Below are 121,896 nucleotides of genomic sequence, written 5' to 3' on the forward strand. Positions count from 1 at the left end.
GACATTACAATAGGGGGGTCTGGCATGACAGGATGAAACCTGGGTGGACCATCTTGTGGACCTGGCTGGTAACCTGGGATCAAAAAGCTGGTGGCTTCTCTCCTGTCCAATGTAATTGTTATTAAACAACTGATCTTTGTGTGCAGGAATCACTAACTACTAAGTAATGTATATTGATATCTGATTATATTCAAACATAACCGACAGGAAACTCCCTTTCCTGTATCCTTCTGTTTAAATGTGAAATTGACTGAACAACTCACCAGACAGCTTAATTTAGTTTTGGTTTAAAAATAAACCTGTTTGCTCACTGCATGCCTTTTAAATTAGGATTTATTCTACAGGCTGTGGGACAGATTGCAAAAAATGTTGGTTTAATCAGCTTTCTGACAAGTATTAATATTTGTGTTTGTGTGTAAATCATGGTCAGGAAAGAAGTTCCATTTGCAAAAGATTTGGCTGTAGTTTTCGGTACACCTGGTGTGTCTGGAAATCGCTTCGGGCATTTCGGTGAGATCAGAGAACTCTGCTGCAGGTCAGCAACGTCTGGTGTTTGACTGCAGCTACAGCACTTGCACCGCCGCACGTAAGGGACCCTAGCCGAGTGTGGCCCTGTACTGCAGCCATTCGGGTCACATGGTGGGGCTGCTTCCTGCATGAAAACTGTGATGTTTGAATGTGAATAAGTGGTCACACTTTACAATAATGGCCTCTAATAATGTATGGAGACCATGGAAATAGCATTTGAATATCATGTTCTCCTTCTCCGAGCTCTGATGCTGGTTATATTTGTAAAAGTGAAGATTAAGGTAAGGGTTACTGACTGTAGTAACTAACATGGTGTGAGTGTGTGTTTTATTGGTATTTTAATGGCAGAAACATTTACAGTACAACACAAAATGAGCTAGGTTCCTCTCTGTGCCCAAACTGAAGTATGTGAGCGAATCTAGAATACGTGAAGAACCTGTTCTCATTGTCACTGGGGGGCAGAATTTATGCATATATCTAAATTGGAAAGCATGTGTACATGTTTGGGGATTTCACACATTCTTTAAGAGAAAACTACCACAATCACATTCTAGCATTGCTTGCACATTCCTCAGCATAAAGCATATATGAATCCCTGAGGTAAAACATGCCTTTAAGGGCAAGGTGACTTCTCTTCTCACGTGTAAACTGGAGCACGGAGTGTAAGATCTCAGTAGGCAAGATTTACCCAATCCAATCTCACGTGTCTGCGATGTACGAGAGCTGCACAACAATCACATACGTGAATACATACAAGGAAGCAAAGACACCAAATCCTTCTGGCAACAGAAGAAGCACTTGCAAAATAAGTATGCCACCTCTGACATTTTACATATCCCTGTCCCGCTGTGACTGAGACCCTATAGGTCAGCGGTTTTCAATCCTTGTCCAGGGGGCACACTGTCCTGCTGGTTCACACTGTCCTGGGGGCACAGGCCCTTATCAAGGATCAGAATCACTACACTGCCCCTGCCCCCCAGTAGTTAGGGCACATGCTCCTGCTACTCCTACATCTCGAACCTTCCTACTGTGATGGACCGAAGCAGGCTCGGCATCCCAGCGTAACATTAAGATGCAGGGGCTGTGAGGTTCAAGCCACAACAAGACTCACAACCTGGTTTCCCACACCACAGGGAAGCAACCTTACCATAACACAGAACAGCCCAGGCCTCTTAGTGAGGCTTCAGAATCACTACAATATGTATAAGAGATAATCCTGATTATCTAAGTGAAAAATAGGTCTCTCTTGGGGTAACTGTTGACTGTCCGAGGGTCCTGTGTGCTCCTGTCTCTGCCTGTGGAGCTGTCTCAGAGAAAACATGCAGCTGGTACCAAGAACACAAGAACACAAGAAAGTTGACAATCGAGAGGAGGCCATTCGCCCCATCGTGCTCGTTTGGTGTCCATTAATAACTAAGTGATCAAGGATCCTATCCAGTCTGTTTTTGAATGATCCCAAATTGTCTCTTCAGCCACATCACTGGGGAGTTTGTTCAGATTGTGACGCCTCTCTGTGTGAAGAAGTGTCTCCTGTTTTCTGTGTTGAATGCCTTGAAGCCCAATTTCCATTTGTGTCCCGGGTGCGTGTGTCCCTGCTGATCTGGAAAAGCTCCTCTGGTTTGATGTGGTCGATGCCTTTCATGATTTTGAAGACTTGGATCAAGTCCCCACGTAGTCTCCTCTGTTCCAGGGTGAAGAGGTTCAGGTCCTCAGTCTCTCAGTAGGACATTCCCTTCAGACCTGGAATAAGTCTGGTTGCTCTCCTCTGAACTGCCTCTAGAGCAGCGATATCTTTTTTGAAGTGTGGAGCCCAGAACTGTCCACAGTATCCAGATGAGCTCTAACTAGTGCATTGTACAGTCTGAACATCACTGCCCTTGTTCTCAATTCTACACTTTTGTCAATATACCCTAGCATTGTGTTTGCCTTTTATTGCTTCCCCACATTGTTTGGATGGAGAAAGTGAGGAGTCCACGTACACTACTAGGTCTCCTACCAGCCTGTGAAATGAAAAGCCTGGAGGAAAAAAATAAAGAAATAAACTGTGAAGATTGATTTATTTCTGAATCTGCACTGACCTGAATGACATGTGTTATGTTTTTTTGGCAGCCTTGATCTACACAGGATCCTCCCAGCTCACTAAAAAAAATAATGGCAACAGTGTTATAAAGTAAATGCCGAACAGTATGATGCTGTGGCAACACCAGCTTGTAGAGTCCAGGGGATGTCATCAAAAACATTGTAAAAGGTGTTAAATAAAATGTATCACCATATTTCACATAAAGAAATCCACAAATAATACAATACAGAGAGATTGAAAAGTTTAAATGGAAAACAGATCTGGGCATAAAAAGAGGCATGCGTAATATTTTAATTGTGCAATTTGTTGAAATTCCAGAGCTATGTGAGCACAATGTATTGGGTTAATAATAATAAAACATTAATAACACAATGTGCTCCTGGGATCACTGGACAGGACGAGACCGTTTTAAGACCTAGCAGACCGTTTTGAATTGGATAACTGAGGAGGAAGAACTGGAGTGTGTTCTCCCTGCCACGGTCAGTTTATTTGTGTGCTGGGTGGAGTACCTGTAAAAAGATGTGATGAGGTCAGGCTGGCAAAGACGGTGAACAGAAGAGCCACTTTGGAGAAGAAAGGAGCCGAAGACTTATCTTTGGGGTCTGGTGAGCCAAGGTGAATGCAGCTCATGTGAATTCCTGACATGGGTGGTGCTGGAGAGAGAGGGAGATAGACTCAAGCCTGAAATCACAGTAAAAAGGAATGTCCAGTGACAGCTATGTGCCTGAGTGTGTGTGCTATAATCACACCTAGCAGCTATCCTGATCACACATTGTTCTGCACCATAAAGGTCTTGTTATGGCAATGGCAGAGACTGTGGGGGGAGCAGATGAATCCACCCCTGTAGACTCGTTGTTTTATATCACTTCAGGCGCTACATCCCCACACCTGCACTGGCCATCACTCTGCCTACCTGTGCTGTGCTAGAGCTCCACTCTCCTTCCTCTGCCAGATGATTGTTTGCTGCAATGGATATTTCACCGGATTCTGACAATGATTCTCCTGCTGCTTCTGCGTCGCCCTCATCACCAAGCTGTGGCCCCTGGTCTCCAACCTCTCGTCATTGTTCCTTGCCGTTCTGGCTGACGCAGCCTCCCACCGCACCTTGATATCAAGCATGCTCCCTGGCATGGCTCCGCATTTTGGATTCCTCGGTGACCCAATCCTCCATTGGTCCTCACCCTGCCACCCTATCCCTTCCCTGCCATGCCCACGGGCCCAGTATTGCCCTATGTGTGCACATTCCTTTCCTCTATCCCACCTTCTTCCTCCGCTCTATGTGCTGTCCCAGCTGGTGCAACACACAGCGCAGGCTGCGTCCTGCCCTGGGCCCCAGGTTCTTTTCCACAGTCTCCTCTGCCCATGGACACTTGCCCCACAACTTGTGACCCATGCTTTCGCCCCGCACTGCAGGTGGTGGGCTCTCCCAAGTTTGCCAGGGCCCCCTGCCACACCAAGCGGCTTTCTCCCAGCTCCCCCTGCAGCTCTTTTAGTTTTCTCCTGCCCCCCCAACAACCCTGTGTGGCTTTCCCCCGGACAGGGCCTCTGACCTGGCACCCCTGGACGCTCCTCTCCCCACCCCTGCTCCTCCGCTCAGGGACTATACACTATAAACAATAAGGCCAAGAGCGAGGTCTACCTCTCTCAGGCATGGCCTGTCGGCCGGGGCCCGCCGACTGTGTTCCCTCTGAAGCCGGCCATCAAGGTTCTGGGGATCACGATCGATGGGACCAACATGGGCACCTGGAGCTGGGAGGAAGCCTTATCAAAAGTTCAAAGGAACTTGACGATGACTGATAAGGTGTTGGTCGTAAAGGCCATCCTCTTCCCTATACTTCTCTACGTAGGCATGGTATTTCCCCCAAACAGGTAAATTGATTAATAAAATTATATTTCGGTTTGTCTGGGGGAGTAAAATGGAGAGGCTGAAACGAGTACAGATGGTGAAGGCGCCCTGGATGGAGGTAGGGGGGTCCTGGACATTGTGCGGCTCATTAAGGCACAGGGGCTGGCATATGTGGTTAAGAACATCATGCAGGAGCTGGAACCGAAAGTCATTGCGCGGAGGGGCATGGTCCTAGTACGAGACCACATCAATCTGGAGATCCAACAGAGTGGCAAGGGGGAAGCCTTGAAGAACTGGAAAATCCAAGATCTGGGGGAGCTCAGAATCCCATGATGGGACCCCACCCCCGGGGACGGCCATCTCCCCCTGCTGGAGCCAAGAGCCTTTATTCCTTTGAGAAATTATTGCTTTTAAAAATGAGTTTTTAAATTGTTTTTAATGTTTTGGTTGTTTTGTTTTTTGTTTTGTCTGTTGCACTGGCTGTTATTCTTTCTTTAAAAATGCATTACACTGTTTTGTTAGGTTCCTTTATTGTTTTGTTATGTTTTTTGTTTTGTCTAATGCATTTACTGTTTAGTTTTTCAATGTTCTTTTTATTTGGAAAATTCACTTTTGCAAAAAAAAAATTATTTTGCCTTAATTGAATGCACTTAATCACTGTTTATTTTGTGTTCTTGAAAATGATTTATTTTAAAGTTTTAGAAATGATTTTAGAATTGAGTTTAAAAAAAAAAATCAAAAGTATTAGAATGTTTAATGTTTTTAATTATTTTGATGATGTATAATACTGACAGGTCCTAATTCCTTTTGAAATCTAGACATATGAGCATTTTATATTTGTTTAATGGTGTGGCATATTTTAAATTAATTAATAGTTTCTGGTTGCATTACAAGCTGCCACTACAGTGATAATTAAACAAAGAGACTTCCATGAAGATAAAAATAGTGAAAGTATTTCAATAGAAAGGTATGACAACAATGAACATTTACATAAAAAGGAAAGGAACAGCAAGACTTGGGTGAGGCTGCGCCCCTGCGATACACAGCGACTGAGTACTGCGCACCGGTCTGGCACAGGCCATCGCTCACACCCGTCACCCAGCGGAACATGACTGGAAGCCTCCTAACCGGGATGCCCCTACCGTCCTTGGCTTCCTGTTCCTTCTCTCCCCACACATCTGTTGACTGATGATGACCTGAAAGCTGGTCAAACCTGTTTGTGATGCACCATACCCTATTTTAGTTCTCCTTTTAACCAGATTATTACATTTAATCTGGCATTGCTTCTTGTTCATGCATGTGTGCAAACTCTTAACTATGCCAGTATTAAATAAAAACGTTGACACCCCCTCGCAGCTGATAATGGTGTACTTGATAGCTGTAAGATTTATGAGTAGAAGACAGAAGGGGAAAACTTGACAATCATGGGCACCAATTCTTAATGAATTAATGTCTGAATCTCACAGGAAGAAAACAGATGCCTCCTTCCTGTAGAAGTCCCGTCCCCAAACCCAGTTTGTCCCCCTGTCCGTGACCATGTTATACATGTGAATAACAGCAGAACTCAGATGAAGAGCATCGGGTATGCCTGTGTTTTTCCTGTGGGATTCATACAATTCATTCAAGATGTGGTGCCACCAAAATAATCAATATATAAAAAAGCCCCAATGAGAACATGTTTGTGTTTTTCCTGTTTGCAGGTGGGTCAAAGTTTTGATTTAATCCCATCCCTAGCCTCCCACCAGTAGGTCTTGGGTACGCCTGGGCACACACACGATTACCTTAAATTACCCTAAACTTGCTTAATGGGGTGATAGCTTTTCATTTCTCGTGTAAACTACAGGAGGAGCACTTTTAACCTTGAATGGATTCCTTCAAGGAGGTGCAATGCACTAGTGTGTGCAATGAACAATATAAAGGGAATCTTCAGTCTGTTACACAGAATCATGTATTTCTTATTTATTAAATGTAACTGTAATTGCCTCCCAAAAGATCACGTCTAGAATGAGATATTCTTCTGCCAGTTGTGCTCAATTATTGGGGCCCAACTTGAATTAAATGTTTTTTCTTTCCCTGTCTGGCAACACACGCTGATTTTGAATGAAAGCTCTTGTCTAATGCTCTGATTAATGCCACTTAGTTGAGTCCAAAGTGCTTTCGCACTCTGTGTCCCTCCCTGTAAATATGCCCGGTGGGAATTTGGCACTATGATGAATGACATTGTATCTAGTAATTAATGGCGCTATTTGAAAAAGTTTTCAAATTACTTAAAGGTTATCCTGACTAATTTAAGATTAAACTTAATGAACTGGAATCATTGGTTCTAAGAGCATTCAGCACATGGTCATAAATAATTGAATAAGTAAAGCTAAATAAACAAAAGGTTACAATCGAAGCAGAGCGAGGGAGATGGGAAGGTCTAGAAGGCTTTAGATCACTGCTGTAACCCCTGTGAGTTTTCTTCTTGCCTAACTTCCTTGTTCTGGTCAGGTTTGCCCTCCTGGTGTGGCATGTCACTGGTTCTGTTGTCATTAATTCTGTTGTAGCAATAGCTTGCTTCAGATTATGCTTTCCTCCTATAAATGGCATATAAATACCATGGAATAACAAGTGATTCCTATTGAGCTTGCACAGAAAAATCGCGATGCCACCTGTGACCTCTACGGTTTCTGAACCCCCGTGATGAGGCGCAGATCGGTCTGAACGGGGCATCCACCAGTGCAGTGTCAAGATTGTTCATAGTCACAATCAGGTAAATCACACCTTCGGGGCAACACGTGAAGTGCTATGAACAGGAAACAAAACAAAAAAAATAAGCACCCCTTCCTGGCACAAGCCTGAGCAAAACAGGGTGGAAAGTAGCCAAGTTAAAGAGCAGAGACTCGGGGGAAAGTCACACACCACCTGTTCGAAGCCACGTGCACTGAGAGAGCATGCAGGGCGCTGGAGGGAAGTGCGATTGAAAATTAAAAAACCTAATTTGCGTTTGATTCTTTTTCGACATATCTCAAGACTTTGACATGCCAAAGGGGCGTGTAGCTGGCAACTGCCTTTCTTTTGTCAATACCAATTCACATTGAATCTGGCCCTTACTGTCTGTGACTTAATTAACAAAACCATGGACATATACTCTGAACCCAGGAGGTGCAATTTAATTATATGGGATGTATTTTAAAATATATTTTAGTGTGTAATCCTTCTATGTATTTTATAGGGTGAAAATATAGGGTGAGATTAAGTTCTACAATATATTTTAGGTAAATAAAATACATAGGCAACACTATTAACCAATTTAATATTGAATAACTATTGGATTGATAATCTATTTACATTCAATAGAATATCAATAGAATGTTAATGTAATATCTATTTATACCAAAAACGTTGTCAGCGCTGCATGAAAAATTGCTCAGCCATCTAAAGTGAAGGTAACGCACCCAAAAGCCAAGTTTGGGGCAAATGTAGTTATCTCCATTTTAGATTACTTTTTTTCCACACTGAAAACATTTTAGGTATAGATAGATATTACATTAATGTAATTTAATTTTCATGTAGTTGAATGTTAATAGATTTCCAATTTAATATATTTTTAATATTAAATTGGGCCAAGCAATCTAAAGCATAACCAAATAATATATGATTATAGACTTAAATGTATTTAAAATATTCCCTTTATTTAAAATATACAAAACATGGCCCATGAAAAACACAAGAATCACAGATTTCTATCATTTACTCAAAATATATACATTTGTTCCGTATGGTTGACCTGATATGAAATATCATCTGAAAACTATAATACATGACAAATTAAGCAACCACCTCACACACTTTGTGGCCGCATCCAGTTTTTATGTCTTTGTTATCTGCTTGTTATCAGAAGTGGCCAACCGGCCCACACAGGAAACGTGTAAAAATGTCAATAATAATAATAATAATAATAATAATAATAATAATAATAGCTGGTACAAATAAAAATCTACCATAGCAGCTTTATTGTTTAGGATCTTTGTTTCCAATGGGATCAATGGGAATGATTACAATGCAATTCCCGATGTGAGTTGCATCAGACGAAGACCTCAGCCAGTCAATCAGTCAATTAAAAGGATCTTTTCGTTGTGAGGCTCTCAGGGAGACTTTGCTAAATTGCTGTTTGTCCGTAATTCAGCAATGTTGTGGATGGAGTGAAAAACATAATGTGTTTTAAATGTTTCTCATTTAGATCCACATGTATACAGTATATAGGCCAATATATTACAGGATATAGGATTCAGTATATCTGATGTGTACTCTGGTATTGAAAATATTATATTCTTCAGACTTAGTAAGAAGGCCTCTAAATTGGGCCTGAATTCGGAGGAAAGCGGTGATTCATCTTGCTGATTAAAATTCTTGCCCACATCATTCCTTAGTTTTGACATGGCTGTTTTTTCTATATATACCATGCCTCAGGAATGATGTGGGCAAGAATTTTAATCAGCAAGATGAATCACCGCTTTCCTCCGAATTCAGGCCCAATTTAGAGGCCTTCTTACTAAGTCGGAAGAATATAATATTTTCTATACCAGAGTACTATATAGCGTGAAACGAGTGTGACAATATAGGCCGGTGCAGCTGTGCCTGAACCAGACCAAAGAGACCGGAGTGAGAAGGACACCAGCTCTCACAAGAGAGGAGCAGCCAGCATCGATCAGTGTCGGCATCACTGACAAACAGGTATTTCACGCCTCCTCTTTCTGTTTAATAGGACAATCTTCCTTTTGATAAGTCTAGGACATCAAAAGCCTGATTTTCCAAGGTTGGTAAAAGATTTCGTTAAGGGCAGCGACCAGCAGTTTGAGTTCAGTTCATTACATTCGTCAGCCTTCTTTTTCTTCAAATTAAGATCCCTTAAGGGGGGCATTTTGACAGATATTTTGAGTGGGAGGATAAATCATGAGTGCGTTACAGTAACAGTAACTTTTAAACATGCCTACTGCCTCTTACTTATTAGTAAACCCGTTTTCAGCTTTGGATACTTAGTCCCAATCTCAGTGTAATAGTGATAAAAATTCTTTAATTTAAGTCATTCATTTATTTAGTTTAAGCTCCAAAAGAATTATATATTTCCAGAGATTTCTTTTGGCTGTCCTAAGGTATCCCTCAGTGCTGGTGAGGAGGAGTCTCTGTGTGTTCAGTGACATGCAGGGGTGTGGCACACCTGACTCTCGTACCTCTTAGCTATGGTTTCAACACCTGTAATCAGCATTTTGGTATGCCAGGTGAGCGCTGTTCTCTCCACAGAGCAGACTTGATTTGACCACACAGCAAAAGCAGCAGGCCAGAGGGGAAGCAGGGCTTTTGTTTTTCTCCCTCCCGTGGAACAGGACTGAGAGAGAGAGAGAGCAAGTTGGCTGAGTGACTTGCCTCCCGTATTGCATAATGTCTTACAGGCTGGTTAAGTGAGTGGCTGTGCCAGAGGATTTGAACAAGTGACTTCTCTCTAACCAAAGGTACGTTGTTTAACACCTTCTGCTGCTGAGCACCTTCCACGTCTGCTTATTTACTTATTGATGTATATTTGTATGTGCAGTGTGTATATATAAACATCACCTCATATCGATCCAGTGCTGGATGTTTCCACTTGCTTCTATCTACAGCTTCTCTTTTCCATGTCTCACTTAAAGTTTATAATTTAATCTTCCTATCTTCTATGTGGTCGTCTTGTATTTTTTTTTCATCTTTTGGGAGATAGCTTCCTTTGTCCATCTTTGATCTGTTCTTCTCACAGTGTGTCCGGCCCAGTGCCATTTTAACATGGTCAATCTTTCAATGATGGCACATATTGTTTGTTTGTTCTCGGATTAATTAATTTATTTTCCTATGTCTCAGTCTGTGCTGATTTGTTGTCCAAGGTAGACTGTTGAACTACCTAAATCTTCTTTACTCATCTGCAAAGTCATCTGCTTTTGAACATGACTTTGGTTTTAATCAGGTTCATTTTGAATCCAGTTTTCTTGCTTGCATCTGAGATTTTGTGAAAGTTAAGATGCATGTGTTCAGGTGTTTTTGTGCATATATATACACACAAACACACACGTGTTCATTATATGATTAATGTAATATTTTTTGGCTTTACCAATCAAGTTTTACTTGTGACCTTTTCTGTGCAGGTTTGGTGCCTTTGCCATCACCATGAGTTTCCTGTCTCAGATTTCCAGGGATTCCAAAGTTTCCAGATGTTCAGAGTATTCCCAGGATTCCCAAGTTTCCATGGGTTCCGAAGTCACGAGGGATTCCCAGGATTCCCAGGGTTCCGAGGGTTCCCAGGATTCCCAGGGTTCTCAAGGGTCCACGGGTTCCAAGAGCTCGGCAGTGCAGTGCCCTGAACACCCACAGGAAGCCATCCTGTACTGTCTTAACTGCAGGCGCTACCTGTGCCCTCAGTGTGTGCTGGAGAAATGCCACAGGGGGCACATTCTCTCTGACATGAAGAAAGCCTTCAATCTAGAAAAGGTAAGTCAATGCCTATGAACAGTATAATAACTGTCTGTCTGTGTGTCTGTGTATGCATGTATGTATCTGTCTGTGTGGGTCTTTAAGCTAAACTTGATTGTATGGATGTGTGATTTGCCAGTTGATAAATATATTGTTGATATCAGTATATTGTATCCATGATATCTATATATGCACTGGTTCGGTCAGCCAGGAGATGCAAACCACCCTCTCAGACACACACCTCAATTCTTCAATCCACACAGCCCCACACCCCAACAACAACCGACAAACCCACCATGTCAAAGACACTCCTTTTTTTAACAGCTCTGAGCACGTAGAGCCCAGTTACACAAGAGTTGTTGAGCGTGTTGAGGTAGGTGTAGGTGTAGGTGTTGAGCAGCTCAGCACATCATGCTCAATCCCAAAGATGCAGCAGGTGAAACAATGAAGGAGGTGCTTCCTCACCAGTTTTGTCACAGCTCAAAGTTCACAGTTCATAGTTCATAGTTCCATTTCACAAGGGTCTGTAATATGTAATACGTTTTTATGTTGCCTACTTTCCTTTTTATAGATAGTCTTTTCAAAATCTTCATACATCCCCAGATCTGTCAATTATGTGCATCCAATGTAAGTAGCGAAAGCCAAATTAAAATCATCTTTGATCAAAGTCACCCTTTTCAGTGTTCAGAAGGCTTGTATAAGCTCTTAATCAGGAGACAAAATATTCCATGTGAGTCTAGTAAACAAACCCTGTCCTCTGGAAATGTTTTGCAGGCTGGTAGATGAATCGAACAGAAAAGGTCTACTATTGAAAAACATGTCCTCTTCCATTCCAGGAGGAGATAGAAAAGAAGGCCAAGCTGCTGAAGTCCACCCTGAGGAAACTGGGGCAGATGGAGGTGGGGGTGTCCAGGGCGATGAATGATTTGGAGGTAGTAGAGCCACAGCACACCCTGTTAAATTACCCTTGCCTCCCACACAGCAGGAACAGCTGGAAGGAATACAAGAACTGTCCAATTCAAAAACCCTGCCTGACTACCTGTCGTCAGACTCCTTTGCCATTTTGCCAGGTTTCATTTACTGTATATGCATAGTTCAGACAGAGTTCAGACAGGGGGTTGTGCTGTGCCATGCAGCGCTCTGACCACCTGCTGTGCTCCGTTTTGCAGACGAAGGTGAGAACAGCTCAGGAGAATGTGGCCAAGAGGTACAAGGAGCTGAGGACACTGGTGGACACGAACGAGAAGCACGCCTTCGGTCTGATCGAGGCCCAGCACCAAGCCACCATGCAACAGATGCGCCAGCTGATTGATGAGGGAGAGGAGTTTCGCCCCAGTGCCACGAGTGTTCTGGAGATCACCGAGCAGATGTTACAGAAGGACAGTAAAGCCAAACTGATGGTGAGATACCGTGCTTCTTCCTCCTTTAAATGAACAACAATAACAAGAAACTGGTAGCTAGTGTGTCCAGCAGAGGTCATGGTTACAGTGAGCTCCCAACCTCGCATCCTCTGGCCTTACAGGAGACACACACCAGTACTAAAATGCAGTGGCGGCAAAATGGTGGAGTACACTGCTGTCCTTGTGCAGCTGTATCTGCCCGTTGCCAGTGGATTTCTTTACGAAAGAAAACAGTACAGACACAGAGAACAGGAAGTCTGGGGCGAGACGTGGTGACAGGAATATGAAAGCTTGTTTCGAGGTGATGTTGTGGATATTTTTGGGCTTCAGTATCTCCTGCTGTCCTTGCATTCATCTTGCTCTCTCTTTTTATTTCACAGGAACTGCTTGAATTAAAAGACCGGTAAGTCTCTACATTAGTATTAAAAAGCTTCGGCATAGCAGTGGGCACCCAAACAATAAGGTCTTAGAAATGTGCCCTGCAATGCTGATTTATATGTTTGATTTCTATTCAAACATAAACCGATGTCTAACCAGCCATCTTAAACATGTCGTGTCCCCACCACCTCCCCGTATCTCCCCATGTGTGAACTCTGCCAATGCCATGCTGACATGTCTGCTCTCTCTTTTTGCGGGGCCCTATGAATACTCAGAATGGAGACACTGGAAATCAAGGCGGAGCGGCTGGGGAGGATGGTACGTTGTGACACAGCGCGTTTGGACTGTCTGGAAAGCTCCCTGGAGCAGATTGTGAAGAACACCCAGAAGTTCCTGCCTCGGCCTTGGGAGTGTGAGTGAGCAGCCCAGCCACTGTGTTATTTATGAAATACGTGGCAGTCGCATGAACAGGGGCCCAAGGCACTTTTTTTCCACTAATCCTCATGCCCAGCCTACACTAACCACACTGAATTCGCCAAATCCATCCGGTTCACACGAGTGGGATAGAACTGTATGCATTTTTGTAGGATATCTATTTACAGCTGACTTCCTTGTTGAGTTTGTTATGAGATTAAGTGCAAGCTCAACACTTGAGTACCACAGAAGAACAGCAACAACAAAATGAAAAAGCCTTGATTAGGGAAATTATGACAATAATTAATGGTTCAATTAAGTAATTGAGAGCTTAGTTTGAACAAATGCCTGTGAAATGAAACTAGTATTTGGGCTAGAGCCAATGAGAAATAAGACTGACCCACTAATCGGAAATGACAAACCTCATGTCCTCGGGTGGCTCCATTTATAACTGGAAGAAGCACAGTAGGGAGGGCACAGGCCTGTCACGTGTCATTCACAGATAGGGTAAGAGTCTTGACATGGTCTTGCCCTTCGTTTCATTCCCATCATTAGTTTCCCTTTGCTTCATCCCCTGCCTATTGCTTTAGATGCCAAGAACATCACATTCAACAAGGACAGCGCCCACGAGAACCTGAGGGTCACGGCAGACAAAACCCAGCTCCAGTACGCCTCCTCCCCGAAGAGAGTCAAGGAGACGCAGAAGCAGTCAGAGACCATCCTGGCCTCTGAGTCCTTCGACTGCGGGAAGCACTACTGGGAGGTGGATGTGAGAGACCGGGAGAGCTGGAGTGTGGGCGTGGCGTACGGCAGCAAGACGCGCAAATGCCATGACATGGCGCTGGGCATAGACAGGAAGTCCTGGGTGCTGCAGAAGAGTGACGGGGACTTCATGTCAATGCACAATGGGGAGGGCATCCTGCTGCGGGAGAGGTGCGAGCGCCTGGGCATCTTCCTGGATTGCGACAAGGGCCTCCTGACCTTCTACAGTGTGGACAAGGGCTGCTCCCTTTACTGCTTCAGAGAAAAGTTTAAAAAGCCGCTGGTCCCTGCCTTCAGCATCAGCTATGAGAAGGACAGCAACTGGCCCCTGACCCTCTGTACCCTTGTCCCCAAGAATGCTCAGGCAGCGGCTAACTCTGACCAAGACAGCACCCAGAGCCCCGACTCCGACGCCGTGGGTGTGGTGGACACAGTGGAGATAGAGTCTCGCTTATAGAGTGCAGTCAATGTTGACTTTGTGGCTACAGCTCACTCAGACAATGTCCACTAGGGAAACCTTGACCCCTGACTCAAACCAAGTGGACATGATCGACATGACCTATATGCTCTCTCTGTATACAGCAGTCTAGCACTACACAACCACAAACACTACATTTGTCGACATCCTTGAAGAACAAGTGCAATACATGCTTAAGGTTTTTAATTACTTGCACGAACTTCAGAGTGCACTTTAACTTTATTTTTTTAAGATTTAAGTTTATTAATAATTATTAGTATTATTTGTATTTTATTATTATTATTATGTAGCATTAACATTATTTACAGTTTAACATATTACTTAGCTACATTAACTGTCAACTATTCTGGACTTTGATGAGCTTCCCTTAATGACCAGATTAACTACAGGCCAGATTAAACCCAAATTAGTTAGTAAACTACATTCGTACTTTATTTATTTATTTATTAACATGTGCCTCTATTGAGGCTCTCAGGTCAGTACCCATATTATTATAATCCCCCTCTGATGACACAGATGTTAACACATGGCCACCAGTTCACTGGGATCTGGTCCATTTTGTTGATCGTACCTCAAAATAAATAGGGGGCATGTAGTATCGCCTACATTTCAATCAGAAACCTCACGCTGTTGAACATCCATCCCTCTGATAAATACAAAAGTAATGGGAGAAAAAATAAACCTTGTTTTCTATCGATACATCTAGCTGTAGAAAAACCATCATTATCTTTTCACTGGATATGTTCTGCACATCCTTTAATTAATCACAACTGGAGATTCCTGAGTGAGTACAGGTGAAGCAGGTTATTCCAGTTTGTTTCTGAATAGCCCCTAATCACGAGCGTTTGGGTGATCAAACCCTTAACATTTTTTTTTTCAAGTTTTAGTTTTGCTTTTCAGTACAATGTTACCAGAACTATTTGTCTCAGGAAGAGGTTGTCTCGATCCACTCGATCCAATTAAGCGATCTTGGGAAGCTTGGAAACAAACCTTGCATTGGAACACTGACATTGTGGGAATAAACGGACACTGAAGTGCAACTTGTGACACTACATGGAAGTGGCCTTACTATCCCTTGTGTGTGAATGCCAGCACAGTTTGAAAGATACATACATTTAGACAGTGTGAAGACCATTGTAAATGCTACCTTAAAACTGACAATAAATTAAACAATATGGTACGTCTCTTTGTTGAAATTTTGTATTGCTATACACACACAAAATACCAGATATGTTGTTTGAAAACATCTGGGAAGAGCAAAATCATGTTTATTTGTTTGGGTGTCAGGTAGGAATGTGTAAACCTAGCAATTAATAATCCCATGCCACCTGCCAATGGCGTAGATTTAGGTAGGGGCGGTGGGGACATGTCCCTACCAATGTCAAGGGAAGGTTGAATTGTCCCTACCAATAATTGTGATAAATCTGAAACGTCGAGTAATTTTATCCGCTACAGAAAGAGTTACCTCTTTCCAGATCGTTGCTCCTACTGCCTGAAAACCAAAACGAACGATTCAATAGCGAATTGCTCCCGATTTCACCCTGTGAGTGCAGAGTTAATAAAGACAGAGAACAAAAGTCCTGGCTCTTGAAAATTAATGGCACCCTGGGATTTGTAGGTGTTTGGAGTTTTGGCAAAGATCCTTAGCTTTGGTTTGGGGTGCAATCAGCAGACAAAACAGCTTCAAATCCCACAATGCATCACTTTTCGTGCGGTGACGTCAGGGACCATGTCGAGAGGCGCGAAGGTGTGCGAGGACTCGGCAGTCAAAGGTAATTCTCTGGGTTTAAAGTAAAATAAAAACCCAGTCATTCTTAGATGGTGTATATTGTGTATTATCATGAGTATCATGTATTAGATTGAATGGACAGTGTGATTATTCAGGAGGCTGAATAAACGCACTATATTAAATAGGATAGGCCTTTTTATTTATACGTTAATTTAAAGAGTGGGGGCGGGGCAGATATTAAATGCATTTCAATGGGCGTATGTCCTTGGTGGCTGATTGTTTCACAGCTACATCATGATGGGTGTGTGTGTACGTGTACAAGCCTGTGTTGATGTATGCAGTGAATTCACTGTCACAATTTGAGAGCAGAAATACAGCCTGTGCGTGTAAACCTGCACTTACTTCAGACACAGCTCCGCTCGGCGAGCTTCCAGCGTGTACGCATGTGTGGGTCTGTAGGCCCGGGGCACGTTTGGCGTTGTGTTTGAGACAGAGATGCTCTTTACTCACTGGCATCAAAAACACAGATCAGCATCCTGCATCATTGGGATATCGATCGCCATTCTCATCAATACTAACGGCAATGGGAAATGGATCTCCCGACTTGAGCGATAATGCAAATGCTTTGTCAGGCGAACTGTCCAGGTTTTGTACGGCCGAGGGGGGGTGACAGCCATAGAGAGACATCCAGACACAGACACTGCACTTCACTGTGCTGCTCTGTGAATTGAATCCATTGTGCTTGTTAGTGAGCTACATATACCCTTAAAGGTAATATGCTACTACTTCACTAACTTACGTTTATTCTAAGTTTGAGCTGTTCAGCAGCCCAAGAAAGTTTCTAGTTATTCTTGTTGTTTTAATTGGACTTCCAACAATATAAAGCACTTCAAAGTTGAAGTTGGAGTCTGCGTCCTTATGACAGAAATACAGCGACCGACAGCAACAGTCACAGTTTAAAAACAAAATGGTCTATGAAGTGGTGCGTGCCATTTCATATTTACTTTATGTTAAGTAGTGTTTTTTTTATTTTCCTGGGTGACAAGTAGTATATTCAGAGCATGACCCTCCCCCCCCGAAATGTCACAAGAAACAAGCATTTAAAGGCTGTTTATAAAAAAAAACATCCAGAATCATCCAAGAGAAAACAGTGAGAAAGAACAGAAAACTCCTAGTGAAGCAGCCACACAAAACACCACACACTCAAAACAATATAAAACAAACGTATTATAAAACACCGACTCTCTCTAAACAGACCCGCACAACGTAAACGCCTCACTAAACGTGGTGTCTGTCATCAGCAGAATAGAGGGGAATCAAAACAAAGGAAAATGAGCCAACACAAGACTCCTAAAGGTTTGTAAGAGGCGTCCAGAATCAGGCACAGAGTCACAGGAACACCAGGGTCTACCCTAGCCAAGCCCAGGCAGTTCTCCCCAGTATCGCATCTACCCTTCCCTTTGTCAGACCAGTATTTAACTCCCCAGTCTTAGACAGGCACTTGCTCTCACTGAGATAGACTGATAGACAGTCCCATTCTTATTAGAGAACAAATAGACATAATAAAATAAAACACACATCCAAAACAATCAATGCATTCAAAACCACTGGATTATATTCGATTCTCCTCCATCAGTTAGCAGATGTGGTCTCCCCCAGCAGGATACTGTGCATTGGCTTCTTTCATATAAACCAAAGAAACTTCTATGTAGGTCATAACTCGACAAGGAAGTTAAAAGCCATTTGAAGCAGCAAAGATCGAAGCCAAGAACAATAAGAAATACATTTAAAACTCCCTTCCTGCTCCCCTCAGCTCTCTCTTCATGCTAAACAAACAGGCTTCCAGTGTCTGTCGTAATTTTGATATATATATATATATATATAAAACCATGATGAACACCATAAATAGTTATATAATTAAATGTAAAAGATTGAGGAAACGATGCACATCTGAAAACCCTTAAGCTACAAGTTAAAGCATAACTACAGTTTTGTTTAAATCACTTGTTTAAGGGAGTTTCGAGTCAAGAACACAAGTTGTGTGGTCATGTGTTGCTCACAGAGTGCAATGACGTGGGAATCAGCTCAAAGTGGTTCAAGTGAAGAATTGACATTCAAGAGGCGCCCAGCTGCTCTACAGCAGTTTCAAAACAGGACCATTTAAAATACAATTAAAATGCCCATGCTACACTAATGATTGTACGGCTCATTTCAACAATGGTTTTGTACTGGAGAACAGATTCTGCCCGCCCAAGCAGACGTATTCGGCGACAAACACTTTCCCAGCATTTGTTGCTTTGCATTCCTCCTCCAGCCCAGCCCCCAAGAATTTAGACCAACTTTTTGAGGCAACCTAAAGTCCTTAGTGCCGGCCTGTGTGAGTAAAAGGAAATGCAGGCACCAAAAATAGCTTAGATAAGGTGGCTCGTGGAGGACTTGAAAACAAAAACAGCATCTCTATTTATCTTGTGATCATGAGATAATGGCTTGTTATGTTGTAAACACAAGATAAGCAGAGATGCTATTTTTCTTTTGTTTTCCATGTACTCAACAAGCCACCGTAGAACGTCACTGTAGTGGACAGCACTGTGCAGTGATCAGGTGTGAAATGCATTGTGAAAGTGTGACTGGGACCGAGTAACTTTATACACTAAACCAGTGTCGTGCCGTGACAAAATCGTGAGGAGAATGTTCGCAAAAAATTGAGTAATAGATACAAGATTTGACTTGTCTTCTTGGCTCTCAATGGTGGAGAATACCCTGAAGGTCCTGACGGCACGCCTCTGCACTCACCTGAATCAGTTAAATTCACAATTTTAAGTTAAGTTTACAATTTAGATGCAAGATATAAATCTATGAGAAAATGAAGGAAGATTACAAGCGCTGCGGTCTAGCATAAGGAAATAAGAGCGCAGCTTATTTTGATGCATATCAATCGCTAAGCCAACCTCACTGTAAGGAACATAATGCTAAATTCAGACTGAAGATCAAAATCTGACCAACAAAGTGGAACCCAGTGAAATTCCTGGGCAGCACTCTCCTGGGCTGTTGGAGTGCGTGGGACACATCGGACTGCAGGCCACATAACAGCACCAACACTTTTGATTTAACACACTATGTATGTTGTACACATTTCAGATTGTAAATCTCAATACTGATCAATAATGCAGGACAATATCCTGTATTGTGAACACCCTACTGAGTGTACTTCACTTTTGGGTGAATTGAGTAACAGCACTTGTTTTGTGGAACTGAAGACATTTGAAATGTGTAACTTACATTTATGCATTAGATTCCCCATTGAACCAATCTGCTAAAATGACACTTCTTGTCTTCATGTATTTTAGATTATATTAGTTCTTCCTTTCAAAGAGAATAAAGAAGGGATCGGGTCACTAATGCCCCGTTTCCACTGGCGGACATGTACGTTTTGTACCGGTTAACTTGCTGCTGCTGGATGCATCCATAAGCGTCCGTCCCCACTGAGGACATGATTCACTATCAGAGCGGAGGAGTGTGTTTGACTTGAGACACAGGACATAAGAGACTGTGTCGGAAGATATAATCTCAAGTGCCATGCGCGATCACGAAGAAATTAGTTTTATTAGCAGCATAGAGTGAAATCCACGTACAGAAACAATGACTGATCCAGTTAATATCCGAGTGCATTAAACCCTGTGATTCACAGGACCGGTGCAGCGCTGACTAGTTAAAATAAACTGAAGGATAATAATGTATTAATATTGTGTGAACAGCTGGCCGGGGTTCAGGCTGTGTGTCAATGTGTGCAGGACAATCCAGACACAGTCCGTGTGAAGGAACACGATTCAGTTAACGTGTCCATTTACAAGATAAATTAACGAATAAATTAATACAGCAGATCTGGGTTTCCCTCTAAAACATAAGGACTGGTTTAATAAATGCGCCCATAAACGCCATGACGTGCACACTTTAGTTCAATTAAACCGGCTATATTGTATCTGGATGATTAATCGTGAAATGTGTGTATTTTGTTTCAGCTGTAACTTGCCTGGTTAAGGATCTGATAAGTACATTATAAATAATACGGCAAAAAGTGTTGTTTGCAGTTACAAATCTGTAGTAAGAGTAACACGTTAAGGGATTCACGCTGTGCGTTTAAAATACATAGTGTAGCGATCTTGAGCCTCGCTAAGGGGCCTGGGCCTTTTAGGGATGCAGTAAGATCGCTGCATTGTGGCACGGGACAACGGGGTTCGAGTCCTGTTGTGGCCAGAACCCCCAGGTTGTTACAATATATACTAGCACAAATGACTATAATATCATCAATACATATTCGCTATTTAGTATTATTGTTGCACACGGAACCGTATTCTTGTGTGAACATGCTTGTCGGAATATAATGTCTCTACACATTTAGCTCTTCATAATCTCTCTTAACAGAAACGTGTATTTATTACGCGGTTTACAATCATGTAAAGCACAAAGAATAAAACGGACACAAAGTCCTCTCCACATCAGGCTGTATCACTCGCAATGTTGATCTCAGTCTCGGTTTTTAAAACGAAACTCAAACAAAACCCACAGTCACTGCTCCTCCCATCAGAGGAACGGATTCACAGGGGCCTGGTTTTGCAGAAGCAGCTCTGGGACTCCGGCACGGCACGGCAAGACAAGACACGACGCTTAAGCAAGTAGAACCAAGGCATTCATTTCATACAAATACATAGAATAGACCTGTAAACAGACCTACTGTCATGCGTAACTGCACATGTTTTCATTCCTGCATGCATTTCATCACTAGTACAGACCTCCTTTTCAGCTGCATGTTTGAAGGTACTCAGTCCTAACACCTCAATGGTGACTATGAGGCAATGAGGGTCTTGGTCAAGGCAGTCTGGGCCAAATTAAACTTCTACATACAGAAGTGTGGGCTGTCCAGACTCCTGAAGTAGAACTTTTGTAGGTTTTACTATAGATTTAGACATGCACAGCTTTGACACTTAAGCAGTGAAAATAAACTACTTCCAATAGTTTCTTCAGACAAACCTTTATTGCAGGTACGTTAAATAAATGACAAGAAAAACGAAATGTTCTTTAAGAGGGGTGGGATCATGGGAAAAATAAAATAAAATGCCGATTTGCATCAAGATTACAGAGTCCTACAATCTGTTGTTTCGCTGCAGACATGGACCAAAAAACAAAACATCTTCCTAAGTGCAGAAATTGTAATCATGGAAACATCTGATTTGCAGTCCAGGACTATTGCTGGCAGGCCGGCCGTTCAGGCTGCCTGTGGTTCTGAATGGAGGATGGGTGGGGGGGGCAGTGTGCTGCTTCAGCATGCTTTAAAAAACAAAACAAAAAAATGACCGCGACGGAGAGATGGGGATCCTCTGTGGCCGCCAGCGTCTGTCCGGGGCTCAGATGTCGTGCGCCTGCTTGTCGATTTTGCATTTCAAGTGCTCTTTGTACGCCAAGATGTCCCTGTTCCACTTTGTGATGGTTTGCTTCTCACATACCCAGATTTCCTGAGCCACCTGCACCAGAGAGAGTAATCAATTAGTGACCGTCCCTTTGAACAATTTTAACTGGAGTCCAGTTGTGAGCTGCAGTAAGGAGTCTAGGGACACAGCGATCAGATTAACGCTTCGGTCAGATTTTATCAAGGCACCGTTTGCGCCAAGAACATCGTGCTTGACAACAGCGCTATAATTCGGCCTTTTGTTAACATCACGTCACAGCCGTGTCCCTGAGCCCTGTGTGGAAGACCGGGGGCAGAAAAGATTTAACCTCCCCCCCAACAACATCCTTAAAAACAACCTAGTCTCCTCTCATGGCTTGGTTTCAAGGAAAGCTTTTCAAAACATAGATAAGGCTACGATTTAAAGAAACCAAATGAGAACAGGATAATAGCCAAGACCACTCCGCTCACCTGCTGAATCAACCTGAAGTCGTGGCTGACCAGCATCATGCCCCCCTCGTACTCGTTGATGGCGTCCGCCAGTGCGTCAATCGTCTCAATGTCCAAGTGATTGGTGGGCTCGTCCAGGAAAAGCATGTGGGCGTTCTGCCAGGCCAGCCAGGCAAAGCAAACCCGACACTTCTGCCCGTCCGAGAGGTTTCTGATGGGGCTCACCTGTTGGGGGGGGGGGGGGGGATGGAAAAAGTTAGTCAATTATCGGTTAAAAGTAGAGGAAGGTGTCGAATGGCCAACGCGGCCCCGTCTAACTATTACTGCAGGCACTGCTACCAGTTTCCGTTACACTGCTGAGAGTGGAGGCAAAGCCGAGGCCGATTTCACCTTCGCCCATTTCCAATTAAAGGATCAGCTTTCCTGTGGCAGCAGCTGCAGCCGCAGGGACTGATCTTTTCAACGGCACTACCACCCAGCCTCACGAGAAGAGATTGCACAGGGGTATCAGGTTTCCCCGACAGAGGAATTCGCCAAACTAAACGAGCCACTTTCTATGAAGTCAACCAATTCAGGGTCATTTGAGGGTAAAATACCAACACTGCACTTCATAAAGCACTTTTTTTTTTTTTTTTTAAGCAATCTTTTACCATTTAGTGCTCTTCACTTCCATTTAGTGAAAACCCACAATGCATTTGCTGCAACTGGATAGAAAGAGCTTTACACAAATCTAAAATCTTCCGCAACAGAAAGTCCACACTACTTTAACATTAATTGTTGCCGTGGAAATCAAGTGCATTAAAATAGTCTCTACAAATCCAACCCCACAACTTATAGATATTCAAAACAGAATATCCAGCCAAACTTCTACAGAAAGCAAAGATGTAGAAGCCAGAGTGGTCTAATCAGAGCCTCAACCTAATTCCAGATGTGTGGCACAGCTTGAAGATTGCCGTCCATCAGCACTCCCCGAGGAAACTGGCAGAGCCTTAACAGTCTTGTAAAGAATGGCCACAAATATTGACACATCTAGGCGTGTCAAGTTGGTAGAGATTGATGCCAAAAGACTCGCACAGATGCAATTTCTGCCAAAGGCGCTTCCACCAAATATTAACTTGGGGGAGGTGGGAGCCTCATCCACTTATGATAGTTTTCCAGATTTGTATTTTTTTTATACAATTTCACAAAACCTTTGGCGTGTAGATAAGTGGGGGGCGGATATTATAATTGCAAGTGAAAATAAGCTCCGTGGGTGTGGGCTTTCTACTAGGCCCGTCTGCCTGCATCTCACACCGGCCTGGTCTCTGCCACGGGACACTTGCCTGCTGTTTCCCAGTGAGCCCGTAGCGACCGATGATCTTCCTCATCTCCTCTTTCTCCTTGATGTCCGGGTAGCACTTCATCATGTACTCCAGAGGAGACAGGTCGAGCTCCAGCTGCTCTGTTAAATGCTACAAAAAGACAGGATTGCAAGTGTATGAGATGTCAAGGAAGTAAGTTCTAACCATTAGTCAACCAACACTGCATAGCAGCCAGTGACTAAGGTTTAAACTAACAGACATTTCCCTTAATCAGTAAACTGTACAGTTTAGTTTGGACACCATATAGGCATCAATATTGTGAACCTACACGTCTCCAAAACCGGTGGCTAAGTAAGTCTGAAGAGAAGCTAACTGGCAGTTAACAGCAAGACAAACAGAGGGCTTGAGGGGACTGTCAGTTTTAAACATTTTCTGAAGTGCGAGAACATGACTTAAGAGCGGTCTGCATAGCTTGCAACTGTCTCTTATCCTTTTGTGGAGCACACCAGATCCGTACTTAAGACTACTCCACATACCTGATGGTATCTGCCAATCTTGACGTGAGAATGCTTCCTGATCATGCCGTCAGTCGGAAGAAGCTGGAGAGAGAAAACACCCCGCAACACGATGAGCGACAGACAGGGGTTTCAGTGCTTTTGCGGGTTTGGGTTTGTACACCGGACGTAATGGAAGGAAACCAGGATAAAGATAATAGAAGTTATTTTAAAGTGGCTGTTTGTGCAGCAGTTCTGGACCTTTAAAATATCAATAGCCAGATTGTATGCATCAATGTTACTTGGAATATATATTGGGAAATGTATATAAAAGGTCAAAAAAAAAAAACACATATATATATATATACACATTATATATATATAAAAAAAAAAACACGTTACCTCTCCAGTTAGTCGAGTCAACATTACTTCCCTACAGAAGTTAAAGGGGACTATAGTGACCATCCCTTTGAACAATTTTTGTGAGCTGCAGTAAGGAGTCCAGGGACACGGCGAGCGGATCAGATTAACGCTTCGGTCAGATTTTATCATGGCACCGACTGCGCCAAGAACATCGTGCTTGACAACAGCGCTATAATTCGGCCTTTTGTTAACATCACGTCACAGCCGTGTCCCTGAGCCCAGTGCAAAAGACTGAGGGCAGAAAAAAGATTAACCTCCCGCCCCAACAACATCCTTAAAAACAACCCAGTCTCCTCTCATGGCTTGGTTTTGAGGAATTAAATTGATAGAGCTTTTCGTGGCTTGGCCTCCCTATCCCGACACCATTTCACAGTTGCATTTACTTTGCTAATAAACCAAAGGTACAACAATTAGTTCCCCCTACATGACAACACCAAACGTGGCACCGCAGCACCACCTAGCTGCCACATGAGGAATTGCCTAGAGGTCTGAAATTAGGATCTCACACCAGTAGGGGGATCCACAAGAGACTGGTACACCAGTCGGGTTTTCCAGCATATAGAACAAAAGCTACGGTTAAAACATGGTAAAAGTGTGAATTTACCTCTCCCGTTAGCAGCTTCAGCAGCGTTGACTTTCCCGCACCATTGGGGCCCACCAGGGCCACTCGGGTATCCAAGTCAATGCCAAACTCCAAATTCTTGTAGATATGAGGCTGTTAAAGAAAAAACAGCTTTTAGACCGGGGCTCTCTGCACACTCCACTCAACTGAACAATACAGAAGCCAACGTCGCAAGTTTAGCACTATCAGAGACTGACAGCTTAGCGGAAAGACGAGCAGCCGTGTCACCTTCACTCAACAGAATCAAGAGGTCAGAGTAGCAGGAGAAGTGAAATGGTAGACTTACCCCGTCGTCCGAGTACTTAAAGCTAACATTCTGAACCATGATAACCGGAGGAGGGATCTTCCCACAGGGAGGAAAAACGAATGACAGGGTCTGCAAGAGGAGAGAATACGTTAGATGCACATTCGGCATTGAGAACCTCCCTGGCCATGGTGTCCCCTGGTTTTCGTTCCACCCCAGATCTTGAAGTGACACAAACTAACCATTTCCCTGAATGAGAAGTCCTCTGCAGGCTTTACCCTGTAGGTCACTGAAACGCATAAGAAAGGCAACTCCAGGCTGGATGACCATCCCACAGAAATGAGTCCTTTATTTACATGTGGAAAACCAGTCCCCACCCCCCCGTTGTAGGGCAGAGTGGGCGGACACGGCCAATGGATCAGAAACGCTTCGGTCAGATTTTATCACAGCACCAGTTGCACCGAGAATGAACTGCTTGGCAACGGCGCTATAATTCGGCCTTTTGTTAACATCACGCCACAGCCGTGTCCCTGGGCCCACTGTGGAAGACCTGGGGCAAAGAAGGGAAGACTATTCTTCCGGAATAAGCTCTAAAAGTCCTGACAAGTCAGACAGCTTGGGTCATCTCATCCAAATAACCATCTTTACCAACCCCCATTAGATTAACTTTGCTTGAAACAGTTTCTAAACTCAATATTTCCCAACAGATCAATCTAGTATTACTTAAATTTACACAAGTTTTGCAGGCATCACTTCACACCCTTACCTTGTCACTCACTACGCGCTCAGTCAAGCCAGACGCCACCATTTTCTGTAAGGTCTTCTCCTTACTCTGCGCTTGTCTAGCCAGCTTAGCAGAACCGTGTCCAAACCGTGCAATGTAGTTCTGTGGAGCACACAAGTGGAATGAATGGACGGTACAGAAGACTAGGGATACGTCCGATTGTGGAATTCTATTCTTCAGTCATGGAAAAATAGACACATTATAGCGGATGTTTCTATAGAGAGAAGTGTGCAATAAGCATTCGGATCTTTGAAATAGAACGAGAGGATTGAATACAGTAGGAGGGGCAGTGGCAACCAAAGCAAGGGCCTCCACCAGGTGGCAGCATTTACCTTCATGTGTGTGATCTGGTCCTGCTCCCAGTTGTAACGTTTCATCTGATTTTCTTCCAGTTCCAGCCTGGTCTTCACATACTGATCGTAGTTACCCTTCAAATAAAAAGACACCAATTAGTCCTCACAACACAGACCCATCGCTTCAGACTAAGAGGTACGGCTAAAGGAGTGTACCGGTGCTTACCGTGTAGTACTTGAGCTTCCTCTGATGCAGGTGGATGATGTTGGTGCAGACCCCATTGAGGAAGTCCTGGGAGTGGGATATGAGAACCAGGATTCGCTTAAACCTGTTGGACAATAAGATGCCAAAATTACATTTCTACACTTCTAGATGAAGCCATTAACTCAACCTCCAGAACGCAGCTTTAACAGACTAACGTGACTGTCCCCTTGAGCAATCTCATGTAAACTAAAGTCCAGTTGTGAGCTGCAGTAAGGAGTCTAGGGACACAGCGATCAGATTAACGCTTCGGTCAGATTTTATCAAGGCACCGTTTGCGCCAAGAACATTGTGCTTGACAACGGAGCTATAATTCGGCCTTTTGTTAACATCATGTCACAGCCGTGTCCCTTAGCCCACTGTGGAAGAGCAGGGGCAGAGAAGGGATGAAGCTTCCACCCCCTCCCCCAACATCCATCAATAAAATTCAGTCTTCAGTCAAATAAAACCGGTATATTTTTAAATAGTTTGTTCGTTTTTAAAGGGGCTCAAGCACCAGAGGCAAGCAGCGAGTGAGCAATGGGACGGCAACACACACAATCCCCACGTTTCTCTTCCCGTTCAAAGATTCAGTCATTACACAAATGTAACAATTAAAGTATTAGAACATGCCAGTGTCAAGATCCTCATTCAAACCCTGACAAATCACAGTGATGCAGACTCACGTAGACAGCTCCTCCTCCAGCCACACGCAGGCATCCAGGTCCAGGTGGTTTGTGGGCTCATCCAGCAACAGCATGAAGGGTTTAATAAATAGTGCTCTGGGGACGAGATGAAGCAGCCCGGGCTTAACACTGTGCTCAGACACCCGTGCCGTGGGCTATACAACACGGCAACACAGTACTACCATCTAAAACAGCCCTACACGCATGTTAATTAAGACCACAGGGGCGCTGCGAGTGGGTCAGCTCAAACGCTTCGGTCCATTTTTGTCATTGCGCCGCCGCACTGTGAACATACTGCTCGGCGGCGGCACTGTCATTCGGCCTTTTGTCACATCACTCCCACTGGCAGACGCCCTCAGCCTCAGACCACAGATAAGCCGTATCCGGGCCGCTACATTGGTCTACGACAATTTCTTGAGCATAAAAGAGGAACACAAATTGCCACAGGAGGAAGAGTTCTCTGGTTCAGAGATTTCCACTGGGGGAAGAAGAGAGGGAAAAACACAGGCAGCCATCATCAGCAAATGGGGAAAAAATAAAAAAAAAACTCATCTTACCTGGCAAGTGCCACACGCATTCTCCATCCTCCACTGAAGTCCTTCAGCTTCTTCCTCTGCATGGCTGGGGTAAAGCCCAGACCGTGAAGGATTCGCGAGGCCCTCACCTGAGCTTTGTCGGCGTCCAGCTCCTCCAAACGCTCATACAGCTCCATCAGCTTCTCGCACTCCGCTGGGGGAGGGATGAGGGGAATAAACCGAGTGAGTCACTGATCAGGTGTCGAGACGCACGCTTCAAAGTCAGCGAGATGTGGAACTGCCTCCCGGGCAGATTGAGTCCAACCAAGCTCAACCCAAGATGATAAACACCCAAAACCGGTATCTTTAAAGACGTTTAAAGAATTGGAAGTACGAGACCAAGAGCAGTCTCTGGTCTGTCACTTTCGTTCCGAGATGCACACACAAACTGCACTTTGATCTCTTACCAGAGCTTTGCTATTAAACTGTATGTAATTAGGAGTATATTTAACACTATCACTTCTGAACAGACAGGGACTCACCATCCTCATGAGCCAGCCGCTCTGCCTCTTTCTCCAGGGCGATCCTCTCCTCGTCCACCTCCATGACGCACTGCAGCGCTGTCTTCTCGCTGGGCGCCATCTCGCGCGTCAGGTGGTAGATATCAATGTGCTCCGGGATCGGTACTTCACGGTGGCCAATCGCCGACAGCAGCATAGACTTTCCTACAGGAGGAGGAGGAGGCAGACATTTAAAATGAGTCGAGATCTAAGACCACGTCGGGTTCCTGCAGGTTTATAGGTACTTCTCCATAAACACCTAGTGGAAACCCGGCATCAGCAGGATGATTTACCTTCTCATCCTGCCTATCAATTAGGAAAGGACTGGAATTGCTCACACCTGGTCTAATCACACACTAATTACCGAAGGCGATCTCTGACTGTTCACAAGCACTCAGGCAGAATCCCTTACCAGTGCCGTTGAGCCCGATGAGCCCGTAGCGCCGGCCGGAGTTCAGCTCCAGGCTGGTGTCGCTGAGCAGCTCCTGCCCATGGAAGGTCAGCGACAGATTGATGATGTGCACATCTGTGCTGTTGGGGTGGGAGGCCAGCACACCGGTGACAGCCCGAGCGGCCGTCTTCTTCATCTCAAACTCATCTAGCTCCTTGGCCAGCATGGCCACTTCTATCAGAAGACACAAAGGAGGGAAAATTACAATCATGACCAGGTCTTTAACATTGCCAGTTGGGATCAGGTGACCAAGCGATGCCCAACTTCAGAACAAAGGCAAGTGAAAAGCAAGTATCGCTTCACTGACCTTGGGAGGTTCTGAAAGGGGTCAAGAGAACTATAGGGGCATCACAACGGCTTCTATACTGAAGCAGCACATCTACCTCTAAGGAAGTGAACTTGGGGAAGAGAAAAACTGAACGCCAAGGACATCTGGAGCTATGCACCTCCCCCCTCCCTCCAAACTACACTTGCTCATCAGAAGTGATTTTAAAAGTAAAATCAATTTTAACACTTTCACTTTTCAAATTTCAGCACATCTAAAGCCAAGTAAAGATGAACTTGCACACCCATCCATGCATGCAAAACTGTCCCAAAACTATGGCCTCTCTTCCACAGCAGGTACACACTCCTCCTGCAGGTCTGTCTCTTACCGCCATCTTCAGTGCCGTTCTCAGCCCCGTTCTCCTGGCCCTCTGGTCTCTCCTCGTTCTCATCGGTCTTCTTGGTGCGCTGCCGGGCCTTGGCTGCCTCCTTCTTCTTAGCGGCCTTCTTCTTGGCCAGATCAGACGGCATGGCTTAGCTGGAGACCCCCGGTGGGTAGCAAAATATTCCTCTGGATGAAAGCAGCAACCTGGGAGAAGGAATGGGAATCTCCGGTCACCTTTCGGTCTGCATTGCAAGTATGCCACTAGGTTTACACAGGACAGTATTAACAGTGGTGTGTGCAGCATACCCTATGAAATGCATTTAAATCAAAATCTACGAGCACTGCGAGAGAATACTGTGGCTCACGGCTTGACTTTCACACATCGCTAAAGCTAGAAAAATAAGGAACAAGTCACAATATGTTAGGAAGGAGAACAATCCAGCTTCAACAAACAGGCAGTTTACTCTTATTTTGTTAAAGGAAAAACACTGATAGGTGTAGGGTGTTACAGCATCCAGTCAAGCAAATTTAGGATGAACCCCACCCCAACAAATGCAAAAAAAGTATGTAAAAGTTTAAATAATTGGACCTTTCACGACCCATCTGTGACACCAGGCATAAATAAGATGTACAAAAATAAAGTTACTCACAGACATGGAGCAAGTAATGTCCTAGTGACCTCATCACAAAGGACTGGCTATACCTTTTCTATGGCAAACCTCTTGAGAAACGATTCAACATTTTAAAGATACACAATGAAATAAAAGGCACGTAATTTTCATAAGGTTTCTTTAGTACCGGGGTGACGCTACCCTATTCAGTTCAACGTCAAGATCAAAGTCCACAAATTACTTTTAAGCTACTAAAAGCCGACACGTCCGAGTTTCAGAGACATCCAAGGCAAAGTTAACAAAGGCTGCGATTCACCGGCGTGTTTCTTTGTGTAAGGATACACTGAACTGATTTTTTAAAACAGTCAAACTGCCACACACGTAGCTACAGCCACACACCCGTACAGCGGCGCATTTGGACCCGGACCCGAGCCCTGCCGGCCGGCCGGCCTCCCGCACCACTCGCCTGATGACGTCACCGCGGAAGAGCCGGGCCTAGCGCAGCCGTGCGGACTCCACGCCGCAGCCCCATGTGCGGCACACCGCCTGCCCGGTGCCGTCCCAGTGGGCCACCGCTCCGACACCGGCACCGACACCTTCAAAGACGGCGGATATATTAGCCAGCGGTTGATAGAGACCGGGGAGACGACACATGCTCTACTACCTGCTCTGTAAGCCGGGGTGATGTCACCGACTCCACGGCGGGTCTCCCTCTCCTCCCGGCCCATAAATTATCATTTCATGGAAACGCGGCCTGCTCTCCAGCGGGGGCACCACGATCAACAGCAGCGCTACTCCTCCACAACACCGTCACTTAAAATGGGAGCCCAGACGTGGAGGACAACCACGCACCCGGTGCCAGAAACGCCGCAGCACACGTCGCACTGCGCGGACACACAGACCAGGATGCCGGTATTTTCCCAGTAGGCCCCAGTACGGTGTCCTATTGGATGCGAAACCCAAACTTGGGGAATAAAAACCGTCTCTCCTTTAAACACACAGAAGACACACAATGCGCACACAACCCGACCCCTGACGGAGGCCGCCGACGCATTGTCCTGCCGATCGGCCGGCGCCCCTCTCCGGGCTCACGGTGCCCCAGCCCGGGCAGCGCTGCCGCAGCAGATCCCCCAGACTCGTCATCGTCACACCCGCACAATAAAGCCCAGAAACCCGGCGATTTACACCGGGCCGCCGCGAAATAAAACCACCACACACCTTCCCAAACAGCGCAGGCGGATTAAAGCGCTTCACACCGGCCTATGCCGCTGAACTCCCCGGCGGCAGCGCTGGAAACGGCGCACTGGTCTCCTACCTTCCCCTCGGTCGCCGGCGAGAGAAGCGGATGCTCCTGCGCTCCCCCACAACACCGGCTCGCCGGCCAATCAGGCGCCAGGCCTCATTTGTACGAGGCCCCGCCCCGCTCGGTGCATGCCGGGAGTTGTAGTCCTGCTCCGCTCCGCCTGCCGTTTAAACCGCACTCCTGCACTACGTTTCCCACAATCCCCTACACTGGTGCCTCTTTGCGTCTGCCGCAGGTTCGGTGCAAGTGGAGATGCTGCTTTGCCAGAGCGAAATAAACATGCCGGATCGTTTTTGTGTTGTCGAGCAGTTCAAAAAGAGGTTGAATAGGGTTTATAGGAAAGACAATGAAATGATTGTTTATTGGGTCTGTAGTCATTCTATGTCAATGGCGATGCGATGACGTCGACATCAACTACCTGCAATCTGCTGTTTTTTCCATCCTGTACCATGACGTCTCTGACCAGTTTCCCCAGAGCAGCAGCGGTTGAGGCTGTGGGAGCCGTATGACAGCTGTCCAAGCATGCCAAGTTACTAATAATACTTCTACTGCCCCATTGTGCGTTTTAAATTAAATTGTGTTTAAGTGATTTAGCTTATGATGCTGCTGATGATTACTATTTTAATAATAATGTAAATGCTGTCACACAGTGTAAGATGTGAATATATTTGTATTGGAATTGCCTACGTTTTAATTTCCATTCTCCTCTACATCCTGCAAGATAGCAAACTATTGATTATATGAGAGCTCCAGAATAAATAAACAGTGGCTCCCAGCCCTGGTCCCGGAGGAGCCCCCAACCTGCTGGTTTTTGTTCCAACCGAGTTCTCAGTCACTTAATTGAACTCTTATTTTAATTATCAATGTCCTAAATCAAAGCCTTTACAATATTTTAAACAGTAATATTATTAAGGAATCAACTTTTTATCTGTTACACTATTTAAAAAGTCTAATGTAAGCAAATTATTACTCCAATTAATAGTCCAATTAAGTAATTGAGAGCTCGTTGGAAAAACAACCAGCAGGGTAGGGGCTCCTTCAGGACCAGGGTTGAGAACCACTGATGAAAAATAAATACCATTATTCAAAACAATATACCACAATATTTTAAAAATGTATATAATGTTATAAGATGAAAATTAGGCTTATTATTCTGTTCCAACAATCGCTCCTGTCATAGCAGCACACACACAACAGCTTGACATAGTAAAATAACACACATAGACACCTGAATGTGTTTTGACGCCTATAGCATCTACTTTAATAGGCTACAGTTTGTGTTATTTATAGTAAAATGTCATATTTACTGTATAATTATATTATTATCACTCAACAGTACTGGCAGAAACTGGCAGAAATGAGGGAAATTATTTATAGGCCGCTAACTCAAATATCCCAAATGACACTCAGAACAGGGGATGTGCCGACTGACTGGAAGACAGCAAATGTCACACCAATCCACAAGAAAGAGGACAAAACTGAGCCAGGAAATTACAGACCAATCACTCTCACCTGCATCACCTGTAAAATGTTGGAAAAAATGATTAGACAGAAAATAGAGGAGCATCTCAATGAAAACCATATTCTTGGAGATAGTCAACATGGGTTTAGACGAGGCAGATCATGTCTTACTGATTTATTGGAGTTTTTTGAACATGCAACTGCAGCTGTAGATCAGGTGAAAGCATATGATATGATATACTTAGATTTTCAGAAAGCTTTTGATAAGGTTCCACACCAAAGACTGATCCTCAAATTGGAAGCTGTAGGCATTCAGGGTAATGTAAGTAGATGGATTATGAACTGGTTGATGTCTAGGAAACAGAGGGTGTTGATTAGAGGAGTTGCTTCTAACTGGAGGGAGGTTGTTAGTGGAGTTCCACAGGGATCAGTACTAGGGCCTGTGCTTTTTCTAATCTATATTAATGAGCTGGACTCTGGGATAGTTAGCAAACTTGTCTAATTTGCAGATGATACTAAAATAGGTGGCTCAGCAGATACAATCTCGGCACCACAGGCTATTCAGAGGGGCTTAGATAATATCTGACACCTGGCAGATGAAATTCAATGTGGACAAGTGCAAGGTATTGCATGCAGGTAACACAAATGTCCCTATAATGACACTATGGGAGGAACAGAACTAGATGAAGTAACGCATGAGAAAGACCTAGGAGTCTATGTGGACTCCTCACTTTCTCCATCCAAACAATGTGGGGAAGCAATAAAAAGGCAAACACAATGCTAGGGTATATTGTTGTCAAAAGTGTAGAATTGAGAACAAGGGCAGTGATGTCCAGACTGTACAATGCACTAGTTAGAGCTCATCTGGATACTGTGGACGGTTCTGGGCTCCACACTTCAAGAAAGATATCGCTGCTCTAGAGGCAGTTCAGAGGAGAGCGTCACAATCTGAACAAACTCCCCAGTAATGTGGCTGAAGCTGAAAATGTGCCTGTCTTCCTGCCTGCCTGTCTGCTTGTCTGTCTGACTGTCTTCCTGCCTGCCTGTGTCAATCAGTCACGATGACGTGTTCGTGTGCAGTTGGACAGTGATGCAGATGAGCATCTCAAGGATTTCCGCCTGACAGCAGACAGAGTTTGAATTATATATATATATATATATATATGGACCCAACGCACCCTGGACCCGAGTCTGTGAACGGCTAGTTTCCCCGGGTCTTTCTCTGCACATGACCGTTTTCTCTTCTTCTTCTTTTTTTTTTTAAGGAGGCCGGCGTCTGATTTGCACATTTGGACGCGAGGGGGACGAGCAGCAGCCTGTCCAGCCCCAACAAAGTCAACAGGAGGAGGGAGATGAACACGGACAGTTACGCGAGAGAGAGACGCGGCAGACAGGCAGGGAGCAAGAGAGAGAGAGAGAGAGAGACTGCCAGGCTGGTGAAGAAAGAGAGGAAGAGGAAAGCACACTGAAGAGGGAGGGAGCTGCATTCACAGCCCAGGGAGGAGAGGAACCGGCGGCTCGACTGGATCCGCCCGGAGCACAGCGCGCTCACGCCGCTGACACACTTGGCTGTTCAGGGTCATTGGTCTCGCCTGCTTTGCGACGCTCAACGCGCCATTTTCTGCAGCTGCAGCTATAGACGTGCCTCTCCTGTAACGGGGAAGTGCTCGGCCTGAGTGCGTGTGTCCGGCTGCGGCTCACGGCGCGGGTTCATGTTTCAGTCGGCCGAGTGAGAGTGCGAGGCCGGGGCCGCAGCTCGGCGCGGATGGGAGGCGTCGCGCTGCGCGGCCCGCCGGCTCGGTGCTGCAGACGGACGACCCGAGGCGCCGGACGGTGTAGCGGACTGACGGCGGCTGGACCTCACGCTCGTACCGGCATCTTGGTCCCAAGAGTGTGACGTCTGCGTTACAGTTACACGTAAACTCGCTTTCTTGTCCTCATAATTGCAAATTGTATTATAAATTGCGAGACTATTTATTATTACTAAGTCAGGCTTTTTATACATGCTTTTGCGTTTTTGTCTGATCAGGTTAAGGTATAGAAATCATATTCAATTTTTTTACAAAATTAAGACGCAGTATTTTTCTTTTATTAAGCTTCACCGGGTTGTATTTTGTGTAACTTTGACAACTCAGTCTCTGCTGTATTGGAGAACAAAAGCAAACGGCTGCCCGTGAATGAGAGCTGCTGGACGGCAGCCAGCGGCCCGCTGAGACGAGAGCTGCCCGGGGCGCCGCTTCTGTGCGCCGCTCTGGACTCGGGTGAGAGCTGCGGACACCTGCAAACCAGCAGCAGCCTGGGAACAGGCCAGTCCGGCTGCACTCGCACACTGCCACCCCTGCCGGCCCCCGGCGCTGCCTGAACGGACTGGACCTGTCCTCGGTCCGTAACCACATCCACCATCCGGCAGCCCTCAGTGCGCTCATCATGATTTTGTGATCCAGCCCTTTAACCCCATATTTATGACACAACATTACCTTTCTTGCAACGAGTGCCATCTTATAAATATATATTTACACATTTTCTGTCGTACCGGGAGCCTTGTTGTGCAAAGGCCATGCGGCTGTCGTCTTTGCTCGGCTTGTTCAGGCCTGCGCTGCCCCTGATCCTGGGACTCTCCCTGGGCTGCAGCCTGAGCCTGTTGATGGTGTCCTGGACGCAGGGGGACGCGGAGGAGGCCTGCGGTGGGGAGCTGGGGCCCGGCGGGCTGTTCCCCGGCGCCCCCAGACGGGACCCCAAAGCCGGCGCTGGAGCCGACCCGGCCAGCGAGGACTTCCAGCCGCGCATCGTGCCCTACCACAAGGACCCCAGCAAGCCGCACAAGAAGGTCCTCCGGTGAGCTGTCACTTTACTCAGGCTGATGCATACAGATACAACCTTCACTGCTCGTTTATTTTGGGTTAGAAATACCAGCCACTAAGGTTCAGTTAACATTTGAGAAAATGCATGTGGTCTTCACAATGATGTGCAGGATGCCTGCAGTGAGCTGCTTGTGTCATGTGCTTTACTGTCAAAGCCTCAGTGTTGCTGATGGCAGATTCTGTGTTGAAAGACTTGCACTCTTTCACTTGATCAGTGCTGTGGTCTTGCACAACTGAAGTTATCTGTTGATCCATATAGTTCTGCTTTTACCTTATAGGGGCCCCTGTGTTTCTTTTGAATTCAAATTGCACTGGTACATCTCTCAGGAAAGCTACGTGTCAGTGTCAGAATCGCCATTTTAATTCTGTGAGGATTCAGTGCCCACACATATAACCGCAGTAATAGTAATTCTGCCCTCTGTTGACATGTGCTGCTTCTCCTCAGCTCCCACTCCTAATGTCATTTTTGTTTGCCTTCATGGGCGTTGGTTTTTACATATTCGTCAGGAGTCCCAAACCAGTCAAACCATCCTTGTTTTACATGTGCACACCATCTTCCTCAAAACTGCTTCTTGCAACAATTCACACACAGTCAATCCATGTGACACTTTTGTTTGCAGCTGGTAGCATTTTGCAAGCATCTCGTTATTCACTGTTGTATCGACAGCAGATGTTTTTGGTCAGCACGGAGATGTGCCAGTAGACCTAGCACAGTAAACCTTTTCCACACCTGTGAGTGGGCAGCCAGGGAGCCGTCCCCCGGAGAGCAGTTTCCCAGACACGCTAGAATTGTACAGATCTATTATTTCTGATTATGGACCAAAACAAAGTGAGGCTTATTATGTTGATTTTTCATTGACAACAGCTGTTGTTTCTGCTCTCTTGAATTAATTCAGTAGATTTTATAATAACAAGGGTAATAATCAGAATGCTAATGAAGATGTTGCCGAAAAGCAGCATTAAACATAATATGCTCACTATTGTTTTGTGAGTTTTTGGTCATGTGTTTTCACCCTCCAGCATTTTCCATCCACAGCTGACTTTGCCATAGAACTGTGAAATGTGAAAATTCCATTTATTTATTTAAAATGTATTTATTTATTTGCTGACTCCTGACTGATCTTTGTTTGCAGATTTATTTATTTATGTATACATTTATGTGTGTATTTGCATTGAAGTGTAAATGTATGTATTCTTTTTATAGGGGAATTTAAAGGAATAGATTAAATTCTGTACTTGCCGTGTGTGCTGTCTCTAAAGATACCCTTTTAGTAAAAAACTTGCCTTTTAATAGAAATTGAACAAACAAACGGACCAAAAATACATGTGAATGTCTACGAATCACTGAAAGAATAAAGAGTGAGGGGAGGAGGGTGGCAGAGGAGCTGAAACCATTTAAAATGACTTATTGGTTTTACGCCTGTCAGATGAATGGGAAGCATGTTTAACAGGGTGGGCCTTGCCAGTTTGGAGAGGAAAATGCCAGCAGTTACAACGTAATGGTTGGGATGGAAAAGGCAGTGAATAAAATCCATGTCCTGTGATCTGCCGAATATTTATGGGCTTGGAAAGTGGCTTTATGGTCGAGGCTCCCCCCCACTTAGCTAAAGATCCTTCTTCCAGGGCGCATTAAAAAGTCCGCAGATAAAGACTAAAGACGAAAAGTTGGACTGAACCTCATAATGCTGAGGGAATAAATACAGATGCTAAGGTTTATTGGATTCTGTTCAAATATCTGGAAATTAAAAAAGGGTCCTGAATCTCACCGTGGATCAGGACCAAGAACAGTGGCCATCTTTCAGAGCACACACTAATAAGTTGTGTTAAGAGGGGCTATAAGGTCGCGGTTGTTTGTTCTGCTTGAAGTGAATCTCTGTGTGCTTGATTGACAGCCATTGCAGCTGAAAAAAATTACTGGTTTTGCAGTAATTTGTCCTTGCGTGATTCCCAAGGCCTTGCTCTGCATGTCATGTTTTCCAAATTGCCTACTGTCATGTCTCTTATTCTTGTATGGGAAGGGATAGCAGAGTTTTTTTTTCATTGTTGTACTGAACCAAAACTGGAATACTGTGCATCGCTCCCTCGAGGTAAGGGCAGGAAATAGACACGGTGGGCTGGGATCAGAAGGAAAAGGGTTCATCTTCGAAGCTCGGCGGGTTGCCTTTAGGGGTCTTAATCGAAACCCTGACTCTGTAATTGGTTCAGTCAGTTGCCTGCGCTGCACGACTTATCTCGAGGGGCTGGTTTTATTGTAAATCTGTCTTTAATTGGCATTCCTTTTTGGCATTATTGTGGTTGATACTGCGGTGGTGTCCTTTCACAGGGATGTGGTGAACGGGGAGAAAAGACCCAGACAAAACAAAACAAATGGCTTTTAACATGTCCTCCACCTCACCTCACCCCCCCACTCTCTCCACCTCCAGGACCAGGTACATCCACACAGAGCTGGGCATCCGGGAGCGCCTCCTGGTGGGCGTGCTGACGTCCCGTGCCACCCTGAACACGCTGGCGGTGGCGGTGAACCGCACGGTGGCCCACCACTTCCACCGCACTTTCTTCTTCACGGGCCTGCGCAGCCCCAAGCTGCCCCACGGCATGGCGGTGGTGGCCCACGGCGACGACCGCCCGGTGTGGCTGATGTACGAGACGGTGCGGCACCTGCACCAGCACTTCGGCTCCGACTATGACTGGTTCTACCTGTCCCAGGATGACACATACACTCAGGCCGAGCGGCTGGGTGAGCTCGTGGGCCACCTGAGCGCCGGGCAGGACCTGTACATGGGCCGGGCAGAGGAGTTCATCGGCGGTGAGGAGCGTGCCCGCTACTGCCACGGCGGCTACGGCTACCTGCTCTCCCGCAGCCTGCTGTCCCGTCTGCAGCCGCACCTGGACACCTGCCGCAACGACATCCTGAGCGTGCGGCCGGACGAGTGGCTGGGCCGCTGCATCATCGACTACCTGGGGCTCAGCTGTGTCGAGATGCACCAGGTAACGTGCCGCAACTTACGCGTGCTCCCGCGCCTGCCCTCTCCCTCTCCTTCCTCCCTCAGCTGTACCCCCAGCCTACGTGTCTCTACTGCACACGCCTCCCTGTCCGTCGACACACTGGCCTTAGCACAGTCATTCACGGCGCAGTACTGGCCAGGCACAAGTGGGGGTGCTGTCACCACCCTGTCTCGACGCTGCATCGGAGCTGTAGTGTGTCTTACAGGCATAATGACCTTGAAGGATTGCCACGCTGTCCACGGTCACTTGTCGGCGGCCCTCGCTGTCGTAGGCTCCTGCTGGTTGGGAACGGCTGTCTTTGCTGTTTCCCACACCCTGGCTTACTGGCTCTGGACTACACGGGGATTGTGAAATGGCCACTTAACTTTCCTCCAGAGCTCGGATCTGAATGAGAAACCAAATCAGTTGAGGTCATAAAAAGAAATAGTTTTCCACTCAGGGGGTTGAAAATTGCAGTTAGTCTTGAAATCCCGCACACAGTCCTAGTCCCACTTGACGCCCTGGGCTCATGTTTGTTGGTCCACTGAGGTCGACCACAAGCTTCCTTCGTCAAGATGCCAGTGCACATGTTTTTTTCCTTTTCTTTATTTTTCCTTTTATTTAACCGAGAGGCGGGAACTGTGATGGGGGAATGCTGTCGTTCTTTCCTGCGGTGCACTCTGACCGCTGTGGACCTGCAGTGCGTGGGGTTGGGTTCCCTTTGGCAGAGAATTGAACCATTTGAACCAGGGAAAGGTACTGGGCGATGTTTTCTAACCAGATTTTGATCATGCCGTTCTTGAGAAGACACTGGTCTGTTCCCTCCAGAGTTGATCCCCAGGTGGCAGACCGGAAACATTGCCAAACCCGACGAGTCTTTCACAAAGAGACGCAACTGTGCTCCCTGCCCTACTTGGGAAACCTTCACCTGCCCCTTTGCTGAGTCTTTGGCTCTATAGAAAAGAACCACATCAGACTCCTAGCAGTTTAAAAAAAAAAAAAAAAAGACGGCAAAACTTTGATTATCAAATTTGTCTATAAGCCACTGAGTTTGCTTTGCAAGGGAGGAGCATATTCATAATAATAATTAAAAAAAGCTAGTGGCCAAACGGCAGGTCCAAAAGACACCCACGTCATTCTTCTGCCCGAGATTCAAATCCGTCTCTTATCAGGGTCTGCAGCCCACACCCGTCAGGAGCTATAAATAGCGAGAGTGTGAAGTTAACCTCCCCCGGCTCACAGTGCGTTACACTGTGTCAGGTCGTTACCGTGTCTGCACCGTGTTCCGGCTGCAGTTGAAAGCAGACAGGAGACCGTGTGCTGAGTGCCAGTGAGCCGACTGAGAAGGTGATCTCACCCACTCTGTGCCAGGGACGCCGACGCCAGCACGGCACCGGAGCCGCGTCCCATTTACTGCAAAAATACGTGTTTTTCTTTGCTCTTTAGTTTTGTTTTTCCTTCTTTCAGCTGGCAAAACTGTTTTATGCATATGAACTGATTATCAGGATGAATTTATGAGATGCACCCCCTTGGGTTTACATGAAAGAATCGGTGAATTTGTAACGGTTACCGCGCCCTTCGCGACAGACTGTCACAGAGCGCTGGCTTTCACAGATTTAAGATAAACCAGAAACCGTTTACAGTAGAGTCACTGGTCAGAGAACTCAATACCACCACCGCGCATGTGTTTTGAATCTTGAGTTACAACCCACATAACCATAAGTTTGTGACTTTACAATTATAAATGAAGCACTAAGAGATCCCAGATGATCTGAGAAAAGGCTGCCTGTCTAAGGAAGCTGTATACGAGAACCTCGGAAAGTTTTCGATTTTGTGATGATGTCACAGCCGGCTTCCACGGCCGGGGAAAGGGGAGGAGATGACGCTGTAGGACGGGCTCCGGGTCACAGGTGTAGAGGTGTAGGCGTGTTGGCATGTATCTGGAGGCTGTGAGGATAATACACGCAGAGCTCCCTTTCTGGTTTGATCACCTGGGGCATTATTGATGTGCATTGTATCTCTATACCAGTCCCATAAAAACGGTTTATTTTTATTATTATTGACTTCCTGTTTTTGTCTTTTTGCTGCCTTCTTCTGTAAGCCAATAAACACATTACCACTGTTACGATCTACAATAAAAATAAAGTCTGCAATGAGTGGCTGGTAGACTTAAACTCCCTGGGTATTGAAAACTTCAGTATAAATCCAATGGCTCGTGGATTTATTGATGTGTGAGGGCTGTGCGTACAAGAATTTTTGAGCCACTGTAACATAGTTGTAGTTTATCCAGTTGCACAAAAATACTTCCACCTCCCAAACCCATAATCAACTTTAATGTGGAAAACTGTAATACTTAGAATTAAACTACTGTTAAAACCTCTTTTTTTTTTTTTTTTTTTTTTTTATACATATGTAAACCTTTTGCCAGCATGAGAAAAATGTGTGGCAAAACGTAGATGAAGTAATGAGTGAAGTTTCCTTAAGTTTCCCCTTAAGTGCTCCTTGCTTGCAGAAAGCACCCCAGCACTGAAGTCAGTGCCCTAGCTACGGGGAGAAGAGTTTAATACTTTAAATGCTACAGCAACAGGCCTGGGGATACCCAAGCGGAAACCCCACTGAAAAAAGGGGGGAAAATCATTGGACACCCTAAATAATGAGAGAAAAGAAACCAGGAAGCGCTCAGCTGATGTGTTGTGTTGTGTTGTGTTGTGTGATAGGAGATGCAGTACCGGTACTTCGAGCTGGGCAAGAATGCAGACCCCGAGCGCGAGGACAGCGCGGAGTTCAAGAATGCCTTCACCGTGCACCCCGTGTCCGAGCCGGCGCTCATGTACCGCCTGCACAAGCGCTTCAGCCAGATCGAGCTGGACCGGACCTACCTGCAGATCGAGCAGCTGCAGGTCAGCCCACTGCGGCCCCCCAGTCCTTCCTTCCTTTTCCCTATCCGTCTTACTTTTTGCCTTGCTATCCTTTTCTCTGTCTTTCACACGTTTGTCTGTGGAGGGTGAGGACACGAGTCTCTGATCCGTACGGCACGTTCATAGGCTGTAGTCTTTCCATCACTAATACATGTATTTAGTTATAGTATAGGATATATCCATTTTATTTGGCTTAGTGAGATTGATTTAAAACATGGTACAGCTGTGACACTCCTCGCTGCTTCACCCCAGCGTGGGAATGTGACGGAGCTGTCTCTGCTCTCCTTCGAAGCGAATGAGCCGCTCCCCACAGCACTGCTGAGGCACAGGGAGGTTTCTGTCCCCTCTGCTGGCAGCAAAAACAGCCTTCACTTACAGCCATGAAAGTTATATATTTCCCCTTTGTCAGCGACTAACAGTATTAGGAAAATTAATGGAGCACAAAGGTTTCTTCTATTTTTTCCAAGCTTATTTGTGAATAAGCTTCAGATTTTCAAAATGTTTTGGGTGGGTGCACATGCAGCCTGGTTAACCAAACAACAAACGGTAAAACAAATCCCCAATCAGTCTGCCAGGCCTGTGTCAGAAGGTCCTTCTGCTGCTCCTCGGGACGGGTGCCAAGTCTATCACGGGTCAGAGGGACTGTACTGCGGTCACGAGATCTACATGTAAACCGGGTGTGGATTAAACTGAAGCACGATGAACATTCTCCCTTCTCCTTGTGTGGCAAAATAGAAACATAATACTTATTTATTTTATGAAGTGAAGACTTTTCTGTATCTGAAAGCAGTTTTTCTCTTTTTATTTTGAAAAACCTCAGATTGTTTCCCAAAAGTAAATCTGAGATTGCCAAGAAGCAAGTAGAAGAAAAAAGCTCAATGTACCTGCTTGCTAGTTTCCAGGTCTTCTGTAAACACCCTTAAAAGAATGGCATTGAATTGAGTGTATAAGTACATAAGTAAATGCATGTAATTGTGTGACAGATCAAGTGCTTACAGCTGCATGTCAACAAGATTCAAAGCACTCTTTACGATGAACAGCAGTCTAATCTGCCCACACAGGCGGCTGCAGTGCAGACATTTCCTGAGGTGGATTATGCTCCTAAATCAATCCCTCTGGCACCTCTGATATCTTCTCTCCCACTGTCTCCCCCTGGCAGATCCAGATCAACAATCTGAGCGATCTGACGCCGGAGGGCAAGGCCGGCGCCACCTGGCCCATCGGGATCAACCCCCCCTTCCGGCCGCGCACGCGCTTCGAGGTTATCAACTGGGACTACTTCACCGAGGAGCACATCTACTCGTGCGCGGATGGCTCCCCCAAGTGTGAGCTGCGGGGCGCAGACCGGGCGGACGTGGGCGCCGTACTGGAGGCGGCGGTGGAGCGGCTGAACGAGCGCTACCAGCCCCTGCTGCGCTTCCGCAAGCGCCGCCTACTCAATGGGTACCGGCGCTTCGACCCCACGCGGGGCATGGAGTACACGCTGGACCTGGCGCTGGAGGCCTTCACCCAGAAGGGCCACAGCCAGGTGATCGCAAAGCGCGTGGGGCTGCTGCGGCCGCTCAGCTCCATCGAGATCATCCCCATGCCCTACGTGACGGAGGCCACGCGTGTGCAGGTCATCCTGCCCATCACGGCACGTGAGCAGGAGTTCGTGGGCAACTTCCTGGACATGTACGTGATGAATGCACTGGACACGCACGACAACGCGCTGCTCACCTTCCTGTTCATCTACGACCCCTTCGACGCGCAGCGGGTGAGCCAGGCAGACGTGTTCGCCGGCGTCAAGTCCATGATCGGCGAGGTGGAGAAGCGCTATGCCGACGTCAAGATCCCCTGGATCAGCGTGAAGACCGAGGTGCCCTCGCAGGTTAAGCTGATGGACATCATCTCCAAGAAGCACCCTGTGGACACTCTCTTCTTCCTGGCCAGCGTGTGGACCGAGGTCAACGCCGACTTCCTCAACCGCTGCCGCATGAACGCCATCAGCAACTGGCAGGTGTTCTTCCCCATCCACTTCCAGGAGTACAGCCCGGCCATTGTGTACCGTGACCAGCCACCCTCGGCCGCCGCCTCCTCCTTCGCCGCCGAAGCGCTGCGGGACGGCCACTTCGACCGGCACGTGTTTGACGAGGCCTGCTTCTACAACGCCGACTACATGGCCGCCCGCGCCAAGATGGCGGCCGACATCCTGGACAATGACGAGCTGCTGGAGGGCCTGGACGTGTACGAGGTGTTCGTGCGCTACTCCGGCCTGCACGTCTTCCGGGCTGTGGAGCCGGCGCTGGTGCAGAAGTACGTGCGCCGTGCCTGCAACCCCCGCTTCAGTGAGGACATCTACCACCGCTGCGTGCTCAGCAACCTGGAGGGCCTGGCCTCGCGCTCGCACCTCGCCATGGCGCTGTTCGAGCAGGAGCAGGCCAACAGCACCTAGCGGCCGTCTGAGCCGCCCAGCCGGCCGGGCAAAGGGGGCCGGGGGCATGAAATCACTCGAGTATTGAATAGCTGAAGTGTTGAAGAGAGACGGCGGATCTTTCCTTCACTAACGGACTGTCGTCAGGGTGTGCGACTCCGGTGGAAGTGGGGAACTTAATGTGTTTTATGCAGCTGGCTTCTGCAGCCACTGGGGAGGCAGGAGAGATGGGTGGGGGGTGGAGGGAGTAGGCCTTGCCATCAGGTCAGTCCCGGCGCCCACCCGTCTGACTTTTAAATGGTTTACTGTCAGTGTTACAGCCTCCGTCTCCCCTGCAGTCAATCTGCCACAAACTCTGTGGATCACACTAGAGGGGGGCAGGGAGGTAAACAAAAAGTTACCAACTAAATTCTGTTAGTTTTCTTTTGAAATTTGATGGAATGCAGTTATTAATAATGATAAAATTAAAATGTGGTTCTGAACGAGTCTGCACCTGATGTTTTATTTTTGTGTGTGTAGTCATTGTTTTTTTTTTTTTATAGATTTTTTTTTTTAATACATTGATCTGTATTGATCTGTATTCGAGTGAGTGTGACTCCTGGCACTGTTGCCCCATCCAGGGCGTGCCCTGCCTTGTGCCCTCTGTGTGGGGAGCTGTGACCCTGTGCTGGATGAAGAGGTTATTGAAGATGGATGGATGGATGACCGGTCTGTAAGTGCAGTGTCTACCCACAGTGACTGTGCCTGAGAGGAGCAGCAACTGCGAAAGTGTCCGGCAGCGCTGCAGAGCTACACTTCTGAATCGCCCGGCCTGTCGTTCGATCTCGCCCATCTTCATGCACTGCCCGGCACTGCACTGTATGTGTACTTTGCACAGAGGATTGAGTGGCTGGATTTTCTGACAGGCTTCCATCCATGTACCGCTTTAACACAGATGAACCCTGAGACGCTGTTGTGAGCGAGCTGACCCTAAAGGCTATCGGTTTCCTGCATGTATTCTTAAGTGAGCGAGTAAGAGGCACTGGGCTTAATCAATAAGACATCAACCTTATTTTCAAGCACACCTGAATATTTGTTTTGAAATGTTCTTGTTGCTGTGGTCAGTATTCGTTTCCACAGTCAGCTGTGAGGTTCTCTTCTGTCCTTTTTGGCCCGAGTGCCGTCATTACATACTTCTTCCATTTGTACTTCAGTTTGGATTTCTGAAAGTTTCATTGAACTGACCTGCTCTCTTCTATTTCGCTGCAGTCCTCAGTGTCAATGTGTCCGGCTGCCGCGATGGCCTCCGTCTGTAACGCCGCCTGCAGCTTCACTTGCAGGGCTAATGTCTATTCCAGCTCAAGGGAAAGTTGCTTCCTTTTTTCCCACCACACTTGCACAAAATTCCACTAACGGTGCTTTGCCAAGAAGTTTTATCGCATTCATGAATCTGGAAAAAGTAACAGAGGTGCACATTTTGCAGGAGACATTAGGTAAGAAATCAAGCTGAAATTTCACTGACGGATTTCTGAATATGAACTGTGAGTTTATGTGTAGGAAGGGAAAAAAGTGTGAGGCAATGTTTTGCAGCGACCCAACACAAGGCAAGTGTGCGTTACCGGTTTGTGCCCAGGGATGTTGAGGCTGCTTCACGTGTGCTCGCCCCCCAGGCTTGTGTGGGTCCCGGAGAGGGGGTCTGGGACGTGCCAGGGGCCCCGGTGGGTGTCCATTGAAGGAGCGCCGCGCTGGTTCCAGCTGGCCCGCCTCACAGTGCGGATGAAAGGGGCCATTCTGAGGCAGACTAATTTAGGCCGAGGGTGGGATTGTGGCGGCGCGCTCTCCCCGTCGCTTCACTGGAAACTCACCACCTTCTTTCTTAGCAAAGCCTGATCACACAAAGAAACGCCTGTCCGGCTCCACGGTTCTCATCCCACCCCGCCTCGCTGAAAAGACAGCCTAGACAGGGTCGTTATAAAAGAAGGATGCCGTTTAAAATAAATACTGCCATCCAGTAATATTTTATTATTCAGACATTACATATATAACCGTAACAGTTTTGGTTTGTTTTTCCAGTTCAATACTGAGCTCCCGGCAGATATTTGAGTGGCAGAAATATGTGGTTTGATCACGATAACATTTTTAATTAAGATAAATCTGTAATGTACGCAGGTATAACTATACCTTTCATGTGCCACTGCTTTCAAATGTTTTCAGAATGAAAGCAGGCTGTATTGCTCATGGGTGCACACATGAACCTGGAGGTCTAAATAGCTGTAGTCTTTCTCCCACCTGCCTGAAGCCCTGCGAATCAAGATGTTCCTTACAGACGTGTCCAGGTGTGAGCGAGGGACAGACCCCTGCGGTGATCTAAAAAACAAATAATAAAAATAACCTTGCCTTTTTATAGTGCCCCAGTAGCTCCCACAATGCACTCAACCTGAGTAAAGGATGTTTTAGGGACGGCCCAGGTTGATAATGCCCAATCTGGAATTTAGGGGTCAGCACCAACTAACACTGGAAAAAAAAAAAAAGAAAGAAAGTGAGCTGGTCTCTTAAGTCAGTGGAGGGAGACTGGATCTCGGTTTACCTGAAAGAATGGAGGTGGAGGTTCACCCATTCTCTCTCAATATAGATCGGTGGTAGCCATGCTTTTCTTTACTGCAATGAACCCCCCCCAGAAAAAGCAGTCACCACACTTGTAAACAGTGTCTAAATCCCACAGCGCGAGGCCCGGACAATAATGGAGCAACACAGGAGTCTAGAAAGGATTTTATTATTTTTATTACTCTTTACAACCAGCAGGACGCTCTCAGTTATGGATCACCTGTACAACTTGTAGGGGGGGAACCCCAACCCAAAAACAAACAAAAAAAACACACTTTCCTGCAAGATTTAGAAAAGGATTAGTTTGACGTCTTAATACTGATTGGAACGGGGGTCTGGCTCCAGCCCTCACCAGCCACATCTTCTTCACGGCGTAACTGAGCCCATTTAGTGCGGCAGGAGAAGCGCGGCTCTCTGCGATGTGAATCTACAGTACAGAGAAGTACACGACACGCCAAACTGGCGCCCCCGATTCGCATCAGAGCTCAGAGAGAGGAGAAACAGACGAGCCAGCAGAACAACAACAACCAAAAAAAAGCTGCGTTAAATTTGCCCGCAGCACGTTTAAATGAATAAATATATCCGTCCAGATGTGGGGATGGAAAGCCAATCCCAGAAGACTGTGGTTCTCAGGCACTGGAATCTAAACCCCCGCTAGCTTACACATTTTTTTAGTTTTCTTTTGCCTTTAATTATAATTTGCCACATAAGTTTTGTTTTTGTTTGTTTGTTGTGAAATGCCTCGGAGGGATGCCCTGGATAAAGCTGCTATTCCCAAACTGCGGTGAAGAATGAGGCCTGCAATTACCCTGCCTCCCGGTTCTCACTCCGCCTTCCTTTGCCAACACGGTACGGGCACCATTATGTTATCAAAAACATAAAACCCCAACAACAGATCGTTTTTTTCCTGGACAAGAACAATGTATTATTGCAACAGAACCTGCAAAACACATCGATACACCCCGTGGTGCCAGGAGTCAGTGGAGAGACGGCTGCTTGTGTGTGTGGGCGTCCGCAGGACCAGAAGGCCAAGTGATTCAACTCTGACTACTTCATTATTATCATTATAAAAAGTTAATTACTCTTCAGAAGAGAAGGATGAGATTTTTGGTTACAGATCGGAAGCCTACATTTTGTTGATTCCATTTCTTTCCACTAATAAACCACATCGAACTGGATTAGTCTCGGGGGCCATATTAAGATCAGGCTAGTTCCTCTTTCTTGTTGGTTTTGGTGTTAGTACACTTCTATGTAAACCCCCAGCTGCAGTCAGGAGAGGAGGACCGGGGGAGGAGGGAGGATTTAGTGCCCTTCAACACAAAATGGGACACGAGGACAGGATGCAATAATGCTTTTGTTTTCTTTCCCCAAACCTCCAACCCAACCAAAAAACTAAACACAGAAAGAGTTACACATAAAAGACACGTACCCTAGAGTGCCTCACAGGTTCAAGCTTTGGCAAACGCTACTGTCATGTACATCCAAGCGGTCTCAGTAAGTCACAGCTGTAACTGTATCTTCCTCTCTCTCCCTTTCCCTCTGTACACGCCTTCCTAATACACTGAAATCACAACACAGTTCATATTTATATAGCGCCTTTCGCTCTCTTTAATGTAGCCTGGGTGCTGTACATTGATTAGAGCCCCACCCTCCTCTCTCTGTCTGTCTCACGAGTCCCACAAGGAGCAGGAGTTGCAGTCCAGTCCAGTTGCTGGGCAGTGGGGGGATCCTGCACTTTTTCGGCACCCCCATGCAGACAATAATACGCACAGACTGCTGTTCAGCTGCCTGTCGGGCCGGTTGTCCACGAAAAGGCCACACTCTAGCTCCGCCTCCGTGTCTGACGTGATCTGTGCTTTTTTTTAGAAAACAAACGTAGCAACTCCAGGGATGAGTCTGTAGCACAGGAGCCGTAAACCCGCGGGTCAGACAGAGCCTCGGCTGGCTATTGGCACCACAGCACGTGCCCCCTCTCCCTCCCATCACATTACAAGCTGACTTTTGGGAAAGTAGAGTCCTGGCTGGCCCTCGGTCTTTGCTGGGGGTGTCTCAGCTGAAGACTCTCGTCCTTATTCACCCTCTCATCAGCACAGACAGAGCTTTCGGCTCTCGAGTCGGAGAGGGGGTGGGCGTCTGTCCCGCGGGGCTGTGAGAGAGATTACTGCCCTCCTGTGGATCTTGCTTCATGTCAAAAACAAGATAATTGTATTATTCTTTTCCTTCAAAACGTGTCCATGCGGCATGCATAGGTTGCAAAAATCAAACCAAGAAAGAAAAAAAAAAAAAAATCCCTTTGCCAGCTGGGCGTCTCATGTCAAAGTAGCGTTTTCAACGTTTTTTATTTATTATTATTATTATTATTTTAGAACACAATTTGTACGTCTCTAAGTGGACACCGCTATGTGATGACATGGTGGACAAGCACGCACACAGGGACTACGAAGTACAATCAGACGCCAGCAACGCCGGGCTGCCGCTGCGCAGACACTGTGTGATTAAGGCTCACATTTCAGAAAAACAAAACAGAAAAACAAAACACACCAAAACCAAACCGGGCAGAGTCGCTCACACGTGGCCACTGGGCCGCTTCAGAGATGGGGAACAGTGCCAGAGGGACCCGCTATCTCAGCACAGAAGGGTAGTCACTGCTCACCGTGAGTCACACTTTCTTAAGTCAGTGCGGCCTTCGTTCTCCCAGGGGGGGCTCCAACTTTGGCCTGATGCCGTGGCCCACCGCTGCCACCGCCACAGAGAAACATAAAAGAGAAACGCCCAGAACAAAGCGCCACTGCTTCCTGACCCCCCCAGTGAAAGGGTGGCAGAACCCTCTCATTTCTGTCAAAGAACAACAAGAGAAACAAACTCCAAAGCATTTTTTTCCTTCATTTTCCATCACAGTACAATCATCAGATCAAGTGGCTGATTGAGAAATTATCAGTTGTTTTTTCTATTAACGCCCAAGGCTGGGGATCCTAACAGGCTTGCAGAGGCTTCATTCCCCACAATCCCCCATTCTCAGTGGCGGCCCGTCTCCCTGCACACCGGGGCGACTGCAGACCGTCCAGTTACTGAACAAGCAGCGTTCTGGAGGCAGTTTAGCAAAACTCTCTTCCCTCTCTTTTAGCGACTCACATATACAGTTGAGCTGATTTGACAGGGTCAGCAAACTGACTGTACGTGATTCTAAGTTACCAAACTCTTTTTGCTACACATTTCTGCTACATTTCTTTCTTTCTCTTTAGTGCACTTGGTCATGCTTGTGGTTAAAGACAGTAGATTGAAACGATTGAGCACGATTGCTCATTTGCCCGGGGCTGTCTGGCAGTCGAGAGTGTGCCGTGGATTGCCAGCATTCCCCTCGAATACAGCCAGAGCCACAGCACAACTTCATGATGCGGTGGGTGACAGTGGAGTAATAATACCCCCCAGTGATAGTGCTGCACTCAGGGGACTTTGTGCAAGATGGACAAGGATGACTTTTTAATACATTAAAGAGTGAATTTGGCTGTGGTGCACAATACGTTTGGCATGGAAACAGCTTCTAAAAGCCCATGACACACCGAGCAACCTCTCCCACTGGACTGGCCAGCTCAGTGACAGCCTTCAGCTTTACTGCTCAGAACCTCTCCGCAATGAACCAATCTGTTAATTATCTCACACGGCAGCCTGGGTTACAGCGAACACCGAACGAACACGGCACAGACATACGGACCGTGGGGGGGTGGCGGGGCGGGGAGGCCGACATGTTGTAACACCTATTAAAATACAGCCCGATGCTTCTACCGGATCTAGTTTTTCTTTTCAGTGTGACAGAGTGGAAATGCTTCACTTCTCCACACTGGCTACAAATAATAAGCACACGAAAATAAAAAACCAACGCAAAGATCAGCACATTGTGAATGCTGAGGGTTCAGAGGGATGGGGGTTTTCTCTTGCCCTGAACACCCCAGTGGCAGTGACTCATCGCAGCTTGGTGATGCTGTGGAGAGTGCCCTCACCTACCTCCTGTGTTTATCTGGACAACTGCAGATTATTTTAGTCTGTTATTCTGTTAATTACGTATCCTATAGTCAAGGTACCTTCTGTGTTATAAATACAAGAGGACAAGTTCAGATTTCTATCAGGAATAAAAGCACAGTTTGCCTGTTTGACGAACAGCAGCACCAATGAGCCCTCCAGCTCTCCTACATCCTGCCTGTACGATGGAGCACTAAAAGGGCCGATGCTGTCACTGGCGCCATCTTGTGGCTGGCCAGGGTTTCGGCACCTGCTGCGCTGACTGCACTGCAGAGGGGTGGCTGTGGGGCACTGGGCTGTAGTCAGTTATGATACAGACAAACCTGCACCATCAAACAGGAGTGCAGTGCGAACGCCAGCGGACTGGAGCACAGATCACATGCCTGGAGGAGGAGGTCAGACCCGGCCGTGTCACCACGTCAGAGTGAAAATAATCATGTAATGCAGACATTTCCGGAGCAGTGACTCTACGGGGCTGCATTAGAGCCTCTTGCGTTGCCACAGGCGGAGGGGGGCGTAGACGGCGAGCGCATGAGGTCAGAGGCGGGCGGCACGCCAGCGGCAGTCAAACACAGCACTGGCTGTTCTCTTCGGGCCAGGCTTTCCCATAACGCAGCGAGGAATGTGGCACTGCTGTAACCTCAAGGGCCCCATTCACTCAGACTCGCACACACCCGTCAGCTTTATAATGGGGGGAAAATAAATGTTTTCCAGATACTGGCACTCGTTTCTGTTCAGCCTCTCTCTAATGTCTCGAAGCTCCCCCTTGTCTGAACTCACCATGCCCACTGACTCGTACTTTACATCGCCCTGCAAAGCATTGCTGTGAAATTATTTTGGGGAGGGCGCTATATATCAGATAAAGATTGATTGATGGATCAATGGACAGAACTATAAACACCTGCTTGCAGTCTTTTCAGTTCCCATGTCCCACTGACGGCGATGGGGAGAGGAGCGGTGGGGGTGCAGTCCCAGAGAGGTGGCTTCTGGGAGAGAGGAGAGCTGGCGTTTTTGACAAGGGAGAACCTTATTTGAATGTTTAGTGGTGACCATGTCCAACATGTCGGCAAAGGCAGAGTCAAAGGGGCTCGAGGACGTTGGCCGTGTGTCCTCCGAAGCGCAGGGTCAGTCTGGACACACCGCTGTAAACAACTGGCAGCCCCGCCTGTGAGGAGGCCAGGGAGAAATACCTTCCCCTTCAGTCACAGCTGCGAGATTCTGCTTCCATCGTTCCTGCTGACGTAGGACTACAGGTACCAGCATGCTTTAGGATGTGAGTTTTTTAAAAAAATTTAACACTAGTAGTAATAATAAGCATGCTTCCTCGTTGGTGAAACTAATGTTATGAGTTCACTGTACAGCATATACAGGGATTGGTCTGGCGTTTCGTGGCCTCTGTGGTCAGGAGGGCTTTGATTTCGAACCCCACACTCGGGCGTGAATCAGTAGGAAGCCGGGGGGGTTTTGTGCTTGCATGCTTCAGATCCAGCCACTCTGCAGGCTGGGAGTGATTCATTATAGCCGTGGTTCGTGATGATGAGAGCTGAAGGTGCTCTCCGCTCCCCGATGAGCAGCAGCCCAGCATGCTGATCTCCAGGGGTGCGACGGGGGGGTGTTGGGATGATGGCGGTCTGGGGGTGGGGGGGGGGGGCAGGTGGGCAGGCAGGCCGTGGCACGGCCAGATCCTCGGCATGGCAAGACGGGGCGGAGAGGAGACGACACACGAAGCCAGTCACAGGTCACAGGTCACAGGTCATAGGTCACAGCAGGTCACTACACCGAAGAAGAGGGGGGGCGTCTGGCACAGGTGCTGGGCACAGGTGGAGGAGAGGAGGAGGGGGACGCACCGCTGCTTCCCGGGGGACGGGCTTAGGTGTTGCGCACTGCCAGGGCTTGCTCCAGCTCCTGCCTCCGCTGCTGGATCTGTGGAGAGGGACAGTGCAGTGAGACCAGTCGACCGCTTTACTGAAGTTCTTTGCTAATGTTTCTACTGCAGTTGCCGCGATATTAATACATCTTTCATTTATTTTATATTTACTACAATAACAACTAACACACACCCTGAGTGACCTTAACTGAGGTCACAACCCCAGGGACTCTACAGTGAGGAGGGCTGCTGTCGTGTGTGTGTTGGGGGGGGATACCTTGCAGTAGAAGTAGCGGCTCACGGCCTCCTGGGACCAGGGCTCGTGGTAGAACTCCGCCCTCCTCTCCTCCTCGGGGTTCCCCACCACATCGGTCATCACCTGCGGACAATCACAGAGGAAAACACACATGGGAGACTCTCCAACTGATACCGGGGCCGCAGCAAAGTCACCGTCACCGAGAGGCAGTCAGGCGCTGTGTGGGACGACCCCGCTTTGGAAAGATCACTCTCCTTCCAGTTGTGAACAAACAAAACCAGTACAGAAACCAGTGTGGTGTGTCTAGATGCCAACTGTTTTCTGAATGATTGTGTATTGTCTCAGCTGTGTATACACGCTGTACACTAATCCTGCTTTTGTAGTAAAATAAAATAATAAATAAAACTGGGCCTGGAGGTCAGCCTGGGGCGCTTTGGCTGCTGGAAATTACAGTATATGGTATAGTATAGGTCCTGGAATAAGGCATCCATGGGGCTCCTCTCACCTTGAGGTCTCGGCTCTGGGACTTGAGCCAGTCCTGGATGTAGCCCTTGGGGTCCTTGGAGAAGCTGAGCATGAAGTCCCTCTGGATCTTGAGCTGGTTGATGGACTCTATGGTCTCGTGGATCTGAAAGCAGACATAGGCCACAGAAGGTTGAGTTCCTCTCTGTGTTCTCCAGCCTCTGGTTAATGACACAGAGGTCGCTGTATCAGCATCCTGACTTTGCCTCTGCTTTGGTTCTTATCTGATGCTGAGATGTATAGGGCGCGCCATCTAGTGCTGAACCGTTGGCATTGCAGGTGTGTCCAGGGAAGACGGCTCCTCTGCCTCTGTAGTAAACGGTGGCCTAGTATACCTGATCTGAGCTTAAGCATATTTTAAAACATTTGGGAGTTTTTAGTTAAATTTTGAATTACTTGCAAGCTAAATCAAAAGCAAATTAGGAGCTCAATTACAAGAACATTGTGCTGCTCTGATTGGCTCTGCCTCAATCAGCGAGGGCTCTGATTGGCTCTCCTGTGCATCGGCTCTGATTGGCTCAGCGGTGAGGCGTGGCGGCTACCTTGTTGTCCAGGGTGGCGATCTCTTGCTGATTGGCTGTGGAGAGTAGGAAGCTGCTCATCTGGCCCTTCAGGGGGTCCTCCACCTCCACGTCGATGTCATAGCAGGCGGTCTTCTTCTGGTCGTTGGGGTCCACGCTGCAGGAGAGACAGCACCCCGGTCAGCCCGACAGATGGACAGAACCAGAGCAAAGGAAAAAAACAGCCTGCACAGGATTTATGTTATTCAATCCACAGCAACAGGCTAATATTGCTACTGAATCTGATACTTAATTATCTCAAGACTTTTGTGAGTTGTTGTGCCGCAGTGCCACTCCTGACCTGATGACGTGGTTGATAACAATGGGGTCGGGAGGAAGCAGCAGATTCGTGAGACGCTGGGGAATCTCGGAGAACTTCAACCGAGGGCAATCGAAGATCTGACATGGGGAGGAGAGGAGACACAGCAGTTAACAAACTCCACGATGCCATCATGGGTTCATTTACTTAGATTTCTCACGATGTAAGATACACATGCAGCGCTGTCCATTACACTGCATTTTCATTCTCTTTGTCAACCTGTAGCAGACTGACATCGCCTGCGTTTGCAAAATCTACCTTCTTGGTTCACATCCTTGTTTTGTGTCTGTTTATTTTTGTTACAATACAGTTTGTTCCTTGAGTGTTGGGTAAATGAGGAAATTGTAATAAAGGTTAGTAAATTCAGAAGGCGAAGAGGAATCATGAGGAATAGGAGAAGTGGAAGAAGGAGCAGAACAAAAGGGAAAAGATGAGGAGGAAGAAGTAGGAAAAGAAGTAGGTAAAGAAGGAAAAAGAAAGAAACAAGAGAAGAGGGAAAACAAGAGATAGGAGCGGCAGAGGCAGGGGCAGCAGTATCGGCTTTCTCACCTGCTGGAAGTACTTGTCACAGTTGATGTACTCCTTGTCGTGGGCGTCCTGCAGCTTGTTGGTCTTGACGTACTGCCACAGCGCCTGGATGATGGCAGAGCGGGTCTGCGTGTGGATGCCCAGCAACCGGGCCAGCCGCGGGTCCAGCTTGAACTGGGGGGGCTATGAGAGAGCACAGGAGGAGGAAGATGGGAAGATTGGGGGTGACTGATTCTCCACTGCAGGGCTGTGTGTTTGCAGTTCAGGTTGTGTTTGTAGTTCAGGTTGTGTTTGCAGTTTGTAATTCAGGTTGTGTTTGTAGTCCAGGTTGTGTTGTCGTGTGTTGTTCAGGTTGTGTTTGTAGTCCAGGTTGTTTTATAGTGTGTAGTTCAGGTTGTGTTTGTAGTCCAGTTGTGTTGTAGTGTTTAGTTCATGTTGTGTTTGTAGTTCATGTTGTGTTGTAGTGTGTTGTTCAGGTTGTGCTTGTAGTCCAGGTTGTGTTGTAGTGTGTTGTTCAGGTTGTGTTTGTAGTTCAGGTTGTGTTGTCGTGTGTAGTTCATGTTGTGTTTGTAGTTCAGGTTGTGTTGTCGTGTGTAGTTCATGTTGTGTTTGTAGTCCAGGTTGTGTTGTCGTGTGTTGTTCATGTTGAGTTTGTAGTTCAGGTTGTGTTGTAGTGTGTATTCCAGGTTGTGTTGTCGTGTGTAGTTCAGGTTGTGTTTGTAGTCCAGGTTGTGTTGTAGTGTGTAGTTCAGGTTGTGTTTGTAGTCCAGGTTGTGTTTGTAGTTCAGGTTGTGTTGTAGTGTGTAGTCCAGGTTGTGTTTGTAGTCCAGGTTATGTTGTAGTGTGTTGTTCAGGTTGTGTTTGTAGTTCATGTTGTGTTTGTAGTTCAGGTTGTGTTGTAGTGTGTATTCCAGGTTGTGTTGTCGTGTGTAGTTCAGGTTGTGTTTGTAGTCCAGGTTGTGTTGTAGTGTGTAGTTCAGGTTGTGTTTGTAGTCCAGGTTGTGTTTGTAGTTCAGGTTGTGTTGTAGTGTGTAGTCCAGGTTGTGTTTGTAGTCCAGGTTGTGCTGTCGTGTGTAGTTCAGGTTGTGTTTGTAGTTCATGTTGTGTTTGTAGTTCAGGTTGTGTTTGTAGTCCAGGTTGTGTTGTAGTGTGTAGTTCAGGTTGTGTTTATAGTCCAGGTTGTGTTGTAGTCCAGGTTGTGTTGTAGTGTGTAGTCCAGGTTGTGTTTGTAGTCCAGGTTGTGCTGTTGTGTGTAGTTCAGGTTGTGTTTGTAGTTCAGGTTGTGTTTGTAGTCCAGGTTGTGTTGTAGTGTGTTGTTCAGGTTTTGCTTGTAGTCCAGGATGTGTTGTTGTGTGTAGTCCAGGTTGTGTTTATAGTTCAGGTTGTGTTGTAGTGTGTAGTTCAGGTTGTGCTTGTAGTCCAGGATGTGTTGTTGTGTGTAGTCCAGGTTGTTTTGTCGTGTGTAGTTCATGTTATGTTTGTAGTCCAGGTTGTGTTGTCGTGTGTAGTTCATGTTGAGTTTGTAGTTCATGTTGTGTTTGTAGTTCAGGTTGTGTTTGCAGTCCAGGTTGTGCTGTCGTGTGTAGTTCAGGTTGTGTTTGTAGTCCAGGTTGTGCTGTCGTGTGTAGTTCAGGTTGTGTTTGTAGTCCAGGTTGTGTTGTCGTGTGTAGTTCAGGTTGTGTTTGTAGTCCAGGTTGTGTTGTCGTGTGTAGTTCAGGTTGTGTTTGTAGTCCAGGTTGTGCTGTCGTGTGTAGTTCAGGTTGTGTTTGTAGTTCATGTTGTGTTTGTAGTTCAGGTTGTGTTTGTAGTCCAGGTTGTGTTGTAGTGTGTAGTTCAGGTTGTGTTTATAGTCCAGGTTGTGTTGTAGTCCAGGTTGTGTTGTAGTGTGTAGTCCAGGTTGTGTTTGTAGTCCAGGTTGTGCTGTCGTGTGTAGTTCAGGTTGTGTTTGTAGTTCAGGTTGTGTTTGTAGTCCAGGTTGTGTTGTAGTGTGTTGTTCAGGTTTTGCTTGTAGTCCAGGATGTGTTGTTGTGTGTAGTCCAGGTTGTGTTTATAGTTCAGGTTGTGTTGTAGTGTGTAGTTCAGGTTGTGCTTGTAGTCCAGGATGTGTTGTTGTGTGTAGTCCAGGTTGTTTTGTCGTGTGTAGTTCATGTTGTGTTTGTAGTTCAGGTTGTGTTGTCGTGTGTAGTTCATGTTGTGTTTGTAGTCCAGGTTGTGTTGTCGTGTGTAGTTCATGTTGAGTTTGTAGTTCAGGTTGTGTTTGTAGTCCAGGTTGTGTTGTCGTGTGTAGTTCAGGTTGTGTTTGTAGTCCAGGTTATGTTGTAGTGTGTAGTTCAGGTTGTGTTTGTAGTTCATGTTGTGTTTGTAGTTCAGGTTGTGTTTGTAGTCCAGGTTGTGTTGTAGTGTGTAGTTCAGGTTGTGTTTGTAGTTCATGTTGTGTTTGTAGTTCAGGTTGTGTTGTAGTGTGTAGTCCAGGTTGTGTTTGTAGTCCAGGTTGTGCTGTCGTGTGTAGTTCAGGTTGTGTTTGTAGTTCATGTTGTGTTTGTAGTTCAGGTTGTGTTTGCAGTCCAGGTTGTGCTGTCGTGTGTAGTTCAGGTTGTGTTTGTAGTCCAGGTTGTGCTGTCGTGTGTAGTTCAGGTTGTGTTTGTAGTCCAGGTTGTGTTGTCGTGTGTAGTTCAGGTTGTGTTTGTAGTCCAGGTTGTGTTGTCGTGTGTAGTTCAGGTTGTGTTTGTAGTCCAGGTTGTGTTGTCGTGTGTAGTTCAGGTTGTGTTTGTAGTCCAGGTTGTGCTGTCGTGTGTAGTTCAGGTTGTGTTTGTAGTTCATGTTGTGTTTGTAGTTCAGGTTGTGTTTGTAGTCCAGGTTGTGTTGTAGTGTGTAGTTCAGGTTGTGTTTATAGTCCAGGTTGTGTTGTAGTCCAGGTTGTGTTGTAGTGTGTAGTCCAGGTTGTGTTTGTAGTCCAGGTTGTGCTGTCGTGTGTAGTTCAGGTTGTGTTTGTAGTTCAGGTTGTGTTTGTAGTCCAGGTTGTGTTGTAGTGTGTTGTTCAGGTTGTGCTTGTAGTCCAGGATGTGTTGTTGTGTGTAGTCCAGGTTGTGTTTATAGTTCAGGTTGTGTTGTAGTGTGTAGTTCAGGTTGTGCTTGTAGTCCAGGATGTGTTGTTGTGTGTAGTCCAGGTTGTTTTGTCGTGTGTAGTTCATGTTGTGTTTGTAGTTCAGGTTGTGTTGTCGTGTGTAGTTCATGTTGTGTTTGTAGTCCAGGTTGTGTTGTCGTGTGTAGTTCATGTTGAGTTTGTAGTTCAGGTTGTGTTTGTAGTCCAGGTTGTGTTGTCGTGTGTAGTTCAGGTTGTGTTTGTAGTCCAGGTTATGTTGTAGTGTGTAGTTCAGGTTGTGTTTGTAGTTCATGTTGTGTTTGTAGTTCAGGTTGTGTTGTAGTGTGTAGTCCAGGTTGTGTTTGTAGTCCAGGTTGTGCTGTCGTGTGTAGTTCAGGTTGTGTTTGTAGTTCATGTTGTGTTTGTAGTTCAGGTTGTGTTTGCAGTCCAGGTTGTGCTGTCGTGTGTAGTTCAGGTTGTGTTTGTAGTCCAGGTTGTGCTGTCGTGTGTAGTTCAGGTTGTGTTTGTAGTCCAGGTTGTGCTGTCGTGTGTAGTTCAGGTTGTGTTTGTAGTCCAGGTTGTGTTGTCGTGTGTAGTTCAGGTTGTGTTTGTAGTCCAGTTGTGTTGTCGTGTGTAGTTCAGGTTGTGTTTGTAGTCCAGGTTGTGCTGTCGTGTGTAGTTCAGGTTGTGTTTGTAGTCCAGGTTGTGCTGTCGTGTGTAGTTCAGGTTGTGTTTGCCGCTCACCTGGTAGTCCAGCATCAGCAGCAGGGTGCAGCGCACACTCACGTCCCCCGGCCGCTTCACCTGGAAGCCGTCCGTCTCCTGCGTGGTGGGGGTGCGGTGCCACTGCCGAGACACAACACACAACACCACCGCGCCTTAAAGGGAAACTGCATAGCAGCACACTCCTATTGCGGCCCCCCCACCCCACTCCCTGTCCTGGCTGTGCATCTGGGCGGCCCCTCAGCCCCTTCCACTCTCACTCCCTACCCCTCTCTACCTCTCCCGCTTTCTTTCTCTCTCTCTCTCTTTCTATCCTGTGCTGCTTGACACGGCCGGCACTGCGGGTTGTGCGCGGTGTGTCTGTTTCTTAGGCGGAAGGGTTTGTATAGCAAGCATGCGACACAAAACAGCGATCCTCATTAACAGGATGGGCAAGCATGGTCACAGAACAACAGGACAGGATGCAGTTGCCGTTGTTGTTGTCATTATTATTGCTTATTGCTCCTTTATCTTTCTTTCATTTCTAAAGACATAAACAGGATAAAAAAGGACAGAACATCAAGGCCTTTCCTTCCATTGGTCAAATCCACTGCCAGGGGTCAGAGGTCATTATGCAGTCAAGGCTGGGATGTGCTAGGGTTCCTTTTATTCAGGGGAGCTGTGATTTATACCTCGGCCTTTCTAGATCGTCCTAATTGTGGGAAGCCATGCTGTCTGTCCAGCAGCTCTGAGTCTGTCCTTTGAGACGGGGGCTTTAGGGACACCTGCACTACAGCTGCAGGACAGAAACACTGTGTGAGGAACACGCCGGAGAGACGCGCTCTGCTGGCGAACAACACACATCTCTCTCAGTTATCATTTGGATTTTTAATTCACAAGGTGTGCAGAAATGTGGGAATGTGCCAGAAGAAAAATTGTGTTTGTTTTAGCTTTTTTACAGAAACACCTTATTATTATTATTATTATTATTATTATGATTGTTATCATCATTGCTCAACGATGTCCAGAAGGCAGACCAAGTTGTCCAGCTGTTCGTGCTGTGTCACATGGTGCGAGAGTCTACAACACTGTCCCTTGGTTAGAGGGGGGGCAGGAGCGTGTAGGGGTGGGGGGGTTGTCCAGGACTGTGACGCTATTTTGTCTCCCATGTGAATTGCACCAACCCCTCCCCCAAACAAACTGTCAGCCAGTTCCTCGGTCCCATGATAGAGCTTCATATTTACTAACAGCATGCCTCACTGAATCCAGCCTTCACCCCTGTCTGTCTAGTCTCTTTGTTGATTTGTGTTGCGCTGCACTGTGTGTGTGGGTGGGTGTTGGATTGGGCCAGGTGTGGTTGCTACCCAAGCACAGCTCGGTTCGCGATGCAGACAGCGGGGAGTGACTGACTGGTCTGGCCGCAGCGGGCAGTGATGGGTAACATAATGATAGCTGGAACAAACCTTGCCATACTGTAATAAAGACCATCCCAAAAGAGCAGCGGGGGGAACCGGCAGCAATCCAGTGTATTTTAAGTGAGAGAGAGGGAAAGTCGGATTAGGGGCAGTTTTATTTACAGCATTACTTTCTGTCCTGCATATAGGGCTCCTGCACATAGGGCTACTGCAAAGTGGCGGCCTGCTGACCTCTTAAAACAGCACAAACAAAACTGCAAGGAAGGGGGAAAATCAAAACAAACCAAACACAATGAAATGAACGCAGGAGTCAAGACATGGATGCATAAATAAAAGGGCGAAGACAAGACGTGGTGAGTGACACGATGCGGTCGGGAGATTCTGTGTGCTCTTCTGTATCCGAGCGACTCAGCGAAACGCCTGTGAAACACTTCCGGTCTCTCACTGACACACAGCGCCAGAGCCCGGTCTCTCACTGAAACGCAACACCAGGGCCCGGTCTCTCACTGACACGCAACACCAGGGCCCGGTCTCTCACTGACACGCAACACCAGGGCCCGGTCTCTCACTGACACGCAACACCAGGGCCCGGTCTCTCACTGACACGCAACACCAGGGCCCGGTCTCTCACTGACACGCACAGCCAAAGATCCTCAAGTACAGCCTTTGAGGATCGCAGTCCTGCTTTCTACTGATCTCTTTAAACCATCGCCTGCATCAGGGAAGGTAGTCAGGCAGGTTCAGCTACAGAGCCCTGCAGTGGGGTGAAGACCAGCCAAGCGCTCTGGGCCCTCAATAAGTCACTTTGATTAGTTTGTATTGGGCGCAGCTCCCTTCACAATGAGTCAGCACAGAGCGCTTTCTTTCACAGGCTTCAGACAAACAAGGACAATCACTGAGCCTTTAAGTTTCACTGAAATCCATGGGGCAGAGAAGGGAAGAACACAAACACTCCCCAGGAAAGAGACACATCTCTGGGGGTCCCGGGCCCGAAGCCACCCCCTTCCTCCAGGCCGCTGGTCAATAGTGAAAGTAGTCTTGCGTTTGAGGACCAGATATAGCACACTGGTCTACATGCTGTGCAGAGCTGAGACACACCAGGACTGAGCTGCAGCCTCCAGACCAATCAAGCCAATTCAACTACCATCCCCTTCACTTTGCCATCATCCAATCTGTTGATGTTGTCTAGATCCTTACAGTAATGCTGTCCTACTCCTGCCCAACACCACATGTCTCTACCACACATTTTCCTCTACCCTACTCAAAGTGTATCAATCTCCTATTCAGCATGGTGACAACTCCAACAATGGACTAGTGTTGGCCTGTACTCCATGATGGGGGTTAAGGTCAGGTCAGGTCCAGGCCCTCACTGTGCTGCCCGTGTTTGCTCCAGCTCAGCTCAGCAATTATTTCACTGAGCCCTTAACTGAAGCAAGAACTTGGCTATTCTGAGATTTTTAAATCTAAAATGGAGTAAGGCCCTCAAATTCTCAAACACTGTGTAAGATAGACCATTTTACAGGTCAAAATGAAGCAAATTATTACTGCACTTTTCAACTAAGCAGTTCAGATCTCCTTAGGGCCACTGGTCTGGGGTGATGGAAAAGGTTTTTGGCCACAGGAAAGGTTTTCTAAGAAATAGGCCAGAAAGTGAACTTCTTTAGTGGAAGTGTGATACGGTCAGAATTAACCAAAAGAAAACAAAGAGACAAAAACTAATGGAGAAAATGAAAAAGAAACGTGATAAAAATAATAATAATAGTAATAATAATAATAATTAGAAAGGTGAAAAAAGTCTTACGCCAAATAATATTTCCTCTGGTTTTTAAAAACATGGAGAGAACATTCTGCATAGTAATCAGTACAGACTGTGAAACGTTCCAGTTGTGTTCAGGAGTTGGAGACTGCCCTTTCCTGTTCCAGACACACGCTATTCCAGTACGCCAGACGTATTCCGGAACTCTTTGACCGTGTTCTAGTAACTGCAGACCCATTTCACTGTCCACAGCAGTAGTAATCTAGTGTGGGACCTGTTTCTTTGAAGCCACAACCAATGAAAGTCCCAGCCGCACTTTGCTAACTTCCCATTGGTTAGCAACACCTCCTTTAAGCAAACCTACACACAGTGGAGCCCCAGCACACGCAGGATTTAAATGAAGCAGTCTGTGAGTCGGAGTCTTACCTTTTTGTTTCGGTTCAGCAACTGAAAAGAAAAACCGAAGTTCTTTCTAATGGAATTCACTGGGTGACATTCGAGTGATTATTATTCTTTTTTTTTTTTTTTAAACACAGGTACTTAATACTCTAACTTTAAAAAGACAACAGGTTTATATTCAAGACAACATGCAATGTTTGATACTGACTCTGCAGAGACTAATTGTACTGTGTGAGGAAGGAAGAAGACTCCCCCCCGTGTCTTAGTCTCTGAAAAGCCGACGGCTAATAAAATACCTGCCATTACAAAAGAACAACTTCAATGCACGACTTGGATAATATAAACCCAGACAATATGCCACACACACTCACACACACACAGCATGGATATGGGGGTAGTGATATGCAATACAGTTAGAATACATAACAACCAACAAGCTTATTTTTGAAGTTTTTTTTACAAATTTGATCATCCCTCAAAGGGTCTGAGACAGCAAATTTTGAATGGCTTCAAATTCAAACTTCCCCATCATAGGTTTTCAACAGGTTACGGACAGAGCCGTGAGGGTTCTGCCGACGCGGGGATTCGCGGGCGTGCGCAGCTGCTGTCGTCAGGACTTCCAGCAAACACAGCATGCTCAGCCAAGACAAACCATGCTTTGTTACTCGCAGCTCATTTCGTGAGGGCTGTCTCTGTATTCTACTGGTTCTGGCATGTTCTGTGTCGTTCATGACAGGAAGTGTGATAGATTAGGGTGCTTCGGGTGGTGCTGTGAGAACACGGAGGCCCGGCCAAGTGGACCGATCTCTCCGCACTCTTCCCTCTCTTGTCCTAGTGAGGACGCTTGACAAATCTCCAGGAGGCTGGTTTATCGCAGACCTCTAAACGCCCTTACTCAGCGCAGCACCAGCTGTGCGGTATTTTTAGACGAGTTGCTCCTGCCACCGTACAGTTTCTCACTCAGTATCATAATCCAATATAGCGAGGCAACGTAGGACAAAGGCACGTTTACTCCTCTATGGCCGTCACGCGGCAGGACACAGACACCGCAACAGGACAGCAGCAGCGCTTGGCACGGGGCCGGTCTCCATGGCAGTTGTGGGAGAGCTGGAGTAAATGAGATCATGTTTACTGTTTGATTTTTGTTGTTGTTTTGGGCTGGGATGCGTTTCAATTAAAAATGGATTCCAAATGCATCCGCCTATGCATCTGCCAGTCTCTGTGTCTGTGGGCATCTCCAGTCTGCCACGGCCTTTTCAACATATCCCCATGTGAACCATCCAGAGACGAATTCAAGGAGGACTGCTCTGCGTTCGCCGCATGCTCAGCTGTGTCCCTTTCACAGTAGGGTGTGCGCTTTCGGTCAAGAAAACTGAACAGGCACAAAACAAAACTCGGAAATGGACCCAGAAAAATGTATCTCTGCAACAGTACTACTACCATGAGGTTTAATGCAGTCCAAAAGGTTAAGACAGAATACCTATGTATGGGGTTTCTGTTCAACACAGATTGTAGTAAAATAATAATAATAATAATAATAATAATAATAATAATAATAATAATAATAATAATAATAAAATACTAATGGTGTTAGCAGTGGGATAATCTCAATAGGGAGTCTTTTGCCCCTCTCTTGCGTTTCAGTCAATGTACAATGTAGATGAATATTAGCAACAGTGTCAAGAACATGGCTGTAGGCAGGACACTTCCAGTTCTCGAGAAACGTATTGCACACTGCTGGGACAGCACTGCAGTTTATATGCAGTCGCAGTGCTGCACGGCAAGCCCAACTTCCTGGCCTACCTCTAACACAGGTACTCTTTCAGTGTATGTTTTATAGTGTTCTACAAAAAGAGGCTTTACAGTGGCTGCCCCCCCCGAACTGATTATTCCTACACAATATTACTCTTTGAAGCAGTAACCACACCAAGCTTGATCTGGAGCAAGACAGTGCTGATTACCTGTCTTCACCAGGACCAGACGGAATCTGTTGAAATGTTTTCCAAATACTGCAGCACTTTTATCTTAAATTCTGGATTTAATGCTCTTCTCTAGAGAAATGCAGATCGCAGTGAGATGCCAAGTGCTATAACAGCATCTGCTTCCAACAGGGGTCAACGGAGCGCTGACAGAAGGCACACAAAAGTCATATAGAAATCACACAGAGATTATCCAGCACGGCTGTTTTGGCGGATGTGTGTTTCTTGCTGCCTTCATCGTCGCTGTGCTTCCTTCATCCGATCACGTTGACATTGTAGTTTTGTGCCCCACGGTTCTGTTATTTGAAGCCTTGAACTGAGATCGTCTGATACAGGCGTGCTGTACCTCCAATCAAAACCCTGAAATGCAATTGTCATTGCAATGACCTCTGTCAACCCGGCTGTATTAAGTGTACACACACAAAATTTGGAAATGAGGTAGAAGAGGTAGAATGCGTAATGTTTTATAGATTTATTTTATTGTAATAATATTACTTTATTATTTTATTGTGTGATTGTGATATTACTTGTTATTGTTGATGTGTGACAGAAGGTAACACTTTCATTTTGTGCATCATTTTAACTAATTGAGTTAATTGACGAGATTATATTATCCCTGTTCGCCAGACCCTGTGTTTATGGGACAGATATGCCATGCTAGGTTCCTAAGGGTTAAAGGTCTAAAAGAGACCAATGGACTTGGGGGTTTAGAAACGTTGTTCTCTGTGTCCTTGGTGTGAAAATGACTTCTGGAGCAGAAACAGGAGGGAAGTGTGAGGTAAACACAGAGCAGGAGAGAGAGGCAGACAGCCGGAGTTGTGCATAACAGCAACACACACACACACACACACACACAAACACACACATCAAGACAGATGGGCACAAAAGCTGGAAGGACAGACAGACACGGAGAGACGGACAGAGAGCAGGTGGACAGGGAGACAGACAGTGTTGGCTCTGGGTCTCACCTCCACCAGGTGGTTGTCGGGGCCATACAGATCTTTGTCCAGCTCGATCACCAGGCTTTTGAAGAAGGATGAGAACTTCCTCTTCTGCTTGCCAGGCTGGGGTGGGGAATAAGCACAGGAGGCAGGGTGAGACTGGGGCAGCAAGACAAACACACAATCATAGGTGGACCATTTTTTAGTTCAGTGGGCCGGTCGATTCCCATGTGGGCTGATCATCCTCTGTGGATTCGCGGACCGCACTTCGCCGGTCCCCGCCAGGAACTGACTTCACTTCACCAGCTGCCCCCCACCCCGGGATCTCACTTCGCCAGTCCACCCGCGCTCTCCTCAGTGTGGGTAAAAGTCCAGGGCCGTTTTTTGGTGCCAGTCCACCCCTGCACACCACCCCCGATATGGCACCACTACTGTTCTTCCCACAATGAATGCATATAGAACCCCCCAACTCTGCTGGCCTTTACACCAGCCCCCACCCTCTCTCCTGCCTCCCACACAACAGTCAAGGTATTAAGGTCAGTTTAATGTGACATCAGTGACATCATCAATGTGCGCCAGAGATGTGGATAAGGAAGTGATGTGGCAAACAAGACAAATCCTTTCAGTGCCTTCATTCAACAGAAAGAAATACAGAGGAGCTACATTCATACAGTCAACATGTACAGTGCATCCGGAAAGTATTCACAGCACTTCATTTTTTCCACATTTTGTTATGTTACAGCCTTATTCCAAAATGGATTAAATTCATTATTTTCCTCAAAATTCTACAAACAATACTCCATAATGACAATGTGAAAGAAGTTTGTTTGAAATGTTTATTAAGATTATTGCAAATTTATTAAAAATAAAAAACAAAAATAGCACATGTACATAAGTATTCACAGCCTTTGCTCAATACTTTGTTGAAGCACCTTTGGCACCATTTACAGGACCAGGACTCTTCCTAGAGCTGGCCATCACTCTGAACATTGGGTTCTTGGTCACCTCCCTGACTAAGGCCCTTCTCCCCCGATCGCTCAGTTTGAAGCCATGAAACAGTGCTGTTTACAGTGAAAATGGGAATCTGAGAAGACTGGGAGCTATTGTATCCTACAGCCGCAAGATCACAGTAATGCTAACTGGATTGTCAGGAAGAAAAATGAATGTGGTCTTCACATGACAATCTTGTCCTTCCCCTGGCCGGGGAAGGAGTGACTGGCACATTCGGAGGGACAGACGGACACCCAGCAGGCAGACGACGGGAGCCACTCACATCATCCAGGAGCTTCCCCTCCACTCGCAGCTCCCAGGATGCAATGCTGCCGTCGGAGTCGTCGGCGTCGGGCTTGGCGGGGTTGAAGGTGTTGGAGATGTACAGCCGCAGCTTGCGCTTTTGCTGAAAAGACACCTACAGATCAGTCTCTAAACTTGGAGGTCACAACTCAGCCCCTTGTAAGAGGTCAGCTTTGGTCTGACATTGGTCTTGGCTGCTCCCGCCCTGGGAGTTACCAGGGCCATGTAACACAGCAGACGGTTTCTAAACCACCAATCCTAACATGGGCGGCACAGGTTTGATCTTTCGCACACTGGCATTAACCTTTAAAAGATCTAAGTGTGAGTTCAGAATTTACCCTAACATCTGGAAGCTTAACTTCTCTGTGTGAAGTCCAATATAACGTAGCTGAACATTATTTTAAAATAATCAAGCTATACGAAGCAAACTAAGCATGGGGGGGGTGTGTATAAGGGTCACGCATTCAGTTTTGTACATGCTGATTCATCCTCAGTTGAAATGCGTAGTGTGGGAGACTAGGTTCTCAGAGACCAATGCAAGGCGCCATCTTGTAAGCCTATTAATGGACTTGAGTGGTCCAGGCATGTCATTGATATATAGATACACCAATGAATAGTCAAAAGGAAGCATAAGCAACGTACCTTCATGGGTCTCTTAAGGGCCTCCTGGATATCCACCCGTTTGCGCATGATGGTTTGGTCCAGTTTGCGTTCGAAAGCCAGAAGGTCCATGTAGGCCTGCGATTCCGGGACCAGCTCACGGATCTATGTGTGCAGGGTAGGGGGGGTGGTGACGACATGGGGAATGGGAAGATTGGATGGGTGAATGAACTATATAACTGTTTATGAATTGCTATATTTCAACATAGATGCATGTTGGTTTTTATCTTTTATTTACTGTGTTTTTCTCATTTCAAATGTTTTACCCAGCAGTGAACTTTGACATAAAACGCATTTAAAAAGAGATCTATCTACCCAAGGAAAGGCACAGGGTTTACACTAGCAGGAGTCACACAATGAGCCGTTACAACTCTGCCTCAGCAAGTTCCTGGCAGTTGAGCGAAGATCACAATTGCTAATTTCCAATCACACCTCTCGCTCGAGATTACAACGATGTGTCAACACCACCGCCACACCCACTCCCTGAGGTACAGGTTTACGACACATTGTAACAGAAAGCTTTCACACTCTTCTGTACTTAATTATCCAATTGAAAATACGAATCAAAGCTATGTCAAAACAATGTAGTCTTTATACTGTGATAATTTGGATTACATAAATTATATATCATGGGCCGTGACTACACAACTGCGGAACAACACAATTTTCTTGCTACACCTTTTGTCATTAATTTTTTATAGGAAGTCACATGGAAATTAAGCTTCCGGACTCAGCTGTGACTCAGAGAATTCGTGAAACACCTTTTCACTGAAAAAAGGGCCATTTCTTTCTGTCCGTCAAATATCAGTTCACTGCGCATTGATTTAGGGATTGTATGGATTTCTACTGGTTGATGGGATTATATCTTCTACAGCTGGCTGATTGAGCTCACAGGCGTCGGAGAGTGTCAGTTACAGTTAATGTGAGGAAGCACTTTTTTACCACCAGCCAAAGCTGCAACAAACAGTGGCTGATCCTGATGGGATTTCTATCGATTTTATTTCCTTCTCTTTTCCTTGTCCACACAAAGAGCAGAAAGAGCCAATCATAGAATCCCTCCATCTTCAGGAACCTAACTCTCTGTCTGCAGTTGCTACCTTTACTCGCACTCATTTTAAACTGTTTTGCACCCCGATGGTAAGAAAAGACCAATCTTTCAGTCTGGGAGGACAAACACTGGCCCTTTTGTTTGGCACCCTTGTCCTACGACAACAGACCAGTCCCCTGCCACGGCTGACAAGGGTGCGAACGCTCTGCCAAGGTCCGAGAGGGATGAAATTACCACCGTAATGAGCTCCCTCACACACTCTCACAGCACCGTTACACGCCCACTCCAACGCCAACACACCGGTGATTCCACTTAGCACCTCGGGGACACGCTGTTTCTGTGGTATCCAGCATAATTTGTGTGTGTGGGTGGGGGGGTGGGGGGAAGAAAGAAACAGAAACCTTGGTCCCTGCACATTTTAAATGTAAAGTAAAGCTCTGAAACAAAACAAAAAAACTGACACAGAAAGTGCAGCAGCTTTCTCCTTCAGTGGAGAACTGACTGAGTACTGACCACTGTGCACAACCGCCGCCTTCAAACCCCAAGAGTGCTTAACGGGAAACCAAGGGGAGTAATTGGAAAAGTATGTTGTTTCACACAACCGGACGCCGTTTTTCTGCCTACTGTGTGGCAGTATGACATCTGTGATCTCTAAATCTCCGGGGGGAAAGAAAAGGAACAGCCTGCCACTGTTTGATAAGAAGACGCTAAACCTCACTGAACACACCGCTTGCTGATAAACCACAGATTCTTCCCACTTCATTTCCTTTCAGCTTAGCACACACACACAGTTTTCTGTGGGTTAATCAGCGTACAAACCTTCGGTCCCTCTCTCCACAGTCTACAGCCCAGTGCACCGAGCCCCCCGGAAACCCACCAACCACCATCAGAACCCGAAAGCATCCATAGGTCCACAGAACGTACAGGAAAATGGCTTTCGACACAAACACTGCCTTTTTGACCGCATGACAAACACACGGACACTTGCAGATTTAGCGGCTGCTTCATCTGGGTTTGGGCTCATTTGGTTGCGCAAAGTGCACATGTGCCGGGACACCAGAAGGCAGGTCAAAGACAGGCATCCAGACACTTTCACAGCAAAGCGTTGGTGTTCTTGTTGGGTTCAGGGCAAGTCCTCGATGTCTGGCGGCGGCGGCGACGACAGCAGCAAGGAGAGATTGCCAGGGCTCTGGACAAGGGCCTGGGAAGCCGTGGGTCCCTGCCCCAAGCGAAGACCCTGCATTCGTAGGCTTCGGTGAGGTTCTGTACCCTGAAAGCTCCAGGGAACCCAGTTACACACATGGGCAGAATAGTTTGGCTGCGTGGAGGGCCTGTCGTAGACTCGAGTCCGTCGCTGGAGTTGTGATGTAACGTCAGTTCCCCTGGACATCACGGCTCTGTCTCTCTATGTCATCACGGCTTCACATCTTGGACATGCTCAGTTTGTTTGTACCTCTGAATTAAGAATGACTGCAGGGAAAGACTAGAAACAAGTCTTGTAAGCGTGCCGCGCCCAGGAGGGACCCACAACTGCAGAAAGTGGTTGATTTTTCCCGTCACAAAAGATTCTGAGACGGAGGTGTGAAGGTGAAGAGGAAACAATAGTGAAACGGGTTGGCATGGAAGCCAAGGGCAGTTAAAGCAGCAACACATTTGAATGTCCTGCCGACCGTTTCCCTGCGACCCTTCCCTGGTGTCCGTGTGCTGCAGGTGTGACTCGAGATCTTATCGTTACAGGAGTACGACTCACAGGCCACCTCTGCTTTGTGCATCAGAGCGAGCGCCCACAGCGGCCAGCACAGAAAACGTATCTATATTCACACAGGCAATCTCCCCTCTCTGGGCAGTATTTCGGTGTGGTCGGCACGGGAGAAAGACAGCTGCCCGTGAATGCCACACTTCAGACCCACACAAATACACGTGTGAGTGCCGTCCCTCTGAGCGGCACGCGCTGCCTATTATGCTGCCTCTAAACTGGGCTGGCACCCAGGGAATTTCACACAGTGCCCTCACACCCCTCTAAAGACCCCAGTCCCTGCCCCGCAGCGACCACGCAATGCAGGCAGGCAGACGGACGGACGGACGGACACATGGAGCCCAGACCATGCAATGTTCGCTTTGCCGTTTTTCTCCCCCTTGAGGCGCCACAAAAAAAAAAAAATCAACAACAAAAAAAAGGCAAAACGACATGAGAATAAACATGAACGCCCTTAGTGAGGAAGCACAGAGGACAATAACGACTCCAGCCTCGACCGACGGGACAGATTTCAACCTCGGATAAGAGATGAAACAAATGAAATAAAAACAGCAACGACAAAAAACGACGAACGGAGAAAAAAAAAAAAAAAGGAGAAATAGCAACAGAGCAAACAAATTAACAAAACAGGACTGCGTTACATCCTACGGTGGTTCAGAGAGGCTGAGCTACAGCTAGGACGAATCAGGCATGTCTATACCTTGGAAAACACCCTGTGCCTTCTGCCGTCTCCTGGAATCTGAAACGACAGACTCTTAAGAATCTAAAATGCAGTCATCAGTCTACCACTAAAGATCACATTTCAGGACCGCACCCCCAGCCCCCCACCGCCACCTCCACCTGCACCCCCAGAACCCCGGTCCAGCCACACATTTCATTCAAATACCCTGCGAACCCTCCCTCCCCCCCCCCCCCCGGCCCACCCCAGCAACCCCCCGCCCGCCCCCACACCTCCCCATCACCCCCCCGCTTAATACCCACCCCCTTCTCGAACCCTTTACAATCCCACAGACAGAAACCCCAGAATCATCGTTATTGTTATCATTACAGTTATTTTGCGGAATAAGAGCTCACCCTCTGAGGAAGGATCTTGTCTGCCATTTTCCTTCTCTTGGCACTATGGAGGGGGGAAAAAAAAGAAAGGAGGGAAAAAAAGCATGTTACTATGGTGACAGATAGTGGAGTACACAGGCCATCTGCTAAATTACTGGGACACATCCAGACATTGTTCCCAGCTGTTTGTAAGACTCCAGTGAAGGCAAGTGAGGTATTTGGATTTGGAGAGAGAGAGAGGTAGAGCGAGAGAGAGGTAGAGAGAGAGAGAGAGGGAGAGAGAGAGAGAGAGAGAGGGAGAGGAAGAGAGAGGTAGAGTGAGGGAGAGAGAGAGAGGGAGAGTGAGGTAGAGAGAGAGAGAGAGGGAGAGATGGAAGTCAGTGGACCCACGCTGTCACATCGAGGCGCCGTGTGTCAGAGAGAGGCTAAAGCACAACCAATTTATTCTCACTTCAGCATGCTGCGTTTCTGAATTGATAGACTGTGTGTGTGTGTATGTGTGTGTGTGTATATCCCCCTGTACCGGCTAGCTTTCCAATTTCAACCATGAGGGAAATATCTGTATTTATTGTATTTATTTCACAAATGCGTGCCCTGGTTCATTATTTCATGTGGGAGCCAGGTTTTAGCCTTTTTCCCCCCTTGCGTTTTTTAATGTTTCTCTGCTGGTCGCTCCCATTTAAAGAGAGCTGAACCACACCGCCTCACGGCTCCGACGCGCAGACCTTGGAAATGAACTCACTGTACGGTGATACATTGAAAATGTCCAGATAATAAAGCAAAGACAATAGTAAAAATATATATAATACAAAAACAACAGCAGCAGCTAGGTGGTGTGTTCTGGTTGTATCTTTCTCAGCGGGACCCTTAAAAGCCAGCATACAGGCGCGCTACAGCTTTTGTTATTGGGAAGAAATCAGTAACGCTCTGCTCTCATTTAAATGCTTCTTCTGTTTCTTTTCTCTGTGGGAAACTGACTGAGCTTCAGCCCACAGGCGAGAGGGGGCTTGAATCAGTGAACTGTGAATAACCAGGGATGTGCAGGAAGAGCCGACCACCAGCATCCCCCCCACAGCTCCATCATAGCTGTTCTCCTGTTGTTAATCACGTTCACACCAATTCTTCTCTACACTGACCTTTAGAGAACATTAATGCATAAATGTCTCGTTGTCCGCCTGAGGTCCATAAACTGTGAGGAGCACCCAGATGTGTAGAACAGGCGGACATGGCTTGTGTTCTCACAGCTGGAGGAGAACATCGCCCAGATAGTTGTGATACAGAAATGTACAGATCTTTTAGCATCCGCTCTTAAACACCTCTCTGTGAATGATGTAGTGTTCTGGGGACTACATTTCTAAATATTTTTATTTTTATTAAGTATTACATAATTCCTTTCAGAACAGTGTTCACTGGTCCTGTTGTCCTTGCGCCGTGATGCTACACAATGCCAGCACTCGTTTCTGTACAGTTTGTTTATTTGTTTTCTGTCTTCCTCTCAGGCAGTTGAGGGTGTATTTATCCACAGAGGCTGCAATGCACTGCGGTGTAGCCCTCAGCATCAGTGTGGTAAGCAATCATAGCTGCAGCTGCAATCACACGACACAGCTGGGCTCGGGACAGCTGTGGGGGCACAGAGCCGTGTTCAAATCCAGGTCACCGGCACCTGGGGAGGAGACCGGCCTAGACCTGCGCTGCGGCCTAAACAGGACAGACGTTCTGCACTCTGGATGATGGAAAGTCTTGGGATTTCACAGGGACCGAACCATGATACAATTCAGCATCTTTGCTTACTTGTCAGGATCTCCAGTGCAGTGCATTCTGGGAGGGCCATTTGAAAGGATTGATACATGTATCATGTACATATGCACCTGTCCTTTCAGAGCCACTGATGCTTGCTTCTCCTGACAGTACCAAAAAAGCATAAACTATTCAGCACTACACTACAGGAAAATGCCGTGATTAGTAGTAGTAGAAGGAAGTAGTAGTAGTAGTTTTAGTATGAGTAGTAGTAGTATTTGAGAACATTATATATAAGTATTATATTATGACTCAAGAATATTTTAACAAAGATATTGTGATTTAAACCATTTACTGGTGTCGGCACTGGAGACTCGGTCAACAAGATGGGACTGTTTCGTTAGAGGCCTCAACAGAGCGGAACTCACTGCTGCACCTTCCACGAGACGAGTGGATCGCTCTTATCTAGTATTCATTTAGACGACTGCCTTGAGGAAAAAACTATTCTATAGAATCCCGAGGACAGCTCTCGTTCACAAGTCATTCTCATCTGCAAGAAGTCACAGCATCTCTCTCTATCAAGGTCTAAATGACACAAGAGAAAGAGCCACCTAATTAATAGGTCCTTCATTCTGATCACATGGAAATAATTCAGAGCATTTATGGGAAGCTCATATATATATATATATATGTAAAGAAATATCAACCCCCTTGAATATCCCTTGGAGAACGGTAAGGACGATTATTAAGTAGTGGAAGGTGTATCGAACCACCAAGACCTTGTCTCCCTCCAAACTGGATGACTGGGCAAAAAGGAGACTGATCAGAGAGGCTACCAAGAGGTCAATGTCAACTGTGCAAGAGCTACAGGTTTGGTCAAGACTGGTCAAACTGTGTACATGACAACAACGTCCCAAGCACTCTGGCCTTTATGGTAGGGTGGCAAGAAGGAAGCCATTACTCAAGAAAGCCCAGCTTGAATCCCATTTGAAATCTGCACAAAAACACTCAGGAGATTCTAGCCATGTGGCCAAAAGTTTTGTGGTCTGACTAAATGAAAATGGGACTTTTTGGCCAAAATGCACAGCGTTATGTTTGGAGCAAACCCAACACAGGGCATCACCCAAAGAACACCATCCCTACTGTGAAGCAAGGTGGTGCAGCATCATGTTATGGGAATGTTTCTCATCGGCAGGGACTGGGGCACGACAGGAGAGAAAATGAATTAAGCAAAGTACAGAAAAGTCACTGAAGAAAACCTGCTGCCCTCTGCAGGAAAGCTGAAACTGGGACTGAAGTTCACCTTTCAGCAGGACAATGACCTGAAGCACACAGCCAGAACTACACTGGAGTGGCTAAGGAACAAAAAAGTAATGTCTTTGAGTGGCCCAGTCACATTTACAATCAGCTGCAGGCCTCCCTGTGTCAGTAACCCCACAGTGTCTTCAAATATGTGTTTCATTCGCGCTACATGTATGCAATATGTATTAATTTGCAGCCACACCCTGACGCTCAGACGCATGTAGCACCAAAGACCTCTGTCTGGTAAAAGATCGAATTGGCAGCCGTCGCCACAAACATTCACTGAGCCGTCACAGATTTCGTACTGAATCCAAGAGAGAAACATCACAGGTTGCCACAGTAGCCAAAACACTGAATGTCTCATGCATTTCTGAGGCACGCACTGTCGAACGCAGGACATAACATGCATTCCTGCGAGATAAGGGAGGCGTGCATTCACATTCATTCAGATTCAAGCTTTTTATTTTTTCAAATCAGCAGTGTTATAGACCAGATCCACTCAAAACACGCCTTTTCCTTTGGTGTCGCCCAAACGCTCTCTTAATTAAAATCCTGGTCGGCTGCTGTGCCATTGTGACCTCACTGTGGCGAGGTTGGTATTAGACTCACTGAGGCAGCAGGCGTTTCAAGACATCAGGCTGGAACTACTGCCAGTTCACCACAGGGTGGCACTCTCTCCCTCTCTCTGTCTCTCTCTCTCTCTCTCCGTTTATACGGTCTGTACAAAAAAGCCTCAACTGAAGGGGACATAACTTAAGCGCTCTCTGCTGTAGGAAGTAAGGCTTTCACGTGAGACGTTTAAACCCCAGCTGTTGCCTCGTCTCACTGTTGAGCGGGGCCGACTGGCTCGGGGCACGGCAGGGTAAGACGGTGTGGGTTATTGATCACAAATGGCGGAAGACCAATCAGAAAGCGCCGAACGGATATTTATTCACCAAAGATAAGTCACTGACATTTGTGAGCGGCCACTTTCAGAGTTTGAATAAATAAATCAATAATGCAAATTGAGTTGTTTTTTAGTGCAAATTACAACGCAGACCACTCTCTGACTTCTCCTCATGGCTTTGGCAGTACTGGCTGGCACCTCTCCACACTTTCTGGTCACATTACATGATTTTCAGTAACAGAGTGAAGCTTATCTCTCTAGGTCATCTTCAGAGTCCACTCTACAGCAGACACACCGCCTGCGACCTGCTGCACTGCTGCAGCGCCCAGGCCGTCCTAAACCTCAGTCTCCGCTGCCAAGCTTTAAACAGACCTCACTGTCCATCGCTCGCTGTGAAGGACTGGGAAACAATGCTCATTATCAAAAAGCTAGACTAAATACTGGCACACCGATTGATGCCCTGCAGTGAGCTACCTTCCCCAGTCTACCCTCAAAGGGTTGTTACGGACAAAATAGCACCAGTACTTCAGCCAGAGCAGGTTTCGAGAGCCTATGAAATGACAGGTGGCCATGTTTGCATATTTTTGAGGAAAACAGTCACATCGCGTTGAAAAGTTTGGGGATCCTCCCCAGTCAACAAATGTTTTTCATTTTGCATTGATAGGTCTATATGAAAACTTTAGAGCCTCCTTCACACTAAGCTGAGGCAAGAGCATTATCTGCATTATACAGAATGATGTAATTGCTTCCCTTCACATCGCTAATATGAATCTCTTTACATGGTCCGCGCCTGTTGAGGTTACTGTTTTAGTTTTCCTGGCAATTCTGTCAGCATAAAAAGGCTGGAGGCGTAGTGGAGAGATAAGGGGTTGTCTGTGACTTGTATCTCAGCTCATAAATGGCTAGATATGGAGAAGTTCTGTGCAGTACCGTCCACACAGCACAGCCGCCAGGACAGTTTGTATCCAGTAATTATACATACGTTTTTTACGGACAGTTTGGGTGATACGACATGCACAGTTTGTAAGATTAAAAAAAAAAAAAAAAATGCACCCATGGCATCTTCAAGGTTAGCTGACCCCATGTGCCTGACTTAGAAAATAAGAACATAAGTTTCCAAACGAGAGGAGGCTATTTGTCATATCGTGCTCGTCTGGTGTCCATTAATAACTAAGTAATCCAAGGATCCTATCCAGTCTGTTTTTGAATGTTCAGATTGTGATGCCTCTCTGTGTGAAGAAGTGTCTCCTGTTTTCTGTCTTGAATGCCTTGAAGCCCAATTTCCATTTGTGTCCCCGGGTGCGTGTGTCCCTGCTGATCTGGAAAAGCTCCTCTGGTTTGATGTGCTCGATGTCTTTCATGATTTTGAAGACTTGGATCAAGTCCCCATGTAGTCTCCTCTGTTCCAGGGTGAAAAGGTTCAGGTCCTCAGTCTCTCAGTAGGACATTCCCTTCAGACCTGGAATAAGTCTGGTTGCTCTCCTCTGAACTGCCTCTAGAGCAGCGATATCTTTCTTGAAGTGTGGAGCCCAGAACCGTCCACAGTATCCAGATGAGCTCTAACTAGTGCACTGTACAGTCTGAACATCACTGCCCTTGTTCTCAATTCTACACTTTTGACAATATACCCTAACATTGTGTTTGCCTTTTTTATTGCTTCCCCAGATTGTTAGGATGGAGAAAGTGAGGAGTCCACGTAGACTCCTAGGTCTTTCTCATGCGTTACTTCATCTAGTTCTATTCCTCCCATTGTGTAATTATAGTGGACATTTTCGTTACCTGCATGTAATACCTTGCACTTGTCCACATTGAATTTCATCTGCCAGGTGTCGCCCACAACTGAATATTATCTGAGTCCCTTTGAATAGCCTGTGCTGCCGAGATTGTATCTGCTGAGCCAACTATTTTAGGATCATCTGCAAATTTGACAAGTTTGCTAACTATCCCAGAGTCCAGATCATTAATATAGATTAGAAAAAGCACAGGCCCTAGTACTGATCCCTGTGGAACTCCACTAACAACCTCACTCCAGTTAGAAGCAACTCCTCTAATCGACACCCTCTGTTTCCTAGACATCAACCAGTTCATAATCCATCTACTTACATTACCCTGAATGCCTACAGCTTCCAATTTGAGGATCAGTCTTTGGTGTGGAACCATATCACTTCTTCTTATTATTAATATCAGAGTCATTCAGTGCTGTGAATTCATGCTCAGGGGGGTTAACTCTCATCTCCACTCATGCGTACTGACCAACGAAAAATCAAAACAAACGCCAAAGTCAAAAACGGACAGATTAATTTGATAAACCGTTCACAGGAGGGTTAGGGTCCCAGATGTTGCTGTTGAGAACAGGAACTGCAGGTCTGTGGTCATGTTTTTATTTGAAGTTAATTGTTGCTATCTGCAGGACCGAGGGTGAGGATTTGTTTTCAAAATGAACACGCGAGAAAACTGACATGCATCTTAATAAACTCCTACTTTGATCCAAGCGTGGGATCTGATTGGGCATCTCTGATGTCCATCTGCCTCGCTGCGATCTCATTGGCTCCGGGGAATCCCACTGGTTTCCTAAGGGTTGATGGGATTCGAAGTTCTCTGATTAGAATTGCTCTGGGATGGTGGGGGTGGCAAACAGGGGCCAAATAACACAGTCAATGAATGAGGAGTTCACGCAACACGTGGGTGCACAAGTGTGTGTGTGTGTGTGTGTGTGTGTGTGTGTGTGTGCAGGGAGAGAGGGGTGGGGGGGCTGTGCTGGATATCGGTCTGTGTGAGGAGGGCCTCATGCTTCCAACGTCTTCTCTAGGTCTTAACACTGACAGACAAGACAGACAGACAGAGACGGAGTGAGTGTGCAAGGACTGGGAGACCACAGAGATAAAAGACTGTGCAGGTGAGAGGTGGATACAACACCAAAGCAGAGAGAGAAGGTTGTGCATTAAAAGTGGGGGAAGGGGAAGTAAAAAAGTCATGTCAGACAGGCTAAATTAGAGAGACAGATCAGGGGACAAAATGAAGGAGGGAGGTGGACGGGGCAGCGTCACAGGAAGGAGGAGGAAGGGGCGGCCAGTGGGAGAGATTACACAGACAGAAAACAAATAGACGGGCAAATACAAATACAGTTTCGGACCAAGACCAGCGGTGCCAAACATGCAGGTGCAAGTTAGCTAGACATGGGTGGGAGAGAGAGAGAGAGAGAGAGAGAGAGAGAGAGAGACATGGACAGGAACTACCACTCAGACAGACAGAAAAAAACTGACTGTCAATAAAGACAGACCGAACTGCAAAGAGGCATCATGACAGACAGACAGAAAAGAGACAGGGTGACAAGGGATGGTACACAGACATACTGACATGCAGACAGACAGACAGACAGACAGAGAGACAGACAGAGACAGACAGACATGTTGCCACAAAGCGCAGACTCACTTTCTTGCGCGGTTCTGCGCCACCTGCTGCTGCTGCTGGACCTGCTGGGAGGCGGCGGGCCGTTTCCGGGAGGGCTCCATCGCAGTATTGGGCATCCCCGGGCGCACTGAAGGGCTGCCCCCATAGGGAGGACCGGGAGGGCCCATGGGAGCTCCCTGGTGGGGCATCCGGGCTCCAGAGGGCATTCCTGGACGCTGCAGAGGACAGAGGAGAGACACTGCGGTCAGCAGGACGCAAACAAGAGACGAGGCACTCACTTTCTGACACCCGACAAAGCGCTGTTTCCCTCTATTGAGATTTTGCCCCTTCAGCCACATGGACACTTTGACCTACCCTAGAATCGTCCATCACACCCTGTTGGATTTTTTTGTTATAAGTTGTGGAAAGTGGCCTTCACAACGGGATTCAAGTTTGTAATTTTACGATGTGTGGGGGGCTGACACTATCCCTGACAGTCACCAGGTACGCCCCAGCAATATCAAAAGTCTCTGTGTGAAACACAGCACCCCGCCCTGCTGTTTTTACACAATTTTAAACAAGATGACGTTCACACAAAACAGGCCGGGTGGGTGTGGGGCGTGGGGGGGTAACGATGAGCTCCCAGTCAGCCATCTCTCAAAATGATTCACAGACTGGGAATGCGAGTGAGAGATGGATGATCGTTTAAATAAATAATGAAGCACCAGTCACCTGTCAATCGCGAGGCTGACAATGCGGAGAGCGGAGAGCAAGACCATGTGCTACATTGTGTCGTCTTCTGCCTCGGGACTGCCGCGGTCCCGAGAGCCCCCCCGCCGCTGCCTGTCTGCAGGCTGATCTACAGAGGGCAGCTGGGGGGGCTGTCTGGCACCTGCCCCCACCACTCCAGCGACAACAGCTGCATGAGCCTGCTTCTGCATTCCCCCCCTCCCCCTCTCCTGCATAAAATATCCTCAGCCCCGCTCAGCTCAGCTCACACGGGAATAATCATCATCATCATCATCAGAAGAAGAAGAATCATAATCATAAAAACAAATACAAATAAAATAATTACAACAACCTCCTATTCTTACACAACTACATTAGCCCTCCGCTACAGGGTCTCTTGGCAGACTCGAAGGGGAGTTGCTGCTTTCAGTGTGGGGATTATATCCTGGCAGGGGACGGAGCTGGGTTTAGGCCAGTGTTTCTCAAAGCTTTTCGGACCACCCAGCCCCCCACACCTGGTGACAAAACTCACTCGCTTGTCTCTAAATACCAGTCATATGAAACGATTCATATTATTCAAATCCAATCATTACATAGAAATGTTTGCTTTCATTCAATCAGGGTAGTTGACCTCACTTTTTTAAACATCGGCTTTATTTGCGGATCAGCCCGTATTGGCACCAGCCTGCGGACCACCTGGAGGACTGTCGGGAGCACACTGTGAGGGCCGCTGGTTTAGGCCCGTGGGCTGTGAACGAGGCCCATGTGTGAAGTGGCTGGGGGCTGTCTGTGTGTGCCCAGGGAAGGGTTATAGGTGGAGGAAAAATTGGAAAATGTACTGTGTCACAGTGGAGAAGAGACTCAACATCTCCCCTTTAAATCCCTGACACTAAACCAGGAATTTTTAAAACCCTTTTGCTCCCCATTTCCCCCAAATGTAGCTGTAGAATGTGCAAGTACAAGAAATATATACATTCTGACACTCGGCAAAAAAGCTTTAGGGACTGCCCAGTTAGTTTAGGTGAATTTGAGTACATAAGTACATATATATAGTTAAGACTGACAAATAATTTGTGCAGGATATACTGAGCAGAAAAACAAAAGGATTTCCATAGGTAGTGCAAACTGCTGCCTTTAGGTCACTTTGAGGCAGACACTGAGACTCAGATTGAGTACCGACAGCCCCAGAATGGAGGTTTACTAACAAAACCCTTGCGATCGAGAGAGAAAGCAGTTGATCCACCCATAGCAGTGCATCACAGACACAGGCTCTGGCTCGTTCAGGGGCCGTTCAGCAGGCAGCGTCAGAGTTAACATTAGGTTTTCATGCACGGAAACTGCAGATACGATGGCGGAGATTACCGGAATTCACAAGCACACAATCCTGTCTGCAAACCAAAACAAATATATATAATCACATCACAGATTTGTAAGATGGATTCTAAGTTAAAGTGGAAAGGTGGTTTCATGCTGAGGGGAGCTATACATCTGAAGATGGCCGTGGTTGTGAAAGTGAGCAGATGCGCTAAAACTAGAGCATTTTGTTGCGAAAGGACCGAAAAGCATTTTAAACCCAGCCTCGATGTCTTGGGCTCGGACTCTACGCTGTTGTGAAATCGGCCGGCGGGCGAACTCTGAGCTGCAATACAGGAGGCCTGATTGCAAAATGGGGGCATTGGATGTGTACAACAAAATAAAAAAATTAAAAGGAACGGCATCGTTTTTTGTTTGTGTGTCTGTTTACTTGCTTCGCCCAGCAGTGGAGTCAAATCACCTCATCTGACTATCAAGTAGAAATGGGGAGCCGATGAGAGATGTTTCTTAATGCGTCCAGTGGTGCGGAGTCACTGGCCCAGCTGCCACTGGGAGAGGCTGAGTGGCCACCTGGCAACAGCAGCTGGTTTCACGGGGTTTGTGAGATATCAGGCAGACAGGCACTATAGCTCAGCCTCGGCAGGATCCTCCACTGAATCAACCCGTATGATTTAGAGGCTTTCTTAACATTTTTATTTAGTTTTATACTTTATTAACTTATTTACATGTGCTTAAATGGTTTAATTTTCTGGATCAGTAAACATACAATGAAAAGAATTACAGCTCTTGCTGACTTGTGACTTGTCTCTGAAGATTTAAGATTACTCAAGCGGCCCCTCAAAGAGAACAGGACACACACACACTGTTTTACACTTGCTCTTGGTTCATTCTACTTCTATTTGGATTTAAATTTAAATTTATTTTGGTTCTTGCAATGTGCATATTTTGGGACAACCATAAACAAGCCCTGGGTAAACTGGGTGTCAGTTTGTGAACGTTCAGGCACAGGGCTGCCTCACACAAGCTTGGATTATAAACAGGAAAATGTCACACACTCTGACCTCCTGCCTCCTGCCTGCTGCTGGCTAATCACTGACTGACATTCATTAATAGTCAGGTCATCTGATTACCTTTGGAGGGCACGGGCACACGGGGAAGTGTACAAGGGCATGTCGCTTTTACACTCCTATTGGATTCTGTTTTATACCTTCCTTATCATTGTTTGAACCACCGTCACAAACACCCCCCCCAAGCACCACGCCAGAATGGGGGGTAGAGGTGCAGATTCATTGTTGACCGGGCTGACGGATGGATTCTCGACCGAGGGGGCACTACGGGAGGGCAGGAGTGTACTTTCTGGGTGGCAGGGCACGTGCCCGGCTGTGATGAAAAGATATCAAATGACCATTGTTGACGAAGCCACTGACGTTTCCATAAGTTGGTTGCCACTTTCCAGAACTGTATGTGTTAAAGACTGAGATGCATATTGTTTAAGAAAATCATTTTTTGTTTTTTGTAACAATACTGAAGTCTAGTTTGTGAATAATCCACGCACTGTTATCCTAATGCCACAAGTCTTACACAGCCAGCCCACCAGGTCCCTTCACTACAGTCTCTCCATTGTCTGCTGTGAAGCTCGGAGCAGCTGAACGCCTGCGACTCAATATCCAGCTCAGAGACGTTCTGATAAAGACACCAGGGCTGGGAGGTGGTTTCATATCTTTTACCTTGAAAAGATTCTGGCTTTTCCTCCAGTTTTGTTTCTTTCGAGGCCGAAATGCTCACTGACTGGGCAGCGAGCCAGAAAACCTATGGTCAAAAATGTATAATAATAATAAAAATAATAATAATAATAAAAATAATAATAATAATAATAATAATAAAAATCTCTGATTCGCTGGTGTTGCCTGGTTAGAAAGCCTCCGAGACCCAGAGAGTTGCTGACACACAGTTGTCTGTTGCTTGTCTGCAGTGGGTTCTGATTTAATCAGACCTGTAAGAGGTTTAATTAAAGGGAGATGTTGGCTGGGTAATTATGAGCAATTTTCAGTGGCTGCATTATTTGCTTTTTAATTCTCTGTGTGCTGTTTGGGCCGGGGAAGCGAGACAGAGAGAGGCAGGAAAGAAACCAGGCATCCGCATCTGCTCTTCTGATTACCTCGCCTCAGTCTGGCACACGTTTGCTCTTCTCTTCTGCTTGCGTAGTAGATCTTCACACACTAGATCATGTCCCCTCTATCCACCCAATCGATCATCTGCTGTGGCGCTTCTCAGAGGAATTGCCACAGGATCAATGTGTATACAAGGTTTACAACAGTACCACGAAGTTGGACAATGCTCTGCTGTGTAACAGCGCTAATGTGCAAGCAATTCATAACTCTGATCAAAGCTCTGCTTCTTCCTTTGATAATGAATGGCAGGTCAATATTAACAGCATTACTGCGAACAAGGGGGCGGAAATAACAAGCTGCTCAATAAGAGCTCTTGCCTTGGCAGTAAAGCACAAAGAAGAATGAAGACAAACAAACATTTGACAGTTGTTGCCTGGTTCAGTGTGCCGTATGCCATGCGTCCATGTTCCTGTTGTGTCCCGGTATCCATGGTCGATATTCCCCTCCAAGGCTGTGTGACACAGAGATTGTTTGTGGCGAATGGCTCCATTCATAACTGTCCCAGAGCGCCATGCTCTGCGAACGTAACCAGGGACATCAAATGAGATGGTCTGACATGTCAGTGGTGGTATTTAATATTTTGTGTCTGGGGGAACTGTAAACCGTAGCTATCGTTATCTTAACAGATTGCAGGAATACGCAGCCTCTCTGTGCCCCTGTAAGACACAACATCTGCTCGAATTAACCCACATCAAAATAAAAAAGGCACAAAAAATGCTGACGGGTGGGAGCTGGGTGACATCAGCTATCATTTCATCTCTCTGCTTCCTCGCACCTCCTCGAACAGCCGAGACTCACTGACTGTCAGTCCTGCTTCTAGACCTCCAAGATCTGTCTGTTTTTTATTTTTTAGTTCCATTAACTGAACCTTGGCCCTCTTGCCTGTCCCCCAGTCCCCCAGTCTTCATCTGCACCTTGCGAGGAGCTGCTGAGAAAATCTCATACCCACAGCCCGACAACAAGAGAGCAGACTTTATTGACGTAGCCATTGTGAGTACGAAACAAGTCATTTTACTGATCCAGATCACAATCACGTCTCCAGTTGCGGCCAAAGAAAACTATCAGGATCACACACCTCTATCCTAAATCACAAATGACCCCGTGAGCGGACACTACACTCCATCACTCCGTCACTCGTTCACCGTCTCTCTTCCTTTCCCAATAGAAGTACAGAAAGAAGCCAGCAGTTGCCGTCAGGCTGAATGAGACAGCCGCTCCTCGGCTGTCCTGGTAAAGTGCCCCCTTCACTTACACGGGGGTTATTATCAAGGCTGTGCTCTATAATCTGAGACCCAGGCGACACGCAGGACTTCCCAAACAAACAGATACGTATTTGTCATATATGGTAGAAATGTATGATCCTTATACTATCAATGTGCATTGGTATATGTACAGTGCATCCGGAAAGTATTCACAGCGCTTCACTTTTTCCACATTTTGTTATGTTACAGCCTTATTCCAAAATGGATTAAATTCATTATTTTCCTCAAAATTCTACAAACAATACCCCATAATGAAAATGTGAAAGAAGTTTGTTTGAAATCTTTGCAAATTTATTAAAAATAAAAAACAAAAAAAGCACATGTACATAAGTATTCACAGCCTTTGCCATGGCACTCAAAATTGAGCTCAGGTGCATCCTGTTTCCACTGATCATCCTTGAGATGTTTCTACAACTTGATTGGAGTCCACCTGTGGTAAAATCAGTTGATTGGACATGATTTGGAAAGGCACACACCTGTCTATATAAGGTCCCACAGTTAACAGTGCCAGAGCACAAACCAAGCCATGGAGTCCAAGGAATTGTCTGTAGACCTCCGAGACAGGATTGTATCGAGGCACAGATCTGGGGAAGGGTACAGAAAAATGTCTGCAGCATTGAAGGTCCCAATGAGCACAGTGGCCTCCATCATCCGTAAATGGAAGAAGTTTGGAACCACCAGGACTCTTCCTAGAGCTGGCCGCCCGGCCAATTTGAGCGATCGGGGGAGAAGGGCCTTAGTCAGGGAGGTGACCAAGAACCCGATGGTCACTCTTACAGAGCTCCAGCGTGTCTCTGTGGAGAGAGGAGAACCTTCCAGAAGAACAACCATCTCTGCAGCACTCCACCAATCAGGCCTGTATGGTAGAGTGGCCAGACGGAAGCCACTCCTCAGTAAAAGGCACCTGACAGCCCGCCTGGAGTTTGCCAAAAGGCACCTGAAGAACCCTCAGGCCATGAGAAACAAAATTCTTTGGCCTCAATGGTAAGCGGCATGTCTGGAGGAAACCAGGCACCGCTCATCACCTGGCCAATGCCATCCCTACAGTGAAGCATGGTGGTGGCAGCATCATGCTGTGGGGATGTTTTTCAGCAGCAGGAACTGGCAGACTAGTCAGGATCGAGGGAAAGATGAATGTAGCAATGTACAGAGACATCTTTGATGAAAACCTGCTCCAGAGCGCTCTGGACCTCAGACTGGGGCGAAGGTTAATCTTCCAACAGGACAACGACCCTAAGCACACAGCCAAGATAACAAAGTAGTGGCTACAGGACAACTCTGTGAATGTCCTTGAGTGGCCCAGCCAGAGCCCAGACTTGAACCCAAATGAACATCTCTGGAGAGATCTGAAAATGGCTGTGCACTGACGCTCCCCATCCAACCTGATGGAGCTTGAGAGGTCCTGCAAAGAAGAATGGGAGAAACTGCCCACAAATAGGTGTGCCAAGCTTGTAGCATCATACTCCAAAAGACTTGAGGCTGGAATTGGTGCCAAAGGTGCCTCAACAAAGTATTGAGCAAAGGCTGTGAATACTTATGTACATGTGCTTTTTTTGTTTTTTATTTTTAATACATTTGCAAAGATTTCAAACAAACTTCTTTCACGTTGTCATTATGGGGTTTGTTTGTAGAATTTTTAGGAAAATAATTAATTTAATCAATTTTGGAATAAGGCTGTAACATAACAAAATGTGGAGAAAGTGAAGCGCTGTGAATACTTTCCAGATGCACTGTATATATTAAACATATTTGGTATATATTGTATATATATACGTCTGTAATACATTATTGTATTCTAAATAAACAAAAAGGAGTGACATTTTTGGCATACTGATCATATTTTGGTCATACACTCCTACCATACATTTAAAATATACAGGCCTGTTCCCTATGGCGCTGTGGACTGACTCTGCAGAGCTCAATACTGATGCGCAGCCTGTTATTATGATGCCCCTGCAACGCTTTGAAAAGCTGCCCCAGCGTTGGACTGGGCCGCTGCGTGGCATCATTGTGGCGACTGTGGAAAATAAAGTACCGCGCTCCGGCTCCACGCTACGGTGATTACAGTCTTCTCATATGACTCCTGTCTCACGCAGGGGATGGGATTTCAGCAAATTGCTGATTTATGGATATCTCACAGTATACAGGACAGTAAATTAGAGAGTAAAGGAAGATAAGCAGCTGGAACTTCAGGCCCAAGGAACAGGAAGTGGAGACAAATATTATCAGCGAGTTTGTTAGAGCTTTAAGACTTTAAGACATCATCACTGGATGTACATTTTTTATTAATTTACCACACAAAACATATGTGTACGGCGTCAGGTACGTCCCAACAGACAGAGCTCCATCACACAGGTCTACAGAGGTTCAAAAGCAGGGCTGTCTGAGGAGGGGGCAGATGGCGAAGGGTTCAAACAGAAGAGTTCTTCCAGTACAACGGAAATGTGGCGAAACTGGCACGTCAATGCAAACACAGTGTTTTAGAAAGAGAGCCCATCTCACGTGTGCACGGTCCGCAGAAGAGCACAGTGAAGCGTCTTATACAGAGCAATTATACATTTAAAAAATATATGGGATATACATCACATAGTTTAGCCTGTAATCCATATATATCTTCCACCTATCAAATAAATATATACAGATTACACACCCCATATATTTAAAAAAGGGGCCAGTTTGTGCCTGTGACAAATCCACCCTGTGTCTCAAATATGTGTGTGTTCTGCATGGGGTAGTAGAACACATTAAAACAACAACCAGAAGTCACTGCGAAGCAAGGGGCACGCACCAGCTGAGATGCTAACGGCACGGTGACCCTGTTCACAACCCCCCGCCGACGGGCGCAGCGAGTCTGGCTGCAGTCAGAGAGGCGACCTGCCGTTCTCGGGGCTTTCGACCCTGGCGAAAGTAGAGCAGACCCCAGGGTGCACGGCCCTGCTCCAATCGCCGGCCACGAGCTGCTGAGCCGAGACTCTGAGCATGTGGACGCACTGCACGTCCCGGCCCGTCGCCCTGATCTTTCCCCATTTGCAGGAGAGTGTGTCTGGAAATGAAGGCCAACCAAGGTCAGGTCCCATTAAAGAAGAAGTGATGCTCTGATACCATCAACGTTGCCCCTTGCCCCCTCTCGTCTCCTCGCAGGAGACCACAATGACCATGTCAAGGTCATGCCCCACACAGGCACAGGCACGCTTACAGCTGATTGGTCAGGGACCGGTCATGATTACAAACTTCCACACGCTGCTGGCAAAGTGGGTCCAGACCCCCAGCTAGCCTCCCGTTCCTCGCATCTACAAATATTACAGGTGAAAGAATGAAATAGAGTTTAATTAACCACATGAAAGAGTCTGCTTTTGCTACTGTGCAGAGGGAGCTGAGGAAATCTCAACCGTCTGTCTCTGAGCTTCGTGGCTCAGCGTCTGGCCTGGTCAATACTGAGAGCGATAGGACTCCCTTCTTCTTCAGCCTGCAGCCGTTTTAGGATCTGGTCATCCTCCAACGTGTCAAAGATTGCAACAAAAGGAAACGCAAGCCATAACCAATCACGAAAGGGCACAACTTCACCGTCTGAGAATTTAGAGGGAAAAGCAACGACGAACCCGGGCCTCCGGGGAACAGACTTGATAGCTCTTTCACAATTATCACATCGCCCAGATGCAATGAGCCACACACAGGCGACTGCGAACAAAATACATAAATACATACATAAATCACCCCAAACATTGCTCAAGATCTGCCAAAGGAGCTGGCCAATTGATCAGCTCCCAGACACCAATTTACAGCAACGGGTGAGAATTTGTTAATGCCCTTGATAACAGGATAAGCCATTTTAAAATAAAGACCCTCCTCAAAGAGTTACACTGTCTGTCCTCGACACCCTGCACCAGAAAGTGCCCCACGCACAGGGTCAAACTGACAGATGTGCATGTGTTTGAGCAGGCTCCCATTTCAGCTAGGCGTTCTGCTGTCTCTGCTGTGCCACATTGTCTGCTCATCTAATTCTGCTCTGTATTACACCTGGCTGTCCCCTCTGTAGACACGTCCTCTCCCTGCAGGCACTGAAGGGAACCCGTGCCCATTAAACCCAAACCTGGCCGTTTGAAAGCCAGCCTTCGGGAATCATCGCATCATCGGTGCTCAGTCGGTAATTTGACTCCCTGCGCGATGCATATTCTGTTTCACACGGCTCTGTACAACTCTCGGCCGTGGTCTGCGCTTTACAATATCATGTGTCACGTGGGCACAATATGCCAGCAGGAAAAAAATAAAATAAAATAGGCTTCGGCACAAGATTCCTAAAACTGATGCTCGGGCAGGGAACAGCTGACACTTCGGTGTCACACAAAGCTGAGGAGTGCATAGAAACCAACCTCCAACACGTGTAGCCCTTGTGTGCGGCGGATTTTCAATTTTCTAAAGCTATTTTTGGTGAAGCAGTTGCCAACCCAAATAATATTGTAAGGAGAAACCATACTATGACACATAAGGCATAAAAGCACGGGCAAAGGCGAGAGACGGCACATGCACCCACTTTTTCCTGGCTTGGTTTGTTAAAAATAAAAGAATCAATGGAGGAGGGAAGGCGGCCTCCATCGTAGAGATTTGAGGGTGAGCCGACCCTGAATACAGAGGAGCAATGAGTTTAATCCGATCACCAGTACACTCTGTCTCCACAAACCTCACAACAACGCACTGGTTCATAATGGTGCTTCGATGTGTCTTTTACAATCAGACGAACCGCACACTCATTCCCCATATAAAGTGTGTGCCAGCTGTCGTCCACACAATCAGTTCACTCCTTGAAAAGAAAAAGGAAAACGCAACTGTACACAACACAAGCAAAACAAACACACACAGCAGATCTTCAGTGCAGTTGTCCTTGCATTCCTACACTCGCCATGCTGTTCCTCAACTTCTCTACTCTTAACACACACACTCTCTCTCTCTCTCTCTCTCTCTCTCTCACACACACTTTCACACACTCTCTCTCACACACTCTCACTCTCTCTCACACACACTCTCTCTCTCACAGACACACACTAACACTCACACACTCTCTCTCTCTCACAGACACACACTAACACTCTCACACACACACACGCTCTCACACAGTGCTTTTGTACACTTTTTGCATTCAATTGATCCTTTCAGCGTGTTAATCCCACACCCCCCCCCCCCCATCTCCCATTCTGAGCCAGGCATGGACCCGACCGGGCCGTCCAGCTGCTGTTGTGCGGTCAGCCCGCAGGGGGGGTCCAGGTGGACGGTGCGCCGGCTCTCTCGGCTCCTGTGAGCTGCGGAGGCCGTCGATGCCCGCGCTCCGCTCTGGAAGCACGCGAGGAGCCTCTTATTTTCTTGTAGGCTTTAATGACTACAAAGCCCACCTCCCCTCTTTCCCCGCAGCTCCCTCCCTCCCTCCCTCCCTCCCTCCCCTCTCCTCTCTTCTTTAAAAAGAAACGGTAAGCGACTCCGCGCTGGAAATAACCTTCACATGGCTTTCCCAGCTCTCCGACGCTCGCAGACTGCCAGGCTCTTTCACGCACACACACACACACACACGCTCTCTCTCACACACACACAGTCCCCCCCAGCTCTGCCGGCCCCAAACTCACCACCCCGTGCACCAGGAACTCAAACAGTTTGCTCTTGGTAGCTTTGCGGGCTCCCCCAGCCGTCTCCTCTGTAGCCATTTGGTAGCCCTCTTCTTTTCCTCCTTTCTTTTGTTTTCTTTCTTTCTTTCTCTCCTTCCCAACTCAGCTCCCCACTCCTCCTTCCAATACTCCAACCACTCCACTTTTATTCCCTTTACCCTCCTGCCTCTCTCCGTCCCCCCTCTCTCTCTCTCTCTCTCTCTCTCTCTCTCTCTCTCTCTCTCTCTCTCCCAGTCCCTGTGTTTTAAGCGTGTAGCCCAGCCAAGTCCCTCGCTCTGGCTCTCACACTTTGGAGTTGCGCTGCCTCAGAAGCCCGTGGAGGGAGGGCGGGGGTCTGGCAGGGGGGTTCTGGCAGGCCCACCCTCAGGGCCCCCCACGCAGCTGTTGCATTCCATTGGTTGATAAGGGCGCGCTGCGTGACTGGCTGCTGCGCTCTGCTGTTTATGCACTGGCTGGGGAAGTTTGCTTTATAGTTATCCATTCCCCTCTTTCGGTGCTCGGGGCTTCAACTTGACCAGCGAGAGAGAGAGAGAGAGAGAGAGAGAGGTTTCATTCTCAAAAAGGAGCCCGGTGCGTTTAAAGGGGCCACTGTTACTTTTTCGCCACTTCCATTTTGTCATTTTTCTTTTCTCTCTCTCTCGTTGATTAAATGCTCTTAGAGCTCAGAGCCTTGTCAAATCACCCAGAGCTGAAAGCATGGAATATCATCCAAACGTCTGGCAACTTGCCTTGTCTGCATACATACACTAAAAACACTCATTCACTGAGAAAAACTAGTCGGGAAATGAATAATTTCACACCTTCAGACACCTTCGAACACTTGACAGTTACTGAGCCCTGGGACTGTGGAAGCATTTCTCATCACATGACCCACACGTGACAGAATTCAGTTCCTCACACTCCGAGAGCGGTTTCACATGATGCTGCCTTTACGATAACAATACGTCTAATGAATGCGGTCTCTGTGCCGTTCCTCTCCGGAGGTCCGGTGGGAGCTGCTGTGAAGCAGTCTGAGCGTCAACACCAAACACGTTCCTAAAATAAACTAAAGAAGGGAAAACTAGACAAAACACACTCCAAAAAACAAACAAAGAAAACGTTACCTCGCCACATCAAAGCTGAAGGAAATCTGTACACTTTTCTTTTCCCTCCCTGAAACTAGAACTAACCCTAATGACTGAAGGGTTTGGGTTACACGGGGAGCCGCCGCGCTGCCGGGGCGCTCACACTGAAGACGTGTTTATTTACACAAGTAATTTCTCTGTTTAATACCAGGAGGACAAGGAATGTCTTTCCAGGCTCACACAGTAATTCGAGACTCTTTGCAATCATCCAACGCGTAACGGGCGTGTTTTCACTGACCGCAACAAACAAGCATCGCGGATATCGGTGTCGCTCTGAAACCTAAAAAATCGACTTATCGGCAGATCTATAGTACACATAGAGGGATTCCCTACAATCTTTCAAAGCAGGTGTGGTGTGTGGAGAGCAGTACATTAGCCTGGAGATGTGGATGAGCCTTCAGATCACTGGCCTTCTTCAGTTTTACTTTTTTGGTAGATTCTTATGCAAGAAACTGGAAAAAAAAGAAGCGTTCCTGTGGATGAATTAATTGTGAAGAGATATATCCATAATATGAAGAGAGATATTTCTTGGACCCTACGAGTCTGTGAGCGGCCCGGCTTCACCCACGGACAGGAAGCCATCCTGCTGAAGCCAGGCCACTGCTTGAGCTCATTCAAGAGCAGCCTGGATGCGATTCTTAGATCACTACAATGAGGGTGAATCTGTCTCTTGTTCTCATGCATCTCTGGGGGACAGTGTTCTCCTAACTATGAGGAACAGCCTGGTCAGGAACATCACCACAGACCCTGATCTACAGCTGATGGACAGATACCTACACATGTGGCCACAGCACACAGTGGAAGGCCTGAGCTGGTGACGGGTTTGGGGGGGGGGGTGCTGTGCTGCACTTCCCACAGTTTATTTATTTGTAATGCCCCCCCCCCTCACATTTACTTCCTTGGATGTCTTCCTGAGGATCCTCAGCTGAGTTGTGGACTGTGGACTGTCTCGTCCCTAAAAGACTTAATGAAGACAGTTGTCTTGGGATCCCGCAGTTCCCCGGCAGGACGTTGTCAGTCTCACTGCACCCCCGCTGGATCTCACATCCATTATGGCCAGAGCACCACAAAGCTCAGAGTGTGTAGGGTGACTTTACACCCATAACGAATCAAAGCAGGACCCCCAAGGTCACAGCCCGCCCCGTAGGCTGACCGAGGCACTGAATACTCCCAGCTGCAATAGGCTCTACTGTGTATTCCTCTGTGTATCACAGAAAAAACAAACAAACAAGACGAAAACCACGTCTCCGTTCTCTCCAGCACTGCAGCATCTCCTCCTGTTGTTGTCCTCACTTGCGTCTGCTGCCGAGTTCATCCTCAGCACCAGTAGGCCTGGCTCAACTCCTTATGCACAGCTGGGGCTGGTCTCACAGAACCAGCGCTGGCGTTCTGATCAAGGACTGGAACAAGAGGCACCGACACGGAATTGGCCTCCATATAGGACCCGTTTTGTGTACGAAGCAGAAGAGGCAGTGGGTCCTACTCTCTGTCTATGTGCCATGCTTACCCGAGGGGGGGTGGGGTGCCTCTGAGGGACAGAACACAAACAGAAGCCCGATGCGACTCCAGCCGTGGACGTGGGCAGCCCTGGGAACGACAGCAGCAAGGGCGGCTGCTGCACCGGTGTCTCGTGAAACAGCAGCAAGTGATCTTGAACCTTGACAGACACGCGCAGCGGTATTGAGTCTGAGACGGGGGCCAGATCTGAAACAGGAGTGCAGGGCAGTGTGCGCTGACAGGCCGCTGCGCTCGGGGGTGCGCTGCAGCAGCCGCGCACTGTTTCCCTGCCAAGCGTCCAATCTGGGAAAGTTTCAAGATATCTGTCATGGGATAATTACGACATGGAAAATTTCCAGAAAAAACAAAAAATCCAATTCCGAAAAGGTTACTTTATTCACACACACACACACACACACACACACACACACACACACACACACACAGACACACACACACACACACACACACACACACACACACACACACACACAGACAAACAGACACAGACACACAGACAAACAGACAGACACACACACACACACACACACAGACAAACAGACACAGACACACAGACAAACAGACAGACACACACACACACACACACACAGACAAACAGACACACACACACATACACACACAGACAAACAGACACAGACACACACACAGACAAACAAACAGACAGACACACACACACACACACACACACACACACACACACAGACAAACAGACAGACACACACACACACACACACACACAGACAAACAGACACACACACACACATACACACACAGACAAACAGACACAGACACACACACAGACAAACAGACAGACACACACACACACACACACACAGACAAACAGACACACACACACACATACACACACACATACACACACACACACAAACAGACACACACACAGACAAACAGACACACACACATACACACACAGACACACACACATACACACACACACACAAACAGACACAGACACACAGACACACACACACACACAGACACACACACATACACACACACACACAAACACAGACACACAGACACATACAGACAAACAGACACAGACACACACACAGACAAACAGACAGACACACACACACACACACAAACAGACAGACACACACACACACACACACACAGACAAACAGACAGACACACACACAGACAAACAGACAGACACACACACACACACACACAGACAAACAGACAGACACACACACACACACACAGACAAACAGACACACACACACAGACACACACACACACATACAGACAAACAGACACAGACACACACACAGACAAACAGACACACACACACACACACACACTGGATCGTGAGCACAGCCCCCCCGTGGACTCAGAGTTGAGACCCACACCAGGAATGCCTGTGAAAACGTCTTGTTGTTCTCTAGCTGTTTTCTCACAATGGGAACAGCCAGGTTCCTGCGAGAGTCAGGGCTGCGATTGACCCTGTGGGAAAACTGTGCTGCTGGGCTTCCTCTGTCCCTGCGACGAACACTCACCAACTCCACACATTCAAACTCTCACAACTACACAGAGACATCTCCCTGTCCGTCTGTCCCTCTCTCGTCCTCGTGTGTGTGTGTGTGTGTGTGTGTGTGTGTGTATGCAATCAACGGATACTTGAAGAAGTCAAAAGTTATGTCTACGCTGGACAACAAATCAGCACAGATGGAGTTATTAGCGAAGAAATCGAAAGAAGACTGAAAACGGGTTGGAGTGTGTTTGGAAGAAACAGCTGCTGAAAGGAAATTACCCACTTTCCGGAAGAGATAAATGCACATGACCGGAGCTCACCTATGGCTGTGAAACCTGGTCACTTAATGTGAAAATCATACAAATCTGCAGACGACACAAAGGAGCATGGAGAGATGTGTGCCTGGAATAACATGAAGAGAGAAAAACCTGGGCCAAATTTCCAATTATTTCAAATACTCTTCCAAAATCTTATTTTCAAAATTATCAATTGTATCCTGTTCCACAATTTGTTTTTGTTTTTTTTAGTATTGGCATTTGCAAATACTTCAAATATGTATTTCCACAAGTATTTGATATTCTGTGCTTTCAACAATTTGTATTTCAATGTATGGGTTGCACTGAAAACACAACCTCATCACAGCAAACTCAGCACAACAACAAAGAAGGTTTGTTGGATGGATTACTGACACATCGAGACGCCCATTGAAAGTAAATGTTGAGATGCAGAGTCTCTATCTTCTCTGTTGTGTTTTGGCCACATCTATCTTGTAGTTAATCTGCTCACAATATCATGATTGGCACTGGCTATGAGTGTTGTGTGTGGTAGGTAGATATTTTTCCAGCAGTACACACAGCGGCTCAACTTTAAATAACAAACCCATTTGTCTTTCCTTGTCTCGTCTCCTCCCCTCGTCTTAATTAGAGTGACTTTGGGGACAGACAGAATATTTTTCTCTCGCTCTCCTTGTCGGGACTGTGTTAGGAATCTCACATTGTGTCTTTAATCTTCTTATGTTGTGTTACTGTTGTGCTAAATTTTTTGTTTGTTGTGATGTCCCAATAAGGTTATATTTTCAAATATTGATTCAAATACAAATTACTGACAATGGAGAATATCAAATACTAGTGAAAACACATAATTGAAGTATTAGCAAATACATAGCAATACTTTTAAAAGGTATTTTCAATACAGTCAATTAGTAATTGTCAAACAGGATACAATTTGTAATTGAGACACAATACAGAGAGACGTGGCCTGATGGGTCAATGGCGCCCCCTGCTGGTGGGAATGAACATACAGACACCCTGGTACTGGGGGTCTGGGTCAGCAGTACCAATCTGCAGCCTCCAGATGGCAGAAATAGCCGGGACGCCGACAGCAGCTCTGGTTCACAAAATCTTCCACACAATAATGCACATTTTTGAAAAAACGAAAGAACAGATCAGATCGCTACAAAAAACAGCTGTTCATGTCTCTGTCCTGATGCTGTGAAAGCACTCCTGTGTCTACTTCCTGTTGACCCCCGACTCCCTTCAAGGACTGCAGCCCAGCCAACCCCTTCCTTGTTGTGACGCCAGACAGAGAATTTTTATTATTTTTATTATTATTTTTTGTCATTTAGCTGACGCTCTTATCCAGGGCGACTTACATTTGTACCCATTTATACAGCTAGGCAGTTTACTGGAGCAATCTAAGTGAAGTACCTGCTCAAGGATACAACAGCACTGCCCCACCCAGGATTTGGGCCCACAACCTTCCAGTCATGAGTCCAGAGCCATAACCACTACTCCACAGTGCTACAGTGCTAGAATTGGTGCAGGATCTCTAAGTCCCACTTTCCTTTTCACTTTCTCATTACACGGCTTTTGCCCTTTTACAGGCCGGGGGGGGCCGAGACCCTCTCACTTCATACCAGAGGAATTCCGCACCGAGCTTCTGTTTCGACATGTGCTCCTGACTGAACCCCCGCCACCCTCGTCCAAACAACGCTCCGCTCCGCCCTCCCCTCAGCTCAACACACAACACCTCAGTGAAGATACTGCATCGCATTGATCTCTTCTGCAGGAGATATTTAGATAATGTTGTTTACCCTACACAGAAAGGTCTGGAATCCATCACCTTGCCTTGTCTTTGTGCCGGTGTGAGTCCATCTCTGACCTCTCCCAGACAGAGGCATCTCTCCCGTCACACGCGGGCTCGGCTGGCCACACACAGCGCTTCCTCACAGCTGCAACGCGTCACGTGACTCGGAGGAGGTGTGACCCATCATCCCACCCTCTGAGCTCTGGGTTTGCTCAGGAACGCTCTCTCTTGTCAGTGGAGATATCTGAGTCTTGAATGACACTGCAGCCAGAATAAGCCAGAATAAGACCCCCCCCCCCCCCCCCGGCTTCTGGGTTTAGGGCACATCACATTAATGGTCTCTGTTCGATGAATAAGGGTGACATCAATTGTGCAGGAAGGCCACATTTTTCTGTAAATGGAACTGCAATGTTTACACCGTGAAAAATACAAAAAAAAAAATACAATGGCATTTGTTTTTTGGGATAATTCAGGCAATTTGTAGATAAACATCTGACTAGTTTGCTCCTGTTCACTCCATTGTTCAGGCTTCTGTCCCCTGATATTAAGAAACATTAAGGTATTAAGTGAAATTATTAAATCAAAAACAAGCTCACACACGAGTCCATGCTGTCAGAACAATGGGCGGTACTGCGCGGGCCGAGGGCTCTGTGGCATCTCAGGCAGGAGCGATTGTCTCCTAAGGATGTCATGACTAGGGATGAGAGGCCGAGACAGGGAGAGGAAGAAATGTACTGAAAAGCAGTGGGGGGTGGGGTTAAGTGAGGAAGAAAGAAAGGAAGAGTGCCTTTCTCCTCAAGATCTTGAAACGCAGCACTTGTGGCGTCCTGAAACCCGGTCGTGCTGCACTCAGTGCTCGGCTTGGTTGTACAGTCAGGCAGTCGCTGTCCTCCTCCGTCTCGTCTCTCCGCTGTGTTTCTGCCCCACTTTCTTCTAAATCTCATACATTTTGCATGCGGAAAAGATTGCAGCCACATTACCGGGGCTTATTATATATTTATTTCTGTACGCGTCTGTGTCCACGGCCCCGCACTGCGCCAGTCCGGCCACTTTGATAACGTTCAGCTCATTCATGATTCTGGACACGGGACAGGTTTGCAGTCAGACCCATGCAGTCAGTCGCGTTCATTGGCTTCTCACGTCTGTAGACGACACGATGCATGTGTCTGCGCTGGATGTTTACGCGGTGGCCAATAACCCCTCTGTGTACAACAACACTGAAAAAAAGCCAGCATCTGGGGAATCCTTACTGTTACATTTATATTGCCCGCTCACCAGACTGCGAAATGAGGTCACTCGGTCAATCTCTCTAGAACACTGACGTTTCCTCTTCTCTGACTTAAGCCAAGCGCAAAAGCCGATAGGAGACACAGGTCTTGAACAGGTCTGGGGGAAATAAAGCATCAGTAACTGCCTGCAGCCACACATGCAAATAATGTCCTACCCGGCTGACAGTGACGCAACCTTTTCCTCGGGGTCGGGGTTTCTCCACATCAAAGAAGAAAAAAGAAATCCTTCTCTTCTGTGACATCTGAGTCTGCGAAGGGAGACAGCTTTACATCTTGATATTATAGGCTGTCAGCGGCTGCACATGCAGGCAGTGTGGGCTCTCGGTCTGCAGCGCTCACCGGCTGACAGGCCCCTGGCACGGACTGCCGTTCACACGTCAGGGCAGACAGCGCGGGACAAGATGCAGTACTGGGTTTCTTTCCTGCCCGGCTCTGGTGTTAGGCTACTTAATTGGACTTATTACATGGTTAAGTGGATTAATTTAATACTTCTCTCGAAGGAGTTCTGTGAGTCGCCAAGTACACTTAAGCTGTGTGCACACAAATTATATTGTAGAACAAATCATAACGTAGCCCAACGGAGGAAATAATTACACAAGGCCAGGAAACTGAGAACAAAACAAACAAAACGAGACCCACGGAGGGCACCCAAAAGCCGACTTTGACAGCCCTGATCTAATCTGGACGTTTAGAGACAGGGAAGCTTGGCAAAGTCGCCAGTCTCATGAACCGGACCACAGAGCCACAGTATGATGACCAGCCCTCTTCAGGGAGCCCCAGGGAGTGAAACATCTCCCACACGCAGGACGCAGCATTTGGCCGCAATGGGTCAAGGGCCATTTAGGGCTGTGCAGCTCAGGCGTTCAGAGCCGAACCTGTACACCAACACTACAGCTAAACCTGCTGTTCCTCATAAGACAACACTGGGATTGTATTGGAGATGCTTGTCTTTGTGTCCTCAATAACTTTACAGGACAGAAACCCAAATGCTGGTGAGACAGCAACTCCCTGCCCAGGGCCCGAACGCATTGGCAGGGTTTCTGAGCCCGTTATCCCCGCTGTCAGTCTGTGTATTTCGGTTTGGCACCAGGCTAGCTCAGGAAGTTAATGACCTTTCACAGCTCAGGTGCCCAGAGTTCAGAATTAGCCTGATCTCCAGTGAGATCCCCCCGTGCCGAAGCACTCTGAGGGAGAGAGGGAGAGAGAGAGAGAGATAAGAGGGAAAGGGATTGGCAGCCATGTCCGTGCTGCTGCACACCCACGCGGTGGTGATAAGAGGTCCCAGGGGCACACTTTTGTTCCGCCACTCATTCCTAATCACTGCCATCATGACAGACTTCTTGACAGGTATACGGCCTTCTGTCATGCAGGCATGTTTCTCCAGGCCTCACCCCTCCCGAACTCCCCGTCTTAATCTGTTCCAAAGAAACACTTAAAATACTGAAAATGTAGAACACATTTGTCACAGGCGCTCATTCCTCCTAGCGGGCTTTGAAAGTGCGAGGCTCCCATCATCATCATTAGCACTTACAGTCAGAATCACAGCGGCTGGATTGTGACATTTTTGGATTTGTTTTGCTTTTGAATAAAACAAACCAAAAAAAGCCAGATTGCGATTTCAGTTTTCACTACACCGCCGCAAGCACTACAGTGCGTCATTCGCTACGGGTCTCCAGTGTGTCTCTCTTACACACAACTCACACACAGCCCAGTCTTACACACTGTGCAACAGAACGTGACTTCTTGTGTTTTAAATTACTTGGGGGAACTTAAAGACAGAAAGTCGTGTTAATAAGGACCGAAAAGCACTTTGCTGAGGATCCCAGCGCCACCCACAATTATAAACCCAGAGTATTGTAATCCAATCAGTCATAAAACAATCAAACACCAAAGAAAAACAACCCATTCCCCGCAATTGAACAACATCCCTACAAAAACCTACCGACAGTCGAGTGTGAGGGGGCCAAGCGTGCTGCCAGTCACAAACCCCCTTCTCAGGCCCCCCCTCTCTTGAACACCAACTGCACCAAATGGTAATGTCCCACTCAGCATGAGAACAGAGGGGGGAAAAACTGCACAGGGGTTCAAAGGGGCGAGCGGTCAAAGTCAGCCGCGATCGGCTCGCCGGCGACTCTCGAGCCTGTGCGGTTGGGGGCGGGAGAGGAGCCTGGACCTCGACTTGCATCCTGGGAGCATGGCACAGGGGCCCAGAGCGAGCTCTCTGGAAGGTGACCGCGCCACACAACCCACTCGGACCAGCTGGTTCGGGTCTGCGTGTGGAGGAAGGTCACTTTCTGACCGTGATTCAGGCTTGGTCTGAAGGAGAGAGCGTTACGAGTTGGTGGCGTAGAGACAAGTGGTGGTGGGAGTAAGTTAGTTTTATTTATTTGTATGCATGTTTTTTCGGTCTGTAAGTTACAGGTTAGAGGGGACGGGGGACAAACACAATCTACATTCCTCCCCGAGAGCCAAACTCTTTGCAGAATCTAAGGCGATAGTCTGAAATGTCAGAGCCTCCTACAGTCCGTGCTGCTGGCTGGGACGACAATTGGAGACTAAGAACACCTTTGGCTTCCCCTCCAGTGCTGCTGAGAGAACGCACCCCGACTGACAGGAAGATCCGTCAGACACGAAACGTCCGCCCTGCGTCATTGTTTGGTTCGAGGTTAAGTTCATGTCTACATGTTGTAATTTCCTTGTGTTGCAGATGTGTTGTTGTTTTTCAAAAAGGGCTTTGTGTGTCTGGAAAAGCCACCCGGCTACAGAGACCCGGCTCTTTCATATAAGCAAGTCATTTGTTTTTAATCGGCCTGTTCTGACTGATAAACAGTTGGTCTAATGCTGTCTGAGATAGATTATGCAGGTAACATGGATGTCCCCCTGCCCGTATAATCATCGTAGACAACCATGTGAGCTTGCTCCGGATGATCCCCTCGGTGCGAGCCTCTGCCGGGCCGCAGCCCAGTCACGGTGTCTGAGCCAGGGAGTGGGCAGGACGCTGTTGACAGGATCTGTCTGGGTGGGGATTTATTTCTGTTATGGATCAGCGTGTAATAACTACAGTTTGCTTGCCGTCACCGGGATGAACGACAGGTCAAGGAAATCCCAGACCGATGGGAAGCATGGAAAATATGGCATGAGATGGTGGCCTGGTAGATGCCTCTTGCTTTGGCTCATTGAAGACTGTACCACGATCAAAGTCTGTCGTTTTCCGTGAGAGACAAGGCAGAAACATACATTACCAAATTAAGTGTTATATTTGCTGCAAAAGAATCACTAAAAGACCATCATCTTCACTCTATTGGTCATGATAAACAACCTTTAGGACAGAGACGTACATGCTAACTGCTTCACACAGACCTAAATGTAAGGTTTATATTGCTGACTGGGCTACAATAATGTCATGCATACAAACTAAAATACACACACATGCAAACACACGTGTAACTGATTCACCTCTTCCTTAGTTTATCAAATGGGAAGACCGTGGACCAAAACCCCATAGAAACTAAGAAGTTAAAAAAAATCCTGAATCATTTTCATCTAATTTCAGAATCACTGCCGTGAAATCACCCTTTCAGAGCCGTCACTCCGAAAGCCAGGATTCAAATCATTCACTTGAAGGAGAAGCATCCGTTTGAGATAATCCATCTTTCACCTTCCACTGCACCGCGGAAACAATGCTACAGGAAGAAGACAAGATGCACAAACACAGAAGAGCACAGTGGGGAACCAGGAGAGCTCGAAAGCATTCCCATTTAAACTGCAATAAAGACGGTACATTAGTGTCCATGATAGTGTGTGATTTTACGTGCATGTACATCAGAAGCAGAGATGTACAGGGACAGAGTTACCATCACTATTCCTGTGCATCATCTGAATACCTCAACGCTGCACACGTGACGTTTAGTACATACGAACATAAGAACATCAAAGAGTGTCTAATCGAGAGGAGCCATTCACCCCTTCATGCTCGTTTGGTGTCCATTAATAACTAAGTGATCCAAGGATCCTATCCAGTCTGTTTTTGAATGTTCCCAGATTGTCTCTTCAGCCACATCGCTGGGGAGTTTGTTCAGATTGTGACGCCTCTCTGTGTGAAGAAGTGTCTCCTGTTTTCTGTCTTGAATGCCTTGAAGCCCAATTTCCATTTGTGTCCCCGGGTGCGTGTGTCCCTGCTGATCTGGAAAAGCTCCTCTGGTTTGATGTGGTCGATGTCTTTCATGAGTTTGAAGACTTGGATCAAGTCCCCACGTAGTCCCCTCTGTTCCAGGGTGAAAAGGTTCAGTTCCTCAGTCTCTCAGTAGGACTTTCCCTTCAGACCTGGAATAAGTCTGGTTGCTCTCCTCTGAACTGCCTCTAGAGCAGCGATATCCTTCTTGATATAGTAGGTTTGTTTAATTTTGGATGAGCGCAGTGGAAGTGGAACAGCACAGAACAGAGAAGTCTGATTCGCACGCTTTGTTTGTGAGACACAATTAAATGTTGCCACACTCCCGACCGTGCCTAAAATGATCCAAAAAGATCAATACAATCAGTCGGGGTTTCTCCAATACGGGCGAGAAACCCTTCAAGCTCACACAGCTTTGTGCAATCTTACAATCTCATTACACTCTCATGATCGCATTAAGTCAAGAGGTGGATTTAAAAGCGCTGTATACAAACCCATTGAAACGAAAACCAGTTTAACCCTCACCCTGTACCACATTTTCTTACTTACTGGTCTTACTGGTCTTGAATTTGCACACTAAAGGGCAGTGGTGTAAAAACTACTTAATTAGGCTTGGTGGGTATGTTCACTGGACGATCGCTTATAATAATTCCTACTGTAGCCTATATATTCCACATTTGAAACCAATACCACATAAGCCCACTAGATGATGCTAAGATGCAAGTCAATTTTTCTTTTAATAGCTTTTTTATTATTTAAGCCTGTGGGTTATTGGACACTCCCCAGTCCAACACTAGGACACACAACAGAAGTTACATAATCATATTTAACAATACTTATTAACACATCACGCAATAACAGTCATGGCTGAGGAAATGCCAGCTCTCTGTATGGCGCTCGTACCGGAGTCTGCCGATTAGCAATTATATTATTCTGTTCAGCCCTGTTCTGTATTCTCCCAGTCTTGGGATGCATTAGACCCCCATCTTCCCAGCAGCTCTCTGTAAAGGAAAGCTTCCAATCCATTACCTAATCAGCAGGGTTTTGGCACGGCTACTGCTGGTCTTTAATTATTCAGTGGCTTGTTACTCAGTGCCGAGCGAATCAGCAGCTGCTGCCGGCTCCAGCGATCTGGGTCTCGTAGCTCGCAATTCCAGCAGAAATTAATTTACCGCTCTCTCTGTTGTTGAATCTCTCTTTCAAATCACTACCTGGTCCCTTTTCATTCTGAATAAATCCCTGCCAACCTTATTTCTTTGCGTTTGTTTTCTGTGAAGCAGCTTGAGATTTGGCAGCACTATTTCTGCTCTGTGAGTCTGTTTCTCTGGCTGGTGGTGAGGTGCAGTATGGGTAGTTACTGGCCATGCATGCAAAGCTCGAGCACTTAATGCACAGTAAAGTGTGCTGTAACCCAGGGAACAACGTTTAATGGAAGAATTGCACCAGGCAGGCTTCAGTGTTTCATGAGGATTTTAAACCGTCACTTCCTTGCATTGTTTCCTGGAGACACATGCTCACTGTAGCTGTTGAAAAGAACAACATAATTCTACGCTTAGTCAACTCAAAATCAATCCAGGTTTCGATTCAGGCACTTTTTCTCTACAAACATTGTGGTCAAAGTATAGATTTCATTTTTTTTTTTAAAGAGAAGTGACATTTTTGTTACATTTTCCAAGGAAAAAAGGTTGGTCATGAGGGCGAAACATTTTACCAAACCAATCATTTGACTCAACAAATAATTATATTCCATGGCAGTTTCAGCAGTAAAGCCCCAGAGGGCAGCACTGAGACACACAGTTACTCACACACTTTCTAGACCTCAAGAAATTCAAGTTGTTGTCCTTTACTGAAATCTGAACGGATAACATCTGCTCTACCCGGTGCAAAAAAAAAGACGCTAATGCAGAGAAGACCACTGTATTCACCACAAACTGTTTTGCTTTGGGTCTGTTTGTTATCCGCTGCTCCTTGTCAGAAATGAGGGAAAGATGGCATCCAAGATACAGCAGGATATTTCAGCCTCTAGCAAGAAGCTCAAGCTTGGTTGCCAATGGACTTTCCAGCACCACAGTGATCCACCAGAACTAAATTGGATAGGGGAGCTCCAGACATCCAATGGAAAGATATGGACTGCAGACAGCCACAGTGCACAAGCACAAGCTAGAGCAGGAGTGAAATATATCTGACAAGATGAGCTACCAAAAAGCCACAGAAAATGCCTCCTTTATTATTAACCATGACAAAAGAGTATTCACAAAGCACTGGTTGCCCAGGGCAATTTGAACATTGGCAATATTTTTGACACATTGACACATAGAATATCAATAGTTATTACTTTTTGAATGATTTGCATCTAAAATATTCTCATGCTGTTTTAGTATTCAAAAGGGGTATGAATCTGGGGGCTGCTGTATATGTGCAGAAGAGCAGGAGGCGTTCAGGGCTGCTTAACATCAAATACGATAAAACCGGTAGCCAACCTGACACCACGATCCCAGGAGGAGGAATGCGCTCACTGGGAAGCAATGATACGCTGAAGATACACTAATCATCACTAACACTCTGTAATTCTGAGCAGAGCCACAAGAGATGATCGAGGGACAGGAGCCGGGGACCGTTTGAGACCCTAATGAGTCTGATAGTCATAAATTAAATGTAGGACGGGAACTCCTGAAGCGAGCGCAGAGTCTTAAATCTGGTTTTCCTAGTAAACCATTTCGCAACGGTGGAGAAGCAGGTCTTTGTAAAGCTCACCCACGCCTATGCGTCAGCCTCCCCCAGGTTGTCTGTCAGAGCAGAGTGAACCTGGGGGGTCGTGGAGACTGAAGGAAGTACCCAGGCTCATGACATTTACACATTTACTGACAAGGACCCCTCCTCGTAGCGATCAAGATCTGACAAGGAGGTGGGGGTGGGGTAGAAGCCTGCAGGCAATGTTTTAGGACCTGCAGCTCATCCGACACAACAGCACCTGTCTATCAAATGTCCCAGACTGCACTGCACACTTCCACTGCCTGAGCTGCACGTTAACTGCCAGGGAAAACTTCTGAAGGCTTCCTATCCTCCTTCAGCCCCAGGCTTATTACGTAATGATTTACCACTACGGGTGACACTTTGGGAAAGTAATTCCTCTTCATTAGGCCAGTGCTGTGACACTTTAATGACTGATAGCAGCCGTCCTGGCTGCTGCAAGCCGTCGTCACTCTGAGAGCATTCAATTACCGCGTCGTGAAGCCGCCCGCTCTTCCCTCGCTCCTGTCTGACCGGCTGACACTCCACTCGAGCCAATCGCTGCCCTTCTGAACGTCAGTGCTGAATCTGACAGCGCAAATACTACAGCAATAAAACAATCTACTCTGGGGACAGAACAGCCCTGGTGGAAGATTGAAATAACTATGAGGTGCAGCAGAAGGAAAAAAAGACACCTGATGGCTCACAGACTTGATTGCTCTAGTCTTCCTCCTAACGAGACCACGGGTCAGATCCAGCTCTAGCCACATGTGGATTGTATGTGCTTCAATATGTCCGCTCTACTCTATTGCTGTCTGCTTTATGAAACAACACAAAGAGCTGCATTCAGGGATATCACAATTACAACTAAATGTTTTCCCCTGTTATTATTACAGATTACTTTAAATGACCTTTTGTGCTTATCCTGTTATTCTTTTTTTGTTGTTTACTTGATTTCCCCCATAATTTAATTCAAAACAAGCCCATTCGCTACACGATGGTTTCAACTTTTATTTTATTCACTGACGTCAAAGTCTCCATTCTCCAAATCAATGACGTGTCAGTCAACAGTGTACACCCCCCTGTATAACACAGCAGGCTCTCCACAATCTCTTAAAAGATCTCATTGGTCAATCTAGTTGAATGAACGGTATTTAATCTGACTGAATGAATCACAGACTAGACATTTTAAACGTGAATATTTTCCACTGCATTTGTATGTTTAGACAATATTTGAGCTGACGGCTCCTCTGCGAATGCCCCCCCCCCCCATGGAGCTCCTGACCAGAGCCTTGCGTTCTTGCCTGTGAGAGGGAGCCACAGTGCAGGAGGCGGGGAGAGGAGAGCGTGAGTTCCCTCCTATCGCTGGGCCCCTCAGCCCTTTATTTACTTAGATAGCTGCTAACAAAACCTTCCGCAGGAATGTGAAACGCTGCGTTGTTTAATAAGGTGGGAAATGGACAACTACCACTATTCAGCGAGCAAGGGGTGTCAGGCAGGATCTTCCTCAGAAAGGGAGGGAAAGCAAACAGGATACCAGAGGACCAGTGAGGGAGACTGACAAAGGCCCTGCACAGAGCGCCAGAAGAATGGAGCATTATTGTCATTATTTACTCGCTGACAAGAAGTCGCAGCCTGCTTGCGAGTGATTACAAAGTCAAGTTCCTGAGGTGAATTATATTCTGCCACACGGCTCCCTGTGGAAGGGGGTGACCACAATGACACACAAATCAGCCTCAGTAAACACTTGTATATGTGCGTGTGCGTGTGTGTGTGCGTATTAAACTAACAAAGTCACGCCATGCCAAAGGAAAATTGAAAAGGAAAAGAACCCTGCTCTGCCCCTGACCAGCACGTGTGAATGCATCTACCTTCCAGCCCTTTCAAGGATGAGGCTTGATATCGGTCACGTTCACTTGTATTATAATGTCTCTCCCAGTGTGGCTGCACTCACATTCTTTGCCTCTGATATTGATTATTTGTAAGGCCCGTATTCACCTGGTGCAATATGCGGCTGTTCTCTTCTGCACTGAAACATGCTAAAAAAACAAACAAAATCTGTTTTGTTGAACAAAGTGACACAGCACAGCCAGCGAATACAGCAATCGTATCGGGATCAGCCAGACTGAACAACATCAATCAGACGGGGAAAGACTTTCTCTGAAGCAGTTGTGCTTCTGTGAACAACATGGTTAATGAGCCACAGAATCTCTGCACTTCAGTCCAAAACTGTATCTGACATGAGACTTACCGCTTACGAAATACAATGAGATTAATATACAGTTGACACCACCATGGCTGTCCAGAAACATAATTTCACATGAAACCCGGGGCCTGGGGAGGCCACTGCAATCCAGTTGATTAAACGGAGGGAAATATGTCTTATATGGCGACCCGTTTTGTCTCCCGCTCTCTCGGACGGGCCACACCGCTGCCTTAGTTACAATCAGACAGTCCAGGCCAGTAACAGGAGTCCACATGGAAATGTAAAGCACACAAAACCATGGGCTCCTTAACCATCAAAGGAAACGGGACTAGGGATGCTGTGCTCCAAGTCACAGACCCAGTACAGAGGAATGATGTCTTCAGGAGATACAGGACTTATCGTTCAGCTCCTCGGCCGGCTTGTCAGCATATTCCAGATATTCCAGTGAAAGGAGCCATTGTTGGTGCTCTATAGCTCACAGAGGGTTAAAGTGACTGCAGCCAGAGACGCAGGAATGTTTCAAAAGACAACCTAGAAGGCATTTCCTGTTTGCTGTATCCAGGGCAACTGGTTATTTTCATTTCCCGTTCCTGGAAACTCATATTGCCAGGGGCTGGGGCTGTTTGTAAGGGGGCTGTGTTAATGTGGTGTGTGTGGTGGTGGTTGGGGGTGTGGGGTGGGGGGAGTAATCTGAACACATAAACTATGCGAGAGATTCTGGTCAAAAAAATGAATTTTCCACTTTCCTTTAAAAAGGTCTGTTTAAAATACCTTCATTATAATTATTTCACAGGTTTGTTTGTGTTGTTGTGGGAGCAGGGCCCAGTTCTTCTACAGGGAGTTGTGTAGGAGTCAAAGTCAATCCTTACAGCCGTCCTTTGAGGCTCCTTCATCTTCTAACAACTTCCACAAAATCCCCCAATGGGTCTAGAAAGACGTGTCTCAGTCGCAAGTGTTGGGGGAAGCGACTCGGTCCGAGTGCAAGGACCCTCTACAGCCCAGAGCCCTGAGCGCTACTCCATACTGCTGCCACATGAATGAATATATGCCTATCCACCCCTACACCCACACAGCGAATACGAATTGTCTCACTGCAGGTTTCTCTCAGAGCTCATGCACTGTGCAGCGGCTGTGTATTTCATCAATACGCGGAGCTTGATTGGTGTTTCAAAGATGCAGAAAGATGCTCGTATCTCTGAGTGCAGCTCTGGCTCATCACGCTGTCCAAGCGCCTGTTGGGACCAAGTGGACACGTCCAGCACAGTCGGCACAGTGACACAAACACGGCAGACATTTTTCGACTTGCTGACTCGACCCAGCGACGGGGGCTGTTTGGCGTCTTAATCAGCTAATGCGCAGAGATGGGGAAACCCGGCAGAACCGTTGATGTACAGGCAGAACTAATTGCGTTCTTACAGAAACAAAACAAAAACTATATCACCATCTACATAATATAGTACTACTGTAATATAATACTCTATACTTCCAGCCTATCCACCAATGCAACAAAACATCCTGTTGAATAGTCAATGGTTTTGCACAAACCCCAGGAGGCTTTTCTGCATTATCCCCTCAAGAGGCACACTAGACACCCCTCCAGGGACCGAGACACAGCATCTGCCTTTTGCCCGTTAGCCCTCGACAATTGATCTGTCACCGCACGATACCGAGGCAGGTGGCGGCACTGCAAAGCGACACAGAGAGAGAGAGAGAGAGAGAGAGAGTGTAGGGAGGTAAAATCCGAGGCTGAACACAGAGAAACAGCAGGAAACAGGCTCTTCTTCTGCCCAGGAAATCGACATCTTTCACTTTTCTCATAAACCCCAACCATCCCCCTCATATATGGTCCTTCTGAGCTCATTGAGTCCAGCGATCCATTCCACGCGCTTTGATACCTTCAAACACTCCTCCAGCCGAGACCAAAGACGTCAAGCACTTAAACAGATACATTTTCCAGGAAGCTTTCAGGGCCGCGGTGAAAGTCTAAACCTATGAAGGCGTCAGGCATTGCGAAACCAGTGGCCTTTCTCTGGAAATCGCCCCAAGCAGACTAAATGCACAGTTGGGCCGCGGGGAGTGTGTCCTCTTCTCCCCAGAGCAGGGTGCAGTACTGATACACAGAATACTTCCTTCACATCCTGGTGCGTGAACCCGTGTGAACGGCAGCAGAAGGAGCTCAAGAAAAAGTGATACATTTGAAAACCTGTGACCTCAAACTAATCTTGATGCTAATTATTACTGCAAGTCATTCTCAGGAGAGAGGAGAAGACAGGATTCCAAAGCATTGTGCTCCCCTGCCATACCTGCACATGAATGTGTCCAGGCAGGATGTAAAAGCATTGCACAAGGAGAGGGTGATTTTGCTCTGAACTCAGATACCTTGTGTAAGTGTAGAAGATATGATGCTATTCTAATTTGTCACAGACACAACAAAACCATTTGGCGAAAATTCAAGTAAACGGTATAAGAATGCTTGTCAGAATTCGTTTGGGTCAAATGTAAATTATTATTACCACACAGAAGCAAAAATAACCCTTTTAGGTCTGCCGGTGAACTGTGGGCAGGAATTGACACCCGTGTTCAGATTTGTGGAGAGTTTTCTGCACTCGGATACAATGGCTTTGAAAAGCCTTCAATTGACTTTAGTGCAGAGTTCTCCCAGAAGAGATCCTTTGGACAAGATAAATACTGAAGAAGAAGTTTATCTTGATTGAGAAACATTTAAATTCGACCAAGAGGAAACAGCAAAGGGAGAATGAATGGCATGCAGAGAGAGAGGAAGAAGGAGAGGAAGAAGGAGAAGGCAGTGAATGAAGGAGCTGAGCGCAGTGAGGGAGCAGGTCTGTCCGCTCCCCCTGCCCGGGCCTCTCAAACAGAAGAGCGTCCGGTGCTGCGCTGCCGAGTGTGACTTTCACTGCGGGGGCGTTGAAGCTGCAGTCAGCGTCACACTCCCACTTCACTGCCATTTCTATTACACACACACACACACACACACACACACACACACACACACACACACACACACACACACACACACACACACTCACTCACTCACTCACTCACTCACTCACTCACTCACTCACTCACACACTCACACACTCACTCACTCACTCACTCACTCACACACTCACACACTCACACACTCACTGGCATTCCACAGACAGACAGGCCTTTAGGGACACACAGGTTTTCCTTTTAAAACGTAATCTTAACTCTCGTGGTCAAAGAGAGGACAGATTTCCTGTCTTTGTTAGACCTTCTGTTGGTCTCCACAGTTGGTGAAGGATCCACTACAACTCCAGCTAGCGAGAGCCTGGCCTCGTCCCTGAGCACCCCAAAATCACCCTAAAATCAGCACTTTATTTGGAAACGCTGAGACTCTGCACAGTTAACAGGTGTTTTGGCCAGATCAGTCATTTAGAGATCTGAAAACCCTGCAGTCCCTTCATAAACAAGTGGCCTCCTTTACTGAACAGTAACGCAAACGTTTTTTCTCGCCCGTCATTAGAAATTGGTGATATAAGGAGATGTATTTTACTCCCTGGAGTAGGGCTATCCACGGCCAGGGTTGAGTTTGAGCCCCCCTGTCGAAAAACTAGATAAAGGAGATGCCAAATCCACAGCAGCTGAAACTGAGACCCGAACAAGGAGACACTGGCTTCTACATGGCGCTGGCATATCCTTCAAAATGAAAGATATCATCCTAGAGATTTCTATCAGCAGTCGGACAAGTTTCCCAGTGTTCCCTGGGCTGTGCAGTGGGCAGGCTCGAAATCCAGGCCCCCAGAAGGTGCCAGTGAACTGCCGGTTACACTGTGGGATGTTTCCTGACTAACAAAGCGTGGACTTTTTCTTTTTTGTTGCCAGTTAATCCTGAGCACACCAAATAAGGAAATAATCTATTGTGAGCTTCTCCTTGCTAGGAATCCCAAATACAAAAGCAGCGGCTACCGAATTGAATGACCTAATACTTTGGATACTTACTGCACAAAGTTTCACCACAATGTGTTGCTCTTACACACACACACACACACACACACACATTTGAAAGAGGAAAGCATGCCCCTAATTCAGCAGGTGTTAAGTCTTTATTCACTAGGAAAGCAGAGACACATGATGCACAAATCATAGTATAATGTTCGTAAACCCCTTTTCTATTCTGGGTTGTAAACGCTGTGGCATAAAAACTCTGCTGATGAAAAAAAAGGCTTAATTCAGCACTTGATCAGCAAACATCACAGTCAGCAGTCACGGCCATAATCCACTCCCACCGGTCTGCAAAAAGACCTTTAGAAACACAATCTTGTGTGGCTGGCTTTCATTCTTGCTAAAAGACACCTGAAACTGTTTCATTGTCTTGCTCTTCAGCAGAATACCAAACCCAACACACACACACACACACACACACACACACACACACACTCACCCACAGCTTCCTACAAGCACTCCTAAGTTAACATCCTGAGAGATACGTGTCATTTCACCATTCAGTTGTGTTGTTTTCTCATTAGCAATGAGAACAGGTGTGATCTTAGCGTGGTGGTAAACGCTCAGTGAACACAGCCCAGAGACCAGGCGTCCTGCCAACCAGCATGGGGGCCGGCTACACAAAATCACCTGTTTAACACAGCATGTGCACGTACACCTGGGAAAAAGCACCCTGCGATGTCAGAACGAAAGGCACACAATACACAGACAACAGCAAAGAACAAATTCACCCCTGATGTGGACTGGGCGATTCAGGGGAGCATCTGCTAAAGTCTTTTACAGGTCGCCACCATGCGCTCCTTGTCAGAAATGTCTTGGGGGTTAAAAGATCACATTCCAGTTAAGGATTTTGGAAAGGAAAGTTTTTTGTCTGGCGATAGTGACTCCCCCGCTCTGCACTGCCCAGGAACATCTGGCAGGTGTGAGCTGTCCGTCGTGTTCACAGGTGGATGGGAGCAGGAGCCGGCAGAGCACGACTGTCACTCCAGATCGGGTGTCGGGTGCGGACGGGCAGAGAGCGCCAAGGCTGAGCTCCACACGCAGTCTGACTGAATACCAAACGCGGGTGATGTTTCACAGTGTCCCGACTGACCCTCCGTCCACGGCTACAGCAGCTTCTCCCCTCCGGCTTCAACGATCGAGTGCTTCTTCTTTTTTTCTGCCTTTGCTTTCGATGAACGGCACCACGGTGTGTTCTCACAGGGGGAGCCAGTGGCCGCGAGGGAGGCTCCGGCTCCGGCGGAGGTTGAACTGAGCCACGTGGATTTAACGCGCACCTTCCCGATCCTGAACGCCCCAATTGCCTAAAAGATTGCTTTCTATACTGGACATGTTTTTAACTTAAAGGAAAAACACTGGTCTTTTTAATCATTTCTTAAAAGAGTGCAACTGAATTTCAGCCACTTCTTCACGGGAACCACCTTTCCCTGGCCTCCTGCCCTCTCCTCTCCTCCGTCCTATTCCCACCTTTTCCTCTCCCTCCCTTGTTGATTCTCTGTCTTTCCATGTCTTTATTCCCCCTATTGTATCTTTCAGCATCATCCCCTCCAAGCTCCAACTTCCCTCTCTCTCTGTTCCCCCCTCGCTGGGGAGGCCGTGTCTGACTTGCCCAGCGGGACTCTTTCGCGGCTGTCTGGATCGTGGGTTATCGGCCCAGCTCTGACCCGGGAGGCGGGATAAAAGACACTGGAGTGGCGAAGGGGGGCGGACCGCGTCTCCGCTACTCACTCATGCCTGACACATCTGCTTCAGCTTCAACACTGCGGTTTAAAGAATAAGAAAAAGAGCTGCTATTTTCTGGAGTGTGAGGTGTGATGCTGGGTAAGGGAGGCCTCGAATATAAATACCACTTTTCTTTCTTGGACAGACAACAGAAGAGGCTCAGAAGGTCAGGGGTCATGAACACTTTGAGTTACGCTCAGAGGCTCCCGGTGCTGAACTGAGCCGGCGCGAGACTCAGGTCTCTGATGTGGCGGCTGTGATGAAACGTCGTTAGCCAGGGATTTATGGCCGGTGGGCAATGGCCAGCCATGCGTTGCGGCGGGTAAATGGGACACACCAGCCCGAGTTGATTCCTCTCATCTCTCCACTTCTGAGGCTGCGGTTACACTGGAGCCGTGTCTCGGTGTGTGATGCGCCAGTGCTGGCAACTCAGCAGCTCAGTGGATTAGCTGAACACCCCAGCTCTGTGAACTTGACCCTGTCGGCTCAAACCCCAGGCCAGGATCAGCCCAGGCGACGGGACTCCCAGCTGCTCTTGCACTTGTGCGGTCGTGAAACCATGCTGGGCAGGTCACGCGAGGGCAACAGGTGTCCTGTTTTACTCGTACGCTCACTCTCAGCCGGATTGGATAAGCCCAGACGTACAAAACACTCTTCAAGTGTCGCTGTATTGTATTTTACTTTCACACATAAATGTTGCTAGCGACTATTCGTTCTTTGCCCGCATTACAGAGCTGTGATCCTTTGATCAATCAACATTGCGGAGCCGTGGCTGAGATGGCATTCGTAACTGCACGTGGGGGGGGGCTGGCATGGGCTCCATTAGGGCCATTTTGAGCACCTGGTTAAATACTCTGACCCATGTAGTCTGTAGCGGTCTTTACTTTGCCCTCTCCCAAGTGCTTAAGCATCCAGCAACCACCAAACAAATTCAATCATGCAAAGGCGGGGTCTCATAGCTTTACCTACAGTAAATCCTGGACTTTATTTTTTCCCTCATGGAAAATTGTGGAAGCCATGTTTCTTTTTCAACAGTGACCTGACCTTGCACATTAAAACCGAAACAGAAACAACAGATCCCAGACATGTGATACACTGCAGTATAACTACGGCAAGAAACAGCGGAACTGTTTTTCAATACACACGAATAGTAAAAGCTGCTGTTTTATCGCAGACCACAGCTGGTGGTCTCATCAGGCGATTTTGAGTTTGCAAAAAGACGGCCAATGACAGAACATTGAAGGTACCTGGAAATACAATTAACCACATCGCAGATCAGAGTGAGACGAAAGCCTCCAAAAATAAAAAAACAGTATCTAGTTTACCCAGAGAATTGTACATTGATCAACGCATTGCAGAAGGGTTAGCGTATGAAAATGACACATTATTGTATGAAAAGTACACAGAAAGGGGCCCAAAAAGGGGACCTGGATACTTAAATGTAGTAATTGGGATTCTTCAAGACAAATCTGCCTGAAGTTCTTGGCTCAAAAGTCATTATGAATGAGACCAAAAGTGCTAGATGGGCCAAGAGTTATTTTTTCATTTGTAACTCTCATATTCTTCTGTGACAAGTCCAGCACAGTCACACGGTCACAGTCCATTTATTTTTAAGATGAGGAAATAATGATCACCAATGAAGCTAAAGAGCTAAATTTACTATAGCTAAAAAACTGTGATAACTCCAACTCCCCCCGAAGCAGTGCTTAATCTACTAAAAGCACAACTTTGCTTAACAGTGCTGAGGACATTGAGGGCTCTGTCTCTTTGCATTCTCAATCACTTGGACCTAAAAAAGTGAATGGCTCACCAACTGATTGGTTGATTAAATGATTGCCATCTTGGCGGAGTTCCATTTATTTTCACCTAAAAGTGTATACAGATTACACACATACTGTGGGGTATTACAAAGCTTCTCATTATTTATTCTACATGCACCATACACATAAAGCATACTTCCTTTCTTGAAGCTTCTTAAAAAAACACAGACTAGGGTAATAAAAAGAGTTGCTCCCTTTTCATAGACAATTCCAAGGCACTTGGGGACGTTGGGTGCTAATTAAGTGCTGTTACAATTCCAGTAATCATCCTGTTAGTATTTTATTTTTATTTTAATGTGTGCAGGGGGCATTTAAAATGTATATGAACACAATAGTAGAGAGTTTGGATCAATGCTGTCTGTTCAGGAACCCAGGCAGGTGGCAACCCTGTCACTCAACGATCTTCATTAATCAGCCAACAACTCTGTAACAGCTTACGGCGGGGCAATATAACGGCTCTTGTACCGCTAGGCTAACAGCACTAATCAAAGCCAATATGCTAGCCATTAAATCCCACAGTAATTATTGAGCTGGGAGCAGCAAAAGCCACAGTTGCACTAATGGAAGAGTCCTGACCCAGTTTTGCTCACATCCCTGGTTAAATATCATAAAGCGCTGGAGTGAGAGCCTGATAGGAGACTTGTGATGTTTATATAGCATCCAGGCGGCACCTAGCAGCTCTCCCTTTCACCTTACAGTCACATAAGCACTGTCACTGTTTATATTTAATCTAACCCATCCATCGGACATCCGATCCCTCACGCGGCCGCTGTCGAGCGGACTATCGATCACCTTCATCTCCTGCCGCAGAGGAGGCCAGCTCTCCGAACCGCCAGCTTCTCACAGCAGACACGACGTCTGGAGACACACACTTTCTTTAACATGAAGCTTTTACGAAGCCCCGAGCCATCTCTGTGCTCAAGAGCGAGCGCAGTGTCACCGGAGACAAGGAGGTGATCATGGCCCTTTCCTGACCAACACAGTATTCTTAGGATTTTGAAACAAACCATCAGGTGGCCTATAACTGTTGAGCTTTGCTCCACAGCAGGTATTCTGAACTGCTTAATTTACCTAATTATTGACATAAATCGCAAACAATACCCCTCCCCCTGGGCCTGAACCAGCGGACAGATGGAAACAGGGTTCTGCTGCCCTGGTCCCGCTAAAGCACCTGTTTATAAGGGTGTGGCAGATTGTTTTCATCTTCTTATCTATACAAGATCATCATGATTATTATTTATTTCTTACTCAGAAATCACTGGGAACAAACACCCTGTGACCCCTCACTGAACACAAGACCTGCGTGATTGATAGGAAACGCTGATAAAGAGGTAGAAAACTGGGTAGGGGCTCTCCTGGAGCACGGCTGGAGACCACCGGATTAAAAATACAGAGTCTAGGCACCGCAGGTCTAAAAAAAATAGCATCCCCCTCCCCCACTGATAGTCATTTGCACTGTAACTTCGAACACGCACCCACAAGCTGTGCACGACTGAGGATAGACTAAGCCTGGCGACAGACAAGTCATTGCTGAAGGGAACAGAAGACTTGTATATTGAGATGTTGGAGGCATTTTCATTTGTTTTGAGATTCACACACTGTACACTGTGGCCGACAACTAAGCAGTCCCTCTCAGCCCAGCAGCTGCGCGACCCGGGTCTGAAGGTGCACCTCTGGTTCAGTCCACCCTGCTCAGTGTGCAGAAGCCAGCGGGGAAGGAAAGAGCAGCCCTCTCCCCTCTCCATCTCCCCACACAGACACACATGTGAGCGCAGAGGAAGAGCGCTTTGTTCACCATGCTGTCCCCATTCTACTCATTGATTTATGTACCAGTCTGCGCAAGGCCAGAATAATTTATTCACCCATTAATCAATAACCCCCTCCCTCCACCTCTGGCTGCCAGGTTTCTTTGTGTCTTTTCTGCTGCGCATCACAGTAGCTCTAGCCGGGTGTAGGATAAAGAGACGCACTGTGCGTTTAGTGCATTTTTATGGAGGATAGAAATCCGACATCTTTATATTATACAATACATACATGCATAAGCTGCGGCTGTCATAAATAATTCACGATCCTGAAAGAAGTTGCGCAGTTGGGGGGGGGGGGGGGGGTCTGTGCGTATTACAGTCACAAAGCAACCTTATCCCAAATGCATGATTGTGTATTATGCACCCACTGTACGTAATATAACAGAGAAACAAAATGGCAAGATAGTAGCGCTACGCAGTCTCCTCAGGTGCAACTCTGTGTCTGCAGACGAGCCGCAGCCGGGGAGGGGGGTGTCTGCAATATTGCTACTCCTCAAGTGTCTGTTTCTCACCAGTCAAGGTTAACAAGCCCCCGGTGTCTCCTGCGCTCCACGGAGAGAGAGAGAGAGAGAGAGAGAGAGAGAGAGAGGAGGAGGAGGAGGGGTTGGTGGGGGTGCAGAAGGAAGGGTTTGGGGGTGGGGGGGTACTATTCAAAATGTGCACAGGAGGACAATTCGCTTAAATTGAATTGCATTTATTATTATTATTATTATTATTATTATTATTATTATACTGTGACGTAAAGAAAAGTCCCCTCAATTGATGCTCGGGGTCCCTCACTGTTATTCCTGACCTGTGTTATCAGTCTGATTATGGGGGGCTGGTCTGCGCGGCGTGGACCCCCAATGGTGGACGAAACACCATTTGCATTGCAGAGACCCAGACTGGGCACACATGAGCACGACTGGTTCACAGCGCTTATAATGGGATGGGAAAATCCTACCTTTCTTTCCATCGCTGCAGTGCAGATCTGCTGTCTCCAGGCTGTTGCAAAGATATAAATCTGTGTGTGTGTGTGGATATATCAAAATTAATAATCACACCGAGACGAGTCCCTGTCCGGCGCTCTAGTTGTGAACTTCCTTGCGGCTCCAGACTGCGCTTCTCCCGCACTCCCCCCGGGCTGTTTGCGGCCAGATGGACGGCTGGTGCCTGGAAGGGGCTGAGTCTCAGGGATGCAGCCGGCTCTGGCGAGGCTCGGTGCGGGGAGGCGGCGGCGCAGGCGCGGCCGGGATCCACACAGCGGCGGGTCCGGAGGGAGCGTCGCCAAATTACCCTCGGACACGGGCCTGCGAAACAGCAGCACAGAGAGAGGCGGGGGCGGAATAAGGTGGCGAGGATTATGACTATTGACACAGAAACTGTGTCCTGCGTCTCCTGTGTCTCCTGCGTCTCCTGCGTCTCATTTTGACAGAGCGGGAAGGTGGAGGAGAAATTAGGGAGTGTGTCAAAAGTATCCCGAGAAGAAAGTGGATAAAGAATAGTTCGCCAGAATATAATAAATAACTGTTTCTCAGACAGTGCAGGTTGATTTCCGACACAGAAAGCGTGTGTGGGGGGGAAGAGTTGTTTCATTGGTAACTAAAGGACATTTTTCATTACTAAATGATTTGATACAGCATGTCAAAACACAAGAAGGGACACCATAGTGCAGGGGCGGGCAACCCTGGTCCTGGAGTACCACATTCCTGCAGGTTTTGTAGGCATCTCTCAATCATCAATGACTAAATACATGGAACAAATGGTAATTGTGACCAAAAAAGTCAAGCAGTGGATCAATTAATTAATTAAGGGTTGTAGGGAAATGTTGGTGGCCCTCCAGGACCAGGGTCGCCTACCCCTAGTGCATTCCCCGGTCTCCTGACTCAGTCATCTCTACCAGCCTGAGGACCTGTCTGTCCCCCAGGGAGAGACTGGGAAGTATGGGGATGCTCACTCAAAAGAAATATTGTATTTCATCACTTTTACGGAGATTATATCAAGAAAGAGGCTGAACCGGTTGTTACATACTTTGACAGTCATTTAAAACATCCCAGCCTTTCCAACGAATAGCAATTCTATGGAAGTGCTTTCAGTGAAAGAACAAAACCAACAATACACAGATTACACAAAACAAACACACACAAAACCACGCACTATACCAGACTGCTTGCTTTTCTTTTTTTTCTAGCTGAATTAAAATAGAAATTGTCACCTTGTGCTTCTGGATAAGCCCTATACAGTGAGGGAAAAAAGTATTTGATCCCCTGCTGATTTTGTACGTTTGCCCAGTGACAAAGAAATGATCAGTCTATAATTTTAATGGTAAGTGTATTTTAACAGTGAGAGACAGAATAACAACAAAAAAATCCAGAGAAACGCATTTCAAAAAAGTTATAAATTGATTTGCATGTTAATGAGTGAAATAAGTATTTGACCCCTTTGACTTAGTACTTGGTGGCAAAACCCTCGTTGCCAATCACAGAGGTCAGACGTTTCTTGTAGTTGGCCACCAGGTTTGCACACATCTCAGGAGGGATTTTGTCCCACTCCTCTTTGCAGATCCTCTCCAAGTCATTAAGGTTTCGAGGCTGACGTTTGGCAACTCGAACCTTCAGCTCCCTCCACAGATTTTCTGTGGGATTAAGGTCTGGAGACTGGCTAGGCCACTCCAGGACCTTAATGTGCTTCTTCTTGAGCCACTCCTTTGTTGCCTTGGCTGTGTGTTTTGGGTCATTGTCATGCTGGATTACCCATCCACGACCCATTTTCAATGCCCTGGCTGAGGGAAGGAGGTTCTCACCCAAGATTTGACGGTACATGGCCCTGTCCATCGTCCCTTTGATGCGGTGCAGTTGTCCTGTCCCCTTAGCAGAAAAACACCCCCAAAGCATAATGTTTCCACCTCCATGTTTGACGGTGGGGATGGTGTTCTTGGGGTCATTCCTCCTCCTCCAAACACGGCAAGTTGAGTTGATGCCAAAGAGCTCGATTTTGGTCTCATCTGACCACAACACTTTCACCCAGTTCTCCTCTGAATCATTCAGATGTTCATTGGCAAACTTCAGACGGGCCTGTACATGTGCTTTCTTGAGCAGGGGGACCTTGCGGGCGCTGCAGGATTTCAGTTCTTCACGGCGTAGTGTGTTACCAATTGTTTTCTTGGCGACTATGGTCCCAGCTGCCTTGAGATCATTAACAAGATCCTCCCGTGTAGTTCTGGGCTGATTCCTCACTGTTCTCATGATCATTGAAACTCCACGAGGTGAGATCTTGCATGGAGCCCCAGACCGAGGGAGACTGACAGTTATTTTGTGTTTCTTCCATTTGCGAATAATTGCACCAACTGTTGTCACCTTCTCACCAAGCTGCTTGGCGATGGTCTTTTAGCCCATTCCAGTCTTGTGTAGGTCTACAATCTTGTCCCTGACAACCTTGGACAGCTCTTTGGTCTTGGCCATGGTGGAGAGTTTGGAATCTGATTGATTGATTGCTTCTGTGGACAGGTGTCTTTTATACAGGTAACGAGCTGAGATTAGGAGCTCTCCCTTTAAGAGAGTGCCCCTAATCTCAGCTCGTTACCTGTATAAAAGACACCTGGGAGCCAGAAATCTTGCTGATTGATAGGGGATCAAATACTTATTTCCCTCATTAACATGCAAATCAATTTATAACTTTTTTGAAATGCGTCTTTGTGGATTTTGTTGTTGTTATTCTGTCTCTCACTGTTAAAATACACCTACCATTAAAATTATAGACTGATCATTTCTTTGTCAGTGGGGAAACATACAAAATCAGCAGGGGATCAAATACTTTTTTCCCTCACTGTACATCTGTGATACTCCCTCTGAACACTAATGTAATGTAAGTCAGTACCTGAGTCAAGATTAAAAATATTTTTCTTATGATTGGTCATACATTTTGGTCTGAAAGGGCTACCAACTGAAGTCTGGAACAAAACCCAGAAGCCCTGATAGCCTGGCTGTTGTGTGCCATGAACCTGAGCACCGACCTACCACAGGGTAAACCCCCCCACCCCCCCAGTCCTGGATAAACAGGGTCCTGGTGTTTTTATTGTCAGCTACCAGTCTGCCAAGGTTAGAAACCTGTGTGTGGCCAGCTGTAAATGAGCAGAACCCACAGCTCCATATATACTCCATAAAACATTTTACTAACACCAAGTTTAATTACAAAAAAGATTGTATTGACTCTTGAATTTGGATCTGCATGCTTTTCCTTTTTATTCCAGTCGAGCTCTTGTTGAATTAATTGCCACCTTAATTGAGCTCATCATTTTCTTAATTGTCCTTATTTTGGAGAATTCTAGTGTATTTTAAATGATTTTGTATTGAACTTCAGATCCCCAGCTGTTTAAACACATTATGAAGCTTTGAGTAGGCAAAGTATTGATTGTATTGATTGTTTCTGAATCAGGAACAAAGCACTTTATAACAGTCTACATCGCATTGGTCTCCTTCCAGGAGGGGCCACAGTGTCCTCCAGCTTTCATTCCAGCTGGAGCTCGGCCACGTACTTCATTAACCTGGTTACTTCATTAAGGCCTTTGAGATTTGATAGCCTAAATTATTTTGATATTTTTACAGATATATTAAAGTCAACCAGTTAATCAAGTAATCAGAGTAATTATGTAAAGAGGAAATCAGAAAACAATGACCCCAATATTGTGCCTTAGCTGTCTGAATATACCTAGCATGGACCTGGTGAGACTGTGAGAAAACAGCAATAGGCTGTACACTTGGCAAAACAACGGGTCCGGTAACAAATGTGAAACAGCAAATTGGGGACAATATGTAAGTGGCAAGTGTATCGTTCCACCTGCGGGCCTGTGGTGATGCTCGTTTTCTTTTGTAACAGAGACCCCTGCTGGCCAGAAAGCTGCCTTACACGTTCAACCACACCTAGAGATGTGAGAGTTACTGCTTCAGTACAGAGAGTCGTCCTGGTAGGGAGTGTTCAGTGTGGCTGGAGCTACATGCCTTTGGGTATACATTAGAATGGGTAAAGTGTAGTATTGCACATCTTAGATTCTAACAGCTGCTGGAGCTCCTCGTCCAGATCCAGACGTGCGGACACGGGGGACTTGTCAGTGCAGCGGGCAGGCACTTTGTCCAAATCGCAAAGTTAAAGCAAAGTTCACTAGAGTGAGTGATCACCTTGCTTCTGTACAATACATTTCCTAGGAATGCATTAGATTAAATCTTAAAGAAAAAAGCCCTGGGCACATGTTAAAACCTTTACATATTTTACATTTACATTTTGTAAAATGTATTATTTTGAATCGCTATGTTTTAGTTAAATTTAATTTGTAATGTTTGATGCCTTCTCCTTAACTGTATTTTTGCACTTTGTGTTGCACTTATGTTGTAAGTCGCCCTGGATAAGGGCGTCTGCCAAGAAATAAAGAAAAATAATAATTTACCTTACTTCCATTTCTTCTCTTGGGTGTTATCACTCAAGATCTTTTATTTCTACTTCAAGACACTGCAAGCTGAAACTGATCAAGGAAGTGAAACACACAGGAATGCTTGCATCACACCTATGGGAAACCCACTTTACAGCCCCTAAACTCTTCCCACAGTGGTTAGGCCATTATTGCATTTCTGATCTTGTAAACTCGTGTGCCATCCTTGCATTTCAACACTGGGAAGGAGGGTCTGTATACATAATTATAATAGTGCAGGTGACTAGCTGGGAGAATCAGACATTTTCACCAGGAGGGTTTTATTTTACATCTGTTCTCGCAAAGCTTCCCCCCCCCCCAAATAAATAAATCCTTAATTTGTATCATATCTAAAGGGGGCAGTATGGAAATGGCTGGCTGGGGGTGTCTGTATCATTTCTGTCATTCAAACACAGATTGCTAGCGGTCAGAATTTTAAAAGTTCATTTTGAAATCCTTTGTCTTTTACTTCATGCTTTCAGTCAGAGCAGAGACCGCCTCCTCTCTCCTGAAAACCATATTTCTTTTTCTAAAATGCTTGAGTTTTCAATGTCTCTCATTAATCTGGTGCGGTGGCTCCACTTCTGGCCCTGGTTTAACCTGCCCATCTCATGCTTGTTTGATTTCAACCTTGTCAGTTGATTTCAGCTCTCGGACAGGTGGAGGCTGGACAGGTAAGTAGGTGCATGCTTAGGGACATGTATAAAATAAATACGTGGGTAATGAGCATGGAAAAGCATGGAAGACATACCGCTGTGCCCTTACAAAGCACTCTGATTAATATATAGGAAAACTGGCATAGCTGTGTTGACAATTCCAAAGAAGTTGAAGTGGAAGGTAGTCATCATGAATTTTGTGGTATGTGAATGTTGGGTAATAAGATGCAGATTCCTGACGGCATCCAACATAATTGCACCAACTGTTGTCACCTTCTCACCAAGCTGCTTGCCGATGGTCTTGTAGCCCATTGCAGCCTTGTGTAGGTCTACAATCTTGTCCCTGACATCCTTGGACAGCTCTTTGGTCTTGGCCATGGTGGAGAGTTTGGAATCTGATTGATTGCTTCTGTGGACAGGTGTCTTTTATACAGGTAACGAGCTGAGATTAGGAGAGTCCCTTTAAGAGAGTGCTCCTAATCTCAGCTCGTTACCTGTATAAAAGACACCTGTCAGTGGGCAAACGTACAAAATCAGCAGGGGATCAAATACTTTTTTCCCTCACTGTACATCTGTGATACTCCCTCTGAACACTAATGTAATGTAAGTCAGTACCTGAGTCAAGATTGAAATATTTTTCTTATGATTGGTCATACATTTTGGTCTGAAAGGGCTACCAACTGAAGTCTGGAACAAAACCCAGAAGCCCTGATAGCCTGGCTGTTGTGTGCCATGAACCTGAGCACCGACCTACCACAAGGGTAAACCCCCCCGCCCCCCCAGTCCTGGATAAACAGGGTCCTGGTGTTTTTATTGTCAGCTACCAGTCTGCCAAGGTTAGAAACCTGTGTGTGGCCAGCTGTAAAT

The 121,896-nt window shown here is 46.7% G+C and overlaps 4 protein-coding genes across 14 annotated transcripts; 2 read left to right on the top strand and 2 right to left on the bottom strand.

Annotated features, from left to right (window-relative positions):
- The first annotated feature begins 9,666 nt into the window (after positions 1 to 9,666).
- LOC136762302 (tripartite motif-containing protein 14) lies at positions 9,667 to 15,540 on the top strand. The gene is made up of 7 exons (XM_066716225.1): positions 9,667 to 9,946; positions 10,607 to 10,949; positions 11,768 to 11,863; positions 12,101 to 12,331; positions 12,712 to 12,734; positions 12,985 to 13,121; positions 13,714 to 15,540. The coding sequence occupies exons 2-7, from the start codon at positions 10,629 to 10,631 to the stop codon at positions 14,340 to 14,342; spliced, it is 1,437 nt and encodes a 478-aa protein (XP_066572322.1). The 5' UTR covers positions 9,667 to 9,946; positions 10,607 to 10,628; the 3' UTR covers positions 14,343 to 15,540.
- Positions 15,541 to 21,102: 5,562 nt separating this feature from the next.
- On the bottom strand, positions 21,103 to 31,240 carry abcf2a (ATP-binding cassette, sub-family F (GCN20), member 2a). Of its 3 annotated transcripts, none has more exons than XM_066716227.1 (15): positions 31,175 to 31,240; positions 29,253 to 29,452; positions 28,561 to 28,773; positions 28,131 to 28,313; positions 27,631 to 27,802; positions 27,074 to 27,169; positions 26,373 to 26,475; positions 26,186 to 26,281; positions 25,836 to 25,955; positions 25,112 to 25,201; positions 24,808 to 24,918; positions 23,823 to 23,885; positions 23,308 to 23,436; positions 22,007 to 22,210; positions 21,103 to 21,611 (listed from the first exon to the last, which is right to left on the bottom strand). In XM_066716227.1, the coding sequence occupies exons 2-15, from the start codon at positions 29,392 to 29,394 to the stop codon at positions 21,495 to 21,497; spliced, it is 1,839 nt and encodes a 612-aa protein (XP_066572324.1). In that variant the 5' UTR covers positions 29,395 to 29,452; positions 31,175 to 31,240; the 3' UTR covers positions 21,103 to 21,494. The 3 variants fall into 3 exon arrangements, with proteins under 3 accessions (XP_066572324.1, XP_066572323.1, XP_066572325.1); XM_066716226.1 differs by having other exon boundaries at positions 31,078 to 31,185; XM_066716228.1 differs by lacking the exon at positions 31,175 to 31,240 and adding an exon at positions 30,524 to 30,824.
- A 2,547-nt stretch (positions 31,241 to 33,787) lies between these two features.
- On the top strand, positions 33,788 to 44,282 carry chpf2 (chondroitin polymerizing factor 2). 2 transcript variants are annotated; one of them, XM_066716230.1, is made up of 5 exons: positions 33,788 to 34,540; positions 34,759 to 35,458; positions 37,908 to 38,472; positions 41,187 to 41,369; positions 42,547 to 44,282. In XM_066716230.1, exons 2-5 carry the CDS (start codon positions 35,181 to 35,183, stop codon positions 43,819 to 43,821), a joined length of 2,301 nt encoding a protein of 766 aa, XP_066572327.1. In that variant the 5' UTR covers positions 33,788 to 34,540; positions 34,759 to 35,180; the 3' UTR covers positions 43,822 to 44,282. The 2 variants fall into 2 exon arrangements, with proteins under 2 accessions (XP_066572327.1, XP_066572326.1); XM_066716229.1 differs by having other exon boundaries at positions 33,788 to 35,458.
- A 2,254-nt stretch (positions 44,283 to 46,536) lies between these two features.
- Positions 46,537 to 116,124, bottom strand: LOC136762380 (SWI/SNF-related matrix-associated actin-dependent regulator of chromatin subfamily D member 3). 8 transcript variants are annotated; one of them, XM_066716235.1, is made up of 16 exons: positions 115,877 to 116,124; positions 77,894 to 78,087; positions 76,943 to 77,032; positions 70,558 to 70,600; positions 70,184 to 70,222; positions 66,662 to 66,784; positions 66,000 to 66,122; positions 64,754 to 64,849; positions 61,834 to 61,854; positions 58,279 to 58,380; positions 54,474 to 54,635; positions 53,907 to 54,004; positions 53,588 to 53,723; positions 53,029 to 53,151; positions 52,545 to 52,646; positions 46,537 to 52,323 (listed from the first exon to the last, which is right to left on the bottom strand). In XM_066716235.1, the coding sequence occupies exons 1-16, from the start codon at positions 115,886 to 115,888 to the stop codon at positions 52,270 to 52,272; spliced, it is 1,518 nt and encodes a 505-aa protein (XP_066572332.1). In that variant the 5' UTR covers positions 115,889 to 116,124; the 3' UTR covers positions 46,537 to 52,269. The 8 variants fall into 8 exon arrangements, with proteins under 8 accessions (XP_066572332.1, XP_066572328.1, XP_066572330.1 ...); XM_066716231.1 differs by lacking the exon at positions 115,877 to 116,124 and adding an exon at positions 88,940 to 89,224; XM_066716233.1 differs by lacking the exons at positions 70,184 to 70,222; positions 115,877 to 116,124 and adding an exon at positions 88,940 to 89,224.
- Between the last annotated feature and the right edge of the window lie 5,772 nt (positions 116,125 to 121,896).

Source organism: Amia ocellicauda, chromosome 2 (genome assembly GCF_036373705.1).
Source record: "Amia ocellicauda isolate fAmiCal2 chromosome 2, fAmiCal2.hap1, whole genome shotgun sequence".
NCBI classification, from domain to species: domain Eukaryota; kingdom Metazoa; phylum Chordata; class Actinopteri; order Amiiformes; family Amiidae; genus Amia; species Amia ocellicauda.

Excerpts from the sequence above, each read along its gene's own strand:
- LOC136762302 (XM_066716225.1), top strand. The coding sequence starts at position 10,629 with ATGAGTTTCCTGTCTCAGATTTCCAGGGATTCCAAAGTTTCCAGATGT. Across the intron at positions 10,950-11,767 it reads AAGCCTTCAATCTAGAAAAG|GAGGAGATAGAAAAGAAGGC; the intron begins GTAAGTCAATGC and ends CTTCCATTCCAG. Across the intron at positions 11,864-12,100 it reads GGGCGATGAATGATTTGGAG|ACGAAGGTGAGAACAGCTCA; the intron begins GTAGTAGAGCCA and ends TCCGTTTTGCAG.
- abcf2a (XM_066716227.1), bottom strand. The coding sequence starts at position 29,394 with ATGCCGTCTGATCTGGCCAAGAAGAAGGCCGCTAAGAAGAAGGAGGCA. Across the intron at positions 27,803-28,130 it reads GCGGCTGGCTCATGAGGATG|CGGAGTGCGAGAAGCTGATG; the intron begins GTGAGTCCCTGT and ends TCCCTCCCCCAG. Across the intron at positions 23,437-23,822 it reads AGATTGGCAGATACCATCAG|CATTTAACAGAGCAGCTGGA; the intron begins GTATGTGGAGTA and ends GTCTTTTTGTAG.
- chpf2 (XM_066716229.1), top strand. The coding sequence starts at position 35,181 with ATGCGGCTGTCGTCTTTGCTCGGCTTGTTCAGGCCTGCGCTGCCCCTG. Across the intron at positions 35,459-37,907 it reads CCGCACAAGAAGGTCCTCCG|GACCAGGTACATCCACACAG; the intron begins GTGAGCTGTCAC and ends CTCCACCTCCAG. Across the intron at positions 38,473-41,186 it reads GCTGTGTCGAGATGCACCAG|GAGATGCAGTACCGGTACTT; the intron begins GTAACGTGCCGC and ends GTTGTGTGATAG.
- LOC136762380 (XM_066716231.1), bottom strand. The coding sequence starts at position 89,017 with ATGGCTACAGAGGAGACGGCTGGGGGAGCCCGCAAAGCTACCAAGAGC. Across the intron at positions 66,123-66,661 it reads CCCTTAAGAGACCCATGAAG|CAAAAGCGCAAGCTGCGGCT; the intron begins GTACGTTGCTTA and ends GTGTCTTTTCAG. Across the intron at positions 54,005-54,473 it reads GTGACAAGTACTTCCAGCAG|ATCTTCGATTGCCCTCGGTT; the intron begins GTGAGAAAGCCG and ends TCCCCATGTCAG.